Source organism: Bos javanicus, chromosome X, assembly GCF_032452875.1.
Source record: "Bos javanicus breed banteng chromosome X, ARS-OSU_banteng_1.0, whole genome shotgun sequence".
Taxonomy (NCBI): Eukaryota; Metazoa; Chordata; class Mammalia; order Artiodactyla; family Bovidae; genus Bos; species Bos javanicus.
The window spans coordinates 2,736,287-2,880,465 of NC_083897.1; the positions used below are offsets into that span (position 1 = coordinate 2,736,287).

The 144,179-nt window shown below is 40.2% G+C and overlaps 2 protein-coding genes across 2 annotated transcripts; both read left to right on the plus strand.

Annotated features, from left to right (window-relative positions):
• Positions 1–3,032: 3,032 nt before the first annotated feature.
• Positions 3,033–72,988, plus strand: LOC133242244 (uncharacterized). Its single transcript, XM_061408352.1, has 6 exons — positions 3,033–3,174; positions 9,525–10,197; positions 22,993–23,040; positions 24,596–24,738; positions 64,858–64,964; positions 72,839–72,988. The coding sequence occupies exons 1-6, from the start codon at positions 3,033–3,035 to the stop codon at positions 72,971–72,973; spliced, it is 1,248 nt and encodes a 415-aa protein (XP_061264336.1). The 3' UTR covers positions 72,974–72,988.
• Positions 72,989–75,823: 2,835 nt separating this feature from the next.
• On the plus strand, positions 75,824–91,543 carry LOC133242245 (dedicator of cytokinesis protein 11-like). Its single transcript, XM_061408353.1, has 7 exons — positions 75,824–75,831; positions 76,407–76,476; positions 82,962–83,172; positions 83,538–83,728; positions 84,166–84,266; positions 85,736–85,874; positions 91,078–91,543. Exons 1-7 carry the CDS (start codon positions 75,824–75,826, stop codon positions 91,198–91,200), a joined length of 843 nt encoding a protein of 280 aa, XP_061264337.1. The 3' UTR covers positions 91,201–91,543.
• Positions 91,544–144,179: the final 52,636 nt, after the last annotated feature.

A 144,179-nucleotide genomic window follows, 5' to 3' on the forward strand; every position in this document is an offset into this window, starting at 1 on the left:
CTCATTAACTATTTTATGCAACCAACTTACTAATGTATTGCAAGATTCCAGACCTATTTATACTTAGTTTTAAAAAAGTATTTGGTAGTAAAATATTCATAACACAAATTTTTTCCATTTTAAGTGTACAATTCAGTGACATTAAGAATATTCACATTGCTGTGCACCCATCACTAATATCCATCTCCAGAACTTTTTCATCATCCCAATCTGAAATGCTGTGTGAATTAAGTAGTAGCTCCCCACTCTTCCCTCCCCTCCAGCCTCTGGCAACCACCACTGTTCTTTCTGTTTCTATGAATCTGACTCTTCTAGATAACTGAGACAAGAGGAATAATACACTATTTGTCCATTCGTTACTGGCTTATTTCATTTAGCATAAAGTCTTCAGTGTTCATCATTGTTTTAGCATTGTCAGAATTTCCTTCCTTTTTAAGACTGAATAATATTCCACTACATTTTGATCATCCATCCGTCAAGGGATGTTTAGGCTGCGTCCACGTTTCAGCTGTTGTGAAAAATGCTGGTATGAACATGGATGTACAAATGCCTGTTAAAGTCACTGCTTTCAATTCTTTTAGATACATATCTAGAAGTAGAATGCATGGATCATATGACAACCCTGTTTAACTTTTTGAGGAACTGCCACACTTTTCACAGTAGCCAATTTTCCACAGTAGCGTCATCATTTTATATTCCTACCAGCAGTGACCCAGCATTCCAACTTCTCTAGATCCTCGTCAAAACTTGTTCTTTTCCCTTCTTTTTAAAATAATAGTCATTCTGATGAGTGGGAAGTGGTGCATCATTGTGGTTCAGATTTGCATATTCCTAATGATTATGCCATATTTTCCTAAGCTATATTATCCAAGAACTACCTTACGAGATTTTAAAAAATTGTTTACAAAACAAATAATCCCCACACATGTTATTAAATTTACTTGTTTGAAGTCAAGTATATCCCTTACTGTGGAAAGTAAATTGCATAAATATGGAAGTTCCTGGGCTGGACACTTGTCATAGGTTAATCTTCCCAGGAAGTGAACTCTGAGGAAGTGCAGAGTGCAGGGTGTTAAGGAAGGAGCGCCCTTGGGATGAACACCTGTGGGAGACAGGGAAACAAAGTTGAATTGCGATTCCCAAAAGTTTTGAGTTTAAAGTTGTCCTGAGATCAAAAAATTTGAGAGCCACAGGCCTAGAACGTATTAGGGGAAGTGAAACCAGCTCAGTGTCACTTCAAATCAAATTCTTACCTGACTACTACAACTGGAAGGCCCAGGACTTTTCTGGTGGTTCAGTGGTTAAGATTCCATGTTCCCAATACAGGGGCTCTGGGTTCGATCCTGGGTCAGGGAACTAGATCCTTCATGCTGCAACTAAAATGAAATTTGTAAAAAAACTGCATGTCACAATGACGGTCAAAGATCCCAAGTGAGCAACTAAAACTTGATGCACCTAAAAATATAAAAAATTCTAATACCCACTCTCCCATTTCCTCCCTCTCTCTCCTCTATTCCTTTTCCTGCTTTTTCCTAAGACTGTCTCACGTCTCTAGGTGTGTTTCACTCTGCACCAGGTCTCCGGCATATATTTGGGGGTTTTATTGTTTTTGGCTGCACTGGGTCTTCATTGCAACATGCAGGTTTAGTTGCCTAAGGGCACATAGGATCTTGGTTCCCCGACCAGGGATGGAAACCATGTTCCCTGCATTGGAAGGAAGATTCTTAACCACTGGACCACCAGGGAAGTCCCCTCCAGCATATGTTTATCTCACCTTCTCCACATCTTTTCTGTGGATTTCAAGACATTAAACTGCTCCTATTTTCCACACTGGCAGAAGCATTCACTTTGGTGAAGACAGTTATAATACATTATATATAGTTTGTATTTTTAGAACTTGTGAATCCCAGAGAGGCCTTTTGTTACTGTACATGCTAACAGGGATGTATAGCATCTCATTCACATTGTAAGTTGATACTGGACTTTTGGAACAAAGTTCAAAAAATACGGAGAGCATCTATTTACTGTTTACTGTGAAGAATAAAAGTATATACAAAATTGCCATCAAAAGATTATGGGATGATTTGAGAGAATGGTATTGAAACATGTACATTACCATATGTAAAATAGATGACCAGTACAAGTTCCATGCATGAAGCAGGGCACCCAAAGCCGGTGCTCGGGGACAACCCAGAGGGATAGGGTGGGGAGGGAGGTGGTAAGGGGGTTCTGATTCATGTTGATGTGTGGCAAAACCCATCACAGTATTGTAATTATCATCCAATTAAAAGAAATTAATTAATTTTAAAAAGAGATTAAAGTCTTAGATTTGTGTGAAGCCCATTCAAAATACAGATGTTCAACACCTCAGTTTATTTCAATCCAAGCACAGAAAGCACCAGAGAACAGAAAAACACCCAAAACTCCACCAAGTTCCAGTGTTCCTCTAGCGATATAATGTCTTTTGAAAGAATGTCATGCTACCCAGGACACAGAAAAAGCGAAGATATGAAGTAAGTGGGGTGAGGAATCGTCATGGCAATCAAATACCATTTATTTGAGGTAAGAAGAAGTTTTCCTTTTTGGTCTGGGGAGATTTTGCTTTTGGAAACATAAAGTGTTACTTTCTCCAGGCATCACACATGTGCACTGCACACACACAAAGTACGTAGCTGCTAAATTTAGCTGTGGTTCTGTCACAACAATGACAAAGTTTCCTTCTGACCACAATGTGTTTGCCTACAAATGGTTCCTCTTTCCAGGCTCTGCTTAGTCCATACACAAATTCCTAGTATGGTGACCCCCACACTCTCACAGCAGGACAACTTCTTGAGAGCAGACAGCCAGGATCCGGCCATCCTCTCTAGGAAGAGACACAAGGAATTAAACTGTTTCCTAGCTGATGGGTTCTGCAGCGTTAGACCCATTTCACAGAAACTGATAATCGCAGCTGATTCACTTTCACCGTGGCCAGCCTAGAATGACACGCAAATGAAGCCCCGTGTTGGGGGGGACAGCCATCACCTTGTGGAATGGGATTCAGTCAAGGTGCCGCTGTCTTCTCCCGCACCTACTGCGCCACAGAGCCGCAGCACACAGACTCCTCCCGGAAGGGCTTCACCACCGAGCTGCCTTGGGGATGGAGGGCTGAGCGCAAACAGGAAATCAAATGGCGTAAAGGAGAAATGAAAGAAAAGGGACTGAAAACAAATGGGATATTGTCAGCAGAAAGGAGAACAACAGAAGCGGAACCGCAAGATACAAGGGAACACTAAAGATGAAAGAGTACTAGAACTTCCAATAATAGTTCCCAGTTAGGAGCGCTTACCCTGTGTTAGGCACTGGATAAGCATTTCATGTGAGTTTGTTCATCTCATTCAATACCGACAACAAACCCTGTGGTATGTATATTTTACAAAAAATAAAACATGCTCTTGCAATGAAGAGCCCCCCAGCCACACACACACATTTAAAAGAAATCGAAAGAGGAGGTGATAAAAAGAAACAGGAAAAATGGGACAAACAGAAAGCACAAAACCAGATGGTAGAAATAAGTTGAAACATACTAGAACTAAACTCTACAGTTAAAAGACAATGATTGCCTATAGGATAGAAAACAAAGAGATTTGCACTCTATGCTGTTTCCAAGAGCACATCTAAAACATAGCAGAGACAGGCGAGTAAGGATGTGTGGAAAGGTACAAGGTACACACTACTAACCAAAAGAAAGCTTATGAAGTGAGACTAATATTAGTCAAAACAGAACCTGAGGCCAATAACATTCACAGATTAGTGAAACCTACTTCTTAGTGATTATTAACTCGGTTCTCTATGTGCTCAATCCATCAGTCATATCCAGTTGTTTGTGACCCTTTGGACTGTAGCTCACCAGGCTCCTCTGTCCATGGGATTCTCCAGACAAGAATACTGGAGTGAGTTGCCATGCCCTCCTCCAGGGGATCTTCCCAACCCTGGGGTCGAACCCGTATCTGCTGTATTGGCAGGCAGATTCTTTATCACTAAGCTATTGGGGAAGCCCTCGATGGTTCACTATGAAGCTATAACAGTTCTAGATTTGCATGTCTCTGATGAAATAGCTTCAAAAATACATCTTTGTAAAGCAAAAATGAACAGAATTATAAGGAGAGCTTGATAGATCCACCACCAGAGTATCATAGTGGGAGATTTTACCATGTCTCAGTGACTGGCAGGTTCAATAAGAAAAGGAAAAACTCAGCAAGTGCATGGATTTGACCAACACAACCCACAGACTTGATATAATGTAAACACACAGAACACTGGGCTCCATAATTGGAGAATTGTTCCTCAAATACTCATGGAACACTTACAAATATCAGCTATGCATTGTGTCATAAAGCAAACTTAACAAATCTGCAAGGCTTGGTACCACCCTGGGAAGTGAGGATGCAAAGGAGTTAAGTGCTGGCCTTGGCTTCTGTGACTTAGAAGTGGGGAGGCTGGTCCAGAGAGCCCAAGGCCATGGCCCAGCACCAGGAATGTGACCCACAACGTGGTCTAGCTGCAGTCGTGCTTCTTTAAGTAGCAGAGAGTTAGAAAGAGCAATCCAGGTAAGGAGCTGTGGTCGATATGGTGTCATTTCGTTGGGGAACTAAATCAAGACAGGTGTTGCTGCTCCCCCGCCCTCCCCCAAGCCTGGTGTTTTCCAAGTGAATAGTGAGACTTCCATTCCTTGCTTGCTGAAGCAAATGTCCAACAGCCTGATAAGCAAAGTGACCTCTAAGTTCAGCTCAGTTCAGTCGCTCTGACTCTTTGCGACCGCATGGACTGCAGCATGCCAGGCTTCCCTGTCCAGCACCAACTCCTGGAGTTTGCCCAAGTTCATGTCCATTGAATCGGTGATGCCATCCAACCATTTAATCCTCTCTCATCCCCTTCTCCTCCTACCTTCAATCATTCCCAGCATCAGGGTCTTTTCAAAAGAGTCAGTTCTTTGCATCAGGTGGCCAAAGATTTGGACTTTCAGATGCAACATCAGTCCTTACAATGAATATTCAGGACTGATTTCCTTTGGGATGGACTGGTTGGATCTCCCTGCAGACCAAGGGACACTCAAGAGTCTTCTCCAACACCACAGTTCAAAGGCATCAATTCTTTGGCACTCAGCTTTCTTTATAGTCCAGTTCTCACACCCATACATGACTACTGGAAAAACCGAAGCTTTGACTAGAAGGACCTTTGTTGGCAAAGCAATGTCTCTGCTTTTTAATATGCTGTCTAGGTTGGTCATAACTTTTCTTCCAAGGAGCTTTTCTTCTTTTAATTTCATGGCTGCAGTCACCATCTGCAGTCATTTTGGAGCCCAAGAAAAGAAAGTCTGTCACTGTTTCCATTGTTTCCTCATCTTTTTCCCATGAAGTGATGGGACCACATGCCATGATCTTCGTTTTCTGAATGCTGACTTTTAAGCCAACTTTTTCACTCTCCTCTTTCAGTTTCATCAAGAGGCTGTTTAGTTCTTCATTTTCTGATAAAAGGGTGGTGTCATCTGCATATCTGAGGTTATTGATATTTCTCCTGGCAATCTTGATTCCAGCTTGTGTTTCATCCAGTCCAGCATTTCTCATGATGTACTCTGCATATAAGTTAAATAAGCAGGGTGACAATATACAGCCTTCAGGTGCTCCTTTCCCGATTTGGAGACAGTAGGTTGTTCCATGTCCAGTTCTAACTGTTGCTTCTTGACCTGCATACAGATTTCTCAGGAGGCAAGTCAGGTGGTCTGGTATTCCCATCTCTTGAAGAATTTTCCAGTTTGTTGTGATCCACACAGTCAAGACTTTGGCATAGTCAGTAAAACATAAGTAGATGATTTTCTGGCACTCTGTCACTTTGTTGATGATCCAAGGGATGTTTGCAATTCGATCTCTTGTTCCTCTCCCTTGTCTAAATCCAGCTTGATCATCTGGAAGTTCACGGTTCATGTACTGTGAAAGCCTGGCTTGGAGAATTTTGACCATTACTTTGCTAGCCTGTGAGATGAATGCAATTGTGTGGTAGTTTGCACATTCTTTGGCATTGCCTTTCTTTGGGACTGAAATGAAAGCGGACCTTTTCCAGTCCTGTGGCCACTGCTGAGTTTCCCCAATTTGCTGGCATATTGAGTGCAGCCTTTTCACAGCATCATCTTTTACGATTTGAAGTAGCTCAACTGGAATTTCATCACCTCCACTAGCTTTGTTCATTGTGATGCTTCCCAAGGCCCACTTGACTTCGCATTCCAGGATGTGGCTCTAGGTGAGTGATCACACCATCTCCATCATCTGGGTCATGAAGATCTTTTTTGTATCGTTTCTATGTATTCTTGCCACCTCTTAATATCGTTTGCTTCTGTTAGGTCCATACCATTTCTTTGCTTTATTGTGCCCATCTTTGCATGAAATGTTCCCTTGCTATGTCTAATTTTCTTGAAGAGATCTCTGGTCTTTCCCATTCTATTGTTTTCCTCTCTTTCTTTGCACTGATCCCTGAGGAAGGCTTTCTTATCTCTCCTTGCTATTCTTTGGAACTCTGCATTCAAAAGGGTATATCCTTCCTTTTCTCCTTTGCCTTTTCCTTCTGTTCTTTGGAAGTGCACGCTAGCACCCTGGTGCCCAGAGCAGTTCACAGCTATGCAAAGAGCCCCCTCCTCAGAGAAACACCTTGGATAGAGGGGATGGAGAAGAGGCAGGAGGGACTGTAGATTTGGTGTTCAGATGTAACTCATAACACATTCTAGACAAACAATGGAGGCTTTTCAGGGCCAGAAGCTGCAGGAAACTAACATGCAAATGATGTATTTGCATCTTTAAAGTGAAGAGTCCTGAGTCCTGAGGCACCAGCACAAATGGGGCTGTTGAAGACCTGATGGTGTGTACAGACTGGCCCTGCCTGGGTCAGGGAAGGGGCAGGACCTGAATAGGGCTTTCCTCCAGGGTGGAGCGGAGAAGGCAATGGCACCCCACTCCAGTACTCTTGCCTGGAAAATTCCATGGACGGAGGAGCCTGTTGGGCTGCAGTCCATGGGGTCGCTATGAGTCGGACACGACAGAGTGACCTCACTTTCACTTTTTACTTTCATGCATTGGAGGAGGAAATGGCAACCCACTCCAGTGTTCTTGCCTGGAGAATCCCAGGGACGGGGAAGCCTGGTGGGCTGCCGTCTATGGGGTCGCACAGACGGACACGACTGAAGCGACTTAGCAGCAGCAGCAGCAGCCAGGGTGGAGAGTGTAGAGAGAAGGTGGCAGGGGTCCTGGCTGAGACCTGGGCTAGTGGCTCTAATGACAGCACCCCAATCTGAGGCCAAAAGACAAGCCCTGGACTAACAATGAGGCACAGGTGCTGCTGCTGCTAAGTCGCTTCAGTCGTGTCCGACTCTGTATGACCCCATCAATGGCAGCCCACCAGGCTCCCCGTCCCTGGCATTCTCCAGGCAAGAACACTGGAGTGGGTTGCCATTTCCTTCTCCAATGCATGAAAGTGAAAAGTGAAAGCGAAGTCGCTCAGTCGTGTCTGACTCCAAGCGACCCCTTGGACTGCAGCCTACCAGGCTCCTCCACCCATGGGATTGATTTTTCAGACAAGAGTACTGGAGTGGGTTGCCACTGCCTTCTCTGAACAATGAGGCACAGAATCCCTGAGAAAAGAGAGAAAATCTGAGAGAAAAATAGCCGAGAAAAGAAGAGAAGCTAAAGGCAAAGGAGAAAAGGAAAGAAGATTTACCCATTTGAATGCAGAGTTCCAAAGAATAGCAAGGGGTCTGATCCCTGGGTCAGGAAGATCCCCTGGGGAAGAAAATGGCAACCCTCTCCAGTATTCTTGCCTGGAAAATCCCATAGACAGAGGAGCCTGGCTGGCTGGCTACAGTCCATGAGGTCACAGAGTTGAACACAACTAAGCACCTAGCACACAATGACAAAATAATCGCCTCCCAGTGGTGTCCATGACCTTATCCCAGACAACTGTGCATATGTTTGTTACCTTATATGGCAAAAGTGACTTTGCAGGTGTGATTATATCAATGAGTTTCAAAAACTAGTTTTTATTGACATATAGTTGATTCAATGGCACCCCACTCCAGTACTCTTGCCTAGAGAATCCCATGGACAGAGGAGCCTGGTGGGCCACAGTTCATGGGGTCACTAAGAGTCGGACACGACTGAGCGACTTCACTTTCACTTTTCACTTTCATGCACTGGAGAAGGAAATGGCAACCCACTCCAGTGTTCTTGCCTGGAGAATCCCAGGGATGGGGGGGCTGGTGGGCTGCCGTCTATGGGGTCGCACAGAGTCGGACACGACTGGAGTGACTTAGCAGCAGCAGTTGATTTAAAATGTTGTTTTAGTTTCTACTGTACAGCAAAGTGAGTCAGTTATACATATACATAGATCCACTCTTTTTAAGATTCTATTCCCATATAGGTCACTACAGAGTATTGAGTAGAGTTTCCTGGGCTATACAGTAGCTTTTTATTAATAGAAATCAAGGATTTTGAGATAGGAAGATGATCATGGATTATCTAGGAGGTCCTATATATTTTTTCCTTTTTACACTAAAAAAATTTGTACACAGATTTTAAAAGATTACCCTCCATTTACAGTTATTACAAAACATTGGCTATATTCCTTGTGGTGTAGAATACGTCCTCGCTCCCTACCTAACACCCAGTAGTTGGTACCTCCCATTCCCCTACCCCAACCACCAGCTTCTCTAGAGCTGGTGGGTCCAATCAAATCACCAGGATTTTATAAATGAAAAAGGAAGGCAGGAGGGTCAGAGTCAGAGAAAGAGATGTGACAAGGGAAGCAGAGGTCTGAGTGGTGCAGGAAGCAGTCAAGGAATGTAGCAGTCTCTAGAAGCTGGGAAAGGCAGGGAAATAGATTCACCCTCACACCCTCCAGAAGTGAACACAGGTCTGCCTACAGCTTGACTGGAGTCCGATGAGACTTCTGACCTACAGGATTCTAATATGAATATCATAAAACTGGGTGGTTTAAAGCCACTAAATTTGTGATAATTTGTTACAGCAGCCACAGGAAAACTAAAGGGTTCTTCCTCCATCCTCATCATCCTTAATCCTCACAATCACCCACTTTCAACGTATTCAGTGCGTACTTTTCCAGCTCACCTTCCATCTCCCAATATATATCTGTAAAAAAGAAGTGTATAGAAAGTTGGCTGTGAGTTTTGAAAAATCCAAGTACATAGCATGGTACTCTGTTGTGCTCAGATGCTCAGTCCTGCCTGACTCTTTGCGACCTCATGAATTGTAGCCCGCCAGGCTTCTCTGTCCATGGGATTCTCCAGGCAAGAATACTGGCGTGGGTTGCCATGACCTCCTCCAGAGGATCTTCTCACCTAGGAATCGAACCTGGGTCTCCTGCATTCCAGAGGGATTCTTACCAACTGAGCCACCAGGGAAGCCCAATATGGCAGTCTCTCATATTTAACATTTAGCTTTGTTCTTTCTTTCTATGTTCAACTTCACATCATGTATCACCAGCTTTCAAATGTACCTTCCGTCCCGTTCACAAAGCACGCTCCCACCAAGTGCCCTCTTTGGTCTTCCAAGTGCACCCTGTGAAGTCAGGCCTGGGATTTCTAACCCTGGAGTCAGGTTTTAGGAAACAAGGGCTCAGAGGCCAACGACTGCAAGCTGAGACTCCAGAAGTCCAGGTCAAGGCTCCTTCCGGAGGCCGCCCTGCCCTGCCCTGCCCGGGTGCTCGGCTGGACACGTCCGAGGTTCCTCCGGGCTGCACACCATTCGCACCGAGCCGGGCGGCGCAGAGGCCTGGCCGCGACGAGGTCGGGGCCGCTCTGCCTGGCCGGCGATCGAACTCCCGGGGCGCGACGGAGGCTCGGCTGCCGCGGGGCCAGGTGTCGCGCCTCGGAAGCCGCTGCTGGAGCCGCGGGCGCCCCGCCCCTCGGCCGGCGCTGGCCGCGGGGTTACCTGCGGCCGGTGGGCGGGGCGGCCCTTCCCGTCTGCGCGGCCCCCCTGCCTCCAGGGCGGCGGAGCCGGGAAGTGGGAGAGGGAGCGAAAGAGGCGGAGACTGCGGCGGCTGCAGCCCGGCCGGGCTCCGAGCGAGCGGGGGGCTGCATGGAGCGGCCGGCGCGGCTCTGCGGGCTGTGGGTGCTGCTGCTCTACGCCGGCCGCGGCGGCGTGGCTGCGCCCGCGGGTGAGTTCGGTCCCCCAGCCGGGGCAGCGGGAATCGCGGCCGAGAGGCCCGCCGGGGCGCCTGGGGCCGAGGGCCGCGGCGGAGTCGGGGTCGAGGGCCCTCTTCGGGACAGCCCGCGGCCGCGGCGGCGGGCGCCTCCCGCGCCCGGCTGGAGCTTGGGGGACCCGGGGCGACCGGGCTTTCCCGGATCCCGGGCGGCGGGGGCGGCGGGGCGGGAGGACGACGACTTGTCGCCGCACTTCCCTTGGTCGTCGGGCAGCGCCGAGGAGCCTGGCGCTAAGGCCTGGGGCCCGAAAGGAGTTCGCGGGGTCGGGCCGGGAGTGTCGCCCGTGGCCCGGAGCGGGGATGAGGGGCTGCGAGCCCGCGGGGACGGCGACCAAGGTCCGGGAGTGCGGGTGACGCGCCGAGGCTCCTTGCGCGGCGGGTCCAGCGAGGTGGCGGCAGTCGAAGGGAACCTCTGAAGCGCCTAGTCCCTGTAGCAAAGGACGGGTCTCCTCTGGCGTACAAGAAATCCACGGGAAATCCGGGGCACCATCCGCGTGGAAGCCTTTTTCTTTAGTAACCTTTGTATTTTGGAATAATTGTCGATTTACAGAAAAGTTGCACAGATGGGAATTCTCATATGCTCCTCACCTGGTGCGGCCATTTAAATGAACCAACCAGTTACTGTGAAAACTTGGGGGGAGGGGCACTAATGAATTCCTGAGGGACAGCTTTTGGCCTGAGCGACCTTCTGGACGTTTTTTTGGTGAAGATAGTAGCTCCAAAGTTGATAGGTTTTATTGTCACGTTGACACAAACACCCACAATTTGTTTATTGCTTTTTCAGCCAGTGCCTTGGGCTTTGAAACCCCAGCTGAAATGTTGATTAGGAAACTTGGATGCCCTCTATTGATTCAGTCAACAAAACCTATGCCCACTCTGCGTGCCTTGTGCCAGGCAGTGTTCTAGGGGCAGAGAATACAGTGGTGAGCAAAACAGAGCAAGTCCTTGCCCTTTGGAGCTGGTATGCTATTGGTAGAGTCAGCTTAAGCGGGGGCGGGGGGGGGCGGGAAATTATAAGGTCTGTTAGAGGGCAGTAAGTACTATGGAGAAAAACAAGGCAATCTAGGGGTTTGCCATTGTAAATAGGGTGGACTACGTAGACTGCCACTGAAAAGGCAGCATTTGAGGAGAGACTTGAGGGAAGTTTGTAGTTTGCCAGTCATTCATTCAAGTGCCTGCCTTCTTTAGTACTGAGCCAGGTGTTGTGCATTGGCTTAGAGCCTTAGAGTATATTGTGTAATCTTGTGTTCCTAGTTCACTTGGGGGGATCTGATTTCCATATCATGGGGCAGCTACAGTGCAGAGAAGGGAGGGGGTCACCTTTCCCTTCGGTTGTTGTCACTGAGTTACTCAGTCACGTCCAACTCTTTTCCGACCCCATGGACTGTAGCCCTCCAGGCCCCTCTGACCATGGGAATTTCCCAGGCAAGAATATTGGAGTGGGTTGCCATATCCTTCTCCAGGGGATCTTCCCGACCCAGGGATCAAACCCGCATCTCCTGCATTGCGTTGTATTGCAGGTGGGTTCTTTACTGCTGAGCCAGCAGGGAAGCCACCCATCTCTGTAGTCTCCTGATTGTCACTGTGCCACTCCAGTCCCCTCCCTCCTCCAGACTCCTCTCCCACACACCTCACACCTGGAACAACAAACAGCTGACTCTAGCTGATACTGGCAATCCCCAACTAATCAGTTTTGTCACAGAGGTTCATTGGCGACTTGGTTACTTAGAAATACAGAAACTTTTTCCCATTGGAAATATTGATACAATTGCATTAAGATATGGAGGGGGGAAAAAGGCAAAACAAAACAGGGGACTTGGCTGTTATAATGGTCTGACCTTACCCAGCTGTGGGACTTCAGGACTGGTCATTTCCCTCCCTCGTGCAACAGTGTTCTCTGTGAAAGGAGGTTGAACTCCATAAGTTTTAAGGGCTCCTCCAGCTCTAATCGTTTGAGTGTGTATAAAAATGATGAGGTTACCAGCCTAGTTTTAGTCTGTGTAGATTGGTAAGCCCACATTGTGGCATTCTTAATAACAACTAGCATTTCTATAGTGTTTACTCTATGCCGGGCAGCGCTCTAAGTTTTCCACGGGACCTATTTCAGCTTTCCACAGAACCTCTCCTGTTGGTGCTGTTACCATTCTTGTTTTGTATAGGAAGAAACAGGCACGGCAAGGCCCAGAGGCTTGCCCAGAGTCTCGTAGGTGGTAGACTGCAGGAGGGAGCTAGGCTGCTGACCCCAGCAGTGGCTTCCAGAGACCATGCCCCTAACCACTGCACTCATTGCCTCTCTCTGCAGAAATGAGGAGACTCCTTGGCTGGGAGGGGAGCTGGGCCTCTCCCAGAGCAGCAGGGCAGGACTGGTGGGCATTCACGCAAGTATGTACAGGCCACTGGTAAAAAGCGAATGATCATGTATTGGAGACTTGCTTTATGATTGCCAGACTGTGTAGTCCAAACAATACGTACCACAGGCATTCAGAACAGGGGAAACTGAGGGCTGGGAATTCTGAGGAAGAACTGAAATTTGAGCTAGACTTTTAGGGTGGGTGACATTTGAGTTGGTGGAGGAGAAGTTACTCCCAGTTTGGGAGGCGAGCAGGAGCACAGGCCCAGAAGTAACGGTGGTGGTGCCCCTGTGGGCTCAACGAGGAGTCCAGCTTGGCAGGAGGGTGTATTGGCCAAACCAGTCAAGGCAGAAGGGCTTCATTTGCCCTTGAGGCTGAGTTGGGGTGCAGAGGGAGTGAAATGACACTGGAAGAGAAGTCAACAGGGAGACTTGACTGAGTGTGGGGCTGGAGGGAGACGGGACTCACCAGAGTGCAAAGCTCCGCAGGAATCTAAGATTAGAGGTGGCCCCTGGAAAGATAGGTTATGCACGCCTTCTGTCCAGGCTCGGGCCTAACTGCTGTATGTCTGCCTGCCTCATGGGACCCAGCAGAGCACTTGTGTATGATCAGGATAATAAGAGAGGTGTTGCAAGGAAAGCACTGAAAGAGGTTGATGGTTAAGATGTAAAGGAAGGAGATGGATGACTCACGGATGACCTGTGATTTCCTTGACTTTTCCCGACATATGCATGCTTCTGCCAGCTCCTGTGACTGAAGGAGACAGCACAAGCTTTGAGTTAAGCCTTATTATTAGAGACAGCATTGATTGTATTCAATCGAAATTAGAATGGGATCTTGCGCTAGAAGTTGAAGATGTAGCGGTCAGTGGGTTTCAGGACATTGATGGAAACTCACCCAGAACCTTGCTCCTCTGCCTTAGGTTGAATTCAGAGGATCCCATCCCAGGCCTCTTGTGTTAACAGCACTACCTTGAGTGCACTCCCACAAAATTTCTAGAAGAAAAGCACTTGCTGAAGAGCAAAGAACCTGTGAGTCAGTTAAACCCAGACTGATCAGGCTACATCCATCTTTATATTCTCTGTGGTGCCACATGGTGTATTCCCTCCAGACATCACAAATAAACCCAGAAGCCCCTGGTTGTTGTCCCTTCCATTCAGAATGCTGGCCCTAAGCTCCTTCTAGGTAGAAATCCTGGAATCACCCTGAACAGTCTCTGGCCTAGAGAAACCTGAGTCCAGTGGGAGAAATGGACATGCCCACAAACCTCTTTATTATTTGCTACAGGAGAGGACATCTGTCAAGTGCTTTGGGTACTCAAGGGCTTTCCAGGTGTCGCTAGTGGTAAAGAACCTGCCTGCCAAAGCAAGAGACCCAGGAGAAGAGGGTTCAATCCCTGGGTCAGAAAGATCCCCTGAAGGAGTGCATGGCAACCCACTCGAGTACCTTGCCTGAGAATCCACATGGACAGAGAAGCCTGGCAGGCTTCAATTGAGTAGGTTGCAGAGTCAGACACGACTGAAGAGAGTTAGCACACAGCACACACACAGACGTGACCTATAAGAGCGAGGCCATAAGGACCTGAACAGAACACTGGAGGTGAGGATGGGGGAAGAGTAGATCTGAGAGGTGGTTTCCCAACTAAGTGTTGTTGTTCAGTCGCTCAGTTGTGTCTGACTCTTTGCCACCCAAGGGACTGCAGCAAGCCAGGCTTCCCTGTCAATCATCAGCTCCTGGAGCTTGCTCACACTCATGTCCATTGAGTCGGTGATGCCATCCAACCACCTCATCCTCTGATGTCCCCTTCTCCTCCTGCCTTCAACCTTGCCCAGCATCAGGGTCTTTTCCAATGAGTCAGTTCTTTGCATTAGTTGGCCAAAATACTGGAGTTTGAGGTTTAGCATCAGTCCTTGCAGTGACTATTCATGATTGACTTCCTTTGTGCTTGACTGCATCTAAGTGACCGCATGGCTAATCGGTGGAGTGGGCAAACTACATAGGCTAGATCCGGGAAGGGAGGTGTCTAGGATTTAAGTTTTAGCATTCCTCTCTCACTGATTTTTGTTGGGCATGGGGACAGTAGCTGGTAGACTTTGACCTTAGAATATTCCTATATTTTAACTTAAAATAGATTTATGTCCATCATACAGATTTGAGCCTTTGAAATAATTTTATTTAAAAATTAGTTTCTGGCAATGCCACGAGAGCCTCGGTTGGCCTCAGATAGCCAGTCCCCCACCGTCCCCACCATGGGGCCACTGCCCAGGTCCTTTGGGGCATCGTGTGGCACGTCCCTCCACGTGTTGGGACTGGGTCCAGTACAGAGAACTCTTCATCCTGGAACACGGGCACAACCAGAAAAGCAGCAGCCCCCTCACCGAACACTGCACCACTCAATTGTGGGGAACCTGGGGGAACCTGGTGCTAAACCATTTCTAGATGACCTGCTTCTGGGTTGGGGATTTGCCTGTAGCAGAGCAGCTCTCTCGCTTCGATCTATTGAAAGTCAGCCCTCGACACAAAGGTTTGGAAAAAGAAATAAGGTTATCAAAATTTCTGTTTAGTAACAGGATATTTTTTTTAAAGATAAAAAAATTAGTTTCAAAGGTCAGGCAATAGTTTTAGAAGTGCTAAAGTATTTTTTCATGCAGAACATAGAGTACATTAAATGACTAAGTTAAACAGAAGAAAATAACAATAACCAAAAGTCATATTTAACATTGTAGCTTTTATTTGACCCAGGATTTAGAAAATCAAACGCAAACAAAAAGACAGGAAGGGTTCTTTGAGAGTAAGGAATGCTGTTGCTATCTTCACAGGACCATTACCCAGTTTTGTATGCTGTCAGGTTCTTTTCCAGACTCTGTTCTCTTTACCTTGATGTATAATTGTATTATTTATAATTTACCATTCCCTCTTTACTATGTATGATAGAATACAAGCAAAGGGTTTTTGTAAACTGCATGTCCTCTGGAAGTACAATCAGAAGGTTAACTCATTCCCAGTACCACACTTGTTTACACAATTCCTTCCCCTTTCTTTTTTCTACTTTTGCTAAACACACACACACACACACACACACACACACACACACAACTACTCCCCTCCCCCCGAAAACAAAACAAACAAACAAAATCCCTGGGAACGTCCCTGTGGCTAAGACTCTGCACTGGCAATGCAGAGGTCCTGGGTTCAATCTCTGGACAGGGATACAGATCCCACATGCTGCACCTAAGACCCCCAGGAAGCCAAATAATAAATAAATACTTAAAAGAAAAAAGCAAACAGCAATGAAGAACATAAAAGCACCTTGGTTTTGATCAGCACAATACAGTAGTTAAATGTTACTTATTTTCTATTTAGTTTTGAGTAAATATTAAACATTGTTTTTCTAATAATGCAGGATATAAAAACATAAAATAAGTTGACAGTTAACTTGCCAGAGATTGAAACACATCAAATGTTAGATATGAATAACTAATTCTAAAGTAAATGAATAAAAGTTTTGAATAACTTGCGGGGAGCTGCCCGTGAGAACGGGGTCCTCTGTCCAAAGGACACAAGCTCTGGGAGCTGCCTCAGTCCTTGAGGGTTTGCTTGCAAACAAAGCTCTCTGTCCTGCCACCCCAGAGATTAGGCGCTTATTTACTGCAGACACCTGGAGTTCTGTGCAAACTTCTCACGCACAGAGAAAGGTTATCTGGTGTAAGAAATAATAACAGGGTGCCATTCCCATGCTCTCAAGGTTTCTTGTGACTGTTTGTAAGATGTATACGTCAACCAAGAAAAAATGTCAACTGTCTTGTCTTTCTCACGCTTTTCTGTATAAATATAAGATGCTGAATGAAGTTGGTGTCAGACTGCGTCCCTTCGTGGAGACGTGTCTGAACCTCTCGAACCCATCTTTGTTGTAGTCTCTTGCTTTAGTTTCTTTCTTAGCCCCACCGTGCACGTTCTCGGGACCTGATCGACTTTGCCGGCTGGCACCGGCAATAACTAGAATCAAGTACTTAGAATGTATGAGTTACAGCAAAAGTCAAATCATAATACAGTAAATTTTACTCCTTTTCCATTTTGTTTTTAGTAAATATTATTTTAAATATTTTTGTAATAATGCAGAATATAAAAACATAAAATAAGTTGATAGTTAACTTGCCAGAGAGATTGAAACACATCAAAAGCTAGATATGAAATGTAAAGTACATTAATAAAACAGTTTTAAACAACTACAACCTTCAACTACTTAGAATGTATGATTTAGAGTAAAAGTCAAAGATTATTGATGCTATGTTATAAGCTTCCATGTTTTGGGAAAGAGAAATGTAAAGGGAGATAATATTCAACCCTGGTGGTACTTCATTCCAAGAGATATTGAATCAAATTAACACCCACAACCACAGCTTATTGTTTTTGTCTCCCCACAAGCTAAAAAGTGGGGGAATGTAGAAAGCGACTGCTATTATGTATGGGCTTTTTTAAAGGGTGATGAAGATATTCTAAAACTGTGGTGATGGTTTTACAAGTTTTTAAATATACCATATAAACTAATGTATTGTACTCTATTTTAAAGGGTGAGTTTTATGGCACATCAATTCAGTCAATAACTTTTTTTTTTCTACACGCCAAGGACACATGGAAAAAAAAAAAAAACGCAAAGAAAAAAGGAGTTGAATACTACCACGGCCCAGGGAAAGTAAGGAGGGTGGTAGGGGGAGGACAGAAGAAAGGAAGGAGAGGGACATGCATTGCTGACTAGTTCTCCCCTCCTCCATTCAGTATACATGTGCACACACTTGCACACGTACACACGTGCAAACACAAGCACACACACACATGCACACACACACACTGTGATAACCAGTGACAAGCAACTGGCTGCTTTTTGTTACAGATAAAACCATAACTGCTTTGTTTCCTGAAAAGGTCTCCTGCTCTTGTAAATGTTGCCCTTGCTTGCTAAATAGTTGGTCTTTGTTAATGAGGTTTTTCCTTCTTATGCTCTTGCTTTTTGATTTTTAAAAGCAAATCTTCATAACTAGTATGCAGCCTGTGTCACATCTTCTCTTTTGTAATTTAAGTCATGCTGTATGGTATCTGGAAAGTCATACTCACTTTATTCTGAAAAATATCTGCTTCTGAATCTTTCTCAGTGTAAGTATTGTAGTTACCTTGTCAAGCCAAGTAAGTATTTCACAAGTATTACAGGGTTGAACTCTTACAGTCCAGGCCTTTTAGGTGTTCTCTTGGCTTTCTTTTCTTTTTTTTTTAAGCCTTCTTATTGACTCATAAGGGCTTCCCAGGTGGCACTAGTAATAAAGAACTCAGCTGCCAGTGCAAGAGTCTAAGAGACTCGATGGATGGGAAGATCCCCAGGAGGAGGGCATGACAACCCACTGCCATATTCTTCTAGAGAATCCCACGGACAGAGGCGCCTGGCAGGCTACAGTCCACAGTGTTGCAAAAACTAGGACACAACTAAACCAACTCAGCATGGCACACACTGACTCACAGACACTAGCAGCTTAATTTCAACAAAAAGATGGTCATCTCTACACTTTTATATAGAAGTAGAGGGATTCTGAAAACTAAGTTTCTTTCTTTGTAGCTGAATTTTATTAACTGGCAATAAGTCACTATTTCAAAGTCTTAGTCATTTGCCCAACATTTTATTGCCTGTATATTATATTCTGGGAAATAGAATCAAAGTCAGGAATTACCAGTTACATAGTCTGAATACAAATGTTAAATAGTCTGAATTGATAGGAAGACTGTCCTCTTGGACCAGAAAAGTAGTCTCCTTAAGACAGAGATGGAGTGATAGCTACTTCCCCCCTTTTTCTAACTATATCTTGGTTTTTCTCTTTATTGAAGACCCTGAGTGCAAGCCTGAGTCTCATCTTGTGGCTTATCAGCATCATGGGCTGCACCTGTAGCTCCATTCGTATCCTTCCTTGCTGTGGACTGTTCTCTGCAAGGTGTCTGGCTACTGCTCTCTCTCATTGAAACGCGAAAAACACCAAATGATGGTCTCGAAGTATAGTCTAAAGGAAATAGATGTAAAGTGGTGTTTTCGTCTCTCCGTGTAATAGGAGAAAATATGCTTTTGCTGTAGTCAATCATACTTTCCTCTGAAGTTGCAGATAATATTTCAGTAGGTAGGTCTTCTTCTGGAGAAATAATGGAAAGGCTCCAAGGGAAATCAATCTCAGTCCTCTGTGTGAAAATGTATTTGCTTTGTGGATGGCCAAGCCTGGCATCAGGAAGGCTGGAGTCATCTTGAAATCCATACACAGTCTGAGGGCCGAGTGTAGACGCTGAAGGAACAGTGCTAGATGACTTCTGACTGCCACTGCTTATTTTGATAGTCTTAGTGCTGTTAGAGGAAATCTCTTGAGGGCTCTCTGGCACCTCAAAGACGTCCTGCCTGTACAACGGAACCTGAAGTTCGGAACTGTGTGGCTGTTTCTTTTTCCCTCGAGCTTTCATCTGTTTGGTTTTCGTTTGCGTTATCATTTTGAGAGCCGCATACCTCTCAGGTCCAGGTGGAGGGTCCCCGATCAAAATAAATGACTCGCTCTTTTGAGACCCAGGGATGAAGTCGTCATCACTATCAGAAGAAGAACGGCGAGACTGTGGCTGTTTCCTCTTGAGCCTAGCCAAAAGTTGCTTGTTTTCTTCTCTTAATTTATTCCTTTCTGCTGTAAGCTCACAAATAAACTTCAGATTTTGTTGTTGGATATCATAAAATTCTTGCTGTAGTGTATTTCTGTATGTTTCATTTACTGTACAGTGATCGCATACTTTCGCGTTTAACTGACCTCGCAGGTCATGGATAGTGTCATTCAGGGCTCTCTTTTGCTCCGTCAACTCTTTAATTCTGGATATGGAGCCTGTCCTCCTCCTGTCTGACAATCGCTCTTTTCTCAAACTGTTTACTTTCCCCTGAAGTCGGCGTAGCTCTCTGTCATGGAGCTCTTTTAGTGTTCTCCAGGTTTTTTTAAAATCTTCAGAAGACACATCACAGAGGCTAACCTTCTGAATTGTATCTTCTTCAGAAGAGCTCCGCCCACTTTCCCTGTCTTCTTCACCCACATCCCGCGCCTCCATCTTGATTCTCTGACTGGGATTGTCAAATAGTGGAGACAGGCACCTCCAGAAAATGGCAGAAGGGCCGTCAACTAGAACTGGGCTGCGGACCGATCGAGAGTTTCACCGCTTTTACAGACCTGTGAAGTGGTCTCAGGGCACCCGGTGGGGGAGAAGATGGATCAAAGATGGCTCAGGGGTGGACAGCAGGACGTAGGTGGGGGGCTGGAAGGAGACACCAGCCTCCTTTGCCGAGAAGAGCGAAGGCACAAGGCAGGGAAGACGGCGGCTTCAAGCGACCCTGTGCCAACAGAAGACTAGAGAGAGTGGAAACGCAGTGACTTCTGGGAAAGCCCCGCTGAGCTGAAGTGCGTCACAGAAGAGGGGGGAAGGGGGTTGGAACTTACCCTTGCTTTATTTTTGAAACAAATTAATTTGACCCGATTTTTGCATCTTTATTCTGGACAGTCAATATTTTATAATCATTGAAAACCACAAATACCCATGGTCATTAGTAAGTTGGACATAAAGTCAAAAGCCATGCACTCTTTCCTCCCTGTCACCCCTCCGTTTAGGCAACATTGCTTAGTGGTCCATTCCTAGATTTAGAGGCTCTCGGGAGACTGGCCATTCTGTAACTGATTACTGTTGCGATCCATGCTAGAGCTTTGCTGGTGGTGTTACTGTTGCGATCCATGCTAGAGCTTTGCTAAGCTCTAGCATGGATCGCAACAGTAATCAGTTACAGAATTGCCATGCTAGAGCTTTGCTGGTGGCTCAGTAGGTAATGCGGAGAAGGCAATGGCACCCCGCTCCAGTACTTTTGCCTAGAAAATCCCATGGACGGAGGAGCAGTCCATGGGGTCACTAGAGTGGGACACGACTGAGCGACTTCACTTTCATTTTTCACTTTCATGCACTGGAGAAGGAAATGGCAACCCACTCCAGTGTTCTTGCCTGGAGAACCCCAGGGATGGGAAGCCTGGTGGGCTGCCGCCTATGGGTCGCACAGAGTCGGACACGACTGAAGCAACTTAGCAGCAGCAGCAGTAGGTAACGAGTCTGCCGGCAATGCGGGAGAGCCAGGTTCAGACTCTGGATCGGGAAGATCCCCTGGAGAAGGAAATGGCAACCCACTCCGGTATTCCTGCCTGGAGAATTCCATGGACAGAAGAGCCCAATGAGGCTACTGTCCATGTGGTCACAAAGAGTTGGACACGACTGAGTAACACTTTCACTAGGTTTTTAAATTTTAGACGTGAAACTGCTGACACCATTAGCTATATCTGAATAGGTTACAAAACGGAATGGAAGGTTAAGTGGGGGTAGTATTTTTCTTTTAAAAAAGTTTCAGTGAGTGTGTTGGAAGTTAAAATAAAGAACAACTCAAAAGAGAAGTATATGTGATAGGTTTAGGGGCTTTTATATCTAAAATAGTTGTTGCATGAATCTGTGTGGTATGTATGTATATTGCTAGAACTTCAGGGTTAATAATCCAAAGAGAAAGAGGAAAATAAGTTATCACTTTTCCTCTCAAGTTTTCAAACTTTGTGGTTCTCTGAGTCCTTTGAGTAGCAGGCAAAGGTGCTTGACCCTGCCTTTGGAACAATGCACATACATGCACCATTTTGCATAAAATTTTAGGAAAAACCCCAGGTCTACTTCGCTTCCTGTCTTCAGGGATGATAAGCCATCAAAAAGAACATTTATAAAGTAAATAAAAATAATTGTTAAAGTTGAAAATACTTACAGATTTAGCAGTATATTTGGAATTAATTCAATAGAGTGTAGTGTGGGTATTGGGCAGTGAGATGAGATAGGAGGGCAGGATTCAGATGAGACAGAACGGGTTATGAGTTGATGGTTATTGAAACTAAAGTTATTGGGTCTTTGGAATTCACTGTGCTATTAATATTTGCTATTATGGTCTCTGCTATTTCAAGCTGTAACACTTTATTCCATTTTCAGATACGTTCTTAACTTACTGGAACAAGGTATCTCCCCAGAAGCTCATAAACATTCTCATACTTCTAGAGTAAATTGTCTTATTTTCATGAAATTTCCTCTTATTTTTGGGAGCTTAATGTTTATAGTAAATGAAATATTACTCCTTTTTTGTTTTCATCAGCATGTTTGTACATAATGTAGGGAATGTTAAACTATTTTCATAGTTTATAGGTTGACATATAGCTTCTTCACACATAGAAGAAAAACATGTAAATGAAATACTTGTGGTATTATAGAAAACTCTAGCTGATAATAGCCCATCTTTGCAGACCATCAGGAATCTTTGTGTGACCTGGAAAACTGGAAGTGGCACCAGCTGTCCTAATCATTCATTTAGAGCAGATGCTGGCTTAATGGAGCCCCTTAAATGTTGGAGTTTAGAATGTGTATCCTTAGATAGAGCCAAGTAATTCTACCCACTTCAGAAATGTGTGTTTGTGTGTACATGTATATATATTCCAAGGTACTTGATTTTTTCCTAAGTGGAGGGGGGAAGTTGTCCTATATTGTTTGCTGAGCTATTTTGTTGAAAGGTAAGAGAGAAATTAGAGTGATGTGTAATTTCTAAATACATTTTAAAATAAATAGTACACATAACATATATGATAGTGTATGTGCATGTCCAGCAAAACATTTGGAGAAAATATTTGCAAACAAAGCAGGATTAAAAAAAAAAAACACTCTAAAAATGAAATATTCGCTAATGAAAATAGATGATATTGTTGGGGATTTACTTTAAAATTATGGAGGAGGTAGTAAGTGTGGAGGGAGTGGGGAGGACCTGTTTGGGGTAGAAGTTAAACAGGAGTGGCCATGAGTTGATAATTGTTGAAGCTCGTGGGTGCTAGGTATGTGGGGTTTAGTTTGCTGTCCTCTCTACTTTTGTATGTTTGGGATTTTCTATACTAGAAAGTGGTTTAATGCCATTATAAAAAAATATAGCAATTGCCACAATTTTTAGGGCTTAAGAACCTTTTTAGGTGTGAATGACTTTTTAGACACCTTTGCTATGACACACACTATAAAGCTCGAAGGATGATTTGCATTGATACGTTTTTAAAAAATATGTCATTATAATTGTATATGAAGACCTGAGACTTTTTGGTGCTGAAGTAACTGTAGCAAATGAATGTAGAGTGATATAATATGGCTGGTGGTTGTATATTTATTTGTGTATACCAAAACATATTCTTGTAATATGATTTTAAATAGGTCATTCTTTGTAACACATGAATTTTTAAATATTATTTGTTAAAATGCAAAGTATGGTAATATAGTACTAACATGCTACTGTTTTTCTTTCTAGAGTATGTTTGTTTCACTTTAGATACATGGGGAAAAGAAACATAGCAAGGTAATTCCCATAGCAGTGCAATTCCCTCTTTTTTCTTCTCTTCCAACAGAGGGCAGTCTTAATCATGCCATGCAAAACCTAGATGCTTCCTTTTGAGCTAGCCTTAAGATACCCATGATTTATTTAATGCTTCTCAACTTAAAGTTGAAATTAACCTGATGTGAAGTGTAACATTTTTTTAAGTTTCCCAAAGGGTAATGGTTAGACTGATGTGCACCGTTTCCGGTCTAATCCTAGAACAGATGCTTGTCTCTTCTGAAGGATGTGAGAAAAGACTAGATCCAGGGGAAGGCAGGAAATTGTCAAGTGAGGACAACTGTCAGTTGTGTCCTTTTGTCTACAACCTATCAATATTCACCTCAGTTAGTAATGTAAACAGAAATCCCAAACAGTAATTGCAGCATGCATTATATATTATTTCTTTCTTCTTTTTGCTGTGTAAGTCTTAGTGAAATAAATACTTTAGAAAATGTTTGTGGGACCCTAAGGAAAAGATTACTTGCTTATTTTGATAAGATATATTTCAGAGGTAGAGTTAGACATTAAAGGATCTTAAATAGAATTATTTTCCTTATGAAAGTAAATTTCATGGCACTTCCAAAAACTAAAGAGGCAGTTTGAAAGAAAGTGAAAGTCACTCAGTCATATCCAACTCTTTGCAGTCCATGGCATTCTCTAGGCCAGAATACTGGAATGGGTAGCCTGTCCCTTCTCCAGGGCATCTTCCTGACCCAGGAATTGAACCAGGATCTCCTGCATTGCAGGCATATTCTTTACCAACTGAGCTATGAGGGAAGCCCAAGGAGGTGGTTTGGATTAGGTTTATTGCTGAGACTCTGGGACATACTAATAATTCAGGTGACGATTTTTGTTGTCTTCCCAGCACTGGGAGCTGGTTGGGAACTGGTATGGTAACTACCATCATGAACCTTAACCTCTAAGATGCTGGTGACCTGCCTTCTGTGTTTACTAGAGGATGGAAAAACTTCTTTCTCAGTCCCTGCATTACCTAGTTGTTAATTTTTTTAATGAAACCCTAAAATTAAAGGAAAACAAAATAAAAAATGTGCAAATAGACATCTTTGTAGAGTAAAAAGTTCTGATCCAAGTTTAACTCCAATCCAGGAACAGGTGCTCATTCTTAAATATCTGACTCCAGGAAACCACCCCCTGCCATGTCAACTCTTGAGTGTCCCTCTCATTGTTTTCTCTGACTCTTGCCTTTCCTTATCTCCTGAGATAAAGATGGAATCTTATTGCAGTATTGTCCACTCTGATATATTATCCACTCTCTGATATTTTTGAGGAGAGGAAGGGAAGTAAGAAACTCTCTCTAAATTCCTTACTTGCATTCTTGTAGTATAAGGTATTTTAAATATACAGTAAGCATTATACAATTCTCAGTGACGTCTCATTTAAGCCACATAATAATTGGTAGAATACTGAGCGTAGCACAGTGTTTATGTGAAAACCTAGTCATTTATTAGTTTAAAAAATGTAACATTGAGATACAGTATTAGAGTAATCCATTTCCTAACTTTAACATTTATTTTAGGGTGCATGATGCCTGGCTGTCAAAACACTTTGGAGTAGACCGAAAATCACAAACCATGCCAGCTCTCCGAAACAGATCAGGAATAATGCAGGCCCGGCTTCAGCATCTTAGTAGCCTGGAAAGTTCATTTACACTTAATCACAGTAAGTGCAGAATGTGGGTAGGGTACCCATTTGAAACAGATGTTAATACTATTTAACCTAAATCACCAGTACAGCTGGACATCATTTCACATCTCAGTTTCTGTACAGTCATTTCATCATATGTGAATATAATATCAAATATGCATGCATTGTTTTTAGCAATTTTAGTTAATAGTGAGTTCTTAGTTTAATATGAAGGAAATTAATTTTCTCATTGAATTATTATTCTTGTATTATTTTACATTCAATATCTTTTATCCATACTTTAATGTAAATAATGACATTTGAATATAATAGTATATATAATATTTGTTTAGAGTGACTGTTGTTCATTCAGTGATTATTAAGGGATTGCCCATGCTGAGCTGTCTGCAGAGGTCAGAGCACTGTAAATACTATTTTGACAAAGACGTATTTCACACAGGTTGAAATATTGACAAGTTCAAGAGGAAGCTAGAGGGTTATATACATGAAAGCTATTCTCTGAAAGCAAATCTTAATAAAAAGTCAAAGAGTGAGACAATGTTCATTACCAGACAGTCCTTTAGAGGTTGCATAAGAGGAAGCCAGCAGAACTGGCTCTGCCATGAGGACTAATCATAAACACAAATGTCTTGAGCAGATGGATGCTGAGCTGCTAGACTCAGGACCTTTCAAAAAAAATGGGAGTGGTACAGCCTTCAGCTTTGCTCTTTGTCTCTTGTAACAATGTATTGAAGCTGTGTCTTTCAGTTGGCCCAGATGCTTTGTTTTCCTTCTGATTTAGAAACAAGTCTCACACCATTGGCATCATGGAAAACATCAGGCCATAGGGAACCCCTGTACATAACATAGCTGCTTTTCTATGAGTTTCTCATTTTTGCCCATATAATTAGCAGCACAGCCTAAAATGCCTCCCACGTTATTTCTTAGGTACATACCTAGATCATCACTCATATCTTGTTTACAAGGAAGTAGGCACCTATTTATTTGTTACAGAGCTGCTGATACAGAGCTGAAGTAAAAAATAGCAGAATTGATTAACCCAGATGGTATTTGATTAAGGAGTAAATACAGCAAAACTCATTAAGTCTGCAGGTACTGAGAGCCTGGTGTCTTTTTGCTTGTCTCTCTCTCTGAGTCTTTGGGAGAGAAAATCATTCAAAACTGTTATGTGAATCCCTGTGTCATACAGTTTTAATTTCCTTTTTTTTTTTTTTTTAAATCTCAGGTTCTACAACAACTGAAGCAAACATTTTCCATCAGGCACTTCTTGAAGGAAATACTGCTATGGAAGTTTCCCTAACAGTATAGATACCATATCATTTTTCACTCAGTGTTTCAAGGTAAAAATGAAAAGTTAGAATTTAGTCAGTATCATTGCAAAGAAAATACACAAAAATTAACTAGGCAGATGAAGCTTAGTACAGTAGAAGAGCCCCCAGTAAGAAGTCAGGAAACTTGGGTGGCAGACCTAGTGTGACCTCAAGAAATTATCGAGACTCATCCTTAAAATGAGAGAGTTGGACTGTTAATAATTTGTTCCTTATTCTCCTTCTCTGTTATTTTTGTGTTTAAAAACAGGGTTTTTTTCATACTTTTATGAAAATATCCAGTCATTTTTAGCCCAAATTATGATTGAGTCCATTTATCCAAATACCTGGTGAAATAGGTGTCTTGTGAAGCCAGAAGATGTCCAGGCAGGCTGGCTGGCTGGCTTCCCTTGTCAGGTGCTTATTGGTTTTACTCAGATGCTTGCCTCTCAGTAGAAATCATCATTGCTATGACTAAAAAATAGAAGAAGAAATTGAAAGCAGTTATCTTGCAGGATTGTTGAAGGTGTACAATGAGATCATGGATGTTAGAGAGCTTTGAATAAACACTATATAACTATGTGCATTGCTTAGTTGCTCAGTCGTGTCTGATTCTTTGGGACCACATAGACTGTAGCCCAACAGGCTCCTCTGTCCCTGGGATTCTCCAGGCAAGAATGCTGCAGTGGGTTGCCATTTCCTCCTCCAGGGGATCTTCTCAACTGAGAGGTTGAACCCAGGTTTCCTGAATTGCAGGAGGTTTCTTTACTCGCTGAGCTACCAGGGGAGCCCATATAATCATAATGTGAGGTAACAGTAGCAGGAGAAGTCAAAAGTGAAAACTCTTGCTGGCTTTTCATCTGAGTTACACAGATATTTTTTTCTTTTCTTTCCCCTTCTCAAAGTAATTCAGTTAATTGCTCAGGCCTCCAGATTTACTATGGAAACCAGGACTGTGCTTTCAAAGAGGCTTATAAGGGAAAACTAAATTAGATACTAATCAGAAATAAGCTACAGTATCTTTATATGAAGTATTAACTTTGTTCTGATTAAAATGCAACCCAAATTCATTTTTTATTATGCCAGTAAATCAGACATTTGGTTTCATGGTTTGCATTGTATTTCTTCCTCCTGTTCAGACATTTTTTATTTATGTAACATACATCTCTTGGTAGATGACAGGCACTATCCTAAGTGATTTAGAAATATTAGCTCATTTTTTATTGTGGACTGGAGGTAGAAAAGGGAACTGCAGATGGGCACCACAGATCTTTTTGAGATGATGGGAATGACTAGATTGTAATAAATGGACAACTCCGTAAATTTACTAGAAGTAATTGAATGATAAATTTAAAATAGGTAAATCTTGTTGTATGTAAATTAAACCTCAATCAGAATAAAAGTACAAATGAGAACTGACCTTTAATTCTCACACTAGCTTCGCGATGTAGATGCTGTTATTTTTCCCATTAAAATTTTTTTTTTTACTTACGTAGCTCCATGGGTCTTAGTTGCAGCACAGGGTCTTTGATCTTCTCGGGATGCAGGATCTTTTCACTGTGGCATGCAAACTCTTAGTTGCAGCATGTGGGATCTAGTTGCTTGACTATGGTTTGAACCTAGGCCCCTCACAATGCCAGTGCGGAGTCTTAACCAATGGACCGCCAGGGAAGTCTCTGTTTTTCCCATTTTAAAGTCAGAGAAGTGAAGCTCACAGGGAGCTTAATGTCATATAGCTAGATGGTAGCAGATCAGGATTCAGATCTTGCCAATTATCATGAGCCCATGCTTCTAAACACTACCCCATTTTTAAAAAAAAGTAGACTATGAAAATAGCCAGAAAGATGGAGCACCATTCCGGGATTCTGTCTATCATCGTTACCAATAAATCTGTTACAAGTTGCATATTGTTTTGTTTTTTTTTTTTTTTAGATCTCATTCTAATTTTTTTTTAATTAAAGGATAATTGCTTTACAGACAGAGAAGGCAATGGCACCCCACTCCAATACTCTTGCCTGGAAAATCCCATGGATGGAGGAGCCTGGTAGGCTGCAGTCCATGGGGCCGCTAAAAGTCAGTGACGACTGAAGGACTTCACTTTCAGTATTCACTTTCATGCATTGGATGAGGAAATGGCAACCCACTCCAGTTTTCTTGCCTGGAGAATCCCAGGTATGGGGGAGCTTGGTGAGCTGCCGTCTATGGAGTCACACAGAGTTGGACACGACTGAAGCAACCTAGCAGCAGCAGCGGCTTTATAGATTTTTGTCATTTTCTATCAAACTTCAACATGAATCAGCCATAGGTATACATATATCCCCTCCCTTTAGAAACTCCCTCCCATTTCCCACCCCATCCCACCCCTCTAGGTTGATACAGAGCCCCTGTTTGAGTTTCCTGAGACAACAGCAAATTCCTGTTGGCTGTCTTCTTTAGATATGGTAATGTACGTTTCCGTGTTACTCTCATACATCTCACCCTATCCTCCCCTCCTCCCAGATCCATAAGTCTATTCTCCTTGTCTGTTTCTCCATGCTGCCCTGCAAATAAATTTTTCAGTATCATTTTTCTAGATTCTGTATATATGTGTCAGTATACGATATTTATCTTTCTTTTTTTGACTTACTTCACTCTGTGTAATAGGGTCTAGGTTCATCCACCTCATCAGAGCTGACTCAAATGTGTTGCTTTTTATGGCTGAGTAATATTCCATTGTGTATATGTACGACAACTTCTTTATCCATTCATCTGTCAGTGGACATCTAGGTTGCTTCCATGTTCTAGGTATTGTAAAGAGTGCTGCAGTGGACAATGGGATACATGCATTTTTTTCAGTTTTGGTTTCCTCAGGGTATATGCCTAAGAGTGGGACTGCTGGGTCATATGGCAGTTTTATTCCTAGTTTTTAAAGGAATCTCCATATCGTCTGCCATAGTGGCTGTATCAATCTACATTCCCGCCAACAGTGCAAGGGCATTCCCTTTTCTCCACATGCTCTCCGGCATTCATTGTTTGTAGACTTTTTGATGATGGCCATTCTGACCGGTATGAGGTGATACCTCATTGTAGTTTTGATTTGCATTTCTCTAATAATGAGCAATGTTGAGTATCTTTTCATGTGTTTGTTAGCCATCTGTATGTCTTCTTTGGAGAAATGTCTGTTTTGCTCTTTTCCCCACTTTTTGATTGGGTTGTTTGTTTTTCTGGTATTGAGTTGTATGTGCTACTTGTATATTTTGGAAATTAATCCTGTGTCTGTTGTTTTATTTGCTATTTTTTTCTCCCATTCTGAGGGTTGTCTTTTCACCTTGCTTATAGTACCTTTTGCTGTGCAAAGGCTTTTAAGTTTAATCAGGTCCCACTTGTTTACTTTTGTTTTAATTTCCAGTACTCTAGGAGGTGGGTCATAGAGGATCTGGCTTTGATTTATGTCATCGAGTGTTCTGCCTATGTTTTCCTCTAAGAGTTGTATAGTTTCTGGCCTTACATTTAGGTCTTTAATCCATTTTGAGTTTATCTTTGTGTGTGCTGTTAGGAAGTGTTCTAATTTCATTCTTTTACATGTAGCTGTTCAATTTTCCCAGCACCATTCATTGAAGAGGCTGTCTCTGCCATTGTATATTCTTGCCTCCTTTGTCAGAAATAAGATACCCATAGGTGCATGGGTTTATTTCTGGGATTTCTATCTTGTTCCATTGGTCTATATTTCTGTTTTTCTACCAGTAACATACTGTCTCGATGACTGCAGCTTTGTACTATAATTTGAAATCAGGAAAGTTGATGCCTCCAATTCTGTTCTTCTTTCTCAGTATTGCTTTGGCTATTCAGGGTGTTATGTGTTTCCATAGGAATGGTGAAATATTTTGTTCTAGTTCTGTGAAAAGTGCCATTGGTCATTTGATAGGGATCACACTGAATCTATAGATTGCATTTGGTAGTATAGTCATTTTCACAATATTGATTCCTCCTTCCCAGGAACATGGAATATCCTTCCATCTGTTTATGTCGTCTTTGATTTCTTTCATCAGTGTCTTATAATTTTCTGTGTACAGTTCTTTTGCTTCCTTAGGTAGTTTATTCCTAGATATTTAATTCTTTCTGTTGCAATGGTGAATGGGATTAATTCCTTAATTTCTTTTTCTGATTTTTCGTTGTTAGTATATAGAAATGCAAGTGATTTCTGAGTACTGATTTTGTATCCTGCAACTTTGCTAAATTCACTTATTAGGTCTATTAATTTTCTGATAGTATCTTTCGGGTTTTCTATCTACATTATCATGTCATCTGCAAACAGTGAGAGCTTTACTTCTTCTTTTCCATCTGGATTCCTTTTATTTCTTTTTCTTCTGTGACTGCTGTAGCTACGACTTCCAAAACTATGTTGACTAGTGGTGAATTTGTTCCTCATCTTAGGGGGAATGTTTTCAGTTTTTCACCATTGAGAATGATGTTTACTGTAGTTTTATCTTATATGACCTTGAAAAGAAGAGAAGTGAAAAACAAAGGAGAAAAGGAAAGATATAAACTTCTGAATGCAGAGTTCCAAAGAATAGCAAGAAGAGATAAGAAAGGCTTCTTCAGCGATCAATGCAAAGAAATAGAGGAAAACAACAGAATGGGAAAGACTAGAGATCTCTTCAAGAAAATCAGAGATACCAAAGGAATATTTCATGCAAAGATGGGCTCGATAAAGGACATAAACGATATGGACCTAACAGAAGCAGAAGATATTAAGAAGAGATGGCAAGAATACAAAGAAGAACTGTACAAAAAAGATCTTCATGACCCAGATAATCACGATGGTGTGATCACTGACTTAGCACCAGACATCCTGGAATGTGAAGTCAAGTGGGCCTTAGAAAGCATCACTACGAACAAAGCTAGTGGAGGTGACAGAATTCCAGTTGAGCTATTCCAAATTCTGAAAGATGATGCTGTGAAAGTGCTACACTCAATATGCCAGCAAATTTGGAAAACTCAGCAGTGGCCACAGGACTGGAAAAGGTCAGTTTTCATTCCAATCCCAAAGAAAAGCAATGCCAAAGAATGCTCAAACTACTGCACAATTGCACTCATCTCACACGCTAGTAAAGTAATGCTCAAAATTCTCCAAGCCAGGCTTCAGCAATACGTGAACCGTGAACTTCCTGATGTTCAAGCTGGTTTTAGAAAAGGCAGAGGAACCAGAGATCAAATTGCCAACATCCGCTGGATCATGGAAAAAGCAAGAGAGTTCCAGAAAAGCATCTATTTCTGCATTATTGACTATGCCAAAGCCTTTGACTGTGTGGATCACAATAAACTGTGGAAAATTCTGAAAGAGATGGAAATAGCAGACCACCTGATCTGCTTCTTGAGAAATTTGTATGCAGGTCAGGAAGCAACAGTTAGAACTGGACATGGAACTACAGACTGGTTCCAAATAGGAAAAGGAGTGCGTCAAGGCTGTATATTGTCACCCTGCTTATTTAACTTATATGCAGCGTACATCATGAGAAACACTGGACTGGAAGAAACACAAGCTGGAATCAAGATTGCCGGGAGAAATATCAATAACCTCAGATGTGCAGATGACACCACCCTTATGGCAGAAAGTGAAGAGAAACTAAAAAGCCTCTTGATGAAAGTGAAAGAGGAGAGTGAAAATGTAGGCTTAAAGCTCAACATTCAGGAAACGAAGATCATGGCATCCAGTCCCACCACTTCATGGGAAATAGATGGGGAAACAGTGGAAACAGTGTCAGACTTCATTTTTCTGGGCTCCAAAATCACTGCAGATGGTGACTGCAGCCATGAAATTAAAAGATGCTTACTCCTTGGAAGGCAAGTTATGACCAACCTAGATAGCATATTAAAAAGCAGAGAAATTATTTTGCCAACAAATCTAGTCAAGGCTATGGTTTTTCCTGTGGTCATGTATGGATGTGAGAGTTGGACTGTGAAGAAGGCTGAGCGCCAAAGAATTGATGCTTTTGAACTGTGGTGTTGGAGAAGACTCTTGAGAGTCCCTTGGACTGCAAGGAGATCCAACCAGTCCATTCTGAAGGAGATCAGCCCTGGGATTTCTTTGGAAGGAATGATGCTAAAGCTGAAACTCCAGTACTTTGGCCACCTCATGTGAAGAGTTGACTCACTGGAAAAGACTCTGATGCTGGGAGGGATTGGGGGCAAGAGGAGAAGGGGATGACAGAGGATGAGATGGCTGGATGGCATCACTAAATCAATGGACGTGAGTTTGAGTGAACTCCGGGAGTTGGTGATGGACAGGGAGGCCTGGCGTGCTGCGATTCATGGGGTCGCAGAGAGTCGGACACGACTGAGCGACTCTCTGATCTGATCTGATTTGATGTTGAGGTAGGTTCATTCTATGCCCATTTTTCTAAGAGTTTTAATCATAAATGGGTGCTGAATTTTGTCAAAGGGTTTTTCTGCATCTATTCAGATTATACAGTTTCTATCTTTCCATTGGTTAATATGGCGTATCACATTAATTCATTTGCCTATGTTGATGAATCCTTGCATCCCTGGAATAAACCCAACTTCATCATGGTCTATGAGCTTTTTAATGTGTTATTGAATTCTGTTTGCTAAAATTTTGTTGAGGATTTTTGAATCTATGTTCATCAGTGTTATTGGCCTGTCGTTTTCTTTTTTGGTGTTGTCTTTGGTTTTGGTATCATGGTGATGGTGGCCTCATAGAATGAGTTTGGAAGTGTTCCTTTCTCTGCAAGTGTTTTTTGTTTTTTTTTTTTTCTCTGCAAGTTTTTGAAAGAGTTTTACAAAGATAAACATTAGCTCTTCTCTAAATGTTTGATAGAGTTCTCCTGTGAAGCCATCAGGTCCTGGGCTTTTGTTTTTTGGGAGATTTTTGATCACATTTTCAATTTCAGTGCTTGTAATTGGGCTGTTCATAATATCTCTTTCTTCCTGGTTCAGTCATGGAAGACTGAACTTTTCTATGAATCTGTCCTTTTCTTCCAGTTTATCCATTTTATTGCCATATACTTGTTTGTAATAGTCTCTTATAATCCTTTGTATTTCTGCATCATGTGTTGTAACCTCTGCATTTATAACTTTGTTGATTTGATTCTTCTCTCTTTTTTTCTTAATGAGTCTGGCTAAGGGTTTGTCAATTTTGTTGATCTTCTCAAAGAACCAGCTTTTCGTTTTATTAATCCTTATTATTGTTTCTTTCCTTTCTTTTTCATTTATTTCTGCTCAGATCTTTTGATTTCTTTCCTTCTACTAATTTTCAGTTTTTTTGTTCTTTTTCCAGTTGTTTTAGGTGTAAAGTTAGGTTGTCTGTTCAATGTTTTTCTTGTTTCTTGAGGTAGGATTGTATTGTTATCAACTTCCCTCTTAGAACTGCTTTTGCTGCATCCCGTTTTGAGTTGTCGTGTTTTCATTGTCATTTTTTTCTGAAATTTTTTGATTTCCCTTTTGATTTCTTCAGTAACCTGTTGGTTCTTTAGAAACGTGTTGTTCAATCTCCAGCTGTTTGTGTTTCTTACAGTTTTTTTCTTGTGAAAAAACCTCATCTCATCTCATAGCGTGGTCAGAAAAGATGCTTGATATTATTTCAATTTTCTTAAATTTACTGAGGTTTCATTTGTGACCCGAGATGTGGTCAAATCCTGGAGAATATTCCATGTGCACTTGAGAAAAAGGTGTATTCTGCATTTGGATGGAATGTCCTGAAGATATCAATGAGACCCATTTCATCTAATGTATCATTTAAGACTTGTGTTTCATTATTAATTTTCTGTTTTGATGATCTGTCCATTGGTGTGAGTGGGGTGTTAGTCTCCTACTATTATTGTGTTACTGTCAAATTCTCCTTTTCTGTCCGTTAGTGCTTAGCTTATGTATTGAGGTGCTCCTATGTTGGGTGCATAGATGTTTACAATTGTTATGTCTTCCTGTTGGATTGATCCCTTGATCATTATGTAGTGTCCTTCCTTATCTCTTGTAATATTCTTTATCCTAAGGTCTACTTTGTCTAATATGAGGATTGCTACCCCAGCTTTCTTTTGCTTTCCATTTCCATGGAATATATTTTTCCATCCTCTCACTTTCAGTCTATATGTGTCTTTAGGTGTGAAGTGGGTTTCTTGTAGACAGCATATACATGAGTCTTGTTTTTGTATCCATTCGGCTAGTCTGTCTTTTGGTTGGAGCATTTAAATCGTTTGCACTTAAAGTAATTATTGATATATTCCTAACGCCGTTGTCTTAATTGTTTGGGGTTTGTTTTTGTAGATCTTTTTCTTCTCGTGTATTTCCTGAGTATATAGTCCCTGTAACATTTGTTGTAAAGCTGGTTTGATGGTACTGAATTCTCTTAACTTTTGCTTGTTTGAAAAGTTTTTGATTTCTCCATTAATTTTGAATGAGATCCTTGCCAGGTAGAGTAATCTTGGTTGTAGATTTTTCCATTTCATTACTACCGGGGTCCAGCCCCCATTGGATCCAGGGATTCTCTCAGGATGATGGCATTGGCAATAAGGAAAGTAAAGAGAGAAAGAGGCTTGATCTTCTTTGGTTTACACAGAAAGCCAATAAAGTTCCTGACACGGAACTTGCTCTGTTCACAGAGGCCACAGGTGCCCTTTCAGAGGGGTGAGGATGCAGGATGCCCTCTCCCTGGTGAAGACACAGGGCGCCTTCCCGATCGGGTCTTAGAAGCCCAGGCGAAAAAGTGAACAGAGAGCCCTTGTGCTCCAAGTAGTCATCCGGAAAGAAGAACAGAGAGAGAAAAGGAGAGAAAAGGACAAAAAGAATGACATGGGGAGACCAAGCTCTGATGAAGCCGGGTCTGCAGTTTTATTTTGAAAAGCAGCTTTTATACCCTAAGTTACACATTTCCAGAAGTGAAAGATACAAAGTCATGCAGAGTCAGCTCAACATTACATCAGTTTCACCTTTATCAAAACCAGGACATTTTCTGCATAGCTTTTCATAAACAAGGGTCTTATGTTGTGTACATCATCTTCTGGCCCTGTGGCCTGTTAACATTTTGTAAGTCTTTCTGGATAAAGGTTGGTCACCCAGAAAACCTGCTTTCCCTTTATCTTTCCAGTCTGCAGTCTGCCTCAGGAAACAGAGCTACATTCTTATGGATCAAGGGTGCAGTGGGTTACAACAAAGAAAGAACTTACTAACTCAAGGGTTTTATGTTGCTAATGCCAAGGCTACTGCTTGTTTTTCTTGCATACCAACTATACTTGCTAATGCACTCCCAGACGCACATTGGGTAAAGGACAAGGAAACTCGGTAGCAAACATTGGCTCAACAATGCAGTATTATTCTAATAAAGCTTTTTTATTGCTCGAAGGTTATGCTTGGGGTGTTGTGAACAATCATGTGTGTTAGTTGCAACAGTGTGGATAAACCTGCCGTAACAGAGGGGTTAAAGTAAAAATGCTCCTTTCAAGTCCAGGAGACTTATTAACTAGAGCCCTAAGTTGATTTTTTTTTTTTCAGAGAAAGGTGGTCAGGGATAGCCCCCTATAAATGTCATAAGAGTTGGTGAAAGGCATAATATAACAAACAGTAGACAGACAGATTTTGGTTTCGGGGTCGATGCTCGAGCAGGTCCAGGGAGTCCCTCAAGTCCTGTTCTGCCTTTGCCTGCCAGGTCCTCTCCACATGGCCTTTGTCCTGGGTGGGATCTCCCATGGTGGCTCCCAGCACAGTACTTTAAATATATTGTGCCATTCCCTTCTGGCCTGCACAGTTTCTGCTGAAAGATCAGCTGTTAAACTTATGGAGTTTCCCTGTATGTTACTTGTTGCTTCTCCCTTGCTGCTTTTAATATTCTTTCTTTGTGTTTAGTCTTTGTTAGTTTGATTCGTATGTGTCTTGGCATGTTTCTCCTTGGGTTTATCCTGTATGGGACTCTTTGCACCTCTTGGACTTGATTGGCCATTTCCTTTTCCATGTTGTGGAAAGTTTCAATTATAATCTTTTAACAACTTTTCTCATACCCTTTCTTTTTCTCTTCTTCTGGGACCCCCATAATTCTAATGTTGGTGCATTTAATATTGTCCCAGAGGTCTCTGAGACTATCCTCAGTTCTTTTCATTCTTTTTACTTTAATCTGCTCTTCATCAGTTATTTCCACCTCTTTATCTTCCAGCTAACTGATCCCTTCTTCTGCTTCAGATATTCTGCTATTAATTCCTTCTAGAGTATTTTTAATTTCAGTAATTGTGTCGTTTGTCTTTGTATATTTATTCTTTAATTCTTCTAGGTCTTTGTTAGTTGATTCTTGCATTTTCTCCATTCTATTCTCAAGGTTTTTGATCATCTTTAGTATCATTATTCTGAATTCTTTTTCAGGTAGTTTGCCTATTTCCTCTTCGTTTATTTGGACTTTCTGTGTTTCTAGTTTGTCCCTTCATCTGTGCATTTTTTCTCTGCCTTTTCATTATTTTCTCTTCACCTTATGGTGTTTGAGGTCTCCTTTTCCCAGGCTTCAAGGTTGAGTTCTTTCTTCCTTTTGGTCTGCCCTCCTAAAGTTGGTCCAGTGGTTTGTGTAATCTTCATATAGGTTGAAATTTGTGCTGAGTATTTTTTTGTTTGTTTGTTTGTTTTTCCTTTCTTGGGCAAGGCTGAATGAGGTTGGAATCCTGCTGCTGCTGATTTGGTTTGTAGTTTTGTTTTGTTTGTGGGGATGAAGCATCCTGCACAGGGTGTTACTAGTGTTGGGTGATGCTGGGTCTTGTATTCAAGTGCTTTCCTTTGTGGGATTTCTCACCATTTGATACTACCTAGGGTTAGTTCTCTGGTCGTCTAGGGCCTTGGAGTCACTGCTCCCACTCCAAAGGCTCAGGACTTGATGTCTGGTAAGGAGTGAAGATTTTACAAGTGATTTGTTATGGCATTCAGTTCAGTTCAGTCACTCAGTCGTGTCCGACTCTTTGCAACCCCATGAATCCCAGCACACAAGGCTTCCCTGTCCATCACCAACTCCCGGAGTTCACTCAGACTCACGTCCATTGATTTAGTGATGCCATCCAGCCATCTCATCCTCTGTCATCCCCTTCTCCTCCTGCCCCCAACCCCTCCCAGCATCAGAGTCTTTTCCATTGAGTCAACTCTTCGCATGAGGTGGCCAAAGTACTGGAGTTTCAGCTTTAGCATCATTCCTTCCAAAGAAATCCCAGGGCTGATCTCCTTCAGAATGGACTGGTTGGATCTCCTTGCAGCTCAAGGGACTCTCAAGAGTCTTCTCCAACACCACAGTTCAAAAGCATCAATTCTTCGGCACTCAGCTTCCTTCACAGTCTAACTCTCACAGCCATACATGACCACTGGAAAGACCATAGCCTTGACTAGACGAACCTTTGTTGGCAAAGTAATGTCTCTGCTTTTCAATATGCTGTCTAGGTTGGTCATAACTTTTCTTCCAAGGAGTAAGCGTCTTTTAATTTCATGGCTGCAGTCACCATCTGCAGTGATTTTGGAGCCCCCAAAAATAAAGTCTGACACTGTTCCCACTGTTTCCCCATCTATTTCCCATGAAGTGATGGGACCAGATGCCATGATCTTCGTTTCCTGAATGTTGAGCTTTAAGCCTACATTTTCACTCTCCTCTTTCACTTTCATCAAGAGGCTTTTTAGTTCCTCTTCACTTTCTGCCATAAGGGTGGTGTCATCTGCATATATGAGGTTATTGATATTTCTCCCAGCAATCTTGATTCCAGCTTGTGCTTCTTCCAGCCCAGCGTTTCTCATGATGTACTCTGCATAGAAGTTAAATAAGCAGGTTATGGAATTAAGTGAGATAAAACAAATATCCAAGAATGAGCAACCAAAGATGAACCTCAGACAAATTGCAGTTACAAAATGAGGCAAATATTAATTAAAACAATGGAATATACACATATATACCCATAAGCAAAATCAAAACAGTCCAACAAAAACAAAGTACAATCGATTGACCCGTCCAACAAAGGAAATCAAAAATTTATGTACCAGTGAAGAAAAAAACTGGAGCACATGTACACCCTTGGCTGATTCACGTTAATGTATGGCAAAACAACTACAATATTTTAAAGTAATTAGCCTCCAAGTGAAATAAATACATTTTAAAAATAAATAAATAAAAATAGCTTTAAAAAATGAAAAAGAAAATACTAACTAAAGCAAAAACTGCAAAACAAAACTAAAGCAAGCTTCCAAGTGGGGAATAACCAATGAAAACAAAACTAACACATATGTTGAGAGGGAAGGAATGAAAGACTAGATATACAAAATTAAATAGAGGTAAATAAAGAAGTTTTATATACATTAAAGATTAACTGCAAAGGGAGAAGAACTTTAGGAAAAGCAAATAAAGGAATAATTTTAGGAAAAACAATAATAGGTTTAAAAAATTAAAATTAAAGAATAAAGAAGAGAAAAGGAAGAGGAAAGGGAAAAAAAAAAAGGAAAACTTCACAGGACTGCAAAAGCCCAACATAGAAGCAAAGGTGTTTTATAACAACAAAAGGTGTTATTAAAAAAAAAAACCTCAAACGTTTAATTAGATTTCATAGTGCCAATAAAATCAATAACTACAACATTGGGGGAAGGAATAAAAAAGGAAAAGAAAAGAAAAAAATCCAAAAGAAACTTCAGAACAATTCAAAACATAAGAATAATAAATGTTTCTCTTGAGCCACTGCTGTCAGAGTCCTTTTCCTTGCTGGGAGTCACAGTCCACCTCACCTCCCTAGGGTGCCCCCAACACTGTGCTGGTCTCTGGACCTGCTGTGGAGGTAGCTCAGATTCTAATCTGGTCCTACTCCTGTGTGTTCTTGCCTCCAGTGTACACAGCTATCAGAACTAGTGCATTTTTTTTTTTGCGGGAGCTCTTATTTTCCTTTTATATATTCTGTAGACACAGAGTCTGCCAAGTTGATTGTGTGGATTTAGTCTGCAGCTTGTAGAGCTGGTGGGAAGGTTTTGGCTCAGCCCGGGGTTTCAATTGTGATTTTATTTCCACCTCTGCCTGTGGGTCACCCACTGGGGTTTGCTCCTGAGGCTTGCTCCTGAGGCTGCCCTGGAGGATTTGGGTTCTGCCCCAGTGAGGGCCAGTTGTGGAGGTAGTACAGCTGCTTGGGTTGCAGGGGTTCTGGAAGCACCAGGTACTCAGGGGAGTTGGTGGCTAGGGCAGCAGGAAATATAGTGCTCTAGAAGGATATGGCAACCAGTATTAGCCAATACACTCCAATATTCTTGTCTGGAGAATCCCCCGACAGAGAAGCCTGGTAGGCCACCTACCACAGGGTTGCAAAGAGCTGGAAACAACTGAAGTGACCCCGCATGCATAGACGGAAGACTTTTTTTTTTTGCTTGTGGTAGATCTGCCCCAGTGAGGGTTGAGCGTGAAGGAAATGCAGCTACTTGGGTTGCGGGGACCCTGGTGGCGCCAAGGGTGCAAGGACATGGACTGTCTCAGCCGCAGAATTTATGGCCCTATCAGAGTCTTTTTTTCAAGCCTCTGGTAGCTAGTGATCAGAAGGCCTCTCTTTGGCTCTTCTTTCTCCATAGATCTGCCCATTCAGGCACTTAGAGGGCCCCCTTGCCTGTGGTCCTTCTCTGTTGTTCCACACATCAGCACATAGAGGGCCCCCCTGGCTGGGGTCTTATTCTATAGATTGGTGTGTCAGGCACTTAAAGGGGCACCCTGGGTGGGGTCCTACTCTGTAGTTCTGTGCATCAGGCACCTGATGGGCCAGCCTCTCTATTGTTCCGCAGCTGATCCGGGCCTGTAGGGAGAGAGGCTATTTGATGGCTCCACCCACTATGCATGACTCAGCAGTATCACCTTGCTTCCATGGCTCCCTGGCTTTCCTCCACAGGCATTTCACACCACAGTCTCCTCGCTCACATCCCCTTGGTCCCTCTCTCTGCAGTCAACAGCAGCCCTCACCCTGAGAATGCTCCATAATCTCTACGCTCCAGCTCCCAGCTGCTTAGCCTTCTAGGGGACTGCGTCCTTGTCCGGGGTACGTATGGCTGCAGCAAGGACTGTCTGATTCTCATTCCATTTAGGCTGCCATACATTAGCTGTTTCACCCTCAGCATGAAATGTTTCTCCTCTGACTCAGACAATTGCCCCGATGTGGGGATCAGACCCCTGCTTCAGTTCCCCCCATCTGCCAAGGGCATGTCCAGTCTTAGTAACATTCCTGTTTCTCCCCTTAGTTCCTTCGTCCTACTGAGTTTTTGCGTGGTTCTATATATTCTTTTCTGCTGGTCAGGTACTCCTGTTGACTCTGAGCTGGTGTTCTGCATGCACTTCTGTATCTGAAGGTGTATTCCTGATGTATCCATGGAGGGAGATGTACTCCTAGTCCACCTACTCCTCCGCCATCTTGTTCTCCACTCAAACTATCATTTCTTAAAATGTAATGGCTATTCAACTGATATGATGATGATGATGATGATAGTGAGCTTGAGATTCTTCATACACATGGCTAGGGGAAGATTTCTTTGATTGTTTTGAAGCTGACCAGATCAAGTTCAGAGGATGTCCTGATGCTCATTGCCTTTGTAGGAGTCCATATGGGATGAAGAAGCACTGTGGGAAGAGTCCATTGGTAGCCAGCACGTTTGGGGTCTGCTTGATAATCGAGTCCAAGCTCACTCTGCTTGCCACAAGACAGGTCAGTGAATCTGAAAAATGATGTGTTGAGGCAAGGAAAATACTTTAATTGGGAAGCCAACAGACAAAAAGATAGCAGGATAGTGCCTCAAAATAACCATCTTCTATTTTGGTGTTTGTTTTTACTTATGGCCAAGTTGTAACCTGCTAATTTGTTTCTTAAGGTGTAGGAGAGCAAGGCTGGAGACATTAACAATGCATTTTTTTCTAAACACAAAGGATCACAAACCAATGGATATTTCTCTACAAATCCTAGCTTCTTTTATAGCTCTATTTTAGTAAGTTTACAAAGCTGTGCAATCATTACGATCCAGTTATCCCATCATCTCCAAAAGATCTTTGGTGCCCATCTGCAGTCCCCCTTTCCTCGTCCAGTCCCACAATAAAAAAGTGAGTTAATATTTGTAAAGCACTTAGGATAGTACCTGTCATCTACCAAGAGTTGTGTGTTAAATAAAAAAGGAGTATCTGAATAGGAGGAAGGAATACAGTGCAAACTTTGAAATCAAATATCTTATTTACTGGCATAATAAAAAATGAATTGGGGTTGCACATTAGTCCGAACATATTTAATACTTCATAAAGAGATTCTGCAGCCTATTTCTGATTAGTATCTAAGGAACCTTCAAGCAGTTTGTGTAGTCTTTCAATTGTGATACCTGTTATTTTCTCTATTCATAGAGGGTTTAATTTGTCACCAGTGGCTAAACATGTACTAAACATACATTAAAAGCAAATTAGATAATAGACTTTTAAAACAGAATTAATGTTTTCCTTAATTCTTACATTACTTTGTTTCTTACATCGTTTCTGTCAGAGAAATACAAAAACTAGTTATCTTGTATCCATTTTTAATTTACTGATTTCTTAATTGAGAAGCAATAGGATTAGGTCAATAGAAAATATACTTCCCATACTAGTTCTGCATTTGTTGTGTTATACTGAAAAAAGAAATTTTTTCTTCTGTGTAAAATTATGCAGTTAAGTATGGATGTAGTTTATATAGTGTTTTGTGATTTCCAAGTTGAAAGATGGCACAAATGCTTTTAGATTATGTTAAGCTACTTATTGTTATTTTTCAAGCAGTGGTTTGATCAACAGGTATTGGTAAACCTGTTCTCTCATTTTAGGGGGAGCAGCATAAACTGTTTCTGCAAAAAACATTTTTTTTTTATGTTTTGTAGAGTCAACTTTTAAATAATGGAGGCCACAACCCATTAATGAAAAAACTATTTGATATTCATCTTGCTTTTCTTAAAAATGGGCAGTCTGAAGTGTTGCTGAAACATCTTTGCCTCACTGTGAGCATTCATTAGTAAGGTAGGGAACAAATCTTTGTGGCTCCAAGTGGTCTTGCTTCATGGTAAGAAAGATCAGGGGAATAGGATCTCCAGACCTCATATGATGAAGCCAGTAAATCCTGCCTTCGTAAACATTAATACAGAACAGCAAAATACAAAAAGAGGGCCTGACCACTGATTCCCTAAAATCAGCATGTGCTTTTAATTTCATCTTGGTATACCTTTTTTTTTTTTCCCAGTAGGCTGCTTTGAGGAGTATCATTTTAAAATTACCAATTGCCAATCTTTCTTCTCTTTGGCTTCTTTTTAAAGTACTTAAAGTATTATCATGCTGAAGATATGTAAGCTGTGAGTGAGGTCATGTATAAGCACTTTGAAAGCAGAGACCACTTACAAAGTCCCAGGGCCTTGTGTGATCTGTTGCAAGTGGTAGGTACTCAATACATGTTCAGATGAATAAATCCTTCTTTTCAGGGCTAATTGTATCTGGGGACTCCAAATTTTCAGGCCATTTACCTCATGTAAACTAAAACTTCAGACTAGGCTTTTCAGAATAAATATGACTCAAACAGATAGCAAAGATTTATTTCTGGTCTATTTTTGATAGATTTTTAAAAAGAATTAAAAGCATCAGAAACCAAGATGAAGTTAAAATTATGGAAAGGCACAGTCTAGGCCTCCACCCTGATATGTATAACTCCAGCAAGAGAAATGCAGTTAACTGATTTGTGGAATAGGCTAGCTGGGCAACTTTTTTGTCATTATTTGTATGGCAACTTATTGTCGTAAATTGACAGAGAAAGTAGTTGATTTTGAAGGTTTATTTTTAAATTGCCATTCTTTAACGCAATTTTGTGAATAAAGAAATAAATGAAAAACTGAGTTCAGTGGAAACATATGACAAGAAACTAAGAGAAAGTGATTCAGAAATAACTCATTTAACGAACAGTGACTGGATGGGCAATTCCTGGTGTCAGACTTTGTGTCAAGGATACAGTGTGAAGACTTATTGTCCAGTAGAGGAAAGCACACATTGATGCGCATCAGAAATACCATTAGGATAAAGGAAGCCTACAGAGAACTGAGGGGAAATGGAAGGACAGGAAACAGTAATTGAGCAACATTTCTCTGCAGCACTCAAGTTAGGATTTAGTTTGGACTCAGCAACTGAGATAGACTTGAAGAGGTCAGTGGGGACCAGATGATTGTGTCCTCATGTCTAGGAGTTGGATTTCATGTTTTAGGTGTCAGGGAGCACGAAAGCAACATAATTAGATTTTTATTAAGAAAATTGTTGCAGGGAGGAGAAAATCTCCTTAAATGTAGTTCAGAAGCATAATCTCTGTTCTTATGAAGCTATCAGTGGGTGAGAGGGGGATAGAAAGTAACTAAATAAAACAGTAATTGGAACAAGTTCTTGGAAGGAAACCAGGTGCTGAGATAGAAGATAATGATTTGTGGGAGCTACTTTTGATGGGTTTGTCACTTATTTGTATATTTTAACTTTTTAAATTAAGACTTTATGTTTTGAAACCAGTTTTAACTTCATATCAAAATCCAATGGGAAATTCAGTAATTTCCTATATATTCCCCCCCTCACATAGATACATACAGTCTCCCCCATTATCAACATCTGCCAGCAGACTGCTGTGTTCATTACAACTGATGAACTTACATCGACACATAATAATCTTGCACGTGGGCTTCCCTGGTGGCTCCGTGGTAAAAAGAACTCGCCTGCCAATGCAGGAGATGCAGGTTCAATCCCTGGGCTTGGAAGATCCCCTGGAGAAGGAAATGGCTACCTACTCCTGTATTCTTGCCTGGGAAAGCCCATGGAAAAGGACCCTGGCAGGCTAAAGCTCATGTGGTCACAAAAGAGTCAGACACGACTTAGCAGCTAAACAACAAGGTGCACAGTGCACATTAAGGCTCGTTCTTGGTGCATATCCCATGGGTTTGGACAAGTGGCATGTACCCATCTTAGTATCAAACAAAGTATTTTAAGTGCCCTAAAAATCTCCATCAATTCACCACTCCCCTCCCCACCACCCCCTGGAAATCTACAGTCTTTTTACTGCCTCCCCAGTCTTGCTTTTCCAGAATGTCATATAGTTGGTATCTGGGTTTGTAGAAACGAGTTGCCAGTCCAGGTTCGATACACGATACTGGATGCTTGGGGCTAGTGCACTGGGACGACCCAGAGGGATGGTATGGGGAGGGAGGAGGGAGGAGGGTTCAGGATGGGGAACACATGTATACCTGTGGCATATTCATTTTGATATTTGGCAAAACTAATACAATTATGTAAAGTTTAAAAATAAAATAAAATTAAAAAAAAATAAAATAAAATGAGACCTGAAATATGAAAAGGGGCCAGCCTTTTGAAAAGCTCAAGGAAAAACATTCTAGGGAGAAGGGATAGAGCTTGAAATTCTAGGAACTGAAAGTTCAGTTTAGCTGAAACGGAGTGAGTTAAGGAGCTCATCAGCATACCAGTGGCAGTTGGAGCCCTGGGAGTGGTTTAAGTTCCCCTGGAAGAGCAAGAACAACAACAAAAAGTTAAGAGCAGTATGTTGGAGAAAAGCAACATAGAAGGGATTGGAAGAGGAGTCTATGGAGGAGATGAAAGAGAGCAGTCACAGAAATAGGAAGAAAGGCAAGAAAGAAGCAAAAGAGAAGAGAGTATCAGCATTATTATGCAATACAGAATGGCCTAACAAGATAAGGTGGAAAGGGAGTCCATTGGAATTGGCATTACAAGGTCATTGATAATTTTGGTCATTGCCCACTCAGAGAAGTGACAGATAGAAGACTTCCTATAGCAGATTAACTACTCTACTGCTGTGCCTTCCCTTCCTGTATTTTCATACAGGAGTATCTTGCCCAACAAGGTTTATTTGATCTGGTGAAACCATTGATGAGATTTTTTTTCAATGCCAGCCAGAAAACATTTATTAAATGTTCATTAATAGATGAAGATGCATAAAAAGTAAGAAGCATCGTACTTAGTGTTAAGGTGATAAAAAGATAGATTCCTATAATATGGGCTTAAATTCAATATTTCTGAGAAATAATATTGAAATTAGGCCCTAGCCTTATGTTGATTCCTATAATATGGGTTTAAATCCAATATTCCTGAGAATGATTTTGAAAGAATCTAGCTTCACACTCCCTGAAAAAATCCACTGTGTACCCTGGAGCAGCTAAGTACTCACTTGCCGAGACATGTCAGCATGGAAGTTTGCAATAAGCCTATGTTCTATGTACAGCTTATATTCCACAAAGCAGACTCAGTACATTCCAAAAGTAGCAGTCCCTTGCCTGTTTTGAGGATTAGATAGTCACTTGTGTACTTTTTCTATGCCAACCTGTATTTTACTCAGCACTGTTTATGAGCAGAGGATGCACGTGTTTGTTTGTATGTCTACACTTCATCTATACTCCATTTTGTTAAAAGATCAACTTTCTTTGCTGAATAGATATAATTTCCCCAGCATTTGGAAGTTTACAACGTAAGGAACTGTTTAAATATAAAGCAAAAGAGTAAGTCATGCAGATTGGCCTTCCCATTTTTATGGCCCAAATTGAGACCATCATCATGAAATGAGTCATCATTTCAGTCGTTCATTAATACATGCTGGTCTGTATGTTTTTATCTAGCTTGGGTTCTCCAGAGCGGTGCCCTAATCTTATGTTGATTGTGTATCCTCAACGCACCCAGCTTAGTTTTAGGGAGAATACTGTAGGCACTTGATAGTTGACTGATTTCTGTTTTATGGTTTTTCAGATAATTCTTTATGTTTTTCCTATTGTTTAGTTTCCCTCGGCCTTTTTCAAAGGAAGGGTAAACATGTGTGCTGCATTTTGCTACGAGGTTTTAAAGTGCTGTCACAAATTGGCTCAACCAGGAATGAAGCCTCTGCACTTTTGTATCTTCTGATGAGAAACAATTTTGAGTACACCAAAAGGAAAACCTTTTAAGGACACATCTGCAGGTCAGTGAGAACTGAAGCTTCTCTTTCTTCTGTTCAAACTTTAGCCTCTCTACATTAAGATCTAGAGCTCCCCAGTCTAATACAAAGCTATTACCCACAGGTGGCCATCTGGCACGTGAAATTTAGCTAGTCTGAATTCAGGAAATAGTGAGTTTTGAAGACTACATACAAAGAAGTAAAACATCTCGATTGCTTTATATTGACTACATGTTGAAATGATAGTTTGGATATATTGGTTTAAGTAAAATAAATCAAAATTCACTTGTGTCATTTTACTTTTTAATGTGGCTGCTAGACAATTCAATATTACACATGGGACTCATATCCTATTTCTACTGGACAACACTGCTTGAGAACATAGGTGTTAAGGGCATCGATTCCAGATTGCACGAGTATCACACACTGTGTGACCTTAGCGAGAACTTCTTTAGTCTCTTAATACCTCAGATGCTTCGTAAGTAAAATACTGGTAAATATTCCTACCCACTTCATATGGTTTTGGAGAGGATTAAACAAGATGATTAAGTAACAGATGAAGTACTTGTGTTTTTCATCTCCAGCATGCCCAGTTAGTTAAAAATAATGAGCGAAGTCTCAAGGTTTAGTGGAAAACATGGACTTTGGAATCAGACCTACCTGGATTTAAATCATAGCTTAGCTACTTACTTAATATGTGACCCTGGGGATTTTACTCAGTTCATCTTAACTATTTGCCTCATCTGTAAAATGAGGCCAACTATGTTTCAGCTTTCAGGGTTTGTCATGAGGGTTAAAAATAAAGTGTATGTAGTGCCAGGCACAAAATGCCTAGCTCATAATAGACACTTAGTATGTGGCAGTTGTTATTCAACATCTCCATAATTTTTTGCCTTTGTGATGAGACAGATCTGAACTAAAACACAGTTGGGAGTTCTTGGCTCAGTTGCCCTCAGCTGTAATATGAGAAATGCTTGGTCATATTTTTATCCTTACTGCCATGGTCAGTCCCATTGCAGTTGTTTATTGGAGACTGGGTTATAAATGAGGAAACAGCCATCAGTAGCTTTTTAGAAATGTCATCAGTGATGTGAAAATCTGATAGAAGTATATGTTTTCTGTAAAAGTATTTGATCTAATAGTTTTTTGGATACTAGGTCTAACATTGTATGTGAGAGTATCTAATATTTGCTTTCATAGAGATGTCGCTTGAATACCACCTTCCTCCAAAGCATTTCTGCAATGAGTGTGCTGATTTTTTTGAACTTCCCCATTACGGTCCATCCTTCTGGGGTAAAACATCAATTTCTCTCACATCTAATATTCACATAAAATGAATTAATAAATTCATTAGACTTAGAATCATGTCTAAGTGCTCAATAACCTGGTTAAGTAGTAATATTGTATGATCTTTTTAATCCTCATAACAGCTCTAATGTAGGTATTGTTATTATCCCTATGTTGCCTTTAAGAAAAGTGAGACACAGGAGGGTTAATTCACTTTCTCAAGGCCATTCAGTGAAGAATTGATAAAGTCAAAGTTTGCATCTAGGGCACTTGGACTCAAGAGCTTGCACACAACTCCTATAGTATCTTGCTTCTCAGATCAGGGGTAAAGCTTCTGGCCATGAACACTTTAGCCTGAATCATGTAAGCATTCATTAAAAGGAGCCTGAGAGATTAAAAAGCACCATGCACACATGCTCAGGTGCTTCAGTCATGTCTGGGCTCTTTGCGACCCTATGGACTGTAGAACGCCAGGCTCCTGTCTCCATGGGATTCTCTAGCCAAAGGAGTTGCCATGCCTTCCTCCAGGGTTTTTTCCCAACCCAGGGATCAAACTCACATCTCCTGCATGTGCTGCATTGCAGGCAGATTCTTTACTGGTGAGCCAACGGTGAAGCCTAAAAGCACCATTACATGGCATTATACTGTTATTATGTAGTGTATATGCTGTAACATATACTACTGTCTAAACTGTTTAGATAGGCCCTAGTCAGAAACAAACAAAGGGGCTGAGGTACTGGACTTGGAAGTCCACACATTGAGATAGACTAGTGAAAAGAAATGAGAAACCATCAAAGAAATGTCCTTTATTCCCAACTTTGCTAAAACTACTTGCTAGCAAACATATTGAAGATAAATACCTGACCACCATTGTATCAGTTCACTAATTATGAAAATGGTTTCAGATCTAGATGTGCTGTGTGTTTCAAAAGTTTTACACATCAAACCAAGAAAAGTCCCAATAAAATTTGAAATTAGGAACCTCCATTGATCTATAATTCTGGTTTTGTGCCAATACCATACTGTCTTGATTACTGTAGCTTTGTAGTATAGTCTGAAGTCGGCAAGGTTGATTCCTCTAGCTCCGTTTTTCTTTTTCAAGATTGCTTTGGCTATTTGGGGTCTGTTGTGTTTCCATACATATTGTAAAATTTTTTCTTCTAGTTCTGTGAAAACTGCCATTGGTAATTTGATAGGGATTGCATTGAATCTGTAGATTGCCTCTGGTAGTATTGTCATTTTCATAATATTGATTCTTGTGATCCAAGAACATGGTATATCTCTCCATCTATTTGTATTTTGATTTTTTCATTACTGTCTTAGTGTTTTCTTCATTTTAGTCTTTTGTCTCATTAGGTAGGTTGATTCCTAGGTATTTTATTCTTTTTGTTGAAGTAGTGATTGGAGTTTCTCCTTAAATTCTCTTTCTGATTTTTCTTTGTTAGTGTATAGGAATGCAAGGGATTTCTGTGTATTAATTTTTATCCTGCAACTTTACTAAAGTTGCTATTTCTTTTTTTTTATGATAGCACTTTGTCATTAGCTTTTAAAAAATTAATTGCTTTATTTTAATTGGAGGCTAATTACTTTACAATATTGTAGTGGTTTTTGCCATACCTGACATGAATCAGCCATGGGTGTACAAGTGTTCCCCATCTTGAACCCCCCTCCAAACTCCCTCCCCATCCCATCCCTCTGGGTCATCCCAGGACACCAGCCCTGAACACCCTGTCTCATGTATCGAACCTGGACTGGTGATCTGTTTCACATATGACAATATACATGTTTCAGTGCTATTCACACAAAGCATCCTACACTCGCCTTCTCCCACAGAGTCCAAAAGACTGTTCTTTACATCTGTGTCTCTTCTGCTATCTTGCACATAGGGTCATTGTTACCATCTTTGTAAATTCCATATATATGCATTAGTATAATGTATTGGTGTTTTTCTTTCTGACTTATTTCACTCTGTATAATAGGCTCCAGGTTCATCCACCTCATTAGAACTGATCTAAATGCATTCTTTTTAATGGCTGAGTAATATTCCATTGTGTATATGTACCACAGCTCTCTTATCCATTTGTCTGCCGATGGACATCTAGATTGCTTCCATGTCCTAGCTATTGTAAACAGTGCTGCGATGAACACTGGGGGACACATGTCTCTTTCAATTCTGGTTTCCTCGGTGTATATGCCCAGCAGTGGGATTGCTGTGTCATATGGCAGTTCTATTTCCAGTCTTTTAAGGAATCTCCACACTGTTCTCCATGTGGCTGTACTCATTTGCATTCCCACCAACACTGTAAGAAGGTTCCCTTTTCTCTGCACCCTCTCCAGCATTTATTGTTTGTGATTTTGATAGCTGCCATTCTCACTGGCATTGAGATGGTACCTCATTGTGGTTTTGATTTGCATTTCTCTGATAATGAGTGATGTTGAACATCTTTTCATGTGTTAGCCATCTGTATGTCTTCTTTGGAGAAATGTTTGTTTAGTTCTTCAGCCCATTTTTTGATTGGGTCGTTTAATTTTCTGCAATTGAGCTGCATGAGCAGCTTGTATATTTTTGAGATTAATTCTTTGTCAGTTGCTTCGTTTGCGATGTTGTTAGCTTTTGACAATTTTTTTTTCTTTATTTTTGCCCATGCTGGGTTCTTCATTGCTGTGCACGCTTTCTCTAGTTGTGGCAAGCAGGGGCTATTCTTCATTGTTGTGCCGGCTTCTCATTGCATTGGCTTCTCTTGTTGCAGGGCGTGGGCTCTATGATGCTCAGGCTTCAGTAGCCGCGGCATGTGGGCTCAGTGGTTGTAGCTCATGGGCTTTAGAGTGCAGGCTCAATAGTTGAGACACAGATTTACTTGATCTGCGGCATGTGGGATCTTCCCGGACCAGGGATTCAACCCATATCTCCTGCATTGGCAGGCAGATTCTTTACCACTGAGCCCCCAGGCAAGCCCCTAAAGTTTCTGTTTCAATAGAAGAATTTAAACCACTCATGTAGGAAGAAACTAGATTTTGATGGAACTCTGTAAAATCTTTAAAAGAAGCATTTTGTATGATTGCTTATGGGTTTATACATTGAAGAAAACAAGCAGCATCTATTAAAAAGACATTTGAAAAATGACATTGAAAAAAAGACGTTTCTTCTTTCCACAGATGATAATTGCTGTAAGCCAGTTGATAGTGGATGTAGCACTAAGTGGAGGATCAAGATTTCAGGAGTTTATTCATTATCAATTACTTTGCAAACAGTGGCAGACCTAGGAAGGTATGTTCTCACTTTAAGTGAAAAATTAGAACCATGTTCACTGTCAGGGCCATTTCAGTCCTCAAGTTAAGCTGTGCATTGGATTCAGAACTTTTATATAGTATCAAGTGTACAGAATGTGAGCTTCAAAGGTCAAGGCTTTGTCTAGTTCATCCCTGTACCTCTAGCACCTAGAAGACTGCAAGGTACACAGTAAATATTCAGTATTAGTTGAATGGGTGAATGAATGACTATACTATGTATACATAATTATGATATAATTTGAATTTTCTCTGGGCTTGATAGTTAAACTTACTTAGAAAAGAAATGTTTTTTTTTTTTTCCTCAACTGTTGTTCCCATTTATAAGATTGGCTAATTAAGTACTGAGTTGGAAATATCAGAAAACTTCACTTAATAGAGTAGGTAACAGCTGCCTGATCCTTTGCCAGCAGATGAGGAATGGCACCAAAGGGATTCATTACTTGATGATTTTCTGAGCTTAAAGAATCATCTGTTAACTGGGGCCTGCCAGAGATACTCGGAGAAGGCAATGGCACCCCACTCCAGTGTTCTTGCCTGGAGAATCCCAGGGACAGGGGAGCCTGGTGGGCTGCTGTCTATGGGGTTGCGCAAAGTCGGACATGCATGAAGTGACTTAGCAGTAGCAGCAGCCAGAGATACTTATTGGCAAACCTACGTCCAAAGCTGTCGTTCTTGGGCAACAGTTGGCTGAGGCCAAACCCACGACCCTGAACACCATCAGTCTTTCCTACCTATATACTTAAAACCTAAAACGTTGTAAAAGTTCATGTGTTGTTTTGTTGCATGGAGAGTAGGTTCTGTTCTTCAGTGATGTATGTGTACAAGGGAAGAAGATTCCCTTGCCAATAGAGAACGTTTCCTCCCAGAGGAATCATCCCCACTCTTGGGAAAGGTCATCTTCCAGCATAATTTGACAATTTGTGTAAAATCTGGAAAAAAAGTTTGCAGTCATAGCATACTTGATGTTTGGGACATGTCGAATCTTTGTACCAAAACATATTCCCATAGGAATGTTGCTTAGACTGAAACAACAATAACACAAAAACAACACTGAATAGTACCAGCCATTCTCAGGCTGGGATAGTTTGCTTTTCAGCCAGCTCTACTGGTTCCCTAAGAAATCAGTATATGCTCCAACTAATCCCAAGAGCACAGAAATAGCTTAAGTCATTTAGCATCTTTTACTCATACCCTAACAGTTTATTTTCCTAGTTTTTTACCATCCTTAATTCCACGTTATATAAAAGTTAGACTACCAACTTTTTCAAAGTAAATGGGGTCTGTTTTAGACCTCCTTCATAGGAAATCTTTTTCATGACTCATTTGTGAGATGACAGTTTTATTCTGGTAGGGCAATCATTACCAATAAACTCTATTACAATGAAGGTATAGCTTTCTCGCAGTAAATGAAATCTCTACTAATGTATAAGAAGAGAAGAAGAATCTCTATTAATGTGTGTGTATGTGTATATATATATATATACACATATATATACACATACACACACGTGCGCATGCACATACACATATGGATAATCATTTTTAAAAGTCATCTTTAAAGAAGACACTTTTGAATATAATTTTCTCCACCTTTGGTGGTATTCACATTGAAAGCTCCCTAAGGCCTGTAGCTGTCCCTACTCCTCTTCTCAGAACCCTACATATAATTGTGATTACTCTGGTGGAGTGAATAGGAAGCCATAGGACTGATAAGGAGGAAACTCTAACTTTGTGCTTTTGAGGACCAAAGCAATGCTTTAAGAGAAAGTAATGATCTCTTTAACCTCTTCAGAGTGTTCTGTGATTCATAAACTCTGATTTGCATAATTGGAAATGTCTAGAGTATGGTTTTCACATTAAAGCATATGGCAGTTGGGAGATGGAAGAGTGACTAAGGTCATGAGCTCTGTAGCCCCACTGCCTGAGTATCAGTCCTGACTCTACCACCTACCAACGTCACAACTTTGGCCAGACTACATAACTGCTGTGTACATTGGTTTTCCCATTGGTAAAATGAATTATAATTGTACTTAATTCATACTGTTGTTATAAAGTTTAAAACATGTACAGTGCCCAGGCCACTGCTTGGCGCATAGTATGATATCAATTTTTAGTTACTATTGTAACTAAAATTAAACAATAATGGCGAATATGGATTACCTTCATGGCAATCGAATTGACAGCAGAGGAGGTGGGGTCCAAAATCAGGTAGTCTGGCTCCAGAGTTTGTGCTTTTATGTGTTAGGAATATACTGCCACCAAACTCACTGCTTTTGAAGCCTGAGATAATAGACTATTTTTTTTAAAGAATTAGTGTAAAACTCTTTAGGCATGCCCACATGCCAAGAACCAAGAATGAATACCGTGATCTCTGACACGGGGTAAAAGTTCTATGTTATTCCCAAGATGGGCTGCTTAGGCTTAGAGCACACCAATAATATTGATAAATACGTCTTTTTTGTTTGTTTTGATATTGGGCAACTGCTTTTCCCTCAGAAGTCAAAGACTTGACCAAGAGAATCCATACTGTTCTTATGCCAACAGCTCAAATGAAGGAGAAGGTGAAGGACCCCAAAATGCTAATTGATCTCCAGTATAGCTTAGCCAAGTCTTACACAAGTATCTCAGAGCTCAGAAAAACCTGACTTGATAGCATGGCCAAGATTCATATAAAAAATGGAGATTTTTCAGAGGTGACTACTTATGACTTTGTTTGAAACACAAGCCCTCCCAAACCCCTGGAGCACAATCTCACGGTTCCTTCTTTGTCTCCTTTTTCAGGCAGCAATGTGTTATGTCCACATAGCAGCTTTGGTTGCAGAGTTTCTTCATCGAAAAAGTGAGATATTTCTCTTCTTAGGGATGGGGAGAATTTAAGTTAGCCCAAGGAAGCTTGCAGCCTGTAGCTTGCAGCTATGAATGGGATATGATTGAGCTCTGAAAAATATGCTCACCTTTCATCTGACTCACTGTTGAACAGAAGTTGTTCTAAAAGAAAACTGGATTGTTCATTTGCCTTCTGCTTTCATTAAGAGTACAAGAATAAGTTAAATAGTACAGGGCCAGGCCTGATGCTCAATGTTTGTTTTCCAAGACTGTCTCCCTGCAAGACTGCCACAGATTAAATTCTTCTCAGGGCTTATGGGAAGCTCTGGATAACATACATCACTTATTTTCCCCTGTCTGCCCCAACTTTACCAACAACTGTCCACGAATTCAATCTCTACAGCATTTTAGTATAATAGTATCTTGGTATTAACAGGGAGTTGACAGGACTTCCCTGCACTCCCAGTTCTCATGTTCTGTCCCTGGTCAGGGAATCAGATCGTGTATGCCGCAACTAAAGGTCTCACCTGCTACAACTAAGACCCAGTGCAGGCAAAGAAAGAAAGAAATAGATTTTTAAAAATGCTAAAAAGACAAGAAAGGGAGTTCACACATCAACTAGATGGCCCTATAATATGTCGTTTGTTTGTATACCCATCTCAAGAACAATTTGGCATCCATACATGGATGAAGTGCCTTTGTGGGAGCTGTGGGATCCAGCCCCACATACCAAGGGACCTGGGAGGAATTTTACCCACCCATGTGTCAGGTAATGGGCAGACAGACCTGTGTTCTGTCTGTGGACCTTGCAGTGGCCTATGAGCTGGCTCCAGCCTCTGTCAGCTGCAGTCTAGGATCCCCCGGAGAACACTTATTTTGGATAATCACTCACAGACAAGAAAGCCTTGGGGGAAGTCCAGAAGTCCAGTGGAGAAGTTCTAGAATACTATTGGAGCAAAAATTATACAAGTTTGAATGCATTGAAGAGGGTAAGAGGAATAGTTTGATTTATTCATGTCACCTTCCACAAGGTGGCACAGCTCAGTGCCAAGAGAGACTTTCTCACCCTTGATTTCTAATGCAGGGAAAAGTGAGAGCATATGACGATGTACTGTGTTTCCCAGCAGCACAGGATGCTCCCAAAGAGGCCCATTTCTCTTTGCTCTATCCAGAGTACTTAGTTGTGAACTGAATGATGGAGGCAGGAAGAGGCTGAGGGAGCAGCAGATAGGATTCTGAGAGGGCACTACACGCAAACAGACCCTACTAACCACATCACGGACTCCATGAAAAAGCCTGCCAACACATCCCTAGAGATATTTAGTCTGTGGATCCCCCACTGGCCCACAGGCACCCCCTGTGCTCCATGTGCCTCAACCACACTGTCCTCCATCCTGTAGCAGGATGTATGTGCTTGCTGCTGAAGGCAGTGAGAGCCAGCTCTGGCAGATAGATACTGAGCATGTGCAGAAAGCCAGCCAGAGTTTGCGGTCCAGGGAGAGACCACAAGTAGCACCACCTTTGGGAAATCAAATGGGAGGCTGTTAGCACCTGCCCTGGTATGTTACATGATGGAGAAAAGACATATGTGCTCATGAATTCTGTCATATGTGGGAGCCAGAATCACAGAGCAGGTGTATCCATACAAGGTCGGTGAAAGCCTCAGAATCCCTAGCAGGACAGATGGAAAGTATTTCTCACCCAAAATCAGTCAGTCAAATTGGTTGAAGGTGGCTGCTATTTCAAATGTGAAGATAGCAATGCAAAATTTCAAGGAACATGAAAAACGAAGGAACTATGACACTACCAAAGGATCACAATAATCTTGTGGTAAGAAAGACATGGAGATCTGCAATTTATCCAATAAATAATTCAAAATAGCTTTTCTAAGGAAGCTCAATGAACTACAATAAAAGAGAACATTTAGTAAAGTCAGGAAGATAATACACAGACAAAATGAGAAGTCAACAGAGATGGAAATCTCAAAAAAAGAACCAAATATTTTCTGGTGCTTATGAATACAATGAATGAAGTTAAAACTGGAATAGAGAGTATTAAACACAGAATGGATCAAGTGGAAGAAATAGTCTGAATTAAATTTTGGCCACAGGGTACACATTTCTACTTACAATATGAATATGTTCCAGATATCTAATGTATATAGTGATTATAGTGAACAAAATTGTGTTACATACTTGAAAGTTGCCAAGATAGTAGATCTTAAATATTTTGAAATTATCGAGTCAGAGGAGAAATAAGAAAAATGAAAAAGAGTGAAGAAAGCCTGTATGATTTATGGGATGCTATCAGCAGAAACCTTAAAGGCTAATAGAGGGTAGAATGATATTTTTCAAGTTCTGAAAGAAAAAAATACCTGCCAACCAAGAATACTTCATCCAGCAAAGTTGTCCTAGAAATGGACAGATGAGCACTTTTCCAGGCAAACAAAAGTTGAGGGAGTCCATCACCACTAGACCTGTCTTCCAAGAAATGCTGAGAAAAGTTCTTCCTGTTGAAGTGAAATGATGCCAATTAGTATTATGGAAACATGAAATGGATCCATATGAATGGATGAAGAAGACATGGCACATGTAGTCAATGGAAAGAAGGGAATCCTCCCATTTTTGACAACACGGCTGGACCTTGAGGATATCATGCTAAGTGAAATAAATCGGAGAAAGAGAAAGACAAATAGTGTACAATCTTACTTATACATGAAATCTTAAGCCAAACTTGTAGCCACAGAAAGTAGAATGGTGGTAACCAGAGGGATGCCAAAAATAGGGTGATTTTGGTCAAAGGGTACAAATTTCCACTTACAGGATGAATATGTTCTGGATATCTAATGTATTTAGTGATTACAGTGAAGTAGATTTTGTTATATATTTGAACGTTGCTAAGAAAGTAGGTCTTAAATATTTTTTCTCTGTCCAAAATGGTAATTATGTGTGGTGATGAACTCTAGTGTGGTAATCACTTCACAATATATACATGTATCAAATCAACACATACACCTTAAATGTACACAGTGATCAATAACAATTGTGTCTCAATAGAGCTGGGGCTGGTATAGGGCTGGCAGGGGGGCATCCACAAAAGGAGTCATGGTCTTAAAGGGCTCAGGATTCCACAAGTCTAATTCAGGAATCTGCCTGAAAGCTTCTCTTTCCAAAATTAGTATTGTTGACTACTGTAACAACTACTTAAATAGTAAATCAGTTGATCTAAGAGAACAGATACACATATATGTATGGCTGAGCCCTTTGCTGTCCACCTGAAACTGTCACAGCATTATTATTTGGCTCTACTCCAATACAAAATAAAAAGTTTTCTATTTTCTCATTACTAGTGTATAGGAATGCAAGGGATTTCTGTGTGTTGATTTTATATCCTGCAACTTTACTATATTCATTGATTAGTTCTAGTGATTTTCTGGTGGTGTCTTTAGGGTTTTCTATGTAGAGGATCATGTCATCTGCAAACAGTGAGAGTTTTACTTCTTCTTTTCCAATTTGGATTCCTTTTATTTCTTTTTCTGCTCGATTGCTGTGGCCAAAACTTTCAAAACTATGTTGAATAGTAATGGTGAAAGTGGGCACCCTTGCCTTGTTCCTGACTTTAGAGGAAATGCTTTCAATTTTTCATCATTGAGGATAATGTTTGCTGTGGGTTTGTCATATACAATTCCATTCACCATTGCAACGAAAAGAATAACATACTTAGGAATATATCTACCTAAAGAAACTAAAGACCTATATATAGAAAACTATAAAACACTGGTGAAAGAAATCAAAGAGGACACTAATAGATGGAGAAATATACCATGTTCATGGATTGGAAGAATCAATATAGTGAAAATGAGTATACTACCCAAAGCAATTTATAGATTCAATGCAATCCCTATCAAGCTACCAACGGTATTCTTCACAGAGCTAGAACAAATAATTTCACAATTTGTATGGAAATACAAAAAACCTCGAATAGCCAAAACTATCTTGAGAAAGAAGAATGGAACTGGAGGAATCAACCTGCCTGACTTCAGGCTCTACTACAAAGCCACAGTCATCAAGACAGTATGTTACTGGCACAAAGACAGAAATATAGACCAAGGGAACAAAATAGAAAGCCCAGAGATAAATCCACGCACATATGGACACCTTATCTTTGACAAAGGAGGCAAGAATATACAATGGATTAAAGACAATCTCTTTATCAAGTGGTGCTGGGAAAACTGGCCAACCACTTGTAAAAAAATGAAACTAGAGCATTTTCTAACACCATACACAAAAATAAACTCAAAATGGATTAAAGATCTAAATGTAATACCAGAAACTATAAAACTCCTAGAGGAGAACATAGGCAAAACACTCTCCGACATACATCACAGCAGGATCCTCTATGACCCACCTCCCAGAATATTGGAAATAAAAGCAAAAAATAAACAAATGGGACTTAATTAAACTTAAAAGCTTCTGCACAACAAAGGAAACTATAAGCAAGGTGAAAAGACAGCCTTCAGAATGGGAGAAAATAATAGCAAACGAAGCAACTGACAAACAACTAATCTCAAAAATATACAAGCAACTCCTACAGCTCAATTCCAGAAAAATAAATGACCCAATCAAAAAATGGGCCAAAGAACTAAATAGAAATTTCTCCAAAGAAGACATACAGATGGGTAACAGACACATGAAAAGATGCTCAATATCACTCATTATCAGAGAAATGCAAATCAAAACCACTATGAGGTACCATTTCACGCCAGTCAGAATGGCTGCGATCCAAAAGTCTACAAGCAATAAATGCTGGAGAGGGTGTGGAGAAAAGGGAACCCTCTTACACTATTGGTGGGAAGGCAAACTAATACAGCCACTATGGAGAACAGTGTGGAGATTCCTTAAAAAACTGGAACTAGAACTGCCTTATGATCCAGCAATCCCACTGCTGGGCATACACACTGAGGAAACCAGAATTGAAAGAGGCACGTGTACCCCAATGTTCATCACAGTACTGTTTATAATAGCCAGGACATGGAAGCAACCTAGATGTCCATCAGCAGACGAGTGGATAAGGAAGGAGTCGTACAAGTACAAAATGGAATATTACTCAGCCATTAAAAAGAATACATTTGAATCAGTTCTAATGAGGTGGATAAAACTGGAGCCTATTACACAGAGTGAAATAAGCCAGAAAGAAAAACACCAAGAAAGATGGTAACAATAACCCTGTATACGAGACAGCAAAAGAGACACTGATGTATAGAACAGTCTTTTGGACTCTGTGGGAGAGGGAGAGGGTGGGATGATTTGGGAGAATGGCATTGAAATATGTATAATATCATATATGAAACGAGTCACCAGTCCAGGTTTGATGCACGATACTGGATGCTTGGAGCTGTTGTACTGGGACGACCCAGAGGGATGGTATGGGGAGGGAGGAGGGAGGAGGGTTCAGGATGGGGAACACGTGTATACCTGTGGTGGATTCATTTTGATATATGGCAAAACCAATACAATATTGTAAAGTTAAAAAATAAAATTAAAGTAAAAAAAATAAAAAGTTTTTAAAAAGTTGATTGGCATTGGGCACTGCAAAGAAATCTCCCACTGTTGATCATAATTGCAAGCTATTGGGTTGGCCAAAAACTTCATTTGGGTTTCTTATAATGTCATATGGAAAACCCCAAAGGAACTTTTTGGCCAACTCAGTATTTCCTTGAAGGCAGTCAAATGAGTAACATTACTGCAAAATGAAACCATCTTGTGGGAGTCACATCACTCTGGTTTTGGCTATGAGAACACAACTATGGTTTATTTTTTAATTCCAGAATTTCTATAGTTAACTAGGTTTTTTTTTTTTTCACAAACAAAATGGCATAACTAAAATGATTCATTTTACTTGCATATGAAATTAACCACCTTCTGTTTGGACCTGAATTTCTTTTCAACAATCATATATTTGAAATTGACATGCTCTAGTATTTTCTTTTTAGTACATATGTGCTTTTAAAGTGGAGAACAAGATTAAGTATCAAAAGAAGGCCTTGTTTGAGGCTTCTTTTCCCTACATCACTGGTATGCCTGTGAAATTGCCATAAAAACAAATACTGAAATTGCACACCTGCAGTTAAAAATAAACTAACAAATATGAAACCCCTAAACACAACTAATTAAGGTTTTAGGTGTGTCTTTCAGATATATAAGGTTAATATTATCTCCTCTTTTCAATTAGTAGAAATTTGAAATAAGAGTTTTATGTCTACTAAGTATCAACCTACACCCATTAGATACTGAAAATAGTTAACTATATTAAAGTATTTCCTTAGAATTTTTTCAGAGGGGCAAAGACCTAAAAACTAAGCAAAAATCAAGAATTATTTCTCTCCATTACCAGTTCTTAAGCTTTATAATTATAACTATAGGATTGGAGAAAATAGGAACTGAAATATATAAATTTGCTGTGAATTTTTTTGGACATTAGCTTGAGGCAGCCAGCCTGAACAGCAAACAATGTGACATGTTTCAAGAAGTGGAAACAGTGCTTTTAACCGATCATTTAAATAGTTACTTTACAAAACTTTCAAGGGTTGTTGGCTTTTTTTTACTGTTTCCAAATTTAACCTTCCTAGAAATCAAAGAGCCTTTCTCTGTGTAGGAAAAAAGGATGTTTTGTGTTTTAATAAAAGTAATGTTAAATTTAGGAGAAGTTTACATGTTTATTTATAGGTACCATCCATTTTTAAGCCTGGAAAATTCTACTCACTTAAACTAGAAAATCTTATTCTGAAATTGTGGCAGTAGTAAAATCCTTAGGGTTTCCCTCCCTTAGCCTCCTTCATTCCGATATCCAAAACACCTGATTTTGTTAATTTTGTGATTAAAATATGATAGTTATGCCAAGCTAAACCACTAGTGTTAAAACACAAGTTAAAATCTTAATCTGTTAACCTGTCTTCCAGTCTGAGAAATCCATAACCTAGGTAAGACCTGGATATTCACAGAGTAAATAAAAGTACATTTGAGTGCAGAAGCGAAAGAAAACTTTCCATTTACACTTAAGACAAACTTATTTATCAAAAATAATAGAGAAATTGTAGAACCCTTTGCTTTCTATCAAATATCCTTTTATGATTAAGACAAAATCTCTGACATATCAATTGCCAAAATTTTTCAGTTTTCTCAATGTTGTATGCCATTTCTCTTGAAGTCATCATAAAGCTTTCTTTTTCATCAAGATGGAATGAAATGCTACAACTGATGCATTGGAGACAGATGTTCTCCCGTTTAGAGTTTTTAAGAAAAAAACAAAAACAAAAACAGTTTGTTCCATTGGGTGGTTGCCTGAGTGAGCAAAGACTTGGTCCCGAGGCATCCTGAAGTGACCACAGAACACCAGAGAGGGGCCATTTCTAGATCATGCTTTTCATGCTTCAGGCACTGAACGGAAAGGGAAAGTGGAGAGAGAGGTACAGTGCTCCCTGCCTCACCCCCATCAGCAAACTTCTTTCAGCCAGAGCTCTTGCTCTTTGTATCAGAGATCTCAAGGATCTGACTTTCTTCCCTTTTTCTAAGTTACCTCTAAGTGGTGATACAAGGTGTTAGTTACTCCCAGTCCCAAAAATACATAATCAAAAAACAGATCTAAATTTCCTTACTTCACTTTGTCTGCAAACCTCAACATGTTCTAGGTGTCATTCTCTGGAGACTAGACTCCTGCACCTCTTCCTCTTCTCTTCCTGAGACAGTGAACAGCTGTTTTCTCCCAGGGTAGACAAGAATCAAGTGTGCATTCTTCCACCACAACAGAGCATCCAAGATTCAGCAAAGCTTCAGGCCTATAGAGCTCCTCCATCACCCCAGGAAAAGGAATTTCCTTTCCCATAGAGTCTGTTCTTGTCATGCCTTGTAGGGCAATGTTGGCCCCTTTCCCAAGTCTCTATACCCGGGATCTGACAGCTTCCGTTCTGTGTAGCTTTTCCTTTCCTCAATTCCTTCCCAGCTACAGCCTTTCCCCTTTAGCCCTCCACTTGAGGCTTATCTCCTAATCCTCTTCTAACTAGCAGTCTTATTTTAGCAAGGGTAGCATTCCCACCCTCCAGACTCTCCTCCCCTTTGTCCACAGGACCATTCGTGCTCAAGGTAGTGGTCTAGTTGGACAGTTTGCATCTTGCTTACCCTAGGATAACATCAGGAAAACAGAAGCCACAGCTCTGAAGGGCAGAATCAGGAATCCAGGTCACATACCAGAAATTTTTAAAGCAGACCCTTCAAGACCATGTGACATAATGCTACATAGGGCCACAGAAGAGCCCTCACACAGATGTACACTGGCCTAGATTTAGTGACTTGTTTCATCTGAAACAAGACTAAACAAAACAAGACTAAAGGGAATCAAAGTTTTCCCTAAGCATTTTGAAGACCCACAAAAAAGAGTCCTCTTATCATTGGATAGTTTGGTGGGTGTTGATAACTTAAACAAGGACATATATATTTATATATATGGATATGTGTGTATGTGTATATATATGTGCTTCTCTAATTGGAGATGCATCATCAGGCATAGGAATCAAGGTAATGCATTTAGCAAGAAGAATGGACTCTGAAGCTGAAAAAATCCTTAAGAGTAGTCTTTACACAAGATGATGTAGACCACAGAGTCTAAAATAGCTCTTAACCTGTTTGTTTCTGACAGGAACCGTAATTTACCCTCCCTGTATTTGAGATACACACCGAAACACCCTTTCCTGAGATGCTTTGACCCCTTTTTATCCTCTCCTGAATCCCGGCCTTTTCTAAAAACCCTGGATGTGGGAATCATTTAAAATAATAATATCCTCAGAATAGACAGAATTTTTTACCCAGTCATGGATGTAGCTGCCTGAGCCCTTCAGGGGGTTGACTGTTTTCTTTGTTAAGGGTTACATTCTTTACCTGTTCTCAAGTTTTGGGGCCCTCTTCCTTAACTGCCTAACTAACCCTTCACTTTATGAATCAAGTGGGATGTTTTCTCCTAAATTTCAAAAAGTTCTCACAATGCACTACTACTCAACGAGTGTCCCATAGACCAAGCCATGATACATGACCCTTTTTCCATCAGAATGCTGAGAAATCTCAGTATGAGGTTTGGCTTTCTTAAACCTTCCTTCTTCCTTCTCCAGCCTTTAACACCAGGAAGCTTACCAAATATTTAGTGATGAGAACATCATCATTTCTAAGCATCACTATTAGATTGTAGAACAGTAGATGGCAAAAGCTGTTTGTCCCCTTTGCGACCACTGACTAGCAGATTCTATTATAAGGAGACTGAATTTTCCTTTAAAGTGACAACCCACTTATATAGGGGTAAATACAACCACAGCAAGAGTGTTGGGACATGTTCCTAAGTGCAAAATCTGTAGGGCAACCATGTGGCCTTCTATCCCCAGACTCTTGTTTGATGGTAACAATTTGGTCCACAAAGTTTTCAGCTGGGGCTCAGTACTTACCCTCCCAGTGGTCCAACTGCAGTCACTATACCAACTGCTAGCAATTATTTCGGAAAAGGCAATGGCATCCCACTCCAGTACTCTTGCCTGGAAAATCCTGTGGATGGAGGAGCCTGGTGGGCTGCAGTCCATGGGGTCGTTAGGAGTTGGACACGACTGAGTGACTTCACTTTCACTTTTCACTTTCATGTATTGGAGAAGGAGACGGCAACCCACTCCAGTGTTCTTGCCTGGAGAATCCCGGGGATGGGGGAGCCTGGTGGGCTGTGATCGATGGGGTTGCACAGAGTTGGACATGACTGAAGTGACTTAGCAGCCGCAACCTCAATTATTTAATTTTATCTTCAGAAACCTAGTTTACTTATTGGTAGCTTTGGTAAAACAAATTTATTAAACACTTGTTGTATGTTAGGTACCGCTCTAAACACTTTACATTTCATTGAGTTTTATAAGTAATTGTCTTCTGTTTTACAGATACAGTCCTAGAGAGATTAAAAATGTCTAAAATCACACAGTTAATGATAAAACTGGGTCTGTCTAACTTCAAAAGCTCTGGTTCTTCCAGTGCCCCATCCTATTTCTCTAAGGATTCCCTATCCCTGGCATCTATTTTATTTCCTGCCTCTCTTTACAAGTCCTAGGCCACTTTCCCAATTCTCCAGTAAAACAAGGAACTAGAGATGCTTACAAAAGCTCGTTCAGTGTTTACCTGAAAAGTACATGCCCTCTTTGTTTAGGTGACAGATGATAAACATACACAGGATCAAAGTGTTAATAATTTTTAGACCATATTCAGTTCAGTTCAGTCGCTCATTCGTGTCTGACTCTTTGCGACCCCATGAACTGCAACCCCTCAGGCCTCCCTGTCCGTCACCAACTCCCGGAGCTTACCCAAACTCAATGTCCATTGAGTCGGTGATGCCATCTAACCATCTCATCCTCTGTTGTCCCCTTCTCTTGCCTTCAATCTTTTGCAACATCGGGGTCTTTTCAAATGAGTCAGCTCTTTGCATCAGGTGGCCAGAGTATTGGAGTTTCAGCTTCAACACCAGTCCTTCCAATGGACACCCAGGACTGATCTCCTTTAGGATGGACTGGTTGGATCTCCTTGCAGTCCACGGGACTCTCAAGAGTCTTCTCTAACACCACAGTTTAAAAGCATCAATTCTTCTGCGCTCAGTTTTCTTTATAGTCCAACTCTCACACCATAAATGACTACTGGACAAACCATAACATTTTCTAGATGGACCCTTGTTGACAAAGTAATGTCTCTGCTTTTTAATATGGTGTCTAGGTTGGTCATAACTTTCCTTCCAAGGAGTAAGCCTCTTAATTTCATGGCTGCAATCACCATCTGCAGTGATTTTGGAGCCCCACCCAAATAAAGTCAGCCACTATTTCCCCATCTATTTGCCATGAGATGATGGACCAGGTGCCATCCCAGCAATCTTGCTTCCAGCTTGTGCTTCCTCCAGCCCAGCGTTTCTCATGATGTCAGCAGGGTGACAATATACAGCCTTGAGGTACTCCTTTTCCTATTTGGAACCAGTGTGTTGTTCCATGTCCAGTTCTAACTGTTGCTTCCTGACCTGCATACAGGTTTCTCAAGAGGCAGGTCAGGTGGTCTGGTATTCCCATCTCTTTCAGAATTTTCCACAGTTTATTGTGATCCACACAGTCAAAGGCTTTGGCATAGTCAATAAATAGATCATATCAGGAAACTTTTACATACCAAGCATTGCAGATGAGGGATAGTCAGAGAATGAAACTTATTTGTAAGTATATTGAGCTCATCATTTGGGGAAAAGACTGGTAGGATATATAGTATATAGATAGAATTGGTTAAAAAGTTTGTTTTTTTTTAATAACAGAAAATTACACTTATGACTTTGTTCCTTACCAAAACTATGCGTTTATTTTTAAGGATAGGAAATGCATGTAAGTCTGTCTTTCATTTACAAAACACTTTTAAAAAGTAAATTTACATCACTGCTTTTTATTTACACAGAATTATTCCCTAATGGATGTTCAGCCTTCAAGAAAATTACTCCCAACATAGATGAAGAAGGAGCAATGAAGGAGGATGCTGGAATGATGGATGTCCATTATAGTGAAGTAAGACTCCAGGGCCTGCATTGTCAGTTAGATAAATGTAACTTCTTTAAATATATTTACGTTAAGAAATTATTACAGCTAACTTAATTTGAAAGGTAACTAAGGGTTGATGAACTATAAGGATTAAAACTACCCAGGGATCAGATGTGCCTTTGTGGAATGTGGAGCCCTATCTCTGCAACAGTTCTTACTGTCTGGCTTTAGAAATGTACCATGTATCATCATCCAATCACCTTTCAGTAACCAGGTCACAGGCACCATACTTAGAACACATCTCCATAAAAAATAGAGTTAACAATGTAACAGCTAAAGAGAGGAGGCTTCCAGGTGTTTTAAAGATGGAAATTTTCTGCTCTGAGCTTCATATGGATGGTAAACAGCTGCTGTTGTCACTCACTCAATAAGGCTTTGGACTTGGTGATAGAAGAGATAGAGAGATACCTTTGGGCTGAGGAGAGTTAGGACTAGAGAGAGCTTTAAAGAATGAGGATACCCTGAAGTCATTTCAGCAGCAGCGGAGAATAGCTGGGATAAAAGTTAAGAGGTGGGAAAGTGTAAGGCGTATTTTAGGGGGCACAGTGAATGGATCACTCTGGCTAAGCCATTGGGTTTGCATAGGGAAGAGTAGTAGTGGAATTTGAGAAGCTTTGAATGTCTGGACTTTATTGATTAGAATGTTGAATTGCTGTCAAAGGTTTTTGAACAGAATGATAACAAGATGAAATGAAGCAGGAGGAAAGGTTAAATAGGTGGTAATGTGGGAAATGTATTGGAGGTCGATGGATGGTGGCTGGGGTCAGAGGCTGGAATGTGGGCTGCCCTGAGTGTCCAGTTGTGAAGCAGCCAGGCCTAAACCCAGCTTGTGACAGGTTCAGGGACCACTGAGGAAAAGAGGAGACTTGCTGGCTGTGTAGGAGAAGAGTCAAAAGTAGCATTGAGATTTCAGGTTTGGATATTTATAGAATAATGATGGATGGACAATTTTACAGGGAAGGTGATGAAGTCCATTTTTTGATGAGTATTGAATTTGAAGTATCAGTGGAAGGTTATTGAAATGGAAAAAACATCAGGTCATTAGGCATTAAGAACTGAATCTAAGGAGAGAGATCAGGGTTGTGGAGCTACATCTGGAAGTCATAGCTGTGTGAGAAGCAAAGCACACTGATAATGGGAGATAACATAGCAAGTGAAGACCAGAGAACCAAGAACTGAATCACAGTGACGTTCACATTTAAGGAATGTGAAGACCAAAAAAAGAAACAACAAAAGGGGGGAGACTGAAGTGCTTGCAGGCCCACAGAAATGAATTTTTTTAAGGTTGTATTAAGAAACATAAAATGCAGCAATTTAAAGTGACAGAGACACACTTTGTACTCTATGAACTGTATTTTTTACATATAAGCAATTTCAAGCTAGCTCTTGTTCATTTAGCTAAAATGATCTATGCCTAGAAGCTTTACCTCCTACCTCTTTTTTTTGCCTACTACTTCTCTGTGAGTCTCTCCTCAGCAGTATAACTAGAGGCACAGATGTACAGAGTGGACTTGTGGACACAGTCGGGGGAAAGAGAAGGTGGGATGAATTGAGAGAGTAGCATTAAAACGTGTACATGACCATATGTAAAATAGGTAGCTAGTGGGAAGTTGCTGTATACACAGGGAGCTGAACCCGGTGCTCCGTGATGACCTAGAGGGCTAGGATCTGGGGGTAGGAGGGAGGCTCAAGAGAGAGGGTATACACACACACACACACACACACACACACACACACACACGTAATGACTGACTCATGTTGTGTGGCAGAAATGAACACAACATTGTAAAGTAATTATCCTCCAATTAAAAAGAAAAAAGTTTCATAACAGTAGGAGCCCGTCTAGCATCAAAAATGCTGGTGGGGGTTGCCATTTCCTTCTCCAGGGCCTCTTCCTGACCCAGGATCAAACCTGGGTCTCCTGCATTACAGGCAGATTCTTCAGCATCTGCACCACCAGGGAAGCCCCAAATGATTAGCACATAGTATGAAATCAATAAATATTTCTTAAGTGAAAAATATGCAGATGACACCACCGTTATGGCAGAAAGTGAGGAGGAACTAAAAACCCTCTTGATGAAAGTGAAAGTGGAGAGTGAAAAAGTTGGCTTAAAGCTCAACATTCAGAAAACGAAGATCATGGCATCCGGTCCCATCACTTCATGGGGAATAGATGGGGAAACAGTGGAAACAGTGTCAGACTTCATTTTTCTGGGCTCCAAAATCACTGCAGATGGTGACTACAGCCATGAAATTAAAAGACGATTACTCCTTGGAAGGAAAGTTATGACCAACCTAGACACCATATTAAAAAACAGAGACATTACTTTGTCAACAAAGGTCCATCTAGTCAATGCTATGGTTTGTCCAGTAGTCATTTATGGTGTGATAGTTGGACTATAAAGAAAGCTGAGCGCAGAAGAATTGATGCTGTTGAACTGTGGTGTTGGAGAAGACTCTTGAGAGTCCCTTGGACGGCAAGGAGATCCAACTAGTCCATTCTGAAGGAGATCAGCCCTGGGATTTCTTTGGAAGGAATGATGCTAAAGCTGAAACTCCAGTACTTTCGCCACCTCATGTGAACAGTTGACTCATTGGCAAAGACTCTGATGCTGGGAGGTTTTAGGGGCAGGAGGAGAAGGGGACGACAGAGGATGAGATTGCTGGATTGCATCACTGACTCGATGAACGTGAGTGTGAGTGAACTCCTGGAGTTGGTGATGGACAGAGAGGCCTGGTGTGCCGCGATTCATGGGGTCACAAAGAGTCAGACATGACTGAGTGGCTGAACTGGACTGAAGTGAAAAATAATAAAATAAAGAAAATAATAGTATACTGGTCACTTCACAATAAACATGAAGGTTCTTTGTAAGTCATTAGGTGCTACATAAATGTCAGGCTTTATCACTGACCAACTGGATAGTAAACTTGGCTTTTACTCCCAGAACTTAGAAGAGTTGATAGTTAGAAACGTGTTTGCTGGATTAACTAATCATAACAGAGAGTCAGACACTTGAATTTTAATCCAAGTTCATTGCTTGACTGTGAAGCCTGGGGTAAATTAATTCATTTTTGGGTTTTAGTTAGACTTAGATGATTTTCATGTAAGATCTCCAGTTTGTGTGGGCTCACAGCAGAAAGATTCCAGGGAGTTCATGGGAGATAAATGGATTAGCACAACTGCAGTTATGTCCTTTTTTCCAAACAGCAGCTTCAGCTTAGTCATAGAAGTGGCCTTAAGCCTGACCCTTTTTGTACTCCAAGGGAAAGTAGTAATATTTCTTATTAGTCAAGAACTATAATCAGTTTCCTATGTAAACACATTTGTTGGAACTCTTTTGTGTTCTACAGTAATAATTTATATGTGCCTTTCATTTAAGGTATACAGATAGAATCATATTCTCCATAGTGCCATTTTATGTTTCAGTTTATATAATAGGGCTTCTTCCTCATGCCCTAGCCAATGGAAAATAACTGCCACTGACTTACAGGTTTTATTGAAATGAAAGATACAAACTAGTGTTCATTTAGTGGCTTCTTTAAGTAAGTGAATTTGTTTTTAAGACTGCATTTCTGACTTCTGGTTTGAAATAGTTTTAAAGATAAATTAACGTACAATAAAATGCACACATATTAGGTGGACAACTTGATGAATTTTGACAGTTGTCTACACCCTTATAACACATGGTAACCACAAGAAATAATAAAGTAGAACATGTGCATTACTCCAGAAAGTTCCATTGTGCCCATTTCCAGTCTGCCCAGCCCCAATATCTGATATAGATTAGTTTTAACAGTATTTGGTGTCATAAAAATGAAATCATTCAGTATCTACTTTTTGTATCTGCCTCTTTTGGTTGGCAGGAATTTTTTGAGATACATCCATATTGTGGAGTAAAACATAAGTTCTTCTTTATGGCTAAATATTCTATTCTCTTGATATAACATTTTAAAACCCATTCTCCTGTGGATGGATTTTGGATTGCTTCCAGTTTAGGACTGTTATGAATAAGGCTGCTTTAAACATTCTTATATGTGACCTTTTATGGATGTATACTTTAATTTTTCTTGAGTAAATACCCTGGTACTTCCTCGGGAAGTTTTATATGTAACTTTATATGAAATTGTCAGAGTTTTAAAAGTGGTTGGACCATTTTATATCCCACCAACAATGGATGAGAGTTCCAGATGCTTCACTTCCTCACTAACACTAGCTGTTGCTAATCTTTTCATATTTTTCCATCCTATTAGACATGAAGTAGTATCTCACTGTGTTTTTCATTTGTATTTCATTGCTGGAGCAGCTGTGAAGAGAAACCCCACATCCAACGTAAGAGAAACCCAAGTAAGACGGTAGGTGTTGCGAGAGGGCATCAGAGGGCAGACACACTGAAACCATAATCACAGAAAACTAGTCAATATAATCACATGGACCACAGCCTTGTCTAACTCAGTGAAACTAAGCCATGCCATGTGGGGCCAACCAGGACAGGCGGGTCATGGTGGAGAGGTCTGACAGAATGTGGTGCACTGGAGAAGGGAATGGCAAACCACTTCAGTATTCTTGCCTTGAGAACCCCATGAACAGTATGAAAAGGCAAAATGATAGGATACTGAAAGAGGAACTCCCCAGGTTGGTAGGTGCCCAATATGCTACTGGAGATCAGTGGAGAAATAACTCCAGAAAGAATGAAGGGATGGAGCCAAAGCAAAAACAGTACCCAGTTGTGGATGTGACTGGTGATAAAAGCAAGGTCCGATGCTGTAAAGAGCAATATTACATAGGAACCTGGAATGTTAGGTCCATGAATGAAGGCAAATTGGAAGTGGTCAAACAGGAGATGGCGAGAGTGAATGTCAACATTCTAGGAATCAGCGAACTAAAATGGACTGGAATGGGTGAATTTAACTCAGATGACCATTATATCTACTACTGTGGGCAGGAATCCCTTAGAAGAAATGGATTAGCCATCATAGTCAACAAAAGAATCCAAAATGCAGTACTTGCAATCTCAAAAGTGACAGTATGAACTCTTTTCATTTCCAAGGCAAACCATTCAATATCACAGTAATCCAAGCCTATGCCCCAACCAGTAATGCTGAAGAAGCTGAAGTTGAACGGTTCTATGAAGACCTACAAGACCTTTTAGAACTAACACCCAAAAAAGATGTGCTTTTCGTTATAGGGGACTGGAATGCAAAAATAGGAAGTCACGAAACACCTGGGGTAACAGGCAAATTTGGCCTTGGAATACAGAATGAAGCAGGGCAAAGGCTAAAAGAATTTTGCCAAGAGAACACACTGGTCATAGCTAACACCCTATTCCAACAACACAAGAGAAGACTCTACACATGGACATCACCAGATGGTCAACACCGAAATCATATTGATTATATTCTCTGCAGCCAAAGATGGAGAAGCTCTATACAGTCAGCAAAAACAAGACCAGGAGCTGACTGTGGCTCAGATCATGAACTCCTTATTGCCAAATTCAGACCTAAATTGAAGAAAGTAGGGAAAACCACTAGACCATTCAGGTATGACCTAAATCAAATCCCTTATGATTATACACTGGAAGTGAGAAATAGATTTAAGGGACTAGATCTGATAGATAGAGTGCCTGATGAACTATGGATGGAGGTTCTTGACATTGTACAGGAGACAGGGATCAAGACTGTCTCCATGGAAAAGAAATGCAAAAAAGCAAAATGGCTGTCTGGGGAGGCCTTACAAATAGCTATGAAAAGAAGAGAAGTGAAAAGCAAAGGAGAAAAGGAAAGATATAAGCATCTGAATGCAGAGTTCCAAAGAATAGCAAGAAGAGATAAGAAAGCCTTCCTCAGCAATCAATGCAAAGAAATAGAGGAAAACAACAGATTGGGAAAGACTAGAGATCTCTTCAAGAAAATTAGAGATATCAAGGGGACATTTCATTCAAAGATGGGCTCTATAAAGGACAGAAATGGTATGGACCTAATAGAAGCAGAAGATATTAAGAAGAGGTGGCAAGAATACACAGAAGAGCTGTACTAAAAAGATCTTCATGACCAAGATAATCACCATGGTGTGATCACTCACCTACAGCCAGATGTCCTGGAATGTGAAGTCAAGTGGGCCCTAGAAACCATCACTACGAACAGAGCTAGTGGAGGTGATGGAATTCCAGTTGAGCTATTTCAAATCCTGAAAGATGATGCTGTGAAAGTGCTGCACTCAGTATGCCAGCAAATTTGGAAAACTCAGCAGTGGCCATGGGACTTGAAAAGGTCAGTTTTCATTCCAATCCCAAAGAAAGGCAATGCCAAAGAATGCTCAAACTACCACACAATTGCACTCATCTCACACGCTAGTAAAGTCATGCTCAAAATTCTCAAAGCCAGGCTTCAACAATACATGAAGCGTGAACTTCCAGATGTTCAAGCTGATTTTAGCAAGGCAGAGGAGCCAGTGATCAAATTGGCAACACCCACTGGATCATGGAAAAAGAAAGGGAGTTCCAGAAAAACGTCTATTTCTGCTTTATTGACTATGCCAAAGCCTTTGACTGTGTGGATCACAGTAAACTGTGGAAAATTCTGAAAGAGATGGGAATACCAGACCAGCTGACCTGCCTCTTGAGAAATCTGTTTGCAGGTCAGGAAGCAACAGTTAGAACTGGACATGGAAGAACAGGCTGGTTCCAAATAGGAGAAGGAGTACGTCAAGGCTGTATATTGTCACCCTGCTTATTTAACTTATACGCAGAGTAGATCATGAGAAACCCTGGGCTGGAAGAAGCACAAGCTGGAATCAGGATTGGTGGGAGAAATATCAGTAACCTCAAATATGCAGATGCACCACCCTTATGGCAGAAAGTGAAGAGGAACTCAAAAGCCTCTTAATGAAAGTGAAAGAGGAGAGTGAAAAAGTTGGCTTAAAGCTCAACATTCAGAAAACGAAGATCATGGCATCTGGTCCTGTCACTTCATGGGAAATAGCTGGGGAAACAGTGGAAACAGTGTCAGACTTTATTTTTCTGGGCTCCAAAATCACTGCAGATGGTGATTGCAGCCATGAAATTAAAAGACGGTTACTCCTTGGAAGGAAAGTTATGACCGACCTAGATAGCATATTGAAAAGCAGAGACATTACTTTGCCAACACAGGTCCATCTAGCCAAGGCTATGGTTTTTCCTGTGGTCATGTATGGATGTGAGCGTTGGACTGCGAAGAAAGCTGAGCACCGAACTACTGATGCTTTTCAACTGTGGTGTTGGAGAAGACTCTTAAGAGTCCCTTGGACTGCAAGGAGGTCCAACCAGTCCATTCCTTTAGGAGATCAGCCCTGGGATTTCTTTGGAAGGAATGATACTAAAGCTGAAACTCCAATACTTCGGCCACCACATGCAAAGAGTTGACTCATTGGAAAAGACTCTGATGCTGGGAGGGATTGGGGGCAGGAGGAGAAGGGGACGACAGAGGATGAGATGGCTGGATGGCATCACCGACTCGATGGACGTGAGTCTGAGTGAACTCCAGGAGTTGGTGATGGACAGGGAGGCCTAGCGTGCTGTGATTCATGGGGTCGCAAAAAGTTGGACATGACTGAGTGACTGAACTGAACTGAAACAAAGTAAATAGTAGTTTTCTATTGTCAATATTAATTTCATACTTTTAAGAATGTGGTTTCAATTTCAAGTGTTTCAAGCATGTCATTTAGAATATATAGTTACACAACTGTACTCCTGTGCATTTCCTTAAATTTAGTACGTTCTGTTTCTTATTCATTTGAAATAGTTGAAACGATATTTGTGCAGAGCTCACATATCTCTAATTCTTGATTGCATTTTTTCTCAATGCAGGAAGTTTTGCTGGAATTGCTAGAACAATGTGTGGATGGCTTATGGAAAGCAGAGCGTTATGAAGTAATTTCTGAAATTTCCAAGTTGATCATTCCAATTCATGAGAAATGTCAAGAGTCTGAAGTAAGTAACTGAAACATTTGCATCATTCACGTATATATTTTATTTTGTTCTTAAATTACTATCCTTAAAAAATTCTGAAAAGTCCTAAAATTCCATTCCTACCTTATATTCATTTTTACAAATGAAATGAAGGATGCAATGTTTAAAATATAAATTAAAATTAACATTATGCCAGTTTTTCTCACAGCAGTTTTATCTATCAGTCTTCCCTCTCCACTCATAGCAGAGAACAATCCATGTTGTCCCTCACACACACAAAAAACAGTTACTCGATTTCCATGTGGTCAGGGGAGAGATATAGGTGTGAATCACTTCTTTTCAATTTGATGGTGAGGCTAAAGTTGCTAACAGATGATAGTTGGGGGATAATAAGTTACTAGGAATTACCCTTTTATGAGGAGCTTTTCCAGTTTTGTCTGCCACATAAATCTTTGATCAAGGAGAATTAGTAAAATAATCATAGTATAGCTATTGCCACCAGCACTCAACAGGACTTTTTATATTCAAGAATCTGAGTCCATAGCATAATTTTCTGTCCCTGCTATGCTGGAAAGGGGTGCTTAGGACTCAAGCCATTTTTAAAAGCAAAGCAGTCTATCCTTAAACATATATAACAAGTAGCCTTTCATTGTTGAAGTGTCCCAGAGTGAAAACATACATTTAATGTCATCTGTGTAGTGTTCTAATCTCTTCTCCAAATTGGCTCTTATCAAACTCACTCTTTCTTCCTGGGTTCTGGGTCTTCCTACTCTTTGCCCTGCTTTTGCTGTATACGGGGACATGCCTAAAAAATCATAGTGCAGCTCAAGTGATTATATTAAAAAGTGAGAGTTAAGTAATTAAATCTATGTTATATGGATGACAAAGGTTAGCCTATGAGACAAGACAAGAATCGGCATTGCTCTTTCTGTCAAAGCATTGCATCCTAAGAACCTTCATAAAAGTGCCAAAGTACCTACTCTCTTACTCTTAAGTTGTAGACCAGGTTATTAGAAACCCAGAGAACATATTGCTACTCAATGGACTAATAGGGAAAAAAGAAAAATATATCTTCCCTACACATTAAAGGAAGCAATATGTTCTATTGGGGAACTACTCCTATTTCCTTGTAAAGAGTCAAGGGTCTGAATAGATTCTGAAGCATCCTGCATGGGATGAAGTAACTTTTCAGTGTTCTTTATGGGATGGGCTGAAAAGTGTCAGCCACAGTAGCCATTAAGGAAGGAAAACTTCCCTCAATTGATTTCAACTGCAGAAAATAGTATGGAAAGAATGTGAAAGAAAGAACATCTGCTTCCCGGCTCCCCTTTTAGCATTGAAATGAAATTCACAACCATACAGTGAACCGTTTTCTAGTTTGCAGTTTAGTGGCATTTAGCGCATTCTTAATATTATGCTCCCACCACCTCTATGTTCAAAACGTTTTTCTCATCCCAGGAAAAGCTCCATCTCCTTCAAGGAATCACTCTTCACCCCCTCCCTCACCCCACTGGTGACCACTAATCTGCTTTCTGTCTGTGGATTTGCCTGTTCTGGATGTGTCATAAAAAAGATGAATATAAGATGTGACCTTTTGTGTCTGGCTTCTTTTACTTAGCATAATATTTAGAGGTTCATTCAAGTTGTAACCTATATCAGAACTTCATTCCTTTTTCATGGCTGAATGATATTCCATGGTATGGCTATGCCAAAATTTGTTTGTATGTTTGGGTTGTTTCCAGATTTTGGCTATTATAAAGAGTGCTGTTGTAAACAGATATGAGTAAGTTTCTGTGTGGGCGTGTTTTTGTTTATCTTGGATAGACACCTAAGAGGGGAATTGCTGAGTCGCAGCGTAATTCTATTAACTTCTGAGGAACCACCAAATTGTTGTCCCTTTTACCTTCCCACCAGCACATCTGGTTGGCACTTGTGTTCTGGGGTTCTTATTAGAACCTAGTGAATGTGCCATCCTAGTGAATGTGAAATGGTGTCACATTGTGGTTTTGCTTTCTGTTTCCTCAATGACTAACGATTTTAAACAGCTTTTCATGTCTTTGTTGGCCATTTTATATAGTCTCTGGAGAGATGTCTATTCAAGTGCTTTGCTCCTGTTAAATTGTGTTGTTTGTCATTTTGTTGTTGAACTATGAGAGTTCCTTATATGTTTTGGATAAGAAAACATCAGATATGTGACTTGCAAATATTTTCTCCTGTTCTGTATGGTGTCTTTTCACATTCTAGATAATGTTCTTTGCATAGTATGTTCCCTTTTCTGAGTGTGTAGAAGAATATATTCTTTGTAAGTGTCTGTGAACTTGTTATAAAAGCATTCCTCTCTCTGGCTTATACTGTTATTTTTGTGTCTTCATTTTACTTTCCTCTCCTAAAGTGTTTGCGTGATCGTTTATTCCCATCTTTCCACCTTAGGGCTCAAGCAAAGCATTTTGCTTCTTTTTCAGTTATAATAATTCAGACATAAGGAAAAAAGTAGTCAATAACACAGTACTTTTAATGTATATACTACCATTGAGATATGAATGACATGAAGCACGATATATACAATTACAGTGTTATTTGACCATTTAAAGGTCTACCCTCTCACCTAAAGTTGTTAAGGCACTTTTTCTGTGACCATGGGAGAAGGGAATGCAAATGACCCCACCAAAACCATTTTGAACAGGAAATGGTGTTGCTTTTTTCCCCTTATGCATTTATTGTAGACATTTCATAACTAACCAAAAGATAAAGCTAATTTGCTGATTCTCATATTTTGAGACCTTACTCAAGTTTACAGAACTCTTCATGGAGCTTACCCAAAAATTTTGGAGGTTATGCACACAAAGAAAAGACTTTTAGGCACTTTCTTCAGAGTTGCCTTTTATGGCCAAGTAAGTATTCTTTAGTTCATCAAGTTGTTTTCCTTTTTAAACATTCACCTTTGAGTTATTAGATTACCATAGCAGCAGTTACTGGCCCTCGGATTCTGTCTAGATAAAGCACCTGTCACAAGAGCAGGTGTGACACTTTCTCAGTGTAATGTTCACTTTGGTCTCCAGATCTAAATCCACTAGGTCAGAGGACAGCATATAAGATTTGAAGTTTCCTTCAGTTTCATTTTCAGTCAGGCTTCTTAAATGTTAATTTAATATGCAGTACTGAAAGTTTTCAAATAAAAATCAGGTAAGTATGCAAGTGATGAAAAATTGAGTGTAAGAACCTTCAGGCCAATGATATGCTCACATGACTGTGAGTTTGAACGTTCTCATTTATTTCAGCTACAATATATACATGTGGCTTTTAGAACTATTATTTAAAATCTATTTCAACTACATCATTACTGATTACTTAGTAGATGTTCTCTAAATGCTGCATTTGCTCATAATGCTTATAAAGTATTGTGTGTTTAACTTTATAATAGTCTTTTTTCTTGAAGAAGAGGATGGAAAGGAGTACATCTATAAAGAGCCAAACCTAAACTTTATGGTGAAAAATTTGGTACAGAGAATGTCAAAATAATTCAGGATTCAGACAAGGTAACATGCACTGCATTTTGAAATCATTATTTATTAGTTCCAAATGTGGCACATTGCTTCTGACTTTTTCCTTTTTTAGCTGGTAGAGGAGAGGCATGGGAAATAGTCTTTCCAGATCCCGAAAGAAAGGACAGGGGCTTTGGAATCAGACAGAAGGATTCAGATCTCCATTCTCTGCCACTTGCTAGCTGTGTAACCATGGGGAATTTACTTTACCTCTCTGTGCCTCATCGTTCTCGTTAGTAAAATGAACTTAATAGTAGTGCCTTCCTCATAGAGTTGTTGTTGGGATTAAATTAGTTAAGGTATGCAAAGTGATTGAGTTCTTGAAGCATAAAAACGCCTTCAATAACAGCATAGAAGCTAGCATGCTCAACCAATGTTAGCCATTATTGTTACTGCTATTGTGCCTCGTGATTGTCAATTTCATACTGTATGAATAAATCATCTTAGGTGGGACATCCCTAGTGGTCCAGTGGGTAAAAGTCTGCCTGCCAATGCAGGAGACACAGGTGCGATCCCTGGTCCAGGAGGATTCCACATGCTGTGGGGAAACTCAACCTGTGCACCACAGCCACTGCACTGGCGCTCTAAACCCCACACACCACAACTAGACAGTACTCACTGCTCATTGCAACCTGAGAAAGTCCGCAAGCCACAGCAAAGAAGATCAAGTGGAGCCAAAAATAAAAATAAATGAGATTTAAAAAAAAAATCATCTTATGACACACATTTCACTCTTAAGATAGCCTTAGTTCAGTAGCTATATTTGCAGTGATGTAGGTTTAGGAGAGATGCCTTGATCTAAAGATGATCCATCCCACTAGACCCTGCCAAGGCAAGGATGAGAAAGGTTCCAGCAAGAGAGGCTGTTTCTTAGAAATGCATAGTTCCTTATAGACAGAATTGCAGAAGAGCACAATGGGAATGACTGATTGTCCTTAGTCACCATGGGCATGTTCAGGATGAGAGCTGATTTTTACCGTAGGAAAGCCCTTTAACACAGTGTAAGATCTGCAGGCCCCAGAAATACGTACCGAGTGACTGTGATGTGCATGGTGCTCTGCAAAACACTTGATAGCTAACAGGCAGCATTGCCAGAGTGAAAGGCCCTTGGCGATGGTAAAGACACTTCATTTTCCCCCATGAAAATGATCTCTTCACTTTGTAAATTTAGCTGTATCTTATGGAGATGATTTTATCTTGAACATATGCCTTAGACATTTAAAAACAGGTATGCTTGCAGGTCCAAAATTCATTAACATTTGGCAAAACCTCTCTGCTTCTTATCAGTTTCAGTCTTCTTAAGACCACAGAAGTTTTCTCTTTTGTAGCCAGCAAGTTTTAGGCTTGCTAGCACACTACTGATACTATAAATGGAAAGTTATTAGAAAGCCAGGCTTGCAGAAAAACACGCAGTTTTCTACTTTATGCTGCCTCTGAAAACCTGGCCAACAGGCACTAATGACAAACCACCATCAGGCAGCTGGACTCCTGACCCTCTTTGTAAACACAATATTTTAGTCACTCTTCATAGGCAACAGATAAAAGAAGCAGTTGCTACTTTCAAAATCCTTCTTCTTTCTTAATGTGTGGAATTAAGAATTTTCAACACTCTTTTACTTGCCAAAGAATAAAATCTGCTTAAGGGCACAAACAATTTAAAGAACAGTGGGCAATATTTTCCAGTATTTTAAATGTACGTTTCCTGGACCCAATAATTTCACATTTAAGATTTTATCTTGTAGATGTACACACATAAAGATGTATGTTTAAGATGTTTATTGCTCTTAAGTTTATATAGCACAAAACTCAAAACAATCTAATGTCCATACGGTTAAGGACGTGGTACTGCCTTCATAAAGGATCTAACTAAACTACTTAAAATATTTATAAGTTTGGATGTAATCCAATCAAAATATATTCTTTTTATATAAATTTATTTATTTTAATTGGAGGATAATTACAGTATTGTGATGGTTTTTGCCATACATCAATATGAATCGGCCATAGATGGAATGATACAAGTGTTAACCATGGTATCTCAAAGGAGAGAGTCTAGAGTCTTATGGAGAAAAAAACCATTTTTTACTTTTCAGGTGTACTTTTTGAATGTTTTACCATATACTTAGTTCATTTTTATAACGTTAAAATCCGTCTTGATCTCTTTTTATTTTTCTTCTATGCTTTGTGTTATTTAGATAATTAGCTTCAACTATTTCCTAAGTTTCTCTGGAGAAATCTAGATATTTAATGGGAAAAAAAATAAAGAAGTTTTGAATATAGGCTTTTTGGAAAAGTTTTAAAAGCTACTAAGAAAGTTTCTATCTCTTGTCACAGCATTGAATATGGTCTTTGCTGTGGGTTTTTCACAGTGGCCCTTGATAGGATTGTAGTCATTTCTTTCTATTCCTAATTTGTTGAGTGTTTTCATTATGAAAGGGTATTGAATTTTATAATCGAATGTGTTTTCTGTATTGATTTAGATGATTGTGTGTGTGTGTGTTTTTTTTCCTTCATTCTGTTAATGCAGTGTATTCTCCCCTGCACTGGATGAAGGATCCTTAACCACTGCACCACCAGGAAAGTCCCCTATAGTAATAATTTTATAATGTATTAATCTTTTACATCATGGAGAAATAAAAACGAATTGTTACTATTGTTATGTTAATACTAGATTTTATAATTACCCATGTATTTATCTTTACTGAGACCTTCATACAGGTTTGAATTCCTGTCTGATGTTCTTTCATTGTGACCAGCAGGATTCCCTGTGGCATTTCACATGGGGCAGGTCTAGTGGTGACAAGCTCCTTCAGCTTTTCTTTATCTGGGAGTGCCTTAATTTTTCCTCACTTTTGAGGACAGTTTTGCCAGATATCAGTTCTGTTCAGTTCAGCCTCTCAGTCGTGTCCGACTCTTTTGTGACACCATGAACCGCAGCACGCCAGGCCTCCCTGTCCATCACCAACTCCCGGAGTTCACCCAAACCCATGTCCATCGAGTTGGTTATGCCATCCAACCATCTCATCCTCTGTCGTCCCCTTCTCCTCCTGCCCTCAATCTTCCCAGCATCAGGGTCTTTTCCAATGAGTCAGCTCTTTGCATGACGTGGCCAAAGTATTGGAGTTTCAGCTTTAGCATCAGTCCTTCCAATGAACACCCAGGACTGGTCTCCTTTAGGTTGGACTGGTTGGATCTCCTTGCAGTCCAAGGGACTCTCGAGAGTCTTCTCCAACACCACAGTTCAAAAGCATCAATTCTTCGGCGCTCAGCTCTCTTTATAGTCCAACTGTCACATCCATACAAAACTACTGGAAAAACCATAGCATTGACTGGACGGACCTTTGTTGGCAATGTCTCTGCTTTTTAATATGATGTCTAGGTTGGTCATAACTTTCCTTCTAAGGAGTAAGAGTCTTTTAATTTCATGGCTGCAGTCACCATCTGCAGTGATTTTGGAGCCCCAGAAAAATAAAGTCAGCCACTGTTTCCACTGTTTCCCCATCTATTTGCCAGGAAGTGATGGGACCAGATGCCATGATCTTCGTTTTCTGAATGTTGAGCTTTAAGCCAACTTTTCACTCTCCTCTTTCACTTTCATCAAGAGGCTCTTTAGTTCACTTCCTGCCATAAGGGTGGTGTCATCTGCCTATCTGAGGTTATTGATATTTCTCCTGCCAGTCTTGATTCCAGCTTGTACTTCCTCCAGCCCAGCGTTTCTCATGATGTACTCTGCATATAAGTTAAATAAGCAGGGTGACAATATACAGCCTTGATGTACTCCTTTTCCTATTTGGAACCAGTCTGTTATTCCATGTCCAGTTCTAACTGTTGCTTCCTGACCTGCATACAGATTTCTCAGGAGGTAGGTCAGGTGCTCTGGTATTCCCATCTCTTTGAGAATTTTCCACAGTTTATTGTGATCCACACAGTCAAACGCTTTCGCACAGTCAATAAAGCAGAAAGAGATGTTTTTCTGGAACTCTCTTGCTTTTTCGATGATCCAGCAAATGTTGGCAGCAGTTTGATCTCTGGTTCCTCTGCCTTTTCTAAAACCAGCTTGAACATCTGGAAGTTCACGGTTCCCGTATTGCTGAAGCCTGGCATGGGGAATTTTAAGCATTACTTTAGTAGCGTGTGAGATGAGTGCAATTGTGCTGTAGTTTGAGCATTCTTTGGCACTGCCTTTCTTTGGGATAGGAACGAAAATTGACCTTTTCCAGTCCCGTGGCCACTGCTGAGTTTTCCAAATGTGCTGGCATATTGAGCGCAGCACTTTCACAGCATCATCTTTCAGGATTTGAAATAGCTCAACTGGAATTCCATCACCTCCACTAGTTTTGTCAGATATAGGATTCTTGATTAATAGATTTTTTTTTTTTAGCACTTTGAATATAGCAGCCCACTGCCTTCTGGCCTCCTAAGTTTCTGATGGGAAATCTGACCATCTTATTCAGGATTCCTTGTATGTGACGTGCCATTTGTCTCTTGATTGTTTCAAAATTCTCTCTTTGGCTTTGGCTTTTGACATTTGATTTTAATGTGTCTCACCGTGGGTCTCTTAGAGTTACCCTGCTTGGAGTTTGTTGAGCTTTGTGTCTTTCATCAGATTTGAGAGTTGACCCATTATTTCTTCAGATAGTCTCCCTGCCCCTTTCTCTCACTTTTCTGCTTCAAGTACTCCCGTAGTGTGTATTTTCACCTGCTGGATAATGTTCCACAGGTTCCGTAGCCTCTGTTCGTCTTTAATTTTTTTCCTTTGTGTTCCTCTGATGGATCATTGATCTTATCTTCAAGTAGGCTCACTATTTCTTACACCTGCTGCAGTTTACCTTTAATTCCCTCTGGTGACTTTTCATTTCAGTTATTGTATTGTTCACCTCTGAAAAAAAGGTTTTTTGATTTCCTTTTAGATTTTCTAGCTATTTATTGATATTGACATTTGTTGATAAATAGTTTTCTTGACTTTTTCCACAGTTCTTTGATCATGAATACTGCTGTTTTAATGTCTTTTTCTAGGAGATCTGCTATCACTTTTTTTTCAGTGATAATGTCTATTGGTTTATTTTTCTTTTTTGAGTGGGCCATACTGTCCTATTTCTTTGTATGCCTTGCAATTTTTTTTGGTGTTGAAAACTGGACATTTGTATTTAATATTGTGATCCCTCTGAAAATCAGATTCTCTCCCTGTCCCAGAGTTTCCTGGGTTTTGTTGTTGTTTTTAATTGTTGTAAGCTGTGTCTGTCCCAAGAATCCACCTGAGGTGTAAATTTGGGATCTTCTCAAGTCTTTTCTGAGCCTGTGCCTTCCCCTGAGCATGCGCAGTGACTTTCTAGTCACCCTCATTTATGCAGTTACCTTTGAACAGTCTAGTATTGGATGTCTGGCTCCTAAGAGGGGATGGAGAGGAAAATGAAAGAGAGAGGAAAGGTGCTGGTCTGTTAAATCCCCTGAAAATCACTTTAGGTAGAGGGGGAGGCCATTGCAACAAAGGATGAGATGGTATAAAAATGGCCACAGCCTCTTTGACTGTCCCCCTGTGACCAGAAGCAGCAATCAGCAGTCATAGCACAGATTCACAATATTTGGAAGACAGGGTCATTGTTCATCCTGGCTCCTACAAGCTGTTCTAGGAATATGCACACAGCTATCTGCCATAGTACTTGAGGGATGAGGTATGGGTGGCTGCCATTGTGCCCAGAGTTAAAATTGAACAAAATCAAATTTAAGGCAATTTTCTGTCCAAGTCTTCCCCTGGAAGTTGCAAGTCTTCAACAGACTCCAGAGTTCCAAAATTGTTCCATCAGATAGGTAATGACGGTGTAACTATTGTCTCTATAAGAAGATGGACGTCTGGTGCTCTGCCATCTTCTGAGAATCCTCTCTGTAATAGGTATTTTTTGAGGTGGAATTCAAATGTGCAGTTAGCCATTTTAATATATGGGGAGCACATGTACACCCGTGCTGGATTCAAGTCAATGTATGGCAAAACCAATACAATATTGTAAAGTAATTAGCCTCCAATTAAAATAAATAAATTTATATTAAAAAAATAAAAATAAATAAAAATTAAAAAAGAAGTTGAATGTAACATAAAAGCAAATAAAACTAAATAAACATTTCAAAAAAGCAAATGATAAAGCAATGCTCAGCATGATCTCCAGTTTGTAAATAAATATATATGCATAGAAAAAAAGATTACAAGGAAATATATGAGAATGTGAATGATGGTCATTGCTGAGTGGTAGCATTGCAGTTTTTTCTGTCTACATTTCTGTAATCTCCAAATAGCTTCTGTAACTTCTTAATAATCAGAAGGAGACAATCCTTGAAGAAAGAGCAAAGACCTCTTCCAAGTGTATATTCATCTCACAGTGTATTCAATGACACTGTTCCACAGTTGATCTCAGAGGCGTTAGTAGCTTACCTGTACCCCATTTTCCCTCCTGTTTAATAAAACACAAAACTTTCTTACTTTCCAGGTAAATGTCAAAGAGCTTGATCCCAAATATGCTCATATCCAAGTCACTTATGTGAAGCCCTACTTTGATGATAAAGAACTCACAGAAAGAAAAACTGAGTTTGAAAGAAACCATAATATCAACAGATTTGTTTTTGAGGCTCCTTATACATTGTCAGGCAAAAAGCAAGGCTGTATAGAGGAACAGTGCAAACGCCGTACAATCTTGACTAGTAAGTAGGACTTGGCATAACTTCTTTGTTTGACATGATCTTTTTTGATACATACAAGCAGCAGCTGGTCAGCAGGAAAATGTAACTAAAATTTTAATCATTTATTGTCCTTCTGTTCAGTCACTCACTTACACAAACATGGCTATGTTATAAACCATTCCTTTCCCATATGTAATTCATGCTTAGTCTGAGTCGTCTCAGAGAGAATTTCTCCTTCAGTCCTGAAGTAATAAGGCAATATTTGGTCTCTAAGGGATTTTTCCAGATTAAATATGGGGAGAATTAAGCACAATAGATTTTTGTTTTAGTTTGGCTATTTGATGTGCTGTCTTAAAAACTCATCTGTCAATCTTAATCTGTAATAGCTTCAAACTCGTTTCCATATGTGAAGAAGAGGATTGCTATAAACTATGAACAGCAGATTCATTTAAAGCCAATTGATGTTGCCACTGATGAAATAAAAGATAAAACTGCAGAGCTGCAAAAGCTTTGCTCCTCTGCTGACGTGGACATGATTCAGCTCCAACTTAAATTGCAGGGCTGTGTTTCAGTGCAGGTATGTTGGTTGCTAACCATGTATTAAATGTTTCTTGTTGTTCCTCTCACTTTCATAAGGGCACAGAACAAACACTAATTGTAATTGTCTTATACTCTGACTGGGTGCAAAAACCTCTACATTATTTATTAATTTAATAAAGACATTATGTTCAGTTTCTGTAAATTTTTTGTTATGTCAGATAGCTTTAACATAAATCCCTCTGACTATAGCTAAGCCCTATATTTAGATAGCAGAAATTGTTAAGTAACTTGTTAGAGTATAATTTTGGCAGATGATTTGCTTTAATCTTTTTCAAATAAATTTATAGTAAGAATAGTAAATATGTTTCTCAGGTATGGATTTTTGTATATTGTATTCTTTTTAAAAAGAGAAATGAAAAAATTACTTTTTGATTACATCCTAACAACCCTCATTTTTCTCCTTTTGTAATTTAGGTAAATGCAGGTCCGTTAGCATATGCAAGGGCTTTCTTAAATGACAGTCAAGCTAGCAAGTATCCAGCCAAAAAAGTAAATGAGTTGAAAGACATGTTTAGGTAAGTGCTTTGTAGTTTTCAGATCAGACCTCTAGTTTTCTTTTACTCCATTGTCTTCTTAAGTGAAATCAAAATATTCACCAAATAATGTCCTTCTAAAAAAATTATCTGTTCCCTTTTATAACGTTTAAGTTACCTTCTAGTGGTATTTTAGGTAGTCAGGAAATGTGTGATCTCTTTCTTGCTGCAGAACTGTAACAGTATCCTAGTGACCCAAGGCGTTAAATATGACAACGACTTCATTGCTGTGCATATTGTGACACAAACACAAGCCCACATTCATTATGTGATTTCCTCCTTTGCCTGATTGAGCTCATGTCACAGCTTTTCCAGACCATTTAGGCTAGGAAAGGTTGGATAGGTTTGCTTCTATCCTGTATCCTTAGTTCCACTTGGATTCTGCTATTCTAGGGCATACGATAATCTTTTCTGGACTGAGCATCCCTCTAAGCCAATGCATGTCTGAATGGTTGCACAGTAGAAAAATCTGTTTCTTATATAAAAGAACTTAGATTCAGAATAAGAGAGAAAGATGATTTAAACAGACTGAGTAGAAAGATTATCTCCACTCATTTGCTCCTGACTTATTTCATTTACTTTTCCTATCTCTGTATTATCAGCTGTTTCAGGTTACAGAGTAACCATTACTCATTCCCTTGTAGCTCAGTCGGTAAAGAATCTGCCTGCAGTGCAGGAGACCCGGGTTTGATCCCTGGGTTGGGAAGACCCCCTGGAGAAGGAAATGGCAACCCACTCCAGTATCCTTGCCTGCAAAATCTCATGGACAGAGGAGCCTGGTGGGTTGTAGTCCACAGGGTCAAAAAGAGTCAGGCATGACTGAGCGTCTAACACTTCCTTACTTACTTAGTACTCATTCATTCAATGTTTATTAATGCCTGGCATGTACAAAAAGATTCTGCTCTTTGCTATGACAGGGATACAGCACAAATGGTCAGTGAGGTACTTTGTCCCCTAAGATTTGCATTCTAATTATGGACATGAAACATAAACATATGAAATAATGATAAAAAAAGTTTTTATGATACATTATAATCTCTCTGTCGCCACTCTTACCAGCCCAGGGCAGATACTTCATGCCTATAAGCACCCAGCACTGTACTGGGTACATAGCCCCAAATAAAGTATTTTTCAATAACTGACATTATCTATAGATGTTAATTAATGCAAGTGCAAGCATAGCTGAGATCATATCAAGTGACTGAGCAGGCAGGCTTCCCAGAGGGTATATATTTCAAGCCAGGTTTGGAAGGAGATAAGAAACCAGAAGACAAAGATAGAAAAGGAAAGATATTTCAGACTTGGGAGATGCCATTAGCAAAAACACAGTGAGAAAATATGGGGTTCTAATCTTCCTTCTAGGCAAGCCGTGGTTAAAGTAAATATTAAATTGTCAGAGAGACTTTTGAGTAATAAGTAACAAAAACTTTATCTTTGATCTTCATCTATAGGAAGTTCATCCAAGCATGCAGCATTGCACTGGAACTAAATGAACGGTTAATTAAAGAGGATCAGATTGAATACCATGAAGGGCTCAAGTCAAATTTCAGAGACATGGTGAAAGAATTGTCTGACATTATTCATGAACAGGCAAGTATTAGGGTGATTGAAAAGGAAAACATGATCTGGGTCCCTAAAGTGTTACTTAGCAAACCTATTAGTTTGAAATAGTATTACCTTGAAATTACTTAGTCTCTTATTTTAAAATCTGTTCTTATATTCTTTACCCATATAAATGATATAATGCAAATCAGATTTGAAACAATCACTGACGATTGCTTTAGCAGGTGTTTCAGATGTTAAACTATTTTGTTCTTTGTGCCACAGTGCCATTAGAAGTGAATAGTTGGGCAAGTGTGAATTAATCTACTGTGAGCATGGCTAAGGTCTCTCAAGAAGGATCCTAGAGAAGTGCAATGATTGGCTCAGTAGCCAGATCCCTAAATGAATACCCCTGTCTTAGATGTAGAAAACTGCATACAGTTGGCCTTCCATATTCGCAGCTTCCACATCCTTGGATTCAACCAACTTCAGATCAAAAATATTTGAAGAAAAATTTCCAGAAAGTTCCAAAAAAGCAAAACTTTAGTTTCCTGTATGTAGGCAGCTATTTACATAGCATTTACATTGTATTAACTATTATAAATAATCTGGAGATGATTTTAAAGTACAGGGGAGGATATGCATGAGTTATATGAAAATACTGTGTGATTTTATATAAGGGACTTGAGCATCCTCAGTTTAATAACCATGGGAGAAGGGGGGCAGTGGTCCTGGAACTAATCCTCGGAGGATACCGAGGGACAACTGTAGTATCGTTTAGGTGAGATCCTGAGTGAGTTCCAAAATTCAAGAATTGTCTTAATACCCATATAGCCTGCAAAACTCTTTTTATAATACCTAGCATTGTAATATTTGCCTGTTAATGTCAATTATAGCTAACTTAGTAAAACACAATCTGAAACATATAGAGGCAAAGATCTGCTCACCACTGACAGCCAAATTCTGTCATAATTAAGCAGTTAAGACTTTTATACATCTACTTGCCTTAAAACCAGAGTACTCCTGAATTGTCCTTGTAAACGTCATTCCTATATTAGGCTCCTGAAATCTGTGTTTGCAACCACTCTATACATGGCTTGTCACTGAACTATTTTAACGTCTTCACCACAGATGTAAAAGTCATGGCCTGATGGTCTGGTTCTCAGTGCCTGAGCCCTATTGAGCTTACATAATGTCTCTTTGCTTTCCTTAAGAAGGAAAACAGCCAATAAGATCAATATTTGCTTCAGAAACTCTTCAGACTCTCAATTTTTTATGAAATTCAGACCCCTTAAAAGAAACAAGGATAACTACAGCCCTTGAGAGAACACATTCTTATTGCTGGTTCCAGAAGGAGAACCTCCTCTGTCCTGGTATGAGCATTTCACTGCTTGCCTGAAGACACTCCCCTGCGTGAGACCATCACATGGAGGGTGTCCTTACAAATAGACTGACCATGGTTAGTGCCAAAGCACTGCAGTGTAATGGTGGGGAGGGGCAGAAGAGAGATTTCAAAGAAAACAGGAGCTAGTTGACTATCTCTGCTATAGGAGCTACTTGACTGTCTCTCCTCTAGCTAGAAGAGCTAGCTATCTCTATTATGGTATCTTGTATGCTTTCTCTTAGAAAGGACTTTGGGAAATTTGTTATAATTAGTCCAGAGTTGCACTGCGTGACCAGGAGTCCAATTTTCTAACCATGGTCATCTTCTCAGTATGGAGAAGCCAGGCAGCTAGACTTTCATCATCCGTCTTTCAATGAGATGAGTCATCCCAGTCTCCTGCTCTCCTATTCTCATGGCAGGGAATCTCGCCGGCCTGAGGAGTCTGGACTCAGTGCTGTTTCCTCTTTTTGTCATCTTGACTTCTGTTAGCCCACTTAGGAGTGAGTGTAAACCATCCCAAGGCGTACCTTTGCTGCTCAGTTTTCCGAGGTCCTTTTTTGTCTCCTTCCTAAAGCAGTCTGGTGATCAGGACTAGGCAGGCAGGGAATCATTCCACTTCCTTTACTGTCTGTATCTCAGGTTCAGCCCCTGAGTACATTGGGGATATGCCTCTCTTCATCTTCACTGTTCTGGGGTATGTTGAAGTGTTAGTCACTCAGTCATGTCCGACTCTTTGTGACCCCATGGACTGTAGCTCCCCAGGCTCTTTTGTCTGTGGAATTCTCCAGGCAAGAATGGAGTGGGTTGCCATTTCCTTCTCCAGGGGATCTTCTGAACCCAGGGATCAAACTCGGGTCTCCTGCATTGTAGGTGAATTCTTTACCATCTGAGCCATCTGGGAAATACTTTAATCAAATAGACTACATAATTTGTTCCTAGAAACTGTCCAGTTTACGGGGTTCTGTTCTCCATTGTCTATAGGGAAAAACAGCAAAACTCCTCCTTTACAAAAATATAAAACAATTATAGCATTTTAAGCCAATATATATTACAGTTATAGGGGCTTCCCTGGTGGCTCAGATGGTAAAGCATCTGCCTGCAGTGTGGGAGACCTGGGTTCGATCCCAGGGTCAGGCAGATCCCCTGGAGAAGGAAATGGCAATGCACTCCAATACTCTTGCCTGGAAAACTTCATGCATAGAGGAGCCTGGTAGGCTACAGTCCATGGGATTGCAAAGAGTCAGACATGACTGAGCAACTTCACTGGTATATTACAGTTGTAGAATTTGCATGCAACTGTATGACCTAGCCTTGAACTCTAAATTATTCAAAGTGAAAGCAAATTATTCAATTTACTGTTATTATGATGATCAAGATATTTAGACCAGTCATTCTATACAATTCTTTTTTCCTTGCTAAAAAACAAAATTGAACTGATGTTGTTGTTCAGTTACTCAGTCATTTCTGACTCTTTGCAACCCCATGGACTGCAACACACCAGGCTTCCCTGTCCTTCAACACCTCCCAGAGTTTGCTCAAACTCACATCCGTTGATTTGGTGATTACATCCAATCATCTCATCCTCTGTTGTCCCTTTCTCCTCCTGCCTTCAATCTTTCCCAGCATCAGTATTTTCCCGTTACTCAGCTCTTCGCATCAAGTGGCCAAAGTATTGGAACTTCAGCTTCAGAATCAGTCTTTCCAATGAATATTCAGGGGTGATTTCCCTTAAGATTAACTGGTTTGATCTGCTTGCAGTCCAAGGGACTCTCAAGAGTCTTCTCCAACACCACAGTTTGAAAGAATTCATTCTTCGGCATTCAGCCTTCTTTATGGTCCAACTCTCACATCCATACATGACTACTGGAAAAACCATAGCTTTGACTAGATGGACCTTTGTTGGCAAAGTAATGTCTCTGCTTTTTATTCAGAGTCAGCCAAGTCAGTTTAAAAGATTTTGGCTTTATTCAGTGATTCATGAGTCTGGCAGCATCCCATCTGTCAGAGAGAAAGGAGCTCTGAAGAGCTGTAGAAAATGGAAGCCTTTTACAGGTAGAAGGAGTCTGGTCAAGGAAGTTATTCTAAAAGAGACCTGATTGTTTCAAGCAAGGTCACCTTCCTCTGGGGCACAGCAAGGGTCTGTCCAGTGAAGTACCTCACTAGTGCTGACCAGGAAATTTCAAACTTGAAAGTAATGCATGTACTTTTTTGACTAGTTCAGATTACCTGCCTGGAAAAGACTGAAACTGCAGTTAGGTTGATAGTAATTCTCAGGTGATGTGGGTTTAGCACAAGTGACTCCATTTTGGGCATCTTGCCTCTGTCTCTCTCTCTCTTTTTTTTTTTTTAATTTATTTGGCTGCACCATGTCTTAGCTGCGGCATGTGGGATCCAGCTCCCCGAGCAGAGACTGAACCCAGGCCCCCTGCACTGGGAGCGTGGAGTCCCATCCTCTGGACCACCAGGGAAGTCCCTTGTCTCTTTAACACCCTGAAATTTGGGTTTTATGAATCTGCTGTCATATTTTCCACCTGTCTTTCTCATTTAATTTCTATAAACCATGGCTATTATGTTCAGTTCTAGAGACCAAATTTTAGACCCTTGATATTATATATTCTCCTGTAGTTTAAATTCTTCTATATTCTATATTGATAGGTAACCAAGAAAAGTCTTACTTTCTATTGGTTTATATTTATGAAATCTGTATTGTCATGATGTATCCTATTTAGGTGTACCTTGGTTTGGGCAAATGTTGACTTTTTAGTGAATTTTTGTAAATCAGTATTTCCAATATTTCCATATAAAAGAGAGCTTTTTTTTTTTTTTTTTAGTCAGACGCTTTGAGATATATTATTTCCCAAAGGCAAATATAATACAAAAGAAGATAAAATATAGCTGTGTACTGAAATGTGAGTTATCTGTTTAGCTCCATAAATGATGACTTGACAAAAAGATATGGCCTGGCTATTCCTTGGCCCTTTTCAGTGTTATCTGTTACACTATACCAAAATATGAAGTTCTTTCTAACAGAAAATTTTTCTATTATGGATTTTATATAAGACATGATTTGCAGCAGCACAAATGATATGACCCATTTCTGCCACCAGAAGCCAATTTGCAGGCTTAATACTGAAGTTTCAAAGCTAACTTGAGAACCTAGTATTGAAAGCTTGAAGCCTAAGTTGGGACTGTACAGTAAAGAGGTTAGATGTGATGTGTATGCTGTTCTTTCATCTAGTCTGGGCATGAGATATCACTTGATTTTGATCACACAAAATGGATAATTTTTAAAACATATATACTAATATGATTATATGTATATATTTATAAAGTTCTTCATTTCCAAGAAAAATCTTTTGCATCAATTAGTTTACATAATTATGGTATACATTTGAAAATTTGACTTATTTTCTCTTCACTTAAAATTATTTCCCAAGTCTCCTGGGAAAGGGCATGGGTTTCAGGATGTTTGAAAAGCCCCCCAGTGAACTTGAGAACCACTCTTAGAAGATGATCTATAAACTCATATCAAGAAGTTCATTGTTTAGGCTCTTGTTATGACCATCTGGTAAAAAAATTTTTAAAGACTGTGTTACCTCTCAATTTCTGTTGAATTTTACATTTACAACCTTTGGTTTTTCTTAATGAGTAACCAGATCTTTTCTGCTTTTTTGATACGCTGCCTTTGTAATACAGCTTTGAAGATTTGAGTCGGTAATGTTTTTCTTTGCTCTTTCTGCTTTATATTGTTTTAAATAGCTAAGTGTCAGTGATAAATTGGAATATGCCTGTGATTTCGTATACACATACCTTTTTTGGCCATGGCTATTTTGCTTAGTGATAAACATGCCATTTCTTTCGTTTTAGATAATACAAGAAGACCCAATGCATTCTCCCTGGATGAGCAACACATTACATGTATTTTGTGCAATTAGTGGTACGTCGAGTGACCGAAGTTATGGTTCCCCAAGATACACTGCTGAAATATGAGGACATGTGTCAAGGGACAACAAGACTGAACTTTCTCAGGAATATTCGGAGCTGTGCAAATGTTAAAAATTTAAGGATTTGTTATACAGAGTGTTTCCTCCTGACACCAAAACTTTCATGCTTTCATACAGGGTGCTTACATATTTGTAAATATTTAAGCAACTTGAAAGTGCCTGGAAAACTGCACCACTGTGCTTAGTTTGTACTTTTTAAGGTAAATCTATATACTGAGAAGTAGAGTTCAAAAACTTTAATTCGATTTGCTTAATTGTTACTTAAAATATTAATGGTACTGTGTAAAATTGTATAATGGAACACAATAAAAGGTAAAACTTCTTCGTAATTAGAAGTGAAGGAGATAATACTTTGAACTTGACAGGAAGCTAAATTCATTATCATACTAACCCTTGGAGAATAAATTGATAAAATTTTCACAAAACATGGATACTTCCAACTGAGGAGATAATTTGAAACCTTGCCTTCCAGTGGTCTAGACTGGGCTAAAGGAAACAGAAGCATTATGTGAAAAGGAAAATTTCACAAAGAAAGGATATACATAGAAATACCAGGCTTACCAGTCCTTCAAGTTTTGATCCAGTGATGCTAGGTATTCCAGTCAGTGGTCTCTCTACATACGAGGCAAGGGATTCCTTTGTGGCCTGTGTTTGCCTAGCAAGCAGCCTTTGTTGCCTAAGCTTCATCAGCTGAGGCTGTCCATAAAACTAAACAAACATCTCTGAGATTTGCAGTTACTTGAAAATTTTAGCAGCAGAATCTGAGGGCAGGGATTTTTTAATGATGATTTTCTTCAGTTTACAAGGTTAATAAGGATTTTGATAGAACTTGATGATCACAGCATTTCTTTCATCAGTATACATAACCACCACATATTTAGCAGCTGCTGGCTAAGGATTACATTTCTAACCATGAAAAAACCTCAGATTAACTAAATAATTCAGGAGAAACCAAGATGTGAAGGACATTTTTATCTTGAACTATCCATAAAATTTTGGCTGCCTTTCATGTAAACATTAAGTCCTAGATTTATTTTTCTTATGTAGTTTAGCCTATGGGGTTGCAAAGAGTCGGACACGACTGAACAACTGAACTGAACTGATAGACAAAAAAGGGAAAACAGACACCAAAATATAAGTGAATTGCGTGGAGCTTTGGCTTTTTAAATACTCTGTGATTAAGTAAATCTTAGAGATTATTATGCACCTGGCTTGGGCATATTTCTTTACATGTCATTTTTAAGCTTTCAAGGGAACATGAAATTACTTATAAAAGGTTAATTTTGTATTTTAATAAGGGATTCAGAAATTTCAGAGGCAGTCGGTTATTCCTTAATATCTTGGAGTCACGTGACGAGTTAGTTTCACCTTTAAAACTATTATATGTGGCTGCTGCTAAGTCGCTTCAGTTGTGTCCGACTCTGTGTGACCCCATAGACAGCAGCCCACCAGGCTCCCCCATCCCTGGGATTCTCCAGGCAAGAACACTGGAATGGGTTGCCATTTCCTTCTTCAATGTATGAAAGTGAAAAGTGAAAGTGAAGCCGCTCAGTCGTGTCCGACTCTTCATGACCCCATGGACTGCAGCCTACCAGGCTCCTCCGTCCATGGGATTTTCCAGGCAAGAGTACTGGAGTGGGGTGCCATCGCCTCTCCAATTATATGTGGCGCATTTATGTAAAAAAAAAACAACAAACTGTCACCCAAAGAGAGTGCTGCCTTCTGAGAATGAGGCATCTTAAGGAAACTTGAGTGCTCTTTTGTCAGTGACCAGTCCCTATCCTATCCCCCAGTATATACTGTGCCCTGTGGGTCATTTTAAAAAGTGTAGCAAATGACCCCTGCCCTCAAGGAAGTTGCAGTCTAGTTGAAGAGGCAAGATAGACATGAAATTAAATAATACAAGAATTAACAATATAAGATAAGTTGTCTCTGAGGACTGCCAAATGAATGATGCTGTCCATAACTCATATCATATTCAAGGGATGAGAAGCTGCTGTGAGTGTTAATGTTCAGGGATGACTTCATGGAGAAAAGAAAGCCTTAAACAGGCTTTCAAAGATGAGAAGCTATTCTAGGCAGGAGGACCATCACGCACAAAGGTGTAGAAAGATTTTGTAAAAGTTCAGGGTAATGGTGAAAGGACCAGTTTTGTTCAAGGGAGTAGTGGATGCTAAATCTAGAAAGACTATTTAGACCTAGATATTGGAAATCCTTGAATACCAGGATAATAGTATTTTGACTTTACTCAATGAACAGGAGGAAACCAGTCAAGGTTTTTGAATGGAGAGATTACTTGACTAAATATTATTTTTATGAATGTAATCCTTTATATTTCTGCCAGATGCCTTTGAGTCCGAGATAGATGGACATATGGAAACCAGTTAGATAGTTATTGCAGTAATCTAATTATGAGTCCATAAGCCCATAGATATGAACAAGAATGGAGAAGAAAGGACAAGTGCAAGAGATACTATGTGGAAAGACTGGCCATGACTTATTGATGGCTACGGAGAAAAAAGGAAAAGGTAAAGATAATTTTGTGTCCTGTGGCCAATGAGTTCTCCAGATCACAGCAAAATTTTACAGGATTATTTTCACCAGCTTCCAAACTGAGGGTAGAAATGTATATAGAGAGAACACAGTGGGTTAGACTAGAGAAAGCCACTAAGTATGCCTTGAAACATTGCGTATGTTAGGTATTACTGTTTATATAGTTTAATGATTTCATTAAGTGATTTGGCCTCTACAGATGAATTCACATCAAGAATACATTTCTGCTATACTGATTATTTTTGCAATTAAACTTGACTCCAGGTTCCCTGGAAACTACTGTTTTGATAGTCTTTGAACAGCTTGTAAACTGTGAATAAAGTCATCATAGTAGTGTTAGCTTATCACAAGAATGATAACCCATAGAGAAAGTAAGCAATTCCATGCAGATTTTCTGAGTAACCAGTGCACCAATGGCATCATGTCCATAGATGGTATTGTTATTGTTACCATATTTATATGAATTGACTGCATATATAAATACAGTATCTTTTCAAAAATGAAACAGCAGCAGTGGTAGCAACAGCCTTGGAACCATGACCAACATATCGTAGAACTAGAGATGACTCACTGGTTAATTAACAAACTAAATAGGTCAGCAAGACCTAAATCAAATCCCTTATGATTATACAGTGGAAGTGAGAAATAGATTTAAGGGCCCAGATCTGATAGATGTGCCTGATGAACTATGGAATGAGGTTCATGACATTGTACAGGAGACAGGGATCAAGACCATCCCCATGGAAAAGAAATGCAAAAAGCAAAATGGCTGTCTGGGGAGGCCTTACAAATAGCTGTGAAAAGAAGAGAAGCAAAAAGCAAAGGAGAAAAGGAAAGATATAGGCATCTGAATGCAGAGTTCCAAAGAATAGCAAGAAGAGATAAGAAAGCCTTCCTCAGTGAGCAATGCAAAGAAATAGAGGAAAACAACAGAATGGGAAAGACTAGAGATCTCTTCAAGAAAATCAGAGATACCAAGGGAGCATTTCATGCAAAGATGGGCTCGATAAAGGACAGAAATGGTATGGACCTAACAGAAGCAGAAGATATTAAGAAGAGGTGGCAAGAATACACAGAAAAACTGTAGAAAAAAGATTTTCATGACCAAGATAATCACGATGGTGTGATCACTGACCTAGAGCCAGACATCCTGGAATGTGAAGTCAAGTGGGCCTTAGAAAGCATTACCACGAACAAAGCTAGTGGAGGTGATGGAATTCCAGTTGAGCTATTTCAAATCCTGAAAAGATGATGCTGTGAAAGTGCTGCACTCAATATGCCAACAAATTTGGAAAACTCAGCAGTGGCCACAGGACTGGAAAAGGTCAGTTTTCATTCCAATCCCAAAGAAAGGCAATGCCAAAGAATGCTCAAAATACCACACGATTGCACTCATCTCACACTCTACTAAAGTAATGCTCAAAATTCTCCAAGCCAGGCTTCAGCAATACGGGAACTGTGAACTTCCTAATGTTCAAGCTGTCTTTAGAAAAGGCAGAGGAACCAGAGATCAAATTGCCAACATCCACTGGATCATGGAAAAAGCAAGAGAGTTCCAGAAAAACATCTATTTCTGCTTTATTGACTATGCCAAAGCCTTTGACTGTGTAGATCACAATCAACTGTGGAAAATTCTGAAAGAGATGGGAATACCAGACCACCTGATCTGCCTCTTGAGAAATCTGTATGCAGGTAAGGAAGCAACAGTTAGAACTGGACATGGAACAACAGACTGGTTCCAAATAGTAAAAGGAGTATGTCAAGGCTGTATATTGTCACCCTGTTTATTTAACTTATATGCAGAGTACATCATGAGAAATGCTGGACTGGAAGAAACACAAGCTGGAATCAAGATTGCCGGGAGAAATATCAATAACCTCAGATATGCAGATGACACCACCCTTATGGCAGAAAGTCAAGAGGAACTCAAAAGCCTCTTGATGAAAGTGAAAGTGGAGAGTGAAAAAGTTGGCTTCAACGTCAACATTCAGAAAATGAAGATCATGTCATCCGGTCCCATCACTTCATGGGAAATAGATGGGGAAACAGTGGAAACAGTATCAGACTTTATTTTTCTGGGCTCGAAAATCACTGCAGATGGTGACTGCAGCCATGAAATTAAAAGATGCTTACTTCTTGGAAGGAAAATTATGACCAATCTAGATAGCATATTAAAAAGCAGAGACATTACTTTGCCAACCAAGGTTCATCTAGTCAAGGCTATGGTTTTTCCTGTGGTCATGTATGATGTGAGACTTGGACTGTGAAGAAGGCTGAGCACCAAAGAATTGATGCTTTTGAACTGTGGTGTTGGAGAAGACTCTTGAGAGTCCCTTGCACTGCAAGGAGATCCAACCAGTCCATTCTGAAGGAGATCAGCCCTGGGATTTCTTTGGAAGGACTGATGCTAAAGCTGAAACTCCAGTACTTTGGCCACCTCATGCGAAGAGTTGACTCATTGGAAAAGACTCTGATGCTGGAAGGGATTGGGGGCAAGAGGAGAAGGGGACGACAGGGGATGAGATGGCTGGATAGCATCACTGACTCGATGGACGTGAGTCTGAGTGAACTCCGGGAGTTGGTGATGGACAGGGAGGCCTGGCGTGCTGTGATTCATGGGGTTGCAAAGAGTCGGACACGACTGAGTGACTGATCTGATCTGATCTGATTGAGATAATAATATGGTTTTTATCTTTCAATTTTTTAATATGGTGTATCACATTGATTGATTTGCAAATATTGAAGAATCCTTGCATCCCTTGGATAAAACCCACTTGGTCATGTTGTGTGCTGTTTTTAATATATTGTTGGATTCTGTTTGCTAGAATTTTGTTGAGGATTTTTGCATCTATGTTCTTCATCAGTGATATTGGCCTGTAGGTTTCTTTTTTTGTGGCATCTTAGTCTGGTTTTGGTATTAGGTTGATGGTGGCCTCATCAAATGAGTTTGGGAGTTTACCTTCCTCTGCAATTTTCTGGAAAAGTTTGAGTAGGGTAGGTGTTGAAGTTAAGTGAAGTGAAGTCGCTCAGTCTTGTCCAACTCTTTGTGACTTGACTTTTCCAGGGAAGGATCCTGGAGTGGCTTGCCATTTCCTTCTCCAGGGGATCTTCCCAACCCAGGGATTGAACCTCAGTCTCCCATACTACAGGCAGACTCTACTGTCTGAGCCACCTGGGAAGCCCTGGTGGATAGGTGTTAGTTCTTCCCTAAATTTCTGGTAGAATTCACCCCTGAGCACATCTTCCTGGGGTTTTGTTTGTTGGAAGATTTTTGATTGCAGCTTCAATTTCCGTGCTTGTGATGGGTCTGTTAAGATTTTCTATTTCTTCCTGATTCAGTTTTGGAAGGTTATACTTTTCTAAGAATTTGTCCATTTCTTCCAAATTGTCCATTTTTTTTGGCATATACTTACTCATAGTAGTCTCTTATGATCTTTTGTATTTCTGTGTTGTCTGTTGTGATTTCTCCATTTTCATTTCTAATTTTATTGATTTGATTCTTCTCTCTTTTCTTTCTTGATGAGTCTGGCTAATGGTTTGTTTATTTTATTTATCTTCTCAAAGAACCAGCTTTTAGTTTTCTTGATTTTTGCTACAGTCTCCTTTTTTTTTTTTTTTAATTTATTTCAGCTCTGATTTTTATGATTTCTTTCCTTCTACTAACTTTGGGGTTCTTCTTTTTCTAGTTACTGTAGATGTAAAGTTAGGTTGTTAATTTGATGTTTTTCTTGTTTCTTGAGGTCAACTTGTAATGCTATGAATCTCCCTCTTAGGACTGCTTTTACTGAATCCCATAGGTTTTGGGTTGTTGTGTTTTAATTTTCATTTGTTTCTATGCATATTTTTATTTCATTTTTGATTTCTTCCATGATCTTTTGGTTATTCAGAAGTGTGTTGTTTAGCCTCCATATTTTTGTATTTTTAATCGTTTTTTTTTCCCCTGTAGTTGACATCTAATCTTACTGCATTGTGATAGGAAAAGATGCTTGAAATGATCTCAACTTTTTTGAATTTACCAAGGCTAGATTTATGGCTCAGAATGTGATCAACCCTGGAGAATGTTCCGTGTGCACTTGAAAAAAAAGGTGAATGACATTGTTTTTGGGTGAAATGCCCTATAGGTATCAATTAGGTCTAACTGATCCATTGTATCATTTAGAACTTGTGTTTCCTTACTAATTTTCTGTTTGGTTGATCTAGCCATTGGTATGTGTGGGATATTAAAGTCCCCCACTATCATCGTGTTACTGTTAATTTCTCCTTTCATACTTGTTAGCATTTGCCTTATGCATTGAGGTGCTCCTATGTTGGGTGCATAAATATTTATAATGTTATATCTTCTTGCATCAATCCGTTGATCATTATGTAGTGTCCTTCTTTGTCTCTTATCACGGTCTTTATTTCAAAGTCTATTTTATCTGCTATGAGTATTGTTACTCCTGCTTTCTTTTGGTCCCCATTTGCATCTAATACATTTTCCCAGCCCTTCACTATCAGTCTGTATGTGTCCCTAGGTTTGAGGTGGGTCTCTTGTAGACAGCATATATAGGGGTCTTGTTTTTGTATCCATTCGGCCAGTCTTTGTCTTTTGGTTGGAGCATTTAACCCATTTACATTTAAAGTACTTATTGATAAGTATGATCCCATTACCATTTACTTTGTTGTTTTTGGTTGTTTTTATAAACTGTTACTGTGTTTCCTGTCTAGAAAAGATCTTTTAGCATTTGTTAAAGAGCTGGTTTGGTGGTACTGAATTCTCTCAGCTTTTGCTTGTGTAAAGCTTTTGATTTCTCCTTCATATCTGAATGAGATCCTTGCTGGGTAGAGTAATCTTGGTTGTAGGTTTTTCTCTTTCATCACTTTAAGTATGTCCTGCCATTCCATTCTGGCCTGAAGATTTTCTATTGAAAGATCAGGTGCTATCCTAATGGGGATCCCCTTGTGTGTTATTTGTTGCTTTTCCCTTGCTGCTTTTAATATTTGCTCTTTGTGTTTGATCTTTGTTAGTTTGATTAATATATGTCTTGGGGTGTTTTGCTTTGGGATTATCCTGTTTGGGACTCTCTCAGTTTCGTGGACTTGGGTGGCTATTTCTTTCCCCATATTAGGGAAGTTTTCAACTATTATCTCCTTAAGTATTTATTCATGCCCTTTCTTTTTGTCTTCTTCTGGGATACCTATGATTCAAATGTTGGGGCATTTAATATTGTTCCAGAGGTCTCTAAGGTTGTACTCATTTCTTTTAATTCTTTTTTTCCTCTTTTCTTCTCTGCTTCATTTATTTCCACCATTCTATCTTCCACCTCACTTATCCTCTCTTCTGCCTCAGTAATTCTACTGTTGATTCCCTCCAGAGTGCTTTTGATATCAGTTATTGCATTATTCATGATTGATTGATTCTTCTTTATTTCTTCTAGGTCCTTTTTTAAACATTTCTTGCATCTTCTCAGTCCTGTCTCGAGTCTATTTATCTGTAACTCCATTTTGTTTTCAAGATTTTTTGGATCATCTTACCATCATTATCCTGAATTCTTTTTCAGGTCAACTCCCTATCTCCTCCTCTTTAGTTTGGTTTGGTGGGTTTTTATCATGTTCCTTCACCTACTGATTATTTCTCTGCCTTTTTATTTTGTTTAAATTGGTGTGTTAGGGGTGCCTTTTCTGCAGACTGGAAGTTCATGGTTCCTCTTAATTGTGGAGTCTGCTCCCTGTGGGTGGGGTTGGACTAATGGCTTGTCAAGGTTTCCTGGTTGGGGGAGCTTATGTCTGTGTTCTGGTGAGTGGAACTGGATCTCTTCTCTCTGGAGTGCAATAAAGTGTCCAGTAGTGAGTTTTGGGCTGTCTATGGGTTTAGCATTGCTTTGGGCAACCAACCTTTTAATGTTCAGGGTTGTGTTCCTGTTTTGCTGGAGAATTAGCATGGTGTATCTGGTACTGGATCTTGTTGGCTCTTGGGTGAAGCTTGGTTTTGGTTGATTTTATTCATTTGCTGGAATTTAAGAAGCATTTTAGATTAAAATTATTTATTGAAGTGTGATTGATTTGCAATTTTGTGTTAATTTCTGCTGTATAGAAAAGTGATTCAGTTATACACACACATATATATTTTTTCATATTCTTTTCCACATGGTTTATCATGGGATACTGAAATTAGTTTTGTGCTATGCAGTGGGAATTTATTGTGTATCCGTGCTATATATAATAGTTTGTCTCTGCTAATCACTAATTCCCAAACTTCCCTCCCCCAGCCCACTCCCTCTTGGCAACTGAATGTCTGTAAGAAACATTTTCGATTTCTGATTGTTTCTTTTTTCTATGTTGCCAAGGATAGATAGGATGATTAGGATGTCTTTTAAGGTGTCTACATGTCTTTTTTAATGACCTTTTCTTCTTTTTATAAAAGTGAGCTATGACAGCAAACTGCTCCTTGGATAACACAAAACTCCCTCCCACAAGAAACATCTAGAAATGTTGTATAAAATATAACATCATACATAGATATCTCACACTGGGAAAATCCCCTGGAGAAGGGAATGCCTACCCACTCCAGTACTCTGGCCTGGAGAATTCTATGGACAGACGAGCCTGGCAGCCTACAGTCCATGGACGCAAAGAATCGGACACAACTGAGCGACTTTCACGTTCACTTTCACTTTCACTTTCCCCTCTCCTCAAACCTCCAATTTCTTCTCTACCACTGTCAGCAAATGATCTTTCTCCTGATTTCACTGAAAAAATATGAATCAGAAGAGGATGTCCCCATACTTCCTACTACCAACTCTCCCAAATTCCATTATGCCTTTCCTCCTGATCTCCTCATATCTCATGGCCATGTATCTGCCAGTGACTCCCACTGGCGTATCTCCAACCTAGATATCTCTAAACTTGCAAATCCTATGGTCAACTGTATCATGATGTCTCTCCTTGTGTATCTCAAATTTAACCAGGTCTCTTGATTTGCATCCCCCAAACCTGTTTGTTTCCCAGAATTCTTCTTCTGTGTAAATGATATCACCACTCAATGTTTGCTCAGGCCAGAAACCTAAGACTTGGTTCTACCACCTCTCTCTGTCTCACACACATTGTCTTGATACTTCAGCAAATACTTTTGGCTGAACCTTCACAATATACCTCTAATTTTACCCTTTCTTGTCTCCTCCATTGTGCTGTGCTGTGCTGTCCTCAGTCACTTCAGTCGTGTCCAACTTTTTGCGACCCAATAGACTGTAGCCTGCCAGGATCCTCTGCCCATGGGATTCTCTGAGCAAGAATACTGGAGTGAGTTGCCATGGCCTCTGCCAGGGCATCTTCCCAACCCCACTGATTGAGCCTGGGTCTCCTGTCTCCTGCATTGCAGGCAGATTATTTACCACTGAGCCACCAGGGTTGCCACCTCATTATTACCATCCTAATCTGAGTGACTTTCATCTCCTGCCTGGCCAACCACAGTAGTCTTCTCACTTATCTCCCCCCTTCCACCGTTTACTACCTTAGAGTCTATTCTCAACTCTACAGCTGAAGTGGCCTTCATAAAACTTAAGGCAAGGTCTTCCCTGGTTGCCCAGTGGTTAAGACTCCACTTTTTCATTGCAGGGGGTGCAGGTTCAATCCCTGGCTGGGAAACTGAGATCCCACATGAGGCGTGGTGAGGCCAAAATAAATAAATAAAATGCCAGTCAGATCATGGCATTCCCCTCTGTTTAAACCCTCCAATGATCTCTCTTCTTACTCCAATAAAAGCAAAATCCTGCTATGCTCTGGCTGATCTGGTGCTTTGGCATCTTTGGTATACCGCTGATCTCTCTCTCTCTCTCCACTTTCCTACCATGCTCTAGCCACACATGCCCTCTTGCTGTTCCTTGAACATAGAGTGTCCGCTTACACCTCAGGGCATTTCGCCTTACCTCTGCCTGAAATGCTTTTACCCAAAATAACACCATAGCTTTCTTCCTCATCTCATTAGGGTTTCTACCCAAATGTCAGTTTTCCCTGAAATAGTAACTGCTTGCTCCACTCCCAACAGTCCTCATCCCCTTAGTAAACATGCTTTACTTTTCTCCATTTCTCCAATTCATACCCTCTGAATTACAGTATTGCATTTTCTGGTTTGCCTGTGGTGTGCCTCCCTCAATTAGAATGTAAGCTTCATGTAGGCAGGGCTCTTGTCATCTTCACTGGTGTAAGTTCTGCTCTGAAAACAGTTCCTGGCTTCATAGTAGATGCTCAATAAATAATTATTGAATGTCTGAAAGGCACAGTTGAGAGTACAAGAAAATAAGGCACCAGAAAGGATGAGAGAACTAAAAACTAGAGTAGTATATGGGCAACTTGTCATCTAATGACTTGAGATTTGATCTCTGTGGCCAAGACTTAGGTCCCCAATATCCATTCTCCTCTGTATATAAATCTGAACTCCTTAATTTTTAGTTGGACACAGTCACCCAGAATAAAGACAACCATGACTAAGTTCTGACCAATGGGATATTAAAGAAAATGTCATTGGGAAGTGACTGAGAATCTTCCTTAAAAGATAGCTGCTATGTCCCTTTTTCTTGACCTCTTGCTCTTTTCTGCTGGCTGGAATGTAAACGTGAAAGCTAGGGACTTCTTGGACTATGAAGTGACCTGAGATACAGAGGCCACATAGACTGGAACAACAAGATAGAAAGAGCTTGGATACCTGAGGACATGGTGAAGATAAACACTCTATGCCAGCATGGACTGCCTTTCTCTGGACTGGTATATGAGACAATTTTACTCTTATCAATGTCTCTATTGTTTTGGAGTATCAGATTCAGCTCTCATCTGAACCTAATAGTTATCAGTTCAATGTACATACAGAGAGAGGAGTCAAGGCTTTGGGACCAAGACCCTCATACTAGCCTCGGACCATTAACTAGTCATTCCCTCATTGAAATGGAAAATTAGGGGAAAACATGTGTCCACTGGCAGAGGAGACTAAATGAAGGATTGCCTACCTAGGCCTGGGTTCTGTCCAGAAAAATAGAGTTCCCTTGGGAATTCATAACCACTAATAGGGAAGAATACTGGAGTGAACTGCCATTTCCTTCTCCAGGGGATCTTCCTGATCCACGTATCAAAGCCTCTTCTCTTGTGTCTCCCACAGTGGCACGTGGATTCTTTACCACTATTGCCACCTGGTAGGCCCCACTAATAGGGAAGGATTTTTTAAAATAGCATATAAAAAGCACAACCCAAAGGGAGAAATGATAAATCTGAGTATATTAAATTTAAAAACATAATTCTGAATGACTAAAAAAACCATAAATGAAGTTAAAGACATGCCACAGAATACATAAGCAACAAAAGATTAGTGCAAGAAAAATATAAAGAATCCTATAAATCAATAAGAAAAAGGTAATCTAGTAGAACAATGGGAAAAAGACATGAAGAGGTACCTTACAGAAAACTTTTAATGACCAACAAACAAATGAAAAGGTGCCCAACCCATATTGATTATTGTACTGATTATGGATATGGTCATTAAAATAGTAACTCACCCTTACTGAGACCTTGCTATGTGCCAGGCAACATTCTAAATGCTTTACATAAGATATCATTTCACATCCATCAAACTGGTAAAACTTTTAAAAGCACAACAGATATCAACTTTTGGCAAGGATTGAAGCAATGGAAACTTCCATGCATTGCTGGTGAGAATAGAAGTACTTTATAGAGCAATTTGGCAATATCTGGTCAAGTTGAAGATGCAGATATCTCTTCTAGATGGACATTTAAAGAAATCTATACAGATGCCCAAGAATTTTCAGAGCAACCCCATTTGGAATAGGGAAAAAATGTAAAGGATATAAATGTCCTTCATCAAGAGAAAGGATAAGTAGACATACACACTCTGGAATTCTCTATAGCAAGAAAAATGTATCAACGTGACACATGTATCAACATGAAGGAGTCTCAGAAAGTGCTGAATGAAAAAGGTGTTTCAGAATGATATATGTACAGATCACCATTTGTATATAGTTTTTTTTAACTGTTTATTTTGTATTGAGGAATGATCAGTTAACAAAGTTGTGATAGTTTCAGGTGAACAGCAAAGGGACTCAGCCATTTGTGCACATGTATCCAAACTCTACTCCCACTCATCTAAGCTGCCACGTAACACTGAGCAGTGTTCCATGTATACAGTAGGTCCTTGTTGGTTACTCATTTTAAATATAGCAGTATGTTCATACCAATCCCAAAGTCCTTAACTATCCCTTCCAAGCATAAGTTCATTCTCTGTGTATATAGTTAAAATATGCAAAAAAACCCTATATTATATACCCTCACTGTAGTAGTAATATAAAAGTGCTCAAGATAACAGCACTTCTAGGAAGAGATGGTGTCTGAGAGACTGGGAAACATGCATACAGGGTGTCAAATCTGTAATGTTTTAATTCTTAAGAAAGGAAACTCAGGTAAATAAGGCACAGGGTTACAGTTTATTTTTATGTATTTATTTAAAGTGACCTTTTATTTATTAGTTGCTTTTATTTAAAAGCTCCAGCCATTCTTTTTATTGTATTTGAAAAAGATTTTCAAATTTATTTATTTGGCTGAGCCTGGTCTTCATTGCAGGAGAAGGGATCTTTTTCTTTCTTTCTTTTAAGTTGTGCAATGTAGGATCCTGAGTTGTGGCATGTGTGATTTTTTAGTTGTGGCATTTGAACTTTTAGTTTTGGCATGTGGAATCTAATTCCCTGACCAGGGATTGAGCCCTGGTTCCCTGCACTGGGAGCACAGAGTCCTAGCCACTGAACCACTGAGGAAGTTCCTAGGGTTACAGTTTAATAAAGCTAAGTAATGGGTATATGTGCACTCACCATGTTAATCTCTATATATTTCCATAGGCTTGAAATATTAACAATAAAGTATATAAACAAATAAAAGTAGTCCTTGGTCATACAGGCATAAGCCCTCTTGGAGGAGATTGCCATTAACCCCACCATAGAGCCACCGAGCAGATGACCCACAAACTGCACAACATATACCCAAGAAATTCTCACACTATTAAGAAAATCCTAGGACCCACTACAGATTTCCCAACCTGGGGATCTGGCAAAGCAATTGAGAACCCCCAGAGAGTTTGACTTTGAAGGGATTTGACTATAGAACTTACACAGGACTGGGGAAGCAGACTCTTGGAGGGCACAAACAAAACCTTGTGTGCACCAGGACCCAGGAGAAAGGAGTCATGACCCTACAAGACACTGACCCAGACATGCCTGTGAGGGTTTAGGAGTCTCCGGCAGAGGCGTGGGTCAGCAGTGGCCTGCTGCAGGGTCAGGGGCACTGAGTGGGCCAGTGTGTGCATGGGTCATTTTGAAGGAGATCGCCATTATCTTCATTACCTCCACCACAGTTTGGTCTCAGATCAAACAACAGGGGGGGGGAACACAACACCGCCCATCAACAGAAAATTGGATTAAAGATTTACTGAACATGGCCCTCCTCATCAGAACAAGACCCAGTTTGCCCACAGTCAGTCTCTCCCATCAGGAAGCTTCCATAAGCCTCTTATCCTTATCCCACAGAGGGAAGACAGAATGAAAACCACAATCAGAGAAAACTAATCAAACTTATCATGGACCACAGCCTTGTCTAACTCAATGAAACTATGAGCCATGCCGTGTAGGGCCGCTCAAGATGGAGAGGTCATGGTGGAGATTCTGACCAAACGTGGTCCATTGACGAAGGGAATGGCAAACCACTTCAGTATTCTTGACATGAGAACCCAATGAACAGTACAAAAAGGCAAAAAGATATGACACTGAACGATGAACTCCCCCGGTCAGTAGGTGCCCAATATGCTACTGGAGAAGAATGGAGAAATAACACCAGAAAGAAAGAAGAGACAGAGCCAAAGTGAAAACAATGCCCAACTGTGGATGTGACTGGTGATGGAAGTAAAGTCTGACACTGAAAAGAGCAATATTGCATAAGAACCTGGAATGTTAAGTCCATGAATCAAGGTAAATTAGAAGTGGTCAAACAGGAGATAGCAAGAGTGAACACTGACATTTTAGGAGTGAACTAAAATGGACTAGAATGGGCAAATTTAATTCAGATGACCATTATATCTACTACTGTGGACAAGAATCCCTTAGAAGAAATGGAATAGCCCTCATAGTCAACAAAAGAGTCTGAAATGTGGTACTTGGATGCAATCTCAAAAATGACAGAATGATCTCTATTCATTTCCAAGGCAGACCATTCAATATCATAGTAATCCAAGTCTATGCCCTGACCAGTAATGCTGAAGAAGCTGAAGTTGAATGGTTCTATGAAGACCTACAAGACCTTCTAGAACTAACACCCAAACAACATGCCTTTTTCATTATAGGGGACTGGAATGCAAAAGTAAGAAGTCAAGAGATACCTGGAGTAACAGGCTAATTTGGCCTTGGAATACAAAATGAAGCAGGGCAAACAGTAACAGAGTTTTGTCAAGAGAACCCACTGGTCATAGAAAACATCTTCCAACAACATAAGTGAATACTCTACACATGGACATCACCAGATGGTCAATACCTAAATCAAATTGATTATATTCTTTGAAGCCAAAAATGGAAACCATCTATGCAGTCAGTAAAATCAAGACCAGGAGCTGACTGTCGGTCAGACCATGAACTCCTTATTGCCAAATTCAGACTTAAATTGAAGAAAGTAGGAAAAACCATCAGACCATCCAGGTATTATATAAATCAAATCCCTTACAGTGGAAGTGACAGATAGATTCAAGGGATTAGATCTGACAGACAGAGTGCCTGAAGAACCATGGATGAAGGTTTGTGACATTGTACAGGAGGCAGTGATCAAGACTATCGCCATGAAAAAGAAATGTTAGAAGGCAAAATGGTAGTCTGAGGATGCCTTACAAATAGCTATAGAAAGAAGAGAAGTGAAAGGCAAAGGAGAAAAGGAAAGATATACCCATGTGTATGCAGAGTTCCAAAAATAGCAAGGAGAGATAAGAAAGCCTTCCTCAGTGATCAATGAAAAGAAATAGAGGAAAACAATAGAATGGGAAAGACTAGAGATCTCTTCAAGAAAACTAGTGATACATACAAAAGGAACATTTTATGCAAAGATGGGCACAATAAAGGACAGAAATTGTATGAACCTAACAGAAGCAGAAGATATTAAGAAGAGGTAGGAAAAATACACAGAAGAACTATACAAAACGGACCTTCATGACCCAGATAACCACGATGGTGTGATCACTCACCTAGAGCCAGACATCCTGGAATGTGAAGTCAACAGGGCCTTAGGAAGCATCACTAGGAACAAAGCTAGTGGAGGTGATGGAATTCCAGGTGAGCTATTTCAAATCCTAAAAGATGGTGCTGTGAAAGTGCTGCACTCAATATGCCAGCAAATTTGGAAAACTCAGCAGTGGCCACGGGACTGGAAATGTCAGTTTTCATCCCAATCCCAAAGAAGAGCAATCTCAAAGAATGCTCAAACTATTGCACAATTGCACTCATCTCACATGCTAGCAAAGTACTGCTCAAAATTCTCCAAGCCAGGCTTCAACAGTACGTGAACCGTGAACTTCCAGATGTTCAAGCTGGATTTAGAAAAGGCAGAGGAACCAGAGATCAAATTGCCAATATCTGTTGGATCATAGAAAAAGCAAAATAATTCCAGAAAAACATCAATTTCTGCTTTATTGACTGTGCCAAAGCCTTTGACTGTGTGGATCGCAACAAACTGTGGAAAATTCTGAAAGAGATGGGAACATCAGACCACCTGACATGCCTCCTGAGATATCTGTATGGAGATCAAGAAGCAACAGTTAGAACCGGACATGGAACAACATACTGGTTTCTAATTGGGAAAGGAGTACATCAAGGCTGTATATTCTCACCCTGCTTATTTAACTTATATGCAGAGTACATCATGCGAAATGCAGGGCTGGATGAAGCACAAACTGGAATCAAGATCGGCAGGAGAAATATCAATAACCTCAGATAGGCAGATGACACCACCCTTATGGCAGAAAGCGAAGAAGAACTAAAGAGGCTTTTGATGAAAATGAAAGAGGAGAGTGAAAAAGCTGGCTTAAAACTCAACATTCAAAAAACTAAGATTCTAGCATCTGGTCCCATCGCTTCATGGCAAATAGATGGGGAAACAATGGTAACAGTGAGAGACTTATTTTGGGGAGCTCGAAAATCACTGCAGATGGTGACTGCAGCCATGAAATTAAAAGACGCTTGCTCATTGGGAGAAAAGCGATGTCCAGCCTAGACAGCATACTAAAAACCAGAGACATTATCGACAAAGGTCCAACTAGTCAAAGCCATGGTTTTTCCAGTAGTCATATATGAATGTGTGAGTTGGACTATAAAGTTGAGTGCTGAAGAATTGATACTTTTGAACTGTGGTGTTGGAGAAGACTCTTGAGAGTCCCTTGTACTGCAAGGAGATCCAACCAGTCCATCCTAAAGGAAATTAGTCCTGAATATTCATTGGATGGACTGATGCTGAAGCTGAAACTTCAATACTTTGGCCCCTGATGTGAAGAACTGACTCATTTTAAAAGACCCAGATGCTGGGAAATATTGAAGACAGGAGGAGAAGGGGACAACAGAGGATGAGATGATTGGATGGCATCACTGACTCAATGGCCATGAGTTTGAGCAAGCTCCAGGAATTGGTGATGGACAGGGAAGCCTGGCGTGGTGCAGTCGATGGGGTCACAAAGAGTTGGACATTACTGAGCAACTGAATTGAACTGAAAAGTAGTCCAGTCATTTTGAGAAAAAAAAATAGAAAATGGCTGAAAATGACATAATTGCCTCATCCAAAATGTTAACATTTTAATTTAAATTTTTTCTTTGAATTCCAATACTTATTGAGCCTGTACTTCATGCTCAGTCAGGATTCGGGACATTATAGATGCCTGGAGTCAATAAGACCATAATATCCTGAATGGTACCCTATCATACGTTTTGCCAAAATGTCCAGCAAAGTGTTACACCTCTGTTAAGACGTATCTTTAAAATGTAGGTTTAAAGCTTTTCACTGCACAAATATTCAATATTCATCAAAGAGGTCACCCACAGTTTTCTGGAAATGATGGTAACTGATACTTTCTTTGAGTGTTTACTATGTGCGAGGATCTGTTCTGAGCACTTTATCGGTATTAGCACATCTAATCATCACAACAACTCTCTAAAGTAGTGCCATTATTATCATAATCATCCCTATTTTCAACAGGAGGACGCTGAGGCACAGACAAGTTAAGTAACTTGCACAAGGTCACACAGTTGGTAAATGATGGAGCCAAGATTCAGACCAGACAGTCTGGCTCCAGAGCCCTTGCTCTTAACCACTGTGAAATCTTATTTCCAGTATCGCTAAATTTACAATAATAATGCTTTCAGTTTGTTGTGTGTGGCAAATGGACAGGAGTCAATAATTGACCTCCAATGTGGCACTGCCTCAATTTCATTTCGTGTGTGAATGGCTTGTCTCCTTAATCAGAGAGAAAGCTTCTGAAAGGCAGACACCATGTTTTAAGAAAACATTTTTTTGTAGATCACTATGTCATTCAATAGCATTATTTGCCCACAGAAAATTTGCAATAAATATTTACTGAATGATTAAAGGGAAATACAAGAAAATCCATGAACCTTTCCACATGGAGGCATAAAAGGTTAATTTCCTAGGTCAATCAGGAAAGATATTCCTCAAGAGACTTTTCTATGATTTTGGTTTTCATTAATCTTTTTGTTAACAAAAGCATTATTGAGATACAAAGTGAATTTAATGATTTTCAGTGTTGCCATTGAGTTGTATGATCATCACCACAATCAACTTAAAACCTTATCATCACTCTGCCTCAAAAAACCCTGTGTCCATTAACACCACTTTGCAGCCTTTCCTCTTTTCTTCCCACATCTCCTCCCAGCCCTAGGCAAGCACTAAACTAGTTTCTGTCTCTAAGTACTTGCATCTTCCAGACATCTTTCAATATGTGTTTTTTTGTGTGTGACTAACTTCTCTCACTTAGCTTAATATTTTTAAGGTGATTGTTGTTGTTCAGTCACTCAGTTGTGTCCAACTCTTTGCGACCCCATTGATTGCAGCATGCCAGGCTTCCTTGTACTTCACAATCTCCAGGAGTTTGCTCAAACTCATGTCCATTGAGTCGGTGATGCCATCCAACCATCTCGTCCTCTCTCGTCCCCTTCTCCTTCTGCCCTCAATCTTTCCCATGAGCAGGGTCTTTTCTAATGAGTCAGCTCTTCGCATGAGGTGGTCAAAGTATTGGAGCTTCAGTTTTAGCATCAGTCCTTCCAATGAACAATGAATTTTTAAGAGTTTAAAGCAGTCCTGAGATCAAAAAATTTGAGAGCTACAGGCCTAGAACATGTTAGGGGAGGTAAAACCCCCTCAGAGTCACTTCAGATCAAATTCTTACCTGACTACTAAAACTGGAAGACCCAGGACTTTTCTGGTGGTTCAGTGGTTAGGATTCCATGCTCCCAATACAGGGCCTCTGGGTTCAATCCCGGATCAGGGAACTAGATCCTCTTGCTGCAACTAAAATAAACAAACAAAAACAAGAAAACTGCATGCCACAATGACGGTCAAAGATCCCAAGGGTGCAACTAAAAGTTGATGCACCTAAAAATATAAAAAATTCTAATACCCACTCTCCCATTTCCTCCCTCTCTCTCCTCTATTCCTTTTCCTACTTTTTCCTAAGACTGTCTCACGTCTCTAGGTGTGTTTCACTCTGCACCAGGTCTCTAGCATATATTTTGGGGTTTTATTGTTTTTGGCTGCACTGGGTCTTCATTGCAACATGCGGGTTTAGTTGCCTAAGGGCACATAGGATCTTGGTTCCCCGACCAGGGATGGAAACCATGTTCCCTGCATTGGAAGGAAGATTCTTAACCACTGGACCACCAGGGAAGCTCCAGCATATGTTTATCTCACCTTCTTCTCCACATTTTTTCTGTGGATTTCAAGAAATTAAACTGCTCCTATTTTCCACACTGGCAGAAGCATTCTCTTTGGTGAAGATAGTTATAATACTTTATATATAGTTTGTGTTTTTAGAACTTGTGAATCCCAGAGAGGCCTTTTGTTACTGTACATGCTAACAGGGATGTATAGTATCTCATTCACATTGTAAGTTGATATTGCACCTTTGGAACAAATTTCAAAAACTACTGACAGCATCTATTTAATGCTTATTATAAAGAACAAAAGTATATACAAAATGGCACAAACCACTACAATATTGTAAAATAATTAGCCTCCAATTAAAATAAATAAATTAATTTCTTAAATTGCTATCAAAAGATTATGGGATGATTTGAGAGAATAGCATTGAAACACGTACGTTACCATATGTAAAATAGATGACCAGTGCAAGTTCTATGCATGAAGCAGGGCACCCAAAGTCGGTGCTCTGGTACAACCCAGAGGGATAGGGTAGGGAGGGAGGTGGGAAGGGGGTTCAGGATTGGGGGGACATGCAATACCTATGGCCAATTCATGTTGATGTATGGCAAAACCCATCACAGTATCATAATTTTCCTCCAATTAAAATAAATAAATTAATTAAGAAAAAAGATTAGACACTCATATTTGTGGGAAGCTCATTCAAAATATGGATGTTCAACACCTCAGTTTATTTTAATCAAAGAATAGAAACCAGCAGAGAACAGAAAAACACCCAAAACTCTACCAAGTTCCAGTGTTCCCCTAGTGACATAATTTCTCTTGAAAGAATATCATGCTAAGTGAAGAAAAACTAAATAGCCTCTTGATGAAAATGAAAGGGGAGAGTGAAAAAGCTGGCTTAAAACTCAACATTGAGAAAACTGAAACCATGGCATCCAGTCCCATCAGATCATGGCAAATAGATGGGGAAACTATGGAAACAGTGAGAGACTTTATTTTGGGGGGCTCCAAAATCACTGCAGATGGTGACTGCAGCCATGAAATTAAAAGGTGCTTCCTCCTTGGAAGAAAAGCTATGACCAACCTAGACAGCATATTAAAAAGCAGAGACGTTACTTTGCCAACAAAGGTCCTTCTAGTCAAAGCTTTGATTTTTCCAGCAGTCATGTGTGGATGTGAGAGTTGGACTATAAAGAAAGCTGAGTGCCAAAGAACTGATGCTTTTGAACTGTGGTGTTGGAGAAGACTCTTGGGTCCGTTGGACTGCAAGGAGATAAAATCAGTCAAACTTGAAGGAAATCAGTCCTGAATATACCTTGGAAGGACTGATGCTGAAACTGAAACTCCAATAGTTTGGCCACATGAGAACTGACTCATTGGAAAAGAGTCTGACACTGGGGAAGATTGAAGGCAGGAGGAGAAGAGGATGACAGAGGATGAAATGGTTGGATGGCATCCCTGACTTGATGGACATGACTTTGAGCAAGCTCCAGGAGTTGGTGATGGACAGGGAAGCCGACATGACTGAACAACTGAACTGAACACAGGACACAGAAAAAGCAGAGATATGAAGTAAGTGGAGTGAGGAATCATCATGGCAATCAAATACCAGGTGAGAAAAAGGTTTTCCTTTTAGTCTGGGGAGTTTTCACTTTTGGAAACATAATGTGTTACTTTCTCCAGGCATCACACACATGCACATGCACACACACAAAATATGTAGCTTGCTAAATTTAGTTGCGGTCTGTCACAACAATGATGACAAAGTTTTCTTCTGACCACAATCTGTTTGAGTACAAGTGGTTCCTCTTTCCAGGCTTTGCTTAGTACATATTCAAATTCTTAGTGTGGTGACACCCACACCCTCATAGTGGGACAACTTAAGAGTAGTCAGCCAGGATCTGGCCATCCTCTCTAGGAAGAGACACAAGGAATTAAACTGTTTCTTGGCTGGTGGGTTTTGTGGCCTTATACCCATTTCATAGAAACTGATGATTGCAGCAGATTCAGTTGCACCGTGGTCAGCCTAGAATGACATGCAAATGCACCCTTATGTTGGGCAGGACCTCCATCACCTTGTGGAATGGGATTCAGTCAAGGTGCCACTGTCTTCTCCCACACCTACTGTGCCACAGAACCACAGCACACAGACTTCTCCCTGAAGGGCTTCACCACGGAGCTGCCTTAGGGATTGAAGAGTAAGCAGAAACAGGAAATCAAATGCCTGGAAAGGGGAAATGAAAGAAAACAGACTGAAAACAAATGGAATATTGTCAGCAGAAAGGAGAACAACAGAAGTGGAACTGCAAGAGACAAGGGAAAACTAAAGATGAATGAGTACTAGAACCTCTAATAATACTTCCCATTTAGCTGTGCTTACTCTGTGTTAGGCACTGGATAAATATTTCATATGAGTTTCTTCATCTCATTTAATCCTGACAAGAAACCCTGCAGTATGCATATTTTACAACAAATAAAACATGCTCTTGCAATGAAGAGCCCCCCTCCCCCGCCCAGCCACACACACACAACATTTAAAAGAAATCAAAAGAGATAAACAGAAACAAAAAAAAATGGGACAAACAGAAAGCACAAAACCAGATGGTAGAAATAAATTAAAATATACTAGAACTAAACTCTACAGTTAAAAGACAATGATTACCTATGGGATAGAAAAGAAAGAAATTTGTACTGTATGTTTTTTCCAAGAGCACATCTAAAACATAATAGCAGAGACAGGAAAGTAAGGATGTGTGGAAACATACAAGGTACACACTACTAACCAAAAGAAAGCTTATGAAGTTAGACTAATAGTAGTCAAAACAGACCCTGAGGCCAAAATCATTCATACATTAATGAAAATTACATCTTAATGATTAATAACTTGGTTCTCTACGTGGTCAATCCATCAGTCATATCCAATTGTTCGCAACCCTTTGGACTGTAGCTCACCAGGCTCCTCTGTCCATGGGATTCTCCAGGCAAGAATACTGGAGTGAGTTGCCATGTCCTCCTCCAGGGGATCTTCCCAACCCAGCGATCGAATCCATGAATCTGCATTGGCAGCCAGATTCTTTACCAGTAGTGGCAGATTCTTTACCATTGAGGAAGCCCTCGATGGTTCACTATGAAGCTATAACAGTTCTAGATTTGCATGCCTCTGATGAAATAGCTTCAAAAATACATCTTTGTAAAGCAAAATTGAACAGAATTGTAAGGCGAGCTTGATAGATCCACCATCAGAGTATCATTGTGGGAGATTTTAACATGTCTCAGTGACTGGCAGGTTCAATAAGAAAAAAAAAAAAACAACTCAGCAAGTGCATGGATTTGACCAACACAACCCACAGACTTGATATAATGAAAACACACGGAACACTGGGCTCCATAATTGGAGACTTGTTCCTCAAACACTCATGGAACATTTACAAATATCAGCTATGCATTGTGTCATAAAGCAAACCTAATCAAATCTGCAAGGCTTGGTACCATCCTGAGAAGTGAGGATGCAAAGGAGTCAAGTTCTGGTCCTGGTTTCTGTGACTGAGAATTGGGGAGGCTGGGCCAGAGTGCCCACAACCATGGCCCAGCACCAGGAATGCGACCCACCAAGTGGTCTAGCTGCAGTCAGGCTGCTTTAAGTAGCAGAGTCAGAAAGGGCAATCCAGGTAAGGAGCTGTGGGTGATATGGTGTCATTTCCTTGGGGAACTAGCTTCCCTGGTGGCTCAGGTGGTAAAGTGTCTGCCTGCAGTGCAGGAGACCCAGGTTCTATCCCTGGGTCAGGAAGATCCCCTGAAGAAGGGAATGGCAACCCACTCCAGTACCCTTGCCTGGAAAATTCCATGGACAGAGGAGCCTGGTAGGCTACAGTCCATGGGGTTGCAAAGAGTTGGACATGACTGAGGGACTTCACTTTCACTTTCAAACCAAGATAGGTGTTGCTGCTCCCCTGCCCTCCCCCAAGCCTGGTGTTTTCCACTTGAATAGTGAGACTTCCATTCCTTGCTTGCTGAAGGAAGTGTCAAACAGCCTGATAGGCAAAGTGACCTGTGGGAAGTGCAAATTAGCACACTGATGCCTGGGGGCAATGTCACAGTTATGCAAAGAGCCCCCACCAGAGGGAGGCACCTTGGATAGAGGGGGCAGAGAAGAGACAAAGAGGCATGAGGGACTAGAAATTTCTGTGTCCAAACGTAAATAGTAACTATCCAACACATTCTAGACAAACAATGGAGACTTTTCAGGGCCTGAAGCTGCAAGCAACTAACATGCAAATGATGTATTTGAATCTTTAAACTGAAGAGTCCTGAGCCCTGAGGCACCAGCACAGATGGGGCTGTGGAAGGCTGGACTTGATGGTGTGTAGACTGGTTATAGCTGGGCCCGGGAAGGATACAGGACCTGAACAGGGCTTACCTCCAGGGTGGAGAGTACAGTGAGAAGGTAGCAGCGTTCCTGGCTGAGACCTGGGCTAGTGGCCCCAATGACAGCACCCCAATCTGAGGCCGAAGGAGGAGCCTTGGATTAACAACGAGGCACAGAGGCCCTTCCTCCAAAGAGTCAGAAAGCAGAAGAGAGTCAGTTCCATAGAAGAAGGCCATGGAGCCCCTGAAGGGGATATTGAATGCTCTCAAGGGGAGGGAAAGAGAGAGTAGGGTTGCCAGGACCCCCGCCATGTACTCTTTATAGCAGAGCCCAGGGGTAAATCAGCCTCCAGGCCCTTGGGATCTGATGGTGGAGCCTGCAATTTGCCTAGAGGCTGACTCTGTCCCTGACTGCCAAAACCTCGAATCATCTTTCCTCCACCTTCTTCCCTCTAGGCAAGAATGAAGGAAGTCTTGGTGATTCATCTTAGACCACCAGATCTTCTAAACACCACTTTTATTATGTATGTTACCACCTGGCTCATGAAAGTATCTTTATTGCTTCTGAGATCCAGCAATCCCACTCCTGGGCAAATATCTGGATAAAACCATAATTCAAAAAGATACGTACATCCCAGTATTTATTGCAGCACTACTCACAATAGCCAAGATATGGAAGCAACCTAAATGTCCATCAACAGAGGAATAGATAAAGATGTGACATATGTATAGAATGGAATATTACTCAACCATAAAAAGGAATGAAACTGTGCCATTTGCAGAGACATGGATGGACCTGAAGACTGTCATACAGAGTGAAGGAAGTCATAAAGAGAAAAGAAAATATCGTATAATATTGCTTATATGTGGTATCTAAAAAATAAAAGGCTACACATGAACTTATCTACAAAATAAAAAGAGTTACAGACATGGTTACTGGGAGGTAAGGGGAGGGATAAAACTGAAAATTGGAATTGACAAATATACTCTACTATATATAAAATAGACAACTAGTAAGGACCTACTATACAGTACATGGAACTCTACTCAATACTCTGTAATGGCCTATATGGGAAATGAAGCTAAAAAAGAGTGCATATATGTATAACTGATTCACTTTGCTGTACACCTGAAACTAAGACTGCTGCTGCTAAGTCACTTCAGTCATGTCCGACTCTGTGCGACCCCATAGACGGCAGCCCACCAGGCTCCCCCATCCCTGGGATTCTCCAGGCAAGAACACTGGAGTGGGTTGCCATTTCCTTCTCCAATGCATGAAAGTGAAAAGTGAAAGTGAAGTTGTTCAGTCGAGTCCGACTCCTAGCAACCCCATGGACTGCAGCCTACCAGGCTCCTCCGCCCATGGGATTTTCCAGGCAAGAGTACTGGAGTGGAGTGCCATTGCCTTCTCCAGAAACTAAGACAGCATGGGAAATTATAACCCAATAAAGTATTTTTTTAAAAAAGAGTCAATTTAAACCACTACTGTCAAGTGTGAAGATGTAGATGGAGACTCACCCAGAACCTTGCTCCTCTGCCTTAGGTTAAATTCAGAGGATCCCATCACAGGCCTCTTGTGTTAACAGCACTACCTTGGGTGTACCCCCACAAAATTTCTAGAAGAAAAGCACTTGCTGAAGAGCAAAGAACCTGTGAGTCAATTAAACCCATACTGATCAGGCTACATCCATCTTTATATGCTCTGTGGTGCCACATGGTGTATTCCCTCCAGACATCACAAATAAACCCAGAAGCCCCTGGTTGTTGTCCCTTCCATTCAGAATGCTGGCCCTAAGCTCCTTCTAGGTGGAAATCCTGGAATCACCCTGAACAGTCTCTGGCCTAGAGAAACCTGAGTCCAGTGGGAGAAATGGACATGCCCACAAACCTCTTTATTATTTGCTACAGGAGAGGACATCTGTCAAGTGCTTTGGGTACTCAAGGGCTTTCCAGGTGTCGCTAGTGGTAAAGAACCTGCCTGCCAAAGCAAGAGACCCAGGAGAAGAGGGTTCAATCCCTGGGTCAGAAAGATCCCCTGAAGGAGTGCATGGCAACCCACTCGAGTACCTTGCCTGAGAATCCACATGGACAGAGAAGCCTGGCAGGCTTCAATTGAGTAGGTTGCAGAGTCAGACACGACTGAAGCGAGTTAGCACACAGCACACACACACAGACGTGACCTATAAGAGCAAGGCGATAAGTACCTGAATGGAACACTGGAGGTGAGGATGGGGAAAGAGTAGATCTGAGAGGTGGTTTCCCAACTAAGTGTTGTTGTTCAGTCGCTCAGTTGTGTCTGACTCTTTGCTACCCAAGGGACTGCAGCATGCCAGGCTTCCCTGTCAATCATCATCTCCTGGATGTCCACTCATGTCCATTGAGTCGGTGATGCCATCCAACCACCTCATCCTCTGACGTCCCCTTCTCCTCCTGCCTTCAACCTTGCCCAGCATCAGGGTCTTTTCCAATGAGTCAGTTCTTTGTATTAGGTGGCCAAAGTACTGGAGTTTGAGGTTTAGCATCAGTCCTTGCAGTGACTATTCATGATTGTGGAGAAGACAATGGCAACCCACTCCAGTACTCTTGCCTGGAAAATCCCGTGGGTGGAGGAGCCTGGTAGGCTGCAGTCCATGGGGTCGAGAAGAGTCGGACACGACTGAGCGACTTCACTTTCACTTTTCACTTTCATGCATTGGAGAGGGAAATGGCAACCCACTCCAGTGTTCTTGCCTGGAGAATCCCAGGGACGGGGAGCCTGGTGGGCTGCCGTCTATGGGAGTCGCACAGAGTCGGACATGACTGAAGCGACTTAGCAGCAGCAGCAGCAGCATTCATGACTGACCTTCTTTATGATTGACTGCATCTAAGTGACCGCATGGCTAATTGGTGGAGTGGGCAAACTACGTAGGCTAGATCTGGGAAGGGAGGTGTCAAGGATTTAAGTTTTAGCATTCCTCTCTCGCTGATTTTTCTTGGGCATGGGGAGAGTAGCTGGTAGACTTTGACCCTAGAATGTTCCTATATTTTAACTTAAAATAGATTCATTTCCGTCATACAGATTTGAGCCTTTGAAATAATTTTATTTAAAAATTAGTTTCTGGCAATGCAACGGGAGCCTCGATTGGCCTCAGATAGCCAGTCCCCAACCGTCCCCACCATGGGGCCACTGCCCAGGTCCTTTGGGGAATGGCGTGGCACGCCCCTCCACGTGTTGACACCGGGTCCAGTACAGAGAACTCTTCATCCTGGAACACGGGCGTGACCAGAAAGGCAGCAGCCCCCTCGCCCAACACTGCACCACTCAGTTGTGGGGAACCTGGGGGAACCTGGTGCTAAACCATTTCTAGATGACCTGCTTCTGGGTTGGGGTTTTGAATGTAGCAGAGCAGCTCTCTCGTTTTGATCTGTTGAAAGTCAGCCCTCGACACAAGTGTTTGTAAAAACAAATAAGGTTATCAAATTTTCTTTTTAATAACAGGAATTTAAAAAAAATAGTTTTTAAAGTCAGGCAATAGTTTTAGAAGTGCTAAAGTATTTTTTCATGCAGAGCATAGAATACATTAAATGACCAAGGTAAAGAGAAGGAAATAACAATAACCAAAAGTCATATTTAACATTGTACCCTTTATTTGACCCAGGATTTAGAAAATCAAACGCAAACAAAAAGACAGGAAGGGTTCTTTGAGAGTAAGGAATGCTATTGCTATCTTCATAGGACCATTACACAGTTTTGTATGATGTCAGGTTCTTTTCCAGACTCTGTTCTCTTTACCTTGATGTATAATTGTATTATTTACAATTTACCATTTCCTCTTTACTATATATGATAGAATACAAGCAAAGGGTTTTTGTAAACTGCATGTCCTCTGGAAGTACAATCAGAAGGTTAACTCATTCCCAGTACCACACTTGTTTACACAATTCCTTCCCCTTTCTTTTTTCTACTTTTGCTACACACACACACACACACACACAAACAACTCCCCCCCAAAAAACGAAAAAAACAAACAAAATCCCTGGGAACTTCCCTGTGGCTATGATTCTGCACTGGCAATGCAGAGGTCCTGGGTTCAATCTCTGGACAGGGAAACAGATCTCACATGCTGCACCTAAGACCCCCAGGAAGCCAAATAATAAATAAATAAATACTTGAAAAAAAAGCAAACAGCATGAAGAACATAAAAGCACCAGTTTTGATCAGCATAATACAGTAGTTAAATTTTACTTATTTTCTATTTAGTTTTTAGTAAATATTTAACATTTTTTTCTAATAATGCAGGTTATAAAAACATAAAATAAGTTGACAGTTAACTTGCCAGAGATTGAAACACATCAAATGTTAGATATGAATAACTAATTCTAAAGTACATTAATAAAAGCTTTAAATAACTAGAATCAAGTACTTAGAATGTATGAGTTACAGCAAAAGTCAAATCATAATACAGTAAATTTTACTTCTTTTCCATTTTGTTTTTAGTAAATACTATATTAAATATTTTTGTAATAATGCAGGATATAAAAACATAAAATAAGTTGATAGTTAACTTGCCAGAGAGATTGAAACACATCAAAAGCTAGATATGAATTCTAAAGTACATTAATAAAAGTTTTAAATAACTACAACCTTCAACTACTTAGAATGTATGATTTAGAGTAAAAGTCAAAGATTGTTGATGCTATGTTATTTTTTTTAATTTTTATTTTATTTTTAAACTTTACATAATTGTATTAGTTTTGCCAAATATCAAAATGAATCCACCACAGGTCCATCCTGAACCCTCCTCCCTCCTCCCTCCCCATACCATCCCTCTGGGTCGTCCCAGTGCACTAGCCCCAAGCATCCAGTATCGTGCATTGAACCTGGACTGGCAACTCCTTTCTTACATGATATTTTACATGTTTCAATGCCATTCTCCCAAATCTTCCCACCCTCTCCCTCTCCCACAGAGTCCATAAAACTGTTCTATACATCAGTGTCTCTTTTGCTGTCTCGTACACAGGGTTATTGTTACCATCTTTCTAAATTCCATATATGTGCGTTAGTATACTGTATTGGTGTTTTTCCTTCTGGCTTACTTCACTCTGTATAATAGGCTCCAGTTTCATCCACCTCATTAGAACTGATTCAAACATATTCTTTTTAATGGCTAATACTCCATTGTGTATATGTACCACTGCTTTCTTATCCGTTCATCTGCTGATGGACATCTAGGTTGCTTCCATGTCCTGGCTATTATAAACAGTGCTGCGATGAACATTGGGGTACACGTGTCTCTTTCCCTTCTGGTTTCCTCAGTGTGTATGCCCAGCAGTGGGATTGCTGGATCATAAGGCAGGTCTATTTCCAGTTTTTTAAGGAATCTCCACACTGTTCTCCATAGTGGCTGTACTAGTTTGCATTCCCACCAACAGTGTAAGAGGGTTCCCTTTTCTCCACACCCTCTCCAGCATTTATTATTTGTAGACTTTTGGATCGCAGCCATTCTGACTGGTGTGAAATGGTACCTCATAGTGGTTTTGATTTGCATTTCTCTGATAATGAGTGATGTTGAGCATCTTTTCATGAGTTTGTTAGCCATCTGTATGTCTTCTTTGGAGAAATGTCTATTTAGTTCTTTGGCCCATTTTTTGATTGGGTCATTTATTTTTCTGGAGTTGAGCTGTAGGAGTTGCTTGTATATTTTTGAGATTAGTTGTTTGTCAGTTGCTTCGTTTGCTATTATTTTCTCCCATTCTGAAGGCTGTCTTTTCACCTTGCTAATAGTTTCCTTTGATGTGCAGAAGCTTTTAAGGTTAATTAGGTCCCATTTGTTAATTTTTGCTTTTATTTCCAATATTCTGGGAGGTGGGTCATAGAGGATGCTGCTGTGATGCATGTCAGCGAGTGTTTTGCCTATGTTCTCCTCTAGGAGTTTCATAGTTTCTGGTCTTACATTTAGATCTTTAATCCATTTTGAGTTTATTTTTGTGTATGGTGTTAGAAAGTGTTCTAGTTTCATTCTTTTACAAGTGGTTGACCAGATTTCCCAGCATCACTTGTTAAAGAGAGTGTCTTTAATCCATTGTATATTCTTGCCTCCTTCGTCAAAGATAAGGTGTCCATATGTGCATGGATTTATCTCTGGGCTTTCTATTTTGTTCCTTTGATCTATATTTCTGTCTTTGTGCCAGTACCATACTGTCTTGATAACTGTGGCTTTGTAGTAGAGCCTGAAGTCAGGTAGGTTGATTCCTCCAGTTCCATTCTTCTTTCTCAAGATCGCTTTGGCTATTCGAGGTTTTTTGTATTTCCATACAAATTGTGAAATTATTTGTTCTAGCTCTGTGAAGAATACTGTTGGTAGCTTGATAGGGATTGCATTGAATCTATAAATTGCTTTGGGTAGTACACTCATTTTCACTATATTGATTCTTCCAATCCATGAACATGGTATATTTCTCCATCTATTAGTGTCTTCTTTGATTTCTTTCACCAGTGTTTTATAGTTTTCTATATATAGGTCTTTAGTTTCTTTAGGTAGATATATTCCTAAGTATTTTATTCTTTTTGTTGCAATGGTGAATGGAATTGTTTTCTTAATTTCTCTTTCTGTTTTCTCATTATTAGTGTATAGGAATGCAAGGGATTTCTCTGTGTTGATTTTATATCCTGCAACTTTACTATAGTCATTAATTATTTCTAGTAATTTTCTGGTGGAGTCTTTAGGGTTTTCTATGTAGAGGATCATGTCATCTGCCAATAATGAGAGTTTTACTTCTTTTCCAATTTGGATTCCTTTTATTTCTTTTTCTGCTCTGATTGCTGTGGCCAATACTTCCAAAACTATGTTGAATACTAATGGTGAAAGTGGGCACCCTTGTCTTGTTCCTGACTTTAGAGGAAATGCTTTCAATTTTTCACCATTGAGGATAATGTTTGCTGTGGGTTTGTCATATATAGCTTTTATTATGTTGAGGTATGTTCCTTCTATTCCTGCTTTCTGGAGAGTTCTTATCATAAATGGATGTTGAATTTTGTCAAAGGCTTTCTCTGCATCTATTGAGATAATCATATGGTTTTTGTTTTTCAATTTGTTAATGTGGTGTATTACATTGATTGATTTGCGGATATTGAAGAATCCTTGCATCCCTGGGATAAAGCCCACTTGGTCATGGTGTATGATCTTTTTAATGTGTTGTTGGATTCTGATTGCTAGAATTTTGTTAAGGATTTTTTCATCTATGTTCATCAGTGATATTGGCCTGTAGTTTTCTTTTTTTGTGGGATCTTTGTCAGGTTTTGGTATTAGGGTGATGGTGGCCTCATAGAATGAGTTTGGAAGTTTACCTTCCTCTGCAATGTTTTGGAAGAGTTTGAGCAGGATAGGTGTTAGCTCTTCTCTAAATTTTTGGTAGAATTCAGCTGTGAAGCCGTCTGGACCTGGGCTTTTGTTTGCTGGAAGATTTTTGATTACAGTTTCAATTTCCGTGCTTGTGATGGGTCTGTTAAGATTTTCTATTTCTTCCTGGTCGAGTTTTGGAAAGTTGTACTTTTCTAAGAATTTGTCCATTTCTTGCACGTTGTCCATTTTATTGGCATATAATTGTTGATAGTAGTCTCTTATGATCCTTTGTATTTCTGTGTCGTCTGTTGTGATCTCTCCATTTTCGTTTTTAATTTTATTGATTTGATTTTTCTCCCTTTGTTTCTTGATGAGTCTGGCTAATGGTTTGTCAATTTTATTTATCCTTTCAAAGAAACAGCTTTTGGTTTTGTTGATTTTTGCTATGGTCTCTTTTATTTCTTTTGCATTTATTTCTGCTCTAATTTTTAAGATTTCTTTCCTTCTACTAGCCCTGAGCTTCTTCATTTCTTCCTTTTCTAGTTGCTTTAGGTGTAGAGTTAGGTTATTTATTTGACTTTTTTCTTGTTTCTTGAGGTGTGCCTGTTTTGCTATGAACTTTCCCCTTACGACTGCTTTTACCATGTCCCATAGGTTTTGGGTTGTTGTGTTTTCATTTTCATTCTTTTCTATGCAAATTTTGATTTCTTTTTTGATTTCTTCTGTGATTTGTTGGTTATTCAGCAGCGTGTTGTTCAGCCTCCATGTGTTGGAATTTTTAATAGTTTTTCTCCTGTAATTGACATCTAATCTTACTGCATTGTGGTCAGAAAAGATGCTTGGAATGATTTCAATTTTTTTGAATTTACCAAGGCTAGCTTTATGGCCCAGGATGTGATCTATCCTGGAGAAGGTTCCATGTGCGCTTGAGAAAAAGGTGAAATTCATTGTTTTGGGATGAAATGTCCTATAGATATCATTTAGGTCTAACTGGTCTATTGTATCATTTAAAGTTTGTGTTTCCTTGTTAATTTTCTGTTTAGTTGATCTATCCATAGGTTTGAGTGGGGTATTAAAGTCTCCCACTATTATTGTGTTATTGTTAATTTCTCCTTTCATACTTGTTAGCATTTGTCTTACATACTGCGGTGCTCCCGTGTTTGGTGCATATATATTTATAATTGTTACATCTTCTTCTTGGATTGATCCTTTGATCATTATGTAGTGACCTTCTTTGTCTCTTTTCACAGCCTTTGTTTTAAAGTCTATTTTATCTGATATGAGTATTGCTACTCCTGCTATCTTTTGGTCCCTATTTGCATGGAAAATCTTTTTCCAGCCCTTCACTTTCAGTCGGTATGTGTCCCTTGTTTTGAGGTGGGTCTCTTGTAGACAATATATGTAGGGGTCTTGTTTTTTTATCCATTCAGCCAGTCTTTGTCTTTTGGTTGGGGCATTCAACCCATTTACGTTTAAGGTAATTACTGATAAGTATGATCCCATTGCCATTTACTTTATTGTTTTTGGTTCAAATTTATACATCCTTTTTGTGTTTACTGTCTAGAGAATATCCTTTAGTATTTGTTGGAGAGCTGGTTTGGTGGTGCAGAATTCTCTCAGCTTTTGCTTGTCTGAAAAGCTTTTGATTTCTCCTTCATACTTGAATGAGATCCTTGCTGGGTACAATAATCTGGGCTGTAGGTTATTTTCTTTCATCATTTTAAGTATGTCTTGCCATTCCCCCCTGGCTTGAAGAGTTTCTATTGAAAGATCAGCTGTTATCCTTATGGGAATTCCCTTGTGTGTTATTTGTTGCTTTTAATATTTGTTCTTTGTGTTTGATCTTTGTTAATTTGATTAATATGTGTCTTGGGGTGTTTCACCTTGGGTTTATCCTGTTTGGGACTCTCTGGGTTTCTTGGACTTGGGTGATTATTTCCTTCCCCATTTTAGGGAAGTTTTCAACTATTATCTCCTCAAGTATTTTCTCGTGGTCTTTCTTTTTGTCTTCTTCTTCTGGAACCCCTATGATTCGAATGTTGTAGCATTTAATATTGTCCTGGAGGTCTCTGAGATTGTCTTCATTTCTTTTAATTCGTTTTTCTTTTATCCTCTCTGATTCATTTATTTCTACCATTCTATCTTCTAATTCACTAATCCTATCTTCTGCCTCTGTTATTCTACTATTTGTTGCCTCCAGAGTGTTTTTAGTTTCATTTATTGCATTATTCATTATATATTGACTCTTTTTTATTTCTTCTAGGTCCTTGTTAAACCTTTCTTGCATCTTCTCAATCCTTGTCTCCAGGCTATTTATCTGTGATTCCATTTTAATTTCAAGATTTTGGATCAATTTCCCTATCATTATTCGGAATTCTTTATCAGGTAGATTCCCTATCTCTTCCTCTTTTGTTTGGTTTGGTGGGCATTTATCCTGTTCCTTTACCTGCTGGGTATTCCTCTGTCTCTTCATCATGTTTAAATTGCTGAGTTTGGGGTGTCCTTTCTGTATTCTGGCAGTTTGTGGAGTTCTCTTTATTGTGGCGTTTCCTTGCTGTGTGTCGGTTTGTACAGGTGGCTTGTCAAGGTTTCCTGGTTAGGAAAGCTTGTGTCAGTGTTCTGGTGGGTGAAGTTGTATTTCTTCTCTCTGGAGTGCAATGAAATGTCCAGTAATGAGTTATGAGATGTCTATGGTTTTGGGGTGACTTTGGGCAGCCTGTATCTTGAAGCTCAGGGCTGTGTTCCAAATTTCTGGAGAATTTGCTTGGTGTGTCTTGCCCTGGAACTTGTTGGCCCTTGTGTGGTGCTTGGTTTCAGTGTTGGTATGGAGGCGTTTGATGAGCTCCTGTCAATTAATGTTCCTTGGAGTCAGGAGTTCCCTGGAGTCAGGGTTTGGACTTAAGCCTCCTGCTTCCAGTTATCGGTCTTATTTTTACAGTAGTTTCAAAACTTCTCCTTCTATACAGCACCATTGATAAAACATCTACGTTAAAGATGAAAAGTTTCTCTACTGTGAGGGTCACTCAGAGAGGTTCACAGCGTTACACGGAGAAGAGAAGAGGGAGGAGGGAGTTAGAGGTGACCCAAATGAGATGAGGTGGAATCAATAGTGGAGAGAGTGGGCTAGCCAGTAGTCACTTCCTTATGTGCACTCCACAACTGGACCACTCAGAGATGTTCACGGAGTTATACAGAGAAGAGAAGAAGGAGGAAGGTGACAGAGGTGGCCAGAAGGATAAAAGGGGGAATGAAAAGGAGGGAGACAGATCCAGCCAGTAATCAGTTCCCTAAGTGTTCTCCACCGTCTGGAACACACAGAAATTCACAGAGTTGGGTAGAGTAGAGAGGGGTTAGGGAGGAGACACAGGTGACCTGTTGGAGAAAAAGGAGAGTCCAAAGGGAGAGAGAGCAGTCAAGCCAGTAATCTCGCTCCCTAGTGAAAAATGGGTCCTGAAGATTGGGTTCTTAAAGGTACAAAATTGGTAACAAATACATAAAAGCAAAAATTAAAAATATAGAGTAGAGTTTGGAATTTCAAAAATACGATGTTAAAGAAAAGAAGAAGGAAAAGAAAGAGAGAAAAAACGAACAAACAAAAACAAACAAGGTCGTGAAAATTATAAAGAAAATACAGGTACAAAATTGATAACTAATACCAAAAAGCAAAAATTAAAAATCTAGAGTAGAGTTTGGAATTTCAAAAATACAATGTTAAAAAAAAAGAAGAAAAATAAAGAGAGAAAACAAACAAACAAAAACAAACAATGTCACAAAAATTATAAAGAAAATACAGGTACAAAATTGATATCAAATACCAAAAAGCATAAATTAAAAATCTAGAGTAGAGTTTGAAATTTCAGATATACAATGTTATATAAAAGAAGAAGAGAAAGAAAGAGAGAAAAAAAAAGTCACATAAATTATAAAAAAAACTGTAGGTACAAAATTGATAACATATACCAAAAAGCTAAAATTAAAAATCTAGAGTAGAGTTTGGAATTTCAAAAATACAATGTTAAAGAAAGGAAGAAAAAAAAAAAAAAAGGTCAAAAAATTATAAAATATATATATATGAAGTTTCCTGAAGAAGAAAAAAATAGAGTCTTTTTTTTTTGCAAAGTAATAGGTTATAAAAGTGAAAATTAAAGGAATAATAGAGGACTTAAAATTTTTTTAAAAAATTTTGAAAAAAAGAAAGAATGATCGTAAAAATAGTAAAAATATATCTAGGACTTTCTTTGGTTTTGTTGTGAGTATTGTGGGTTCAGTTCATTTTTGGCTAGTTCCTTGGTCCGACTTATACTTCTCAAGATCTACAGGCCCTTTCCTATGTAGTCCGTAGTAACCACAGGGTTTTAATCTATTGCCTGTAGCTTTCAAGGCGTTTCCCTCTGTTATAACTTCTTCTGTTTGCTGGTTTCTTCAGTGTCTGGTTTCCGCCCTGACACAAAGGGGATGGTGGAGGACACTTTTTTTTTTTTTTTTTTTTGTGGGGAGGGAGGGAGGGATGCTGCAAACAAATAACACTGGCGTGCGCTCGCAATGCCTCAGCCACGCGGGGTCTGCCCCCGCTCACGGCGCGTGTAGCCTCCCTGCCCACACTGCTCGGGCTCTAGGTTGTTCTGCCGGGAACAATCGGAGGCCGGCCCTGGGCTGCCTGCACCTCCCAGGTCCAAGCCGCTCAGGTTCAGGCACTCGGGTAGTCCTCAGAGGCGCAGACTCAGTTGGGCCTGCGTTTTGTGCTCTTCCCAGGTCCGAGCAGCTCAGGTGATGAGGAGTTTGGGGAGCGCCAATGCTGCGACTTATCGCCTCCCCGCCACTCGGTTATCTGGGTGTAAAACCGGCGCACCTTCTCAGGCAGATGTTGACCGTCCAGACCCCCAAGAAGTTTTAGTTAGCAAAGAAGCCTGCTTACAGTTTTATAGATAATGTCTCTCTGGGGCTGCGATTGCCCCCTTCCGGCTCTGGCTGCCTGTCACGGGAGGGGGAAGGTCTGCAGCCGGCTATTCTTTGTTCCGTGTCTTAGGTTAGGGCTGGCTTTTCGCGTGGTAGATATCCCACAGTCTGGTTTGCTAGCCCAAATTATTTCGCTCAGATAGCGCTCAGGGTATTCAGGCCAGATTCTTACTCTCAGCGATGCAGCCCGCGCCGCGCCTCCCTGCCCAGCCCCCGCTTGCTAATGGCATGTGCAGGCGTCTGTGCTGCTTCTCCGCTGGGGGAGTTACCGTAGGGCTCGCAATCTGCGAGTTTTAATTGTCTATTTATTTTTTCTCCCTGTTATGTTGCCCTCTGTGCTTCCAAAGCTCAGCACAGATTCGGCAATGAGACGGTTTCCTGGTGTGTGGAAACTTCTGTCTTTTTAAGACTCCCTTCCCGGGACGGAACTCTGTCCCTCCCTCTTTTGTCTCTTTTTTTGTCTTTTATATTTTTTCCTACCTCCTTTCGAAGAGTTGGGTTGCTCTTCTGGGTGCCTGATGTCCTCTGCCGGCATTCAGAAGTTGTTTTGTGGAATTTACTCGACGTTTAAATGCTCTTTTGATGAATTTGTGGGGGAGAAAGTGTTCTCCCCGTCCTACTCCTCTGCCATCTTGGCTCCTCCCCTGTTGATGCTATGTTATAAGCTTCCACGTTTTGGGAAAGAAATATGTAAAGGGAGATAATATTCAACCCTGGTGGTACTTCATTCCAAGAGATATTGAATCAAATTAACACCCACAACCACAGCTTATTGTTTTTGTCTCCCCACAAGCTAAAAAGTGGGGGAATGTAGAAAGTGACTGCTATTATATATGGGCTGTTTTAAAGGGTGATGAAGATATTCTAAAACTGTGGTAATGGTTTTACAAGTTTTTAAATATACCATGTAAACTATTGTATTGTACTCTATTTTAAAGGGTGAGTTTTGTGGCACATGAATTCACTGAATAACTTTTTTTTTTTTTCTACAAGCCCAAGGACACATGGAAAAAAAAACTGTAAAGAAAAAAGGAGTTGAATACCACCACGGCCCAGGGAAAGTAAGGAGGGTGGTAGAGGGAGGAGAGAAGAAAGGAAGAAAAGGGACATGCATTGCTGACTAGTTCTCCCCTCCTCCATTCAGTATACATGTGCACACTCTTGCCCATGTATGCATGCACACATACATGCATACACACACACTGTGATAACCAGTGACAACCAACTGGCTGCTTTATGTTATGGATAAAACCATAACTGGTTTGTTTCTTGAAAAGGTCTCCTCCTCTTGTATCCTCTTGTAAATGTTGTCCTTGCTTGCTAAATAGTTGATCTTTCTTAATGAGGTTTTTCCTTCTTCTGCTCTCGCTTTTTGATTTTTAAAAGCAAATTTTAATAACTAGTATACAGTCTGTGTCACATCTTCTCTTTTGTAATTTAAGTCATGCTGTATGGTATCTGTAAAGTCATACTCATTTTATTCTGAAAAATATCTGCTTCTGAATCTTTCTCAGTGTAAGTATTGTAGTTACCTTGTCAAGTCCAGTAAATATTTCACTTTATATGTATTTCAGGGTTGAACTCTTACAGCCCAGGCCTTTTAGGTGTTCTCTTGGCTTTCTTTTTTTTAAGCCTTCTTATTGACTCATAAGGGCTTCCCAGGTGGCACTAGTAATAAAGAACTCAGCTGCCAGTGCAAGAGTCTAAGAGACTCGATGGATGGGAAGATCCCCAGGAGGAGGGCATGACAACCCACTGCCATATTCTTCTAGAGAATCCCACGGACAGAGGCGCCTGGCAGGCTACAGTCCACAGTGTTGCAAAAACTAGGACACAACTAAACCAACTCAGCATGGCACACACTGACTCACAGACACTAGCAGCTTAATTTCAACAAAAAGATGATCATCTCTACACTTTTATATAGAAGTTGAGGGATTCTAAAAACTGTTTCTTTCTTTGTACCTGAATTTTATTAACTGGCAATATGTCACTGTTTCAAAGTCTTAGTCATTTGCCCAACATTTTATTGCCTGTATATTATATTCTGGGAAGTAGAATCAAAGTCAGGAATTATCAGTTACATAGTCTGAATACAAATGTTAAATAGTCTGAATTGATAGGAAGACTGTCCTCTTGGAAAAGAAAAGCAGTCTCCTTAAGAGAGAGATGGAGCGATAGCTACTGCTGCTGCTGCTGCTAAGTCGCTTCAGTCGTGTCCGACTCTGTGCGACCCCATAGACAGCAGCCCACTGGGCTTCCCTGTCTCTGGGATTCTCCAGGCAAGAACACGAGTGGGTTGCCATTTCCTTCTCCAATGCATGAAAGTGAAAAGTGAAAGTGAAGTCACTCAGTCGTGTCCGACTCTAGCGACCCCATGGACTGCAGCCTATGAGGCTCCTCCATCCATGGGATTTTCCAGGCAAGAGTACTGGAGTGGGGTGCCATTGCCTTCTCCAGGAGCGATAGCTACTTCCCCCTTTTTCTAACTGTATCTTGACTTTTCTCTTGATTGAAGACCCTGAGTGCAAGCCTGAGACTCACCTTGTGGCTTATCAGCATCATGGGCTGCACCTGTAGCTCCATTCGTATCCTTCCTTGCTGTGGACTGGTCTCTGCAAGGTGTCTGGCTACTGCTCTCTCTCATTGAAATGCGAAAAACACCAAATGATGGTCTTTTCACATTAGAGCTTGAAGTATAGTCTAAAGGAAATAGATGTAAAGTGGTATTTTCGTCTCTCCATGTAAAAGGAGAAAATATGCTTTTGGTATAATCAATCATACCTTCCTCTGAAGTTTCAGATAATATTTCAGTAGGTAGGTCTTCTCCTGGAGAAATAATGGAAAGGCTCCAAGGCAAATCAACCTCAGTTCCTCGCTTTGGTGTGGAGATCCTCTGTGGGGAGGTCCTCTGTGTGAAAATGGATTTGCTTTGTGGATGGCCAAGCCTGGCATCAGGAAGGCTGGAGTCATCTTGAAATCCAAACACTGTCTGAGGGCCGAGTGTAGACGCTGAAGGAACAGTGCTACATGACTTCTGACTGCCACTGCTTATTGTGATAGTCTTAGTGCTGTTAGAGGAAATCTTCTCCTGAGGGCTCTCTGGCACCTCGAAGACATCTTGACTGTACAATGGAACCTGAAGTTCGGAACTGTGTGGCTGTTTCTTTTTCCCTCGAGCTTTCATCTGTTTGGTTTTCGTTTGCGTTATCATTTTGAGAGCCGCATACCTCTCAGGTCTGGGCGGAGGGTCCCTGATCGAAATAACTGACTCTCTCTTTTGAGTCATCAGTATCAGAAAAAGAACGGTGAAACTGTTGCTGTTTCCTCTTGAGCCTAGCCAAAAGCTGCTTGTTTTCTTCTCTTAATTTATTCCTTTCTGCTGGGAGCTCACCAATAAATTTCAGATTTTGTTGTTTGATATCACAAAATTTTTGCTGTAGCGTATTTCTGTACGTTTTGTTTACTGTAGAGCGATCACATATTTTGGCATTTAATTGACCTCGCAGATCATGGATAGTGTCATTCAGAGCTCTCCATTGCTCCGTCAACTCTTTAGTTCTGGATATGGAACCTGTCCAGCTCCCATCTGACAATTGCTCTTTCCTCAAACTGGTTACTTTCCCCTGAAGTCGGCGTAGCTCGCTGTCATGGAGCTCTTTCCAAAGATCATGGCATCTGGTCCCATCACTTCATGGGAAATAGATGGGGAAACAGTGGAAACAGTGTCAGACTTTATTTTTGGGGGCTCTAAAATCACTGCAGATGGTTACTGCAGCCATGAAATTAAAAGACGCTTACTCCTTGGAAGAAAAGTTATGACCAAACTAGATAGCATATTGCAAAGCAGAGACATTACTTTGCCAACAAAGGTCCATCTAGTCAAGGCTATGGTTTTTCCAGTGGTCATGTATGGATCTGAGAGTTGGACTGTGAAGAAAGCTGAGCACTGAAGAATTGATGCTTTTGAACTGTGGTGTTGGAGAAGGCTCTTGAGAGTCCCTTGGACTGCAAGGAGATCCAACCAGTCCATTCTGAAGGAGATCAGCCCTGGGATTTCTTTGGAAGGAATGATGCTAAAGCTGAAACTCCAGTACTTTGGCCACCTCATGCAAAGAGTTGACTCATTGGAAAAGACTCTGATGCTGGGAGGGATTGGGGGCAGGAGGAGAAAGGGATGACAGAGGATGAGATGGCTGGATGGCATCACTGACTCGATGGACGTGAGTCTCAGTGAACTCCGGGAGTTGGTGATGGACAGGGAGGCCTGGCATGCTGTGATTCATGGGGTCGCAGAGAGTCGGAAAGAACTGAGCAACTGATCTGATCTGATCTGATACTAGAAAGTAGTTTAATGTCACTCTAAAAATATAGTAATTGCCACATTTTTTAGGGCTTAAGAAGCTTTTTAGGTGTTAATGACTATATTAGAGACCTTTGGTGTGATACACACTATAAAGCATGAAGGATGATTTGCTTTGATATGTTTTTTAGAAATATGTCATTAGAATTGTATGTGAAGACCTGAGACTTTTTGGTGCTGAAGTAATTGTAGCAAATGAATGTAGAGAGATATAATATGGCAGGTGGTTGTATATTTATTTGTGTATACCAAAACATATTCTTGTAATATGATTTTAAATAGGTCATTCTTTGTAACACATGAATTTTCAAATATTATTTGTTAAAATGCAAAGTATGGTAATATAGTACTAGCATGCTACTGTTTTTCTTACTAGAGTATGTTTGTTTCACTTTAGATACATGGGGAAAAGAATCATAGCAAGGTAATTCCCATAGCAGTGCAATTTCCTCTTTTTTTCTTCTCTTCCAACAGAGGGCAGTCTTAATCATGCCATGCAAACCCTAGATGCTTCCTTTTGAGTTAGCCTTAAGGTACCCATGATTTATTGAATGCTTCTCAACTCAAAGTTGAAATTAACCTGATGGGAAGTGATACATTTTTAAAAGTTTTCCAAAAGGTAACGGTTAGACTGATGTGCACAGTTTCTGGTCTAATCCTAGAACAGATGTTTGTCTCTACTGAAGCTCGCAAGAAAGGGCTAGATCCAGGGGAAGGCAGGAAATCATCAAGTGAGGACAGTTGTCAGGTCTGTACCCACTTCAGTTACTAATGTAAACAGGAATCGCCAAGAGCAATTGAGATATATATTATATATTATTTCTTTCTTGTTTTTGCTGTGTAAGTCTTAGTGAAATGAATACTTAAGGAAATATTTGTGTCACCCTAAGGAAAAGATGACTTGCTTATTTCAATGAGATATGTTTCAGAGGTAGGGTTAGTCATTAAAGGAACTTAAATAGATGTCTTTTATTTTTAAAAATAAGTTTCATAGCACTTGGAAAAACTAAAGAGGCAGTTTGGGTGGGGTTTATTGCTGAGTCTCTGGGACATCCTAATAATTCAGATGACAATTTCTACTGTCTCCCCAGCACTGGGAACTGGTTGGGAACTGCTATAGTAACTACCACCACCAATCTTAATCACTAAGATTCTGCTGACCTGCCCTCTGTGTTTAGTAGAGGATGGACAAAGTCTTTTTCCTCAGTCCCTGATTACCCAGTGGTTAATTTTTTAAAGAAAACCCTAAAATTCAAGAAGAACAAAATAAAAATGTGGAAATAGACATGTTTATAGAGTAAAAAAGTTCTGATCCAAGTTTAACTCCAGCCCAGAGACAGATTAGATAGGCCTCATTCTTTTTTTTTTCTTTTAATTTTATTTTTAAACTTTACATAATTGTATTAGTTTTGCCAAATATCAAAATGAATCCACCACAGGTATACATGTGTTCCCCATCCTGAACCCTCCTCCCTCCTCCCTCCCCATACCATCCCTCTGGGTCATCCCAGTGCACTAGCCCCAAGCATCCAGTATTGTGCATCGAACCTGGACTGGCATCTCGTTTCATACATGATATTTTACATGTTTCAATGCCATTCTCCCAAATCTTCCCACCCTCTCCCTCTCCCACAGAGTCCATAAGACTGTTCTATACATCAGTGTCTCTTTTGCTGTCTCGTACACAGGGTTATTGTTACCATCTTTCTAAATTCCATATATGTGCGTTAGTATACTGTATTGGTGTTTTTCCTTCTGGCTTACTTCACTCTGTATAATAGGCTCCAGTTTCATCCACCTCATTAGAACTGATTCAAATGTATTCTTTTTAATGGCTGAGTAATACTCCATTGTGTATATGTACCACAGCTTTCTTATCCATTCATCTGCTGATGGACATCTAGGTTGCTTCCACGTCCTGGCTATTATAAACAGTGCTGCGATGAACATTGGGGTACACGTGTCTCTTTCCCTTCTGGTTTCCTCAGTGTGTATGCCCAGCAGTGGAATTGCTGGATCATAAGGCAGGTCTATTTCCAGTTTTTTAAGGAATCTCCACACTGTTCTCCATAGTGGCTGTACTAGTTTGCATTCCCACCAACAGTGTAAGAGGGTACCCTTTTCTCCACACCCTCTCCACCATTTATTACTTGTAGACTTTTGGATCGCAGCCATTCTGACTGGTGTGAAATGGTACCTCATAGTGGTTTTGATTTGCATTTCTCTGATGAGTGATGTTGAGCATCTTTTCATGTGTTTGTTAGCCATCTGTATGTCTTCTTTGGAGAAATGTCTATTTAGTTCTTTGGCCCATTTTTTGATTGGGTCATTTATTTTTCTGGAGTTGAGCTGTAGGAGTTGCTTGTATATTTTTGAGATTAGTTGTTTGTCAGTTGCTTCGTTTGCTATTATTTTCTCCCATTCTGAAGGCTGTCTTTTCACCTTGCTAATAGTTTCCTTTGATGTGCAGAAGCTTTTAAGGTTAATTAGGTCCCATTTGTTTATTTTTGCTTTTATTTCCAATATTCTGGGAGGTGGGTCATAGAGGATGCTGCTGTGATGCATGTCAGCGAGTGTTTTGCCTATGTTCTCCTCTAGGAGTTTTATAGTTTCTGGTCTTACATTTAGATCTTTAATCCATTTTGAGTTTATTTTTGTGTATGGTGTTAGAAAGTGTTCTAGTTTCATTCTTTTACATGTAGTTGACCAGATTTCCCAGCACCACTTGTTAAAGAGATTGTCTTTAATCCATTGTATATTCTTGCCTCCTTTGTCAAAGATAAGGTATCCATATGTGCGTGGATTTATCTCTGGGCTTTCTATTTTGTTCCATTGATCTATATTTCTTTGTGCCAGTACCATACTGTCTTGATAACTGTGGCTTTGTAGTAGAGCCTCATTCTTAAACATCTAACTTCAGGAAACCACCCCTGAATCATGAATCAGCCATAGGTATACCTATATCCCCTCCCATTAGAAATGTACACTCATTTCACCATCTGTGAATATAAGGTCAAATATGCATGGATTGTTTCTGGCAATTTTAGTTAATAGTGAGTTCTTAGTTTAATATGAAGGAGATTAATTTTCTCATTGAACTATTATTCTTATGTGAATTTACATTCAATATTTTTTATCTGTACTTTAATGAAAATAATGAATCTGAATAAAATAGTATATATAATATTTATTTTAGTTAGTTAGTTTAGTCACTCAGTCGTGTCTGACCCCATGAATTGCAGCACGCCAGGCCTCCTTGTCCATCACCAACTCCCAGAGTTCACTCAAACTCACGTCCATCGAGTCGGTGATGCCATCCAGCCATCTCATCCTCTGTCATCCCCTTTTCTGCCTGCCCTCAATCCCTCCCAGCATCAGAGTCTTTTCCAATGAGTCAACTCTTCACATGACTATTTTTCATTTAGTGATTCTTTAAGGGATTGCCCATGCTGAGCTGTCTGCAGAGGTCAGAGCACTGTAAATACTATTTTGACAAAGATGTATTTCACACAGGTTGAAATATTGACAAGTTCAATAGGAAGCTAGAGGGTTATATACGTGAAAGCTATTCTCTGAAAGCAAATCTTAATGAAAAGTCAAAGAGTGAGACAATGTTCATTACCAGACAGTCCTTTAGAGGTTGCATAAGAGGAAGCATGCAGAACTGGCTCTGCCATGAGGACTAATCATAAACACAAATGTCTTGAGCAGATGGATGCTGAGCTACGAGACTCAGGACCTTTCAAAAAAAAAAAAATGGGAGTGGGACAGCCTTCAGCTTTGCTCTTTGTCTCTTGTAACAATGTATTGAAGCTGTGTCTTTCAGTTGGCCCAGATGCTTTGTTTTCCTTCTGATTTAGAAACAAGTCTCACACCATTGGCATCATCGAAAACATCAGGCCATAGGGAACCCCTGTACATAACATAGCTGCTTTTCTATGAGTTTCTCATTTTTGCCCATATAATTAGCAGCACAGCCTAAAATGCCTCCCACGTTATTTCTTAGGTACATACCTAGATCATCACTCACATCTTGTTTACAAGGAAGTAGGCACCTATTTATTTGTTACAGAGCTGCTGATACAGAGCTGAAGTAAAAAATAGCAGAATTGATTAACCCAGATGGTATTTGATTAAGGAATAAATACAGCGAAACTCATTAAGTCTGCAGGTACTGAGAGCCTGGTGTCTTTTTGCTTGTCTCTCTCTCTGAGTCTTTGGGAGAGAAAATCATTCAAAACTGTTATGTGAATCCCTGTGTCATACAGTTTTAATTTCCTTTTATTTTTTTTTAAATCTCAGGTTCTACAACAACTGAAGCAAACATTTTCCATCAGGCACTTCTTGAAGGAAATACTGCTATGGAAGTTTCCCTAACAGTATTAGATACCATATCATTTTTCACTCAGTGTTTCAAGGTAAAAATGAAAAGTTAGAATTTAGTCAGTATAATTGCAAAGAAAATACACAGAAATTAACTAGGCAGATGAAGCTTAGTACAGTAGAAAAGCCCCCAGTAAGAAGTCAGGAAACTTGGGTGGCAGACCTAGTGTGACCTCAAGAAATCATCAAGACTCATCCTTAAAATCAGAGAGTTGGACTGTTATAATTTGTTCCTTATTCTTCTTCTCTGTTATTTCTGTGTTTAAAACAGGTTTTTTTTTTTCATACTTTTATGAAAATATCCAGTCATTTCTAGCCCAAATTATGATTGAGTCCGTTTATCCAAATACCCGTTGAAAATAGGTGTCTTGTGAAGCCAGAAGATGTCCGGGCAGGCTGGCTGGCTGGTTTCCCTTGTCAGGTGCTTATTGGTTTTATTTAGATGCTTGCCTCTCAGTACAAATCATCATTGCTAGGATTAAAAAATAGAAGAAGAAGAAATTGAAAACAGTTATCTTGCAGGATTGTTGAAGGTGTAAAATGAGATAATGGATGTTAGAGAGCTTTGAATAAACACTATATAACTATGTGCTTTGCTTAGTTGCTCAGTCGTGTCTGACTCTTTGGGACCGCATGGACTGTAGCCCATCAGGCTCCTCTGTCCCTGGGATTCTCCAGGCAAGAATGCTGGAGTGGGTTGCCATTTCCTCCTCCAGGGGATCTTCCCAACTGAGAGATTGAACCCAAGTTTTCTGCATTGCAGGAGGATTCTTTACCAGCTGAGCTACCAGGGGAGCCCATGTAACCATAATGTGAGGTAACAGTAGCAGGAGAAGTCAAAAGTAAAAACTCTTGCTGGCTTTTCATCTGAGTTACACAGATTTTTTTCTTTTCTTTCCCCTTCTCAAAGTAATTCAGTTAATTGCTCAGGCCTCCAGATTTACTATGGAAACCAGGCCTGTGCTTTTCATAGAGGCTTATAAGGGAAAACTAAATTAGACTCTAATCAGAAATAAGCTTCAGTATCTTTATATGAAGTATTAAGTTTATTCTGATTAAAATGCAACCCAAATTCGTTTTTTATTATGCCAGTAAATAAGACATTTGGTTTCATGGTTTGCATTGCATTTCTTCCTCCTGTTCAGACATTTCTTATTTATATAAGATACATCTCTTGGTAGATGACAGGCACTATCCTAAGTGATTTAGAAATATTAGCTCCGGGGAGCGAGCTCCGCCCCTGGCAAAGGTCATGAGGAAGGAGGCTTGGCATACGCAAAGGCGGGATCAAGCCTCAGAAGTCTCCCTGGAAATTCTCGAGCAATCTACCCCCAAAACCAGAGTCTGCCTACTTTCTGCTTTGTGCTTTCACCTACACCTCTGACTTTACGGGGGGCTGTCCCCCACTACCTCTCTCTGAAAACAGAGTTAGCTTACAGCTCCAGTTAATAATTCTTGGGTGTGACAGTGTTTCAACCTACAAACTCCTTTGGAAATCCTCTAGCCTGCCTGAATAGGTTTTTCCGGCCACATGTGATTGTTCAGAGCCTCCCAACTGTGAGAGGCAGGAGATGTTCTAAACTGTCTAAACACAGATTCTTTTGAGTAGTTAAAAGATTGATTAGAAATTGTATTGGTGAAGGGTTTTTCACTTGTTGGGCCAATGTTTGCTGCTAAGTCTCCATACTCCTTACCTACTGTGTCCTTGGCAGTGTATTGATTGTTATAATGGGTGTATAGAAATGTAAGTAGTAGCCTCAATGTTTGTAACCTTGGACGCTTGAGTTAATTCTTTTCTTGACTGAGCCCACCTCACCTTTGCCCTATAGGAATGCAACTCTATCCAGTGCTTTTTGGAGGCTGGCGCCTGACTGTAGAATAATCGCCTGACTTTGGAATAATCACCTTTAGAGAAAAATAAGTTTCTTAAAATGTTAACAGGCCTCCTGGCCAGAAGATGATGTAAATCACCTGAACTTTTGCATATGATAAGTTTGAAAGCCTGGCTTCGATTAGAACCAGGAACTGCTGTCCTTGCATGACTCCACCCCTTCCCCCATTATCCTCTATGCACAACTTAAGGTATAAACTACTTTGAAAAATAAAGTACACCCCTTTTTGTTCACCGAAATTTGGTCTCCCCATGTCGTTCTTTCTTTCACCTTCTGGCTGAATTTTTCCTCTGAGGCAGGGAAGCTCGTCAAGCCTACTAATTTTGCCTGGGCTTCTAAGATCCGACTGGGGAGGCCTTAGTGTCTCCTCTCCTTCGGGAGAATGGGAGGACGCCTGCGGCCTTCGTAGGTGACGTTAATTCCCTGCTTTGGAATTGTATTCAGCCTCTTTTCTTCACTGAATTTTCCTACTGAGCTATCTTTATTTCAGCCGCTTTTCTCCACTAAATTTCCTCACTGAGCTATCCTCATTCTATTACTCTTTATATCCTTAATTAACGTTTAATTAAGCAATTGTTTCCTGATCTTCGCCTACGCCATCTCTCCTTCGAATACCCTTGATCAGTCGGGGCTGGACCCCGGCAATTAGCTCATTTTCTGTTGTGGGACTGGAGGTAGAAAAGGGGACTGCAGATGGGCACCACAGATCTTTTTGAGATAATGAGAATGACTAGGTTGTAATAAATGGACAACTCCGTAAATTTACTAAAAATAATTTAATGATAAATTTAAAATAGGTAAATTTTGTTGTATGTAAATTAAACCCCAATCAACTTAAAAGTACAAATTTGAACTGACCTTTGATTCTCACACTAGCTTTGCGATGTAGATGCTGTTATTTTTCCCATTAAAAATTTGTTTTTACTTATGTAGCTCCGTGGGTCTTAGTTGCAGCACTCAGGATCTTTGATCTTCTCGGGATGCAGGATCTTTTCACTGTGGCATACACATTCTTAGTTGCAGCATGTGGGATCTAGTTGCTTGACTAGGGTTTGCACCTGGGCCCCTCCCGATGCCAGTGCGGAGTCTTAACCAATGGACTGCCAGGGAAGTCTCTATTTTTCCCATTTTAAAGTGAGATAAGTGAAGCTCACAGGGAGCTTAATGTCACATAGCTAGTTGGTAGCAGATCAGGATTATAATTTTGCCAATTATCGTAAGAGTCCATGCTTCTAAACACTACCCCATTCTTTTAAAAAAGTAGACTAAAGAAATGTCTATCATCGTTACCAATAAATCTGTTACACGTTACATATTGTTTTGCTTTTTTTTTAGATCTCATTCTAATTTTTTTTTAATTAAAGGATAATTGCCTTACAGACGGAGAAGGCAATGGCACCCCACTCCAGTACTCTTGCCTGGAAAATCCCATAGACGGAGAAGCCTGGTAGGCTGCAGTCCATGGGGTCACTAAGAGTCGGAGACGACTGAGCGACTTCACTTTCACTTTTCACTTTCATGCATTGGAGGAGGAAATGGCAACCCACTCGTGTTCTTGCCTGGAGAATCCCAGGGAAGGGGGAGCCTAGTGGGCTGCCATCTATGGGGTCGCACAGAGTCGGACATGACTGAAGTGACTTAGCAGCAGCAGCAGTAGCTTTACAGATTTTTATTTTCTATCAAAGCTCAACATGAATCAGCCATAGGTATACATATATCCCTTCCCTTTAGAAACTCCCTCCCATCTCCCGCCCCATCCCACCCTAGGTTGATACAGAGCCGCTGTTTGAGTTTCTTGAGACAACAGCAGATTCCTGTTGGCTATCTACTTTACATATGGTAATATAAGTTTCTGTGTTACTCTCCTCATACATCTCACACTATCCTCCCCTCCTCCCATGTCCATAAATCTATTCTCCATGTCTATTTCTCCATGCTGCCCTGCAAATAAATTTTTCAGTATCATTTTTCTAGATTCTGTATATATGTGTCAGTATACGATATTTATGTCTCTTTCTGACTTACTTCATTATGTATAATAGGCTCTAGGTTCATCCACTTCATCAGAACTGACTCAAACGTGTTCCTTTTTATGGCTGAGTAATATCCCATTGTGTATATGTACGACAACTTCTTTATCCATTCATCTGTCGATGGACATCTAGCTTGCTTCCATATTCTAGCTATTGTAAAGAGTGCTGCAATGAACAATGGGATACATGTGTCTTTTTCAATTTTGGTTTCCTCAGGGTATATGCCTAGGAGTGGGACTGCTGGGTCATATGGCAGTTTTATTCCTAGTTTTTAAAGGAATCTCCATACCGTCTGCCTTAGTGGCTGTATCAATCTACATTCCCGCCAACAGTGCAAGAGCATTCCCTTTTCTCCACATGCTCTCCAGCATTCACTGTTTGTAGACTTTTTGATGATGGCCATTCTGACCGGTATGAGGTGATATCTCATTGTAGTTTTGATTTGCATTTCTCTAATAATGAGCAATGTTGAGTATCTTTTCATGTGTTTGTTAGCCATCTGTATGTCTTCTTTGGAGAAATGTCTGTTTTGCTCTTTTCCCCACTTTTTGATTGGGTTGTTTGTTTTTCTGGTATTGAGTTGTATGTGCTACTTGTATATTTTGGAAATTAATCCTGTGTCTGTTGTTTCATTTGCTATTATTTTCTCCCATTCTGAGGGCTGTCTTTTCACCTTGCTTATAGTACCTTTTGCTGTGCAAAGGCTTTTAAGTTTAATCAGGTCCCACTTGTTTACTTTTGTTTTTATTTCCAGTACTCTAGGAGGTGGGTCATAGAGGATCTGGCTTTGATTTATGTCATCGAGTGTTCTGCCTATGTTTTCCTCTAAGAGTTGTATAGTTTCTGGTCTTACATTTAGGTCTTTAATCCATTTTGAGCTTATCTTTGTGTGTGCTGTTAGGAAGTGTTCTAATTTCATTCTTTTACATGTAGCTGTTCAGTTTTCCCAGCACCATTCATTGAAGAGGCTGTCTCTGCCCCATTGTATGTTCTTGCCTCCTTTGTCAAAAATAAGGTACCCATAGGTGCATGGGTTTATTTCTGGGATTTCTATCTTGTTCCATTGGTCTATATTTCTGTTTTTCTACCAGTAACATACTGTCTCGATGACTGCAGCTTTGTACTATAATTTGAAATCAGGAAAGTTGATGCCTCCAGTTCTGTTCTTCTTTCTCAGTATTGCTTTGGCTATTCAGGGTCGTTATGTGTTTCCATAGGAATGGTGAAATATTTTGTTCTAGTTCTGTGAAAAGTGCCATTGGTCATTTGATAGGGATCACACTGAATCTATAGATTGCATTTGGTAATATAGTCATTTTCACAATATTGATTCCTCATCCTTCCATCTGTTTATGTCATCTTTGATTTCTTTCAGCAGTGTCTTATAATTTTCTGTGTACAGTTCTTTTGCTTCCTTAGGTAGTTTATTCCTAGATACTTAATTCTTTCTGTTGCAATGCTGAATGGGATTGATTCCTTAATTTCTTTTTCTGTTTTTTCATTGTTAGTAGATAGAAATTCAAGTGATTTCTGCATATTGATTTTGTATCCTGCAACTTTGCTAAATTCACTGATTAGGTCTATTAATTTTCTGATAGTATCTTTTGGGTTTTCTATGTACAATATCATGTCATCTGCAAACAGTGAGAGCTTTACTTCTTCTTTTCCATCTGGATTCCTTTTATTTCTTTTTCTTCTCTTATTGCTGTAGCTAGGACTTCCAAAACTATGTTGACTAGTGGTGAAAGTGGACACCCTTGTCTTGTTCCTGATCTTAGGGGGAATGTTTTCAGTTTTTCACCATTGAGAATAATGTTTACTGTAGTTTTATCATATATGACCTTACTATGTTGAGGTAGGTTTGTTCTATGCCCATTTTTTGAAGAGTTTTAATCATAAATGGGTGCTGAATTTTGTCAAAGACTTTTTCTGCATCTATTGAGATTATATGGTTTCTATCTTTCCATTGGTTAATATGGTGTATCACCTTGATTGATTTGCCTATACTGATGAATCCTTGCATCCCTGGAATAAACTCAACTTGATCCTGGTGTATGAGCTTTTTAATATGTTATTGAATTCTGTTTGCTAAAATGTTGTTGAGGATTTTTGAATCTATGTTCATCAGTGTTATTGGCCTGTAGTTTTCTTTTTTGGTGTTGTCTTTGTCTGGTTTTGGTATCAGGGTGATGGTGGCCTCATAGAATGAGTTTGGAAGTGTTCCTTTCTCTGCAATTTTTTGAAAGAGTTTTAGAAAGATAGGCATTAGCTCTTTTCTAAATGTTTGATAGAGTTCTCCTGTGAAGCCATCAGGTCCTGGGCTTTTGTTTTTTGGGAGATTTTTTATCACACTTCCAATTTCAGTGCTCGTAATTGGGCTGTTCATAATTTCTATTTCTTCCTGGTTCAGTCATGGAAGATTGAACTTTTCTAAGAATCTGTCCATTTCTTCCAGTTTATCTATTTTATTGCCATATAGTTGTTTGTAATAGTCTCTTATAATCCTTTGTATTTCTGTATCATCTGTTGTAACCTCTCCTCCTTCATTTCTAACTTTGTTGATTTGATTCTTCTCTCTTTTTTTCCTGATAAGTCTGGCTAAGGGTTTGTCAATTTTGTTGATCTTCTCAAAGAACCAGCTTTTAGTTTTATTAATCTTATTATTGTTTCTTTCCTTTCTATTTTATTTATTTTGGCTCAGATCTTTTGATTTCTTTCCTTCTACTAATTTTCAGTTTTTTTGTTCTTTTTCCAGTTGTTTTAGATGTAGAGTTAGGTTGTCTATTTTGATGTTTTTCTTGTTTCTTGAGGTAGGATTGTATTGCTATCAACTTCCCTCTTAGAACTGCTTTTGCTGCATCCCATACATTTTGAGTTGCTGTGTTTTCATTGTCATTTGTTTCTGAAATTTTTTGATTTCCCTTTTGATTTCTTCAGTAACCTGTTGGTTATTTAGAAATGTGTTGTTCAATCTCCATCTGTTTGTGTTTCTTACAGTTTTTTTCTTGTGAAAAAAATCTCATCTCATCTCATAGCATGGTCAGAAAAGATGCTTGATACAATTTCAATTTTCTTAAATTTACTGAGGTTTCTTTTGTGACCCAAGATGTGGTCTATCCTGGAGAATGTTCCATGTGCACTTGAGAAGAAGGTGTATTCTTCTGCATTTGGATGGAATGTCCTGAAGATATCAGTGAGATCCATTTCATCTAATGTGACTTGTGTTTCATTATTAATTTTCTGTTTTGATGATCTGTCTATTGGTGTGTTTCATTATTAATTTTCTGTTTTGATGATCTGTCTATTGGTGTGAGTGGGTGTTAAAGTCTCCTACTCTTATTGTGTTACTGTCAAATTCTCCTTTTCTGTCTGTTAGTACTTATCTTATGTATTGAGGTGCTCCTATGTTGGGTGCATAGATATTTACAATTGTTACATATTCCTGTTGGATTGATCCCTTGATCATTATGTAGTGTCCTTCCTTATCTCTTGTAATATTCTTTATCTTGAGGTCTACTTTGTTTGATATGAAGATTGCTACCCCAGCTTTCTTTTGCTTTCCATTTGCATGGAATATATTTTTCCATCCTCTCACTTTCGGTCTATATGTGTCTTTAGGTCTGAAGTGGGTTTCTTGTAGACAGCATATACATGGGTCTTGTTTTTGTATCCATTCAGCCAGTCTGTGTCTTTTGGTTGGAGCAATTAATCTGTTTCCACTTAAAGTAATTATTGATATATTCCTAGTGCCATTGTCTTAATTGTTTGGGGTTTGTTTCTGTAGATCTTTTTCTTCTCTTGTATTTCCTGACTGTATAGTCCCTGTAACATTTGTTGTCGGAGAAGGCAATGGCATCCCACTCCAATACTCTTGCCTGGGAAATCCCATGGACGGAGGAGCCTGGTAGGCTGCAGTCCATGGAGTCGCGAAGAGTCGGATATGACTGAGCGACTTCACTTTCACTTTTCACTTTCATGCATTGGAGAAGGAAATGGCAACCCACTCCAGTGTTCTTGTCTGGAGAATCCCAGGGACAGGGGAGCCTGGTGGGCTTCCGTCTATGGGGTCGCACAGAGTCGGACATGACTGAAGCGACTTACCAGCAGCAGCAGCAACATTTGTTGTAAAGCTGGTTTGATGGTACTGAATT

Excerpts from the sequence above, each read along its gene's own strand:
- LOC133242244 (XM_061408352.1), top strand. The coding sequence starts at position 3,033 with ATGGGATTCAGTCAAGGTGCCGCTGTCTTCTCCCGCACCTACTGCGCC. Across the intron at positions 10,198-22,992 it reads CGGCGTGGCTGCGCCCGCGG|AGTATGTTTGTTTCACTTTA; the intron begins GTGAGTTCGGTC and ends TTTTCTTTCTAG. Across the intron at positions 23,041-24,595 it reads GGGAAAAGAAACATAGCAAG|GGTGCATGATGCCTGGCTGT; the intron begins GTAATTCCCATA and ends CATTTATTTTAG.
- LOC133242245 (XM_061408353.1), top strand. Across the intron at positions 76,477-82,961 it reads TAATTCAGGATTCAGACAAG|GTAAATGTCAAAGAGCTTGA; the intron begins GTAACATGCACT and ends CTTACTTTCCAG. Across the intron at positions 84,267-85,735 it reads GAGTTGAAAGACATGTTTAG|GAAGTTCATCCAAGCATGCA; the intron begins GTAAGTGCTTTG and ends CTTCATCTATAG.